The sequence below is a fragment of the Cetorhinus maximus genome, chromosome 28, assembly GCF_964194155.1.
Source record: "Cetorhinus maximus chromosome 28, sCetMax3.hap1.1, whole genome shotgun sequence".
NCBI lineage: Eukaryota > Metazoa > Chordata > Chondrichthyes > Lamniformes > Cetorhinidae > Cetorhinus > Cetorhinus maximus.
The window spans coordinates 14,690,725-14,834,903 of record NC_135906.1 but is presented as its reverse complement, the minus strand read 5'-3'; the positions used below and the strand labels follow the sequence as shown (position 1 = coordinate 14,834,903).

Sequence of the window (144,179 nt, the reverse complement as noted above, 5' to 3'; positions counted from 1 at the left end):
GCTCTGTATTGCTCTGTTTGGCTCTGTTTGTCTCTGTTTGGATCTGCTTTGCTCTGTTTGGCTCTGTTTTGCTCTGTTTTACTCTGTTTTGCTCTGTTTGGCTCTGTTTTGCTCAGTTTGGGTCTGTTTGGCTCTGTTTTGCTCTATTTGGCTTTGGTTGGCTCTGTTTTGCTCGTTTGGCTCTGTTTGGCTATGTTTGGCTCTGCTTTGCTCTGTTTTGCTCTGTTTTGCTCTGTTTGACTCTGTTTTGCTCTTTTTGGCTCTGTTTTGCTCTTTTTGGCTCTTTTTGGCTCTGTTTTGCTCTGTGTTGCTCTGATTGGCTCTGTTTGGCTCTTTTTGGCTCTGTTTGGCTTTGTTTGTCTCTGTTGGGCTCTGTTTTGCTCTGTTTGGCTCTGTTTGGCTCTGTTTTGCTCTGTTTGGGTCTGTTTGGCTCTGTTTTGCTCTGTTTGGCTCTGTTTGGCTCTGTTTTGCTCTGTTTTGTTCTGTTTTGCTCTGTTTGGCTCTCTTTTGCTCTGTTTGGCTCTGTTTTGCTCTGTTTGGCTCTGTTTTGCCCTGTTTGGCTCTGTTTGGCTCTGTTTTGCTCTCTTTGACTCTGTTTTGCTCTGTTTGGCTCTGTTTTGCTCAATTTGGCTGTGTTTGGCTCTTTTTTGCTCTGTTTGGCTTTGTTTGGCTCTGTTTTGCTCTGTTTGGCTATGTTTGGCTCTGTTACTCTGTTTGCAGCACGCAAGCTGGAGGAACAGCACCTCATCTTCCGACTAGGCACTTTACAGCCTTCCGGGCTGAATATTGAATTCAACAACTTTAGATCTTATACTCCCCCTCCCCCCATCCCCACCCCGTTTCTCCCCCCTCCCTTTTTTTTCAATAATTTATATAGATTCTTCTTTTCCCACCTATTTCCATTATTTTTAAATCTAAAACTAAAACTTTGTTAGTCTTTCCACCCCACCCCCACTAGAGCTGTACCTTGAGTATCCTGTCTTCCATTCTTAATTAGCACTTTTCTTAGACAATATCACCACCTTCAACACCTCTTTAATCCTTTTGTCTGTGACATCTTTTGATTATCTGCTCCTATCACTGCTTGCTTATCTCCACAACTTCTCTCTCCCCCCGCACCCCCCCCCACCTTAGACCAGCTTATATTTCACCTTTCTCCTAACTATACTCAGTTCTGCCGAAGGGTCGTGAAGACTTGAAACGTTAACTGATTTCTTCTCCACCGATGCTGCCAGACCTGCTGAGTTTTTCCAGGTAATTCTGTTTTTGTTTTGGATTTCCAGCATCCGCAGTAGCTTTTAGCTTTTTGTTTTTAGAGCTAAACAGAGCCTGGCAAAGCCAAACATAGTCAAGCAGAGCCAAACAGAGCCTGCCAGAGCTAAACAGAGCCAAGCAGAGCCAAACAGTGCCAAAAGCAACCTGACAGAGCCAAGCAGAGCCGGCATTTCCAAACAGGTCCAAACAGAGCCTGGTAAAGCCAAACAGTGCCAACCAGTGCCTGGCAGAGCCAAACAGAGCCACACAGAGCCAAACAGTGCCAAAACGAACCTGGCAGAGCCAAACAGAGCCTGGTCTAGGCAAAAAGAGCCCAACACAGTCCGGCAGAGCCAAAAAGAGTCAAACAGAGACAAACAGAGCCTGTCAGGGCCAAACAGAGGCAACTGGGGTCAAACAGAGCCTGGCAGGGCCAATCTGAGCCAAACAGAGCCTCCCAAAGACAAACAGAGCCAAACAGTGTCAAACTGAGCAAAGCAGTGCCAATCAAAGCCTGGCAGAGCCAAACAGTGCCTGGCAGAGCCAAAGAGAGCGAAACAGAGCCAAGCAGACCCAAGCGGCTACTGGCAGAGCCAAACAGAGCCCAATCAATCCAAACCGAGCCCAACAGCGCCAAATAAAGCCTGGCAGAACTAAAAAGAACCAAACAGAGCCAAACAGAGCCTAATGGAGCCAAAGAATGCCTGGCAGAGATAGACAGAGCCATACTGGGCCTGGCAGCGCCACACAAAGCCTGGCAGAGCTATACAGAGCCAAAGAGAGCCTGGCGGCACCAAACAGAGCCAAAGAAATCCAAACAGAGCATGGCAGAGCCAAGCAGAGCCAAACAGACACAGACAGAGCCTGGCACAGCCAGGCAGAACATCGCAGAACCAAACAGAGTGTCACAGAGCCAAACAGAGCATTGAAGAACCAAACAGAGCCTCACAGAGCCAAACAGTGCCAAACAGAGCGGAACAGTGCCAAATAGAGCCAGGCAGAGGCAAACAGAGCCTAACAGACCCCAACAGAGCCTGGCAGAGCCAAACAGAACATCACAGAGCCTGGCAGAGCCAACAGACCCAAACAGAGACTGGGAGAGCCAAAGAGATCCTGGAAGAGCCAAACAGATCCTTGCAGAGCAAAACAGAGCCAAACGGAACCAAGCAAATCAAAAGTGCGCCAAGCAGAGACAAGCAGAGCCAAACAGAGTCTGGCAGAGTCAAACAGAGCCAAACAGGGTTAAACAGAGCCACACAGAGCCTGGCAGGGCCAAACAAAGTCTGGCAGAGCCTGGCATTGCCGAACAGAGACTGGAAAAGCCATGCAGGGCCAAACAGAGCCGATGTGAGCCAGGCAGATCCAAACAGAACCAAACAGCGGCTGGCAGAGACAAACAGATACAAGCATTGCCAAACATAGATTTACGGAGCCATACAGAGCCAAACAGAACCAAACATAGTCAATCAGAGCCAAACAGAGCCTGGCAGATTCAAACAGAGCCAAACAGAGCCTGGCAAAGCCAAATATAGACAAATGGAGCCAAACAGAGCCTGGTAGCACCAAACAGAGCCTGACAGAGCCTAGCAGACACAAACAGTGCCTGGCAAAGCCTAACCAATCCAGGCAGAGCCAAACCGAGCCTTGCCGAGCCAAACAGAGCCTGGGAGAGCCAAAAAGAGCCAAACGGAGCCAAACAGAGGCAAACAGAGCCAAACAGAGCCTGGCAGAGCCTAACACAGCCTTACAGAGTTTGCTTGAACCAAACAGATCCATGTACAGCCAATCAGAGCCTGGCAGTGCCAAACAGAGCCACACAGTGCCTGGCAGAGCCAAACAGATACAAACAGAGCCAGACACAGCCAACCAGAGATGTGTAGAGCCAAACAGAGCAAAACACAGCCTGGCAGAGCTGAACAGAGCCAAACAGTGCCAAGCAGAGCCAAAAGAGCCAAACATAGCCTGACAGAGCCTGGCAGGCCCAGACAGCACCTGTCAAACCTGGCCGAGCCTAACCCATCCAGGCAGAGCCAAACCGAGCCTGGGAGAGCCGAAAAGAGCCAAACAGAGCCTAGCAGAGGCAAACAGAGTCAAACGGAGTCTGCCAGAGGCAAACAGAGCCAAACAGAGACTGGGAGAGCCAACCAGAGCCAAACAGAGCCGAACAGAGCCTGGCAGAGCCAAGCAGAGCCAAACAGAGTCTGACAGAGCCAAGAAGAGCAGATCAGAGCCAAACAGAATCTGCCAGAGCCAAAAAGAGCCTAGGAGAGCCAAAAAGAGCCAAACAGAGCCTAGCAGAGGCAAACAGAGTCAAACGGAGTCTGGCAGAGCCAAACAGAGCCTAACAGAGACTAAGAGAGCCAACCAGAGCCAAACAGAGCCGAACAGAGCCTGGCAGAGCCAAGCAGCGCCAAACAGAGTCTGTCAGAGCCAAGAAGAGCGGAACAGAGCCAAACAGAATCTGCCAGAGCCAAACAGAGCCTGACAGAGCCAGACAGGGCCTGGCAGAGCCAATAGACCCAATCAGAGACTAGCAGAGCCAAACAGAACCTGGAAGAGCCAAACAGAGCCTGGGAGAGCCAAACAGAGACTGGCAGAGCCGAACAGAGCCTGACAGAGCCTGGCAGACACAAACAGCGCCAGGCAAAGTTTGGCAGAGCCAAACAGATCCAGGCAGTACCAAACAGAGCCTTGCAGAGCAAAACAGAGCCAAACGGAGCCAAGCAGATCCAAACCGGACCAAGCAGAGACAAGAAGAGACAAATACAGTCTGGCAGAGTCAAACAGAGCCGAACAGGGTTAAACAGAGCCAAACAGAGCCACAAAGAGCTAAAGGGAGCCAAACAGTGCCAACCAGAGGCTGGCAGCTCCATAGAGAGCCAAGAAGAACCAGGCAGTGCCATACAGACCAAACAGAGCATGGCAGAGCCAAACAGGTCCAAACAGAGCAATACAGAGCCCAACAGAGCCAAACAGAGCCTGGCAAAGCCTGGCAGAGCCTAACCAATCCAGGCAGAGCCAAACCGAGCCTTGCCGAGCCAAACAGAGCCTGGGAGAGCCAAAAAGAGCCAAACGGAGCCAAACAGAGGCAAACAAAGCCAAACAGAGCCTGGCAGAGACATAGAGAGCCTGGTAGAGTCTAACACAGCCTTACAGAGACTGGTAGAGCTGAACAGATCCAGGTACAGCCAAACACAGCCTGGCAGAGCTGAACAGAGCTAAACAGCGCCAAGCAGAGCCAGAAACAGCCAAACATAGCCTGCCAGAGCCAAACAGAGCCTAGCAGAGGCCAACAGAGTCAGACGGAGTCTGGCAGAGGCAAACAGAGCCAAACAGAGACTGGGAGAGCCAACCAGAGCCAAAAAGAGCCAAACGGAGCCAAACAGAGGCAAACAGAGCCAAACAGAGCCTGGCAGAGCTTAACACAGCCTTACCGAGTCTGGTAGAGTGTCGCGGAAAAACGGAGTGAACACTCAGAACCTGGAACAAAATAAAAACAGAATTACCTGGAAAAACTCAGCAAGTCTGGCAGCATCGGCGGAGAAGAAATCAGTCAACGTTTCGAGCCTTCATGGCCCTTCGGCAGAACTGCAGCATAGTTTCAACAAGGGAGAAATATAAATTGGTTTAAGGTGGGTGGGGGGGGAGGTGGAAGAGACACATTGAGGGTGTGGTGTGAGCAGATAATAATCAAAAGATGTCACAGACAAAAGGGTCAAAGAGGTGTTGAGGTGGTGGTCTTTGTCTGAGAAAAGTGCTAATTAAGAATGGAAAACAGGATATTCAAAGTACAGCTCTAGTGGGGGTGGGGTGGAAAGACTAAAGGTTTTAGTTTTAGATTTAAAAATAATGGAAATAGGTGGGGAAAGAAGAAACTATATAAATTATTGAAAAAAAAGCGGGTGGGGGGGGAAAACGAAACGGGGTGGGGATGGGGGGAGGGGGAGTTTAAGATCTAAAGTTGTTGAATTCAATATTCAGCCCAGAGGGCTGTAAAGTGCCTAGTCGGAAGATGAGGTGCTGTTCCTCCAGTTTGCGTTGGGCTTCACTGGAACAATGCAGCAAGCCAAGGACAGACATGTTGGCAAGAGAACAGGGTGGAGTGTTAAAATGGCAAGCGACAGGGAGGTTTGGGTCTTTCTTGCGGACAGATCGCAGGTGTTCCGCAAAACGGTCGCCCAGTTTGCGTTTGGTCTCTCCAATGTAGAGGAGACCGCATTGGGAGCAACGAATGCAGTAGACTAAGTTAGGGGAAATGCAAGTGAAATGCTGCTTCACTTGAAAGGAGTGTTTGGGCCCTTGGACGGTGAGGAGAGAGGAAGTGAAGGGGCAGGTGTTGCATCTTCTGCGTGGGCATGGGGAGGTGCCATAAGTGGGGGTTGAGGAGTAGGGGGTGATGGAGGAGTCCCTGGTCCATTCCTCCATCACCCCCTACTCCTCAACCCCCACTTATGGCACCTCCCCATGCCCACGCAGAAGATGCAACACCTGCCCCTTCACTTCCTCTCTCCTCACCGTCCAAGGGCCCAAACACTCCTTTCAAGTGAAGCAGCATTTCACTTGCATTTCCCCTAACTTAGTCTACTGCATTCGTTGCTCCCAATGCGGTCTCCTCTACATTGGAGAGACCAAACGCAAACTGGGCGACCGTTTTGCGGAATACCTGCAGTCTGTCCGCAAGAAAGACCCAAACCTCCCTGTCGCTTGCCATTTTAACACTCCACCCTGTTCTCTTGCCAACATGTCTGTCCTTGGCTTGCTGCATTGTTCCAGTGAAGCCCAACGCAAACTGGAGGAACAGCACCTCATCTTCCGACTAGGCACTTTACAGCCCTCTGGGCTGAATATTGAATTCAACAACTTTAGATCTTAAACTCCCCCTCCACCCATCCCCACCCCGTTTCTTTTTCCCCCCCCACCCGCTTTTTTTTCAATAATTTATATAGATTCTTCTTTCCCCACCTATTTCCATTATTTTTAAATCTAAAACTAAAACCTTTAGTCTTTCCACCCCACCCCCACTAGAGCTGTACTTTGAATATCCTGTATTCCATTCTTAATTAGCACTTTTCTCAGACAAAGACCACCACCTTCAACACCTCTTTGACCCTTTTGTCTGTGACATCTTTTGATTATTATCTGCTCACACCACACCCTCAATGTGTCTCTTCCCCACCCCCCCCCCACCCACCTTAAACCAATTTATATTTCTCCCTTGTTGAAACTATGCTGCAGTTCTGCCGAAGGGCCATGAAGGCTCGAAACGTTGACTGATTTCTTCTCCGCCGATGCTGCCAGACTTGCTGAGTTTTTCCAGGTAATTCTGTTTTTGTTTTGTTTTGGATTTCCAGCATCCGCAGTAGCTTTTAGCTTTTTGTTTTTAACTCAGAACCTGGAGGTTTGTCTAGGAAGTCTTTATTAAAGTCATGATATCACGGAGAGCCTGGTCGCATACAACGGAGTGAACCAGTCTCTGCCTAACACCTCTTTACACACATAGATATAGCAAAAGGTTCATGACAGAAACTTGGGCAATTACAATAGTTTCAAATGGTTTCAAAAAGATAGCGATCAGTGTTAATGGTTTAACGATTAGACAGGACAATGTCAATGGTTTAGCAAATAGACAGGACAATGTCAATGGTTTAGCAAATAGGCAGGACAATGTCAATGGTTTAGCAAATAGACAGTGATAGTTGGTTACATATCCTGGGCAATGCACACACACACACAATAGTTTTTTCTCTTAGATTTTGCCACCATATCTGACATCCGGAGCCCCTTAGTCTGGGGAGGTAGCACTGGCCCTTTGATTTGCTAATTTATGTGCTGGCTGCGTGACTGTTTGGGGACAGTCTACAGTAAATTACATCATACATGTATTTTAAGTTTATTTCTCTCACAAATATAGGTGTATTTTATTTATTTCACAATTATACGTGTATTTTATTTCATTCACAATTATACACATATTTTACTCCTCCACAGTCCCTCCTTGTTAATCTTTTCTTTTAGATTAACACCAGTGAGGAATAATATCTTCATCATCATTTGGGGGTTCATAAGCATCAGGAAAAGGCCAGTCCCTGGCGGGGTAAACTTTCTCTCCCCACCAGTGGGCTTCGCTGGGGCCAGTGCGCATCATTTGGGGAATGATTGGGGCACCCCCTACTCCAGTGGAGACACTATTGATAATCTGGGAGCAGCAAATCCGTAAAGTAACACACGCACAGCACCCTATGATACATGCTATGACTATCCCAATTAAAAAGTATAGCAACCAACTTCCCCAACTGCAAAACCAACCTAATATTGTAGACCACTGAGAATCTTTTTTATAAAAATCGCTCGAACTTTCCCCAGCCTTCTTTATTTCTTGTACCTTGTCCATGACATGCTTTCCCAAGTCAGTGATATTTTCAGAGACATCGGGGACATAAGTGCAGCACTCTGAGCCTATCATAGCACAAGTGCCACCATTTTCAGCTAGAAGGAAGTCAAGGGCCATCCTATTTTGTAATACGGTTAGGCGTAATGCTATCATTTCAGTGGTGCTGGCTGAGATCTGCTTCTGTGTTTTAATCAGAGCATCAGCCGTTGAATTAGCGACTTTTTCAAGCGCAGCTGCCAGGTTGATAATTTCACGTGAATTACGAGCCAGTCCATAAGGGGGCAAAGCAATCATCGAGAATCGTTCAGATTCCAAGATGCCACGGCGATGTAGGCGCCGATGGGGGTGCATATCTGATTTACCTATATGGCGAAGATAGGGATTTAAGTATGCTAGGTAGCAACAGCCACTCCAGGTGGGAGTGGTTTTGTTCTTTTCCGAATTTCCTACAGACATGTTAGAGGAAAAGGACAGCTGAGGCATCCCAGGCAACCAGGGGTAAGCGTTATCTCCACAAACCCAATATGTACCATTAAGAGGGTCTGGTGGATGTTCAGCACTGGCGGGCTTTCGGACAGATAGGCCAAAGATGTATGATACTGCAGTATGACAGGAGCTTCGTCCCAGATCATAAGTGCTGAGTGTAAGGTTGGAACACCAACAGGTGGCGTTTACCGGCTCTAGTGGGGATCTAATTCTAATCCCATGTTCTGTATAGTTCCACCCATTGGCAGGTGGAGAGTGACGGAACCAACCCCTAAACATATTGTGCTGCGGTGTTACAATATCAAAAGTTCGAACGTCAGCATACTCAGTGTCATTTAGAGGAACAGCACGCCAATTACCCGTCTCTCCCCCATGTTGGGGAGTCTGGGCGCATATCCAACAGGCACCCTGTCCTACCTCTCTAGCATAGGTGCGGCATAGAGACAAAAAGGTGTTTGGGTGAGGGTCCCTTGGGCATACTCCGCGGAATATAACAAAGAACAATATCCTATACATAATGCAAGTTAAATCACTTAGTAACAGTTGCTATACTGTCGCCAGACAATGTTTTTTACAGCGGGTGACGTGGATCAAGTCTTCCTTCCCTTCAACCTTCAAAGCTGTCCGAGCTGTTAGCAACACGAGGTAGGGTCCTTTCCTATTTAGATTTTTTACATACACTTGATCACCTGGCTGGAAGGCGTGTATAGGAGTATCTTCTGCGGTCACCTGAGCCTGCCTTACCCTCTCATGCAATTCAGCTGCAGTTTTGCATAGTGCTTGGGCGTAAGCCAAAGTCTGTTCATCGTTCCATACTAAGGCTAATTTTTCGGCACATACAGGGGGCTGGGCTCCGGTAGTCATAGGACGTCCCATAAGAGCTTCATGGGACATTATTCCAGTGGCTCTATTTTTTTCTATTTCGCATAGCATAAAGCACTACTGGGAGTGCTTCTGGCCACGGGACAAACTTTAGACAGGGCGTTTTTTAATTCCCCATTTACCCTTTCTACCATCCCTGAGGACTGTGGCTGGCAGGGAATATGCAATCTCCACTGAAATCCCATAACCTGCACTAAGTCTTTTACTATCTTTCCGGTAAAGTGAGTCCCTCGGTCACTATTTATCCCCATAGGTGTTCCATATCTAGGTATTATTTCTTTCCACAATATTTTCACTACCGTTCGAGCATCATCTTTTCGTGTGGGGTAAGCTTCTACCCATCGGGTGAACATGTCTACTATCACTAACATATACTTATATCCCAAGGCCGGGGGCATATGTACAAAATCAATTTGTAAATTTTCGAAGGGTATCTTGGGCATCGGGAGGTGATCATACTTGGCTGCTGGCCCTTTGTTATTCTGCTGGCAAACTGAACAAGAGCGAGTGATTTTTTGTATGGTTGGGGTTATGCCCGGCGCAAACCATTGTTGGTTAATCGCATGTTGCATCCCTCCTTTGCCCATGTGTGCCTGTGCATGCACTAGGCGACACAGGGGCAAAAACAGACTTCGGGGACATACCACCCGCCCATCTGGATGAAACCAAACACCTTCCTTAGGACTGCATTGTGCCCGCTCCCATATCCGCTTTTCCTGTTGAGTAGAGTTTTGTTGTGCTGTCTGTAGTTCAGAAGACTCTAAAACAGGGATGGGAGGGTGGCTGGAGAGGTACTTGTGTGGCAGCTACTCCTTTGGCTGCCTGGTCAGCGCGGGCATTTCCTTTGGAGACATCATCAGATAAATTAGTGTGTGCTTCACATTTAATAATTGTCAGGCGCTTGGGCAACTGAATTGCTTCGAGGAGGTTTAATACAAGTTGGGAATGCTTGATGGACTTTCCCGCTGATGTAATAAAACCCCGATTTTTCCATGTCTGTCCGAAGTCATGCACAACACCAAAGGCATAGCGGGAATCGGTGTAAATATTGGCTGCCTGATCACCAGCCAGGATGCAGGCTCGGGTGAAGGCAAAAAGTTCCGCTGCCTGCGCTGAAGTGCCAGGGGGCAATGCATAGGCTTCCACAGTGCGGTGCGGGTCCACGATGGCATAACCGGCGAGGAGTAAATAGTCTCTTGGTCGATGAGAAGAGCCATCGGTGTTAAAGATAACATCCGGGTCTAGCAGGGGATCTATCCGCAGATCCTCCCTGGGGGAGGTAGTTCGTTTGACCACTGTGAGGCAGTCATGCTCCGCATCAGTTGAGGGCTCCAGCACAAAGGTGGCAGGATTAATTGCAGGTGATCGGCAGTAGGTGTAATTGGGGTGTGATAGCAAAATTACTTCGTATCCTGTACGTCGTGAGGCAGTAAAATGTTGTGTAGCAGCGGAGTTTAAAAGTAACATGACAGCATGGGGTACTCGCACCTGACAAGGGTGGTCGAGGACCAACGGTAAAGACTTTTCGACCATGGCAGCGGTGGCTGTGATGGCACGGAGGCAGGCAGTCATTCCCAGTACTACAGCAGGGAGAGCCATAGCGTAGTAAGCAACTGACCTCCTTCCTCCTCCCTGGTCCTGTGTAAGCACTCCCGTGGCGATTCCTTCCTTCTCACAGACGTGCAACTGAAAAGGGTGCGCATAGTTAGGTAGCCCCAAAGCCGGGGCTGTTGTTACAGCTGTCTTGAGGGCTCGGAATGCTGACTCCTGTTCTGGAGTCCATTGAACGAGTGCGGGTGCTTCTTTCAGAGTAGCAGCACGGAAGACAGCATCATGCAGGCAATAATCGGGTATCCATTGTCGACAATAGCCAACCATGCCTAGAAAAGAAAGGACTTCCTTTTTAGTCTTAGGAGGGGGTATTCGTAGGATAGCCTGCACTCGCTCAGGTCCTATTTGCCGAGTTCCAGCCTTCAAGGTGAATCCCAGGTACTGGACTTGTGACTGGCAGAACTGTAGTTTAGACCTCGATACCCTGTGGCCTCTTGTAGCTAAGAATTGGAGCAAAGTCACTGAGTCCTCTACACAGTCTTCCAGGGTAGGCAAGGCCACTAAAAGGTCATCAGCATACTATATCAGGGTAGAGTTTCCATTCAGACAGCGTTCTTCCAAATCATATTTCACAGCAGCTGCATACACAGTGGGGCTCTCTGTATACCCTTGGGGAAGCCGTGTCCATGTATATTGTCGTAAAAGCAAACAAATACTGGCTATCAGGGTGGAGAGGGATGGAAAAGAATGCAGAACACAAGTCAACTACAGTGTAAACCGCAGCTTCAGACGGGATAGAGGATAGAATCACATTTACATCGGGCACCACCGGGGCCATGGGAATCACAATGTTATTTACAGCTCGCAAGTCCTGCACAAAACGCCATTCATCTGGCCGTCCAACTTTAGGTATAGGCAGTATTGGTGTGTTACAGGTGCTGACAGTCGGCTTGAGAACCCCTTGCTGGAGCAGGGAGTCTATGACTGATGCGATGCCTGCCTCAGCTTCAGGGGTCAGTCGGTACTGTCGAACGCAGGGCAGCACAACATCCTTTCGTAGTATGACACGGTGGTCCGGGGCGGTGAGCACTCGGCCTACATGAGTATTGTGCAGGGCCCACAAATCACTATTGATTATGTCCAAGGCTGGAGGGCCAACGAGGCTGGGCTGCCCAGGGGGCTGCTGCCGCTGAAATTCAGCAAGAGGGTCGATTAACTGACAGGAAATGCCAGGGAGGTATATTCTACCCTCAGCAGGTCCAAACCACTCAAAAAATCCAATGCATTCAGAGGTAGAGGCCGACTGTAACCGTTTAATCATGGGACCTAGGTGCTTTGCCAGGAAGGGGGGCCGAATAGCCAGTGTCAAGTGGGGCGTTGAATCAAGGTCCATATGGAACAGGGGCTGCTGCCCTGTGGTTAGGTGCACCTGGACGCCTATGCCCGCTTCCCCGAAATAAAGGTAGGGGTCGGGGCTGACGGAGGTTAACTGTCCTGCAAGAGCATTGGCCCTTTGGCGATACTCAGGGTCATCTTTCATTGTAATCCACGCAGTACAGTGTACGCGAGAGTAATACTGCACCACCTGTAACAGGCTTTTCAGTGTCCTAACAGGAGTTAAAAACGGCAGCTTGTCAATTTCCTGCCACCAGCGGCCCATCTTTGCCGCAGAAGGGTTACCCTCAAGTTGCCAGCAGTATAAGGTCGGTTCGAGCTCAGCTTCGGGAGTAAGGAGTAGGGACGTTAACTGATGGGTCTGGGGCGAGGGTACCTCCATATACATGCCCTGAGGGGTACAGTAGATAGTGGCTCCTAACTTGCACAGGGTCTGGCGTCCTAGCAGGGGTAAGGGAGTGGTTGCTGATACTATCAGTGTCTCCTCTACACGGTTGTCTTTTAATGATAAAACAACACATTTCGATAGGGGCTCTGATAAAGGAACCGCAGACATTCCCACAGTCACTACCCTGTTCTGACTAAGGGGCAATCCCAGGGAGGGGGGTACAGAGGACAGGGTAGCGCCAGTGTCCACCAAGGCTCGTAAATGAGTATCTCCTATTCTAAGGGTTGCCATAGGTTGTGCTTCCGAGTCTTGGGAAAGTGATATAACCGCTCCCTGTACCATAACCTCCCTGGGCCCCGCTAATTTTGTGGAAAAGGGTTATTATAAGTAAAAGAGGGAACCGTGGTCATTGGTTGCCTGTGTGACATAGCAGGCTCCTTGGGGGGAGTAGACGGGCAGTCCCTGGCACAGTGCCCTTTCTTCCCGCATTTACGGCAAATGTCTTGGGATTTGTCCTGTCTCAGACCCCTAGCCTGTCCCTTACGTCTGCCCTGTTCCTGACGATAGAATTGGGTCTTTTGTTGTTTGGGGCTCTCCCGGGGGCTAGCAAACAGTCCCTCATGGTCCATATTGACCAAAGTAGTGGTAATTTCGGACCAGCGCATAGTTTGCCCATTTAGATTTCGCATCTTAAAGGCCTGGGCTTGTTGGGGCAGCATACAGTTCATCAGCGTATGAATGGCCAAGGGCCCGTTGCCCTCCAAGGGAACACCTGCATACTCTTCCCAGGTATTACGGAATCTGGCAATAAAATCAGGGGCGCCCTCATCTTTCCTCTGCAAACACCGAGTTACTTCCCCCAGGTCCCCATGTCTCTGTGCTGCCCCCATAATGGCAATTTGTCCCCTCCCTCGCAACCAATGGTCTAAACTTTCATTTCCCGTGTCAGCTTGATCATCATCGGACCGCCAATCCCCATTTTCCCCAGGTGGCACCGGAATGGTATCCCTCAGCGTGGCCCAGGAGCTGCCATAAGCAAATTTTAATAAGGCTTGTAAGTCGCCTGGAAGGAGTTGATAAATTGCACACATTTGCTCCAACCAATTGAGGAAGGCTGGGGGACGCTTAATGGGGTTGGGCGCCTCGGCTACCATGGCGTGAGCCTCAGCTGGGGTCCAAGGTTTAAGTACGGCCATGTCTCCAATCATTATTTTAGGGGCCTGAAATGTATGAGAGGCAGAGTCAGCTGCTATCTGTCTAGAGAGGTTTCGCGTGATAGCTCCATTTAGCCGAGGCGCTTTCTTACATTCACTATCAGATTCCGACCCCCTGAATCGGGAAGGGTGTTTACGCTGGTCGTTAGTTGGGACGGGATTTGATGGTCCCGGACCCGCTTCTGCCTCTGCTCCAGCTCCCGCACCCGGTCTCGCTACTCTATTACACTGTCTCCAAGCCGCTACCATCTCTATTAGCTCTTCTGTCAGGGTATCAGGGAGAGGAGGCGGACAAGGGCTGTCAGAAACGGTCGACATGAGTCTAGGGAACTGGGGATAAGGCCCCAGTAGTCCACAGTTAGTGGGATAAGGCGGAGGGGCAGAGGGGTTTTCAGGCTCTGGACCGGGAGTTTTCTCCTTTAGGATGGTATCAGGGGTACCCCCTCGGTTGGTCGGCGTCTCATTATCAGAAGCCAAACCCTCCTGATTACTCTTTTGTTTGCTACCTCCATCCATTTTTCAAAACAACCCAGCATATAATCAAAATCCCAAGTAGGATCTCTGGCCCCATTTGCAACTCCATCCCACCAGGTCTGGACGAGGGGTATTTTAAAACTGCCGCCATATGGCCATTCCCCTTGTGTCCAGCCATATAAGTCACTACTAAAAGGCACCGCATACCTGTCATCTCCCGTTTCTGTTATAACAACGTCGGCTGGGGACCCCGGGGCGGGGCCAGCGGATCTCCTACCTTCTGCCGAGCCCTGGTTACCATTTTCATACGTTTTTCCGTTCTCTTGCCCATCTTGAAAGTTCCTGATTTGGGTTCTGGCTTCGGTCTGTTTTTGAATTCCCGTGGAGCCGGGGATGCGGCAGATGCCTCTCTGCTGCCACGATTTCCCATTTTATCTGGAAAGGAAACACAATTAAACAGCGCAGCGCATTTTGCCTACCTATGCGCTCACCGGTGTTTAAGAATTCCTCAACAAGTCCTCCAACTCCTTGGGTCATTCAAGTCTTTTCGGTCGGTAGCTACACTTTTTCAAGCACTTCCCCTTTCAGCTAGGATGCTTTTCGTCCCCCTTTCACCTCTCCAACTTAAGAGGTAGCTGGGACGCTATTTAACTGCACTCCCCCTTTCAGCTAGGATGCAGTTCGTATTCTCCCCAATTTAGGAGAGTCTCTCCCTTTCTCCGCGAGGGTTCTTTTTCAGAGATCCGACAGTCCAGGTCTTCAATTACCTCTCCAACTTAAGAGGGCACTGGACTTCAGTCGGATCCCACCTTCGTCGCCATCTGTCGCGGAAAAACGGAGTGAACACTCAGACCCTGGAGGCTTGTCTAGGAAGTCTTTATTAAAGTCGTGATACCACGGAGAGCCTAGTCGCATACAACGGAGCGAACAAGTCTCTGCCTAGCACCTCTTTACACACATAGATATAGCAAAAGGTTCATGACAGAAACTTGGGCAATTACAATAGTTTCAAATGGTTTCAAAAGATAGCAATCAGTGTTAATGGTTTAACAATTAGACAGGACAATGTCAATGGTTTAACAATTAGACAGGACAATGTCAATGGTTTAGCAAATAGACAGTGCTAATTGGTTACATATCCTGGGCAATACACACACACACACAATAGTTTTTTTCTCTTAGATTTTGTCACCGTATCTGACATCCGGAGCCCCTTAGTCTGGGAATGTAGCACTGGCCCTTTGATTTGCTAATTTATGTGCTGGCTGCGTAACTGTTTGGGAACATTCTACAGTAAGTTTCATTATACATGTATTTTAAGTTTATTTCTCTCACAAGTATAGGTGTATTTTATTTCATTCACAATTGTACGTGTATTTTATTTCATTCACAATTGTACGTGTATTTTATTTCATTCACAATTATACATGTATTTTATTTCATTCACAATTATACGTCTATTTTATTCCTCCACATAGGCTCTGCCAGGCTCTATTTGGCTCTGTTTGGCTCCGTTTGGCTGTGTTTGGCTCTGGCAGGCTCTTTTTGTCTCTGACAGGCTCTGTTTGGTGCTGCCATGCTTTGCTGAGATCTGTTTCGCTCTGCCAGGCACTGTTTGGTGCTGTTTGTGTCTGCCAGTCTCTGTTTGGCTCTGCCAGGCTCAGTTTGGCTCTGTTTGGCTCTGCCAGCCTCAGTTTGTCTCTGTTTGGCTTAGTTGGGCTCTGCTTGGCTCTACCAGGGTATATTTGGGTCTTCGGTTCTCTGTGGCTCTGTTTGGCTCTCCCAGGCTCTGCTTGGCCCTGTTTGGCTCTGCCAGGCTGTTTGGCTCTGCTTGGCTCTGCTTGGCTGTGCCAGATGCTGTTTGGCTCTGTTTCGCTCTGTTTGCCTCTCCTTGACACTGTTTGGCACTGTTTTGCTCTGTTTGGCTTTGCCGGGCTCTGTTTGGTTCTGTTGTCCTCTCTTTGCTTCTGTTTGGACCTGCAAGGCTCTGTTTTTCTCTGTTTGCCTCTGTTTGTCTCTGCTATGCTCTGTACCGCTCTGCCAGGCTCTGTTTGGCTATGTTTGGCTATGTTTGTCTCCGTTTGGCTCTGTTTAGCTCTACGAGGCTCTATTTTGCTCTGATTGGCTCTGTTTGGCTCTTCTGGACTCCGTTTGGCACTTTTTGGCTCAGTTTGGGTCTGCCTGGATCTGTTTGGCTCCTTTTGGCTCGGCTTTGCCAGGCTCTGTTTGGTCCTGATTGGCTCTTTTTAGCTCTGGCTCGCTCTTCCAGACTCTGTATGACTCTGTTTGGCCATGCCACACTCTATTTCGCTCTGCTTGGCTCTGTTTGGCTTGGTTTGGTTCTCTTAAACTCAGTTTGGCTCTGCCAGGCTCTGCTTGGCTCTTTTTGGCTCTTCCAGGCTCTGTTTGGCTCTGTCTGGCTCTGCAAGGGTCTGATTGGCTCTGTTTGGCTCTGCTGGCCTCTGTTTGGCACTGTTTGGCTCTGTTTGGGTCTGCCTGGATCTGTTTGGCTCCTTTTCACTCAGCCAGGCTCTTCTTTGCGCTGTTTGGCTCTGCCAGGCTCTGTTTGGTTCTGATTGGCTCTTTATAGCTCTGGCTCGCTCTTCCAGACTCTGCTTGACTCTGTTTGGGTCTGTTTGGCCATGCCATGCTCTATTTTGCTCTGATTGGCTCTGTTTGGCTCAGTTTGGCTCTCTTAAACTCAGGTTGGCTCTGCCAGGCTCTTTTTGGCTCTGCCAGGGTCTGTTTGGCTCTGTATGGCTCTCTTAAACTCAGGTTGGCTCTGCCAGGCTCTGCTTGGGTCTGTTCAGCTCTGCCAGGCTCTTTTTGGCTCTGCCAGGCTCTGCCCGGTTATGCCAAGCTCTGTTTGGCTCTGCCAGCCTCCGTTAGGCTCTGTTTTGCTCTGCCAGCCTCTGTTCGCCTCTGTTTGGCTCTCTTCAGCTCAGTCAGGCTCTGATTGGCTCTGGTTCACTCTATTTGGCTCTTCCAGGCTCTGTTTGGCTCAGTAGGGCTGTGTTTGGTTCTGACTGGCTCTGTTTGGCTCTGCCAGGCTATATTTGGATCTGTTTGGCTCATTTGCACTCTGTTTGGCTCTGACTGGCTGTGAATGGCTCTGCCAGGGCGTATTTGGACCTGTTTGGCTCTCTGTGACTCTGTTAGGCTCTGATTGCCTCTTTTAAGTTCTGGTTTCCTCCGCCCAGATCTGTATGTCTCTGTTTGGTCTGTTTGGCCATGCCAGGCCCTGTTTTACTCTGTTTGGCTCTACCAGGGTCTGACTGGCTATGTTTGACTCTGCTGGCCTCTATTTGGCACTGTTTGGCTCTGTTTGGGTCTGCCTGGATCTGTTTGGCTCCTTTTGGATCTGCCAGGCTCTGTTTGGTTCTGATTGGCTCTTTCTAGCTCTGGTTCGCTCGTCCAGACTCTGTCTGACTCTGTTTGGCTCTGTTTGGCCATGCTATGCTTCATCTTGCTCTGATTGGCTCTGTTTGGCTCAGTTTTGCTCTCTTAAACTCAGTTTGGCTCTGCCCGGCTCTGTTTGGCTCTGTTTGGCTCTCATAAACTCTGTTTGCCTCTGCCAGGCTCTGCTTGGCTTTGTTGGGATCTGCCAGGCTCTTTTTGTCTCTGCCAGGCTCTGTTTGGCTCTGCCAGCATCTGTTAGGCACTGTGTTGCTCTGCCAGACTCTGCCTCTGTTTTGCTCTGTTTAGCTCAGCCAGGCTCTGCTTGGCTCTGGTTCACTCTATTTGGATCTGCCAGGCTCTGTTTGGCTCAGTAGGGCTGTGTCTGGTTCTGATTGGCTCTGTTTGGCTCTGCCAGGGTATATTTGGATCTGTTTGGCTCTTTGTCGCTCTGTTTGGTTCCTCCAGGCTCTGTTTGCCTCTGCTTGGCTCTGCCAAGATCTGTTTACCTCTGTTTGGCTCTGCCAGGTGCTGTATGGGTCTGTTCGGCTCTGCCAGGCTTTGTTTTGATCTGTGAGGCTCTGCTTGGCTCTGCGTTACTCTGTTTGGCTCTACTTGACTCTTCCAGGCTCAGTTTCCCTCTGTTTGGCTATGTTTGGCTCTGCCAGACTCCTTTTGTCTCTGACAGGCTCTGTTTGGTTTTGCTAGACTTTGCTTCACTCTGTCTGGCCCTGCCAGGCTGCGTTTGGTGCTGTTTGGCTCAGCCAGCCTCTGTTTGTCTATGTTTGGCTCTGCCAGGTCTTGTTTGGCTCTATTTGGCTCTGTTTGGCTCTAATTGGCTCTGTTTAGCTCAGCCAGGCTCTGCCTGGCTCTCTTTCGTTCTATTTGTCTCTGCCAGGCTCTGTTCTGATCAGTTGGGCTCTGTTTGGCTCTGATTGGCTCTGCCAGGCTATATTTGGCTCTCTGCAGCTCTGTTTGACTCTGCCAGGCTTTGCTTGGCCCTGCCAGGAGCTGTTTGGCTCTGTTTGGCTCTGCTTGATTCTGTTTGGCACTGTTTGGCTCTGTTTGGCTCTGCCAGGCTGCGTTTGGCTCTCCCAGTCTCTTTTTGGCTCTCTTTGGCTCTGCCAGGCTCTGTTTGCCTCTGTTTGGCTCTGTTTAGCTCAGCCAGGCTCTGTTTGGCTCATTTGCACTCTGTTTGCCTCTGACTGGCTCTGTTTGGCTCTGCCAGGATATATTTGGACCTGTTTGACTCTCTGTGGCTTTGTTTGGTTCCTCCAGGCTCTGTTTGGCTCTGTTTGGCTCTGTCAGGCTCTTGTTGTCTCTGACAGGCACAGTTTCATTCTGCCAGGCTTTGTTTAGCTCTGTTTGGCTCTGCCAGGCGCTGCTTGGTGCTGTTTGTCTCTACCAGGATCTGTTTGGCTCTGCCAGGCTCCGTTTGGCTCTGTCTGGCTCCTCCAGGCTCTGTTGGCTCTGTTTGGCTCTGTTTGGCTCTGGCAGTCTCTGTTTACCGCTCTTTGGCTCTGCCAGGCTCGTTTTGGCTCTGTTTGACTCTGTTTGGAACAGTCAGGCTCCATATGGCTCTGCCAAGCTCTGTTTGGCTCTGCCAGCCTCTGCATGGCTCTGTTTGGCTCTGTTTGGCCCTGTTTGGCTCTGCCAGGGCCTGAATGGTTCTGTTTGGTTCTGAAGCATGTGATTAGCACTATTTGGCTCTGCTTGGATCTGCCTGGATCCGTTTAGCTCTTTCTGGCTCTGCCAGGCTCTTTTTTGCTCTGTTTGTCTCTACCAGGCGCTGCCAGGCTCTGTTTGGCTCTGCCAGTCTCCATTTGTCTATGTTTGGCTCTGCCAGGTCTTGTTTGGCTCTATTTGGCTCTATTTGGCTCTGTTTGGCTCTAATTGGCTCTGTTTAGCTCAGCCAGGCTCTGCCTGGCTTTCTTTTGTTCTATTTGTCTCTGTCAGGCTCTGTTTTGATCAGTTAGGCTCTGTTTGGCTCTGATTGGTTCTGCCAGGCTATATTTGGCTCTCTTTGGCTCTGTTTGGCTCTGCCAGGCTTTGCTTGGCCCTGCCAGGTGCTGTTTGGCTCTGTTTGGATCTGCTTGACTCTGTTTAGCACTGTTTGGCTCTGTTTGGCTCTGCCAGGCTGCATTTGGCTCTCCCAGTCTCTTTTTGGCTCTCTTTGGCTCTGCCAGGCTCTGTTTGCCTCCGTTTGGCTCTGTTTAGTTCAGCCAGGCTCTGCTTGGCTCTTGTTCGCTCTGTTTGGCTCTGTCAAGCTCTGTTTGGCTCATTTGCACTCTGTTTGGCTCTGACTGGCTCTGTTTGGCTCTGCCAGGGTATATTTGGGCCTATTTGACTCTCTGTGGCTTTGTTTGGTTCCTCCAGGCTCTGTTTGGCTGTTTGGCTCTGTCAGGCTCTTTTTCTCTCTGACAGGCACTGTTTCATTCTGCCAGGCTTTGTTTAGCTCTGTTTGGCTCTGCCTGGCGCTGCTTGGCGCTGTTTGTCTCTACCAGGTTCTGTTTGGCTCCGCCAGGCTCAGTTTGGCTCTGTCTGGCTCCTCCAGGCTCTGTTGGCTCTGTTTGGCTCTCTGTGGCTCTGTTTGGCTCTGTTTGGCACTAATTGCATCTGTTTGGCTCTGTTTGGCACTGACTGGTTCTGGTTGGCTCTGCCAGGCTCTATTTGGTGCAGTTTGGCTTTGTTTTGCTGTCTGGCACTACCTGGCTCTGTTTGCCTCTGCATGACACTGTTTGGCTCTGCTTGCCTCTGCCAGGCTCTGTTTGCCTCTGTTTGGCTCTGTTTGGCTCTGGCAGTCTCTGTTTAGCTCTCTTTCGCTCTGCCAGGCTTGTTTTGGCTCTGTTTGGCTCTGTTACGAACAGCCAGGCTCTGTATGTCTCTGCCAAAATCTGTTTGGCTTTGCCAACATCTGCATGGCTCTGTTTGGCTCTGCCAGGGTCTGAGTGGTTCTGTTTGCTTCTGCTACCCTATGTTTAGCACTGTTTGTCTCTGTTTGGATCTGCCTGGATCCGTTTGGCTCTTTTTGGCTCTTCCAGGCTCTTTTTTGATCTGTTTGGCTCTGCCAGGCTCTGTTTGGCTCTGTATGGCTCTCTTAAACTCAGGTTGGCTCTGCCAGGCTCTGCTTGGCTCTGTTTGGCTCTGCCAGGCTCTTTTTGGCTCTGCCAGGCTCTATTTGGCTCTGTCTGGCTCTTCAAGGGTCTGCCTGGCCCTGTTTGGCTCTATAGGCCTCTGTCTGGCACTGTTTGGCTCTGTTTGGGTCTGCCTGGATCCGTTTGGCTCCTTTTCACTCTGCCAGGCTCTTCTTTGCGCTGTTTGGCTCTGCCAGGCTCTGTTTGGTTCTGATTGGCTCTTTATAGCTCTGGTTCGCTCTTCCAGACTCTGCTTGACTCTGTTTGCGTCTGTTTGGCCGTGCCATGCTCTATTTTGCTCTGATTGGCTCTGTTTGGCTCAGTTTGGCTCTCTTAAACTCAGTTTGGCTCTGCCAGGCTCTGTTTGGCTTTGCATGGCTCTCTTAAACTCAGGTTGGCTCTGCCAGGCTCTGCTTGGCTCTGTTCAGCTCTTCCAGGCTCTTTTTGGCTCTGCCAGGCTCTGGTTGGCTCTGTCTGGCTCTGCCAGGCTCTGCCCAGCTATGCCAGGCTCTGTTTGGCTCTGCCAGCCTCTGTTAGGCTCCGTTTTGCTCTGCCAGCCTCTGTTCACCTCAGTTTGGCTCTCTTTAGCTCAGCCAGGCTCTGATTGGCTCTGGTTCACTCTATTTGGCTCTTCCAGGCTCTGTTTGGCTCAATAGGGCTGTGTTTGGTTCTGATTGGCGCTGTTTGGCTCTGCCAGGCTATATTTGGATCTGTTTGGCTCATTTGCGCTCTGTTTGGCTCTGACTGGCTGTGAATGGCTCTGCCAGGGCGTATTTGGACCTGTTTGGCTCTCTGTGGCTCTGTTTGGCTCTGACTGCCTCTTTTAAGTTCTGGTTTCCTCCGCCCAGATCCGTATGTCTCTGTTTGGTCTGTTTGGCCATGCCAGGCCCTGTTTTACTCTGTTTGGCTCTGCCAGGGTCTGACTGGCTCTGTTTGACTCTGCTGGCCTCTATTTGGCACTGTTTGGCTCTGTTTGGGTCTGCCTGGATCTGTTTGGCTCCTTTTGGCTCTGCCAGGCTCTGTTTGGTTCTGATTGGCTCTTTCTAGCTCTGGTTCGCTCTTCCAGACTCTGTCTGACTCTGTTTGGCTCTGTTTGGCCATGCCATGCTCCATCTTGCTCTGATTGGCTCTGTTTGGCTCAGTTTTGCTCTCATAAACTCAGTTTGGCTCTGCCCGGCTCTGTTTGGCTCTGTGGGGATCTGCCAGGCTCTTTTTGTCTCTGCCAGGCTCTGGTTGGTTCTGTCTGGCTCTGCCAGGCTCTTTTCAGCTCTGCCAGCCTCCGTTAGGCTCCGTTTTGCTCTGCCAGGCTCTGTTCACCTCTGTTTGGCTCTCTTAAACTCAGGTTGGCTCTGCCAGGCTCTGTTTGGCTCTGTTCAGCTCTGCCAGGCTCTTTTTGGTTCTGAAGACTCTGGTTGGCTCTGTCTGGTTCTGTCAGGCTCTGCCCGGCTCTGCCAGGCTCTGCCCGGCTCTGCCAGGTTCTGTTTGGCTCTGCCAGGCTCTGTTTGCCTCTGTTTGGCTCTCTTTAGCTCAGCCAGGCTCTGATTGGCTCTGGTTCACTCTATTTGGCTCTTCCAGGCTCTGTTTGGCTCAGAAGGGCTGTGTTTGGTTCTGATTGGCTCTGTTTGGCTCTGCCAGGCTATATTTGGATCAGTTTGGCTCTTTGTGGCTCTGTTTAGTTCCTCCAGGCCTTGTTTGGCACTGCTTGGCTCCTGCTAGGCTCTGTTATCCTCTGCTTGACTATGTTTGGCTCTGCCAGGTGCTTTATGGCTTTGTTCTGCTCTGCGAGGCTCCATTTTGCTCTGTTTGTTTCTGTTTGGCTTTGTTTGGCACTGTTTGGATCTATTTGGCTTTGCCAGGCTCTATTTGGCTCTGTTTGGCTCCGTTTGGCTGCATTTGGCTCTGGCAGGCTCTTTTTGTCTCTACCAGGCTCTGTTTGGCTCTTTCAGGCTCAGTTGGCTCTGTTTGGCTCTCTGTGGCTCTGTTTGGCTCTGTTTGGCACCAATTGCATCTGTTTGGCTCTGTTTGGCACTGACTGGTTCTGGTTGACTCTGCCAGGCTCTATTTGGTGCAGTTTGGCTTTGGTTTGCTCTGTCTGGCACTACCTGGCTCTGTTTGGCTCTGCGTGACACTGTTTGGCTCTGCTTGCCTCTGCCAGGCTCTGTTTGCCTCTGTTTGGCTTTCTTTGGCTCTGCCAGGTGCTGTTTGGCTCTATTTGGCTCTGCCAGGCTCTGTCTGAATCTGTCAGCCTCTGTTTGGCTCTGTCTGGCTCTGTCAGGTTCTGCCCGGCTCTGCCAGGTTCTTCCCGGCTCTGCCAGGCTCTGTTTGGCTCTGCCAGCCTCCGTTAGGCTCAGTTCTGCTCTGCCAGGCTCTGTTCACCTCTGTTTGGCTCTCTTTAGCTCAGCCAGGCTCTGATTGGCTCTGGTTCACTCTATTTGGCTCTTCCAGGCTCTGTTTGGCTCAGAAGGGCTTAGATTGGTTCTGATTGGCTCTGTTTGACTCTGACAGGCTATATTTGGATCTGTTTAGCTCCTCCAGGCTTTGTTTGGCACTGCTTGGCTCTGCTAGGCTCTGTTTGCCTCTGCTTGGCTATGTTTGGCTCTGCCGGGCGCTGTATGGCTTTGTTTTGCTCTGCGAGGCTCTATTGTGCTCTGTTTGGCTCTGTTTGTTTCTGTTTGGCTCTGTTTGGCACTGTTTGGATCAATCTGGCTCTGCCAGGCTCTATTTGGCTATGTTTGTCTCTGTTTGGCTGCGTTTGGCTCTGGCAGGCTCTTTTTGTCTCTACCAGGCTCTGTTTGGCTCTGCCAGGCTCAGTCTGGCTCTGTCTGGCTCCTCCAGGCTCTGTTGGCTCTGTTTGGCTCTCTATGGCTCTGTTTGGCACTAATTGCATCTGTTAGGCTCTGTTTGGCCATGCCACGCTCTATTTTGCTCTGATTGACTCGGTTTGGCTCTCTTAAACTCAGTTTGGCTCAGTCAGGCTCTGTTTGGCTCTGTACAGCTCTCTTAAACTCAGGTTGGCTCTGCCAGGCTCTGCTTAGCTCTGTCTGGCTCTGCCAGGATCTTTTTGGCTCTGCCAGGCTCTGTTTGGCTCCGTCTGGCTATGCAAGTGTCTGATTGGCTCTGTTTGGCTCTGCTGGCCTCTGTTTGGCACTGTTTGGCTCTGTTTGGGTCTGCCTGGATCTGTTTGGCTCCTTTTCGCTCTGCCAGGCTCTGTTTGGCTCTGTTTGGCTCTGACAGCCCCTGTTTGGCTCTGTGTGGCTCTGTTTGGCTTTGTTTGGCACTGATTGCGGCTGTTTGGCTCTGTTTGGCGCTGATTGGTTCTGGATGGCTCTGCCAGGCTCTGTTTGGTGCAGTTTGGCTTTGTGTTGCTCTGTCTGGCACTACCTGGTTCTGTTTGGGTCTGTTTGGCTCTACCAGACTCTGTTGGGCTCTGATTGGCTCTTTTTGGCTCTGCCAGGCTCTCTTTGGCTCTGTCTGGCTCTCTTAAACTCGGTTTGGCTCTTCCAGGCTCTGCGTGGCTCTGCTTTGCTCTGCGAGGCTCTATTTTGCTCTGTTTGGCTCTGTGGGGCTCTGTTTGTTTCTGTTTGGCTCTGTTTGGCACTGTTTGGATCTATTTGGCTCTGCCAGGCTCTATTTGGCTCTGTTTGGCTCTGCCAGGCTCTTTCTGTCTCTGACAGGCTCTGTTTGGCTCTGCCAGGCACTGTTTGGTGCTGTTTGTGTCTGCCAGTTTCTGTTTGGCTCTGCCAGGCTCAGTTTGGCTCTGTTTGGTGCTGCCAGGCTCTGTTTGGCTCTGCCGGGTTCTGTTTAGTGCTGCCAGCCTCGGTTTGTCTCTATTTGGCTCTGCCAGGCTCTGTTTCGCTCAGTTGGGCTCTGTTTGGCTCTGATTGGCTCTGTTTGGTTCTCTGTGACTCTGTTTGGCTCTGCTAGGCTCTGCTTGGCCCTGTTTGTCTCTGCCAGGCTCTGTTTGGCTCTGTTTGGCTCTGCTTGACTCTGTTTGGCACTGTTTGGCTCTGTTTGGCTCTGCCAGGTTCTGTTAGGCTCTCCCAGTCTCTTTATGGCTCTGTTTGACTCTTTTTGGCTCTGCCAGACTCTGTTTGGCTCTGTTTGCCTCTCTTTGGCTCTGTTTGGACCTGCCAGGCTCTGTTTGGCTATGTTTGGCTATGTTTGCGGCTCCCTCCACTCCACAGACATGGAAAACCCTCAGCCTCAGCTGGAATGGGTGGGGGCACCTGGGTTGTTGTGGGGCGGAAGAGTTCCTCATCCAATACCTGAGCTCCATGAACCCTCTCCCCAACCCTCGGTGATACATGGTGGAGGGTCAGGGTTAGGGGCGGGGAGCGCAGTGCTTGTGGAGAGAGAGGAGGGGTGAGGCCTTGCTGGAAATGAAGTGGTGAGAGGAAAAGAAACTGTAAACAGGAAATCCAGAGGTCCATTTAGGGGCCATCAGCCCTCCAAGGCACCTGGATGTTTATTTCAGCTCTCTTTCAGTTCCCAAGTGACACTCTGTGTTCATGCTGTTCTTTCCCAGGCCCCCCTTCCCAGCTGATAAGAGCTTCTTTATGTATTCATAGTAAGTTCTTGTCGTCATCTACTGAGGTCTGAGTAAAGTCACAGTGTACATCCTGTGCCTGAACTGTACTATCCCTGAGCAGCGCAGCACTTTCCCCAAGGGGGAAAGTGTCTGACATTCCAAGAGCTATAAACTCACTTTGCTTTCCCAATGGTTCATGTGGATTCCTTCATCGTTTCTATTTATTTGTGGTTTTTTGGGACACGTTTCTGGGTGTACGCGGTTACAGAGTTACCACGCTCTTCAGGTGTCAGCATTCAGCCCTCAGGCCAACTAGCAGAGCAAAGCTCCCTTAACTCTCCCCTCTCCCGGCAGCAGGTCTCAGCTAATTTATGGGCAGAATTTTGCCTTCATTGGGCGGGCTCAGCGGTGGGAGGGGGGCCGGCCGGAGCGGTCAGGAAGCCAACCGCAGCCCACAATTGGGGCTGGGCTGCGATTTCACGCTGGGCGAGCCAATTAAGGCCCGCCCAGCATGAATGCCAGCTGGCAGGACCTCCGAGAAGGACTCCCGTGCGCACCCACCGGGCGAAATATCACCCGACGTCGGGGTGGTCACCCGCTGTCATCACGGGTCATTTTACGCTCGTTTGGGTTAGGCACGTGCCCATCCGACAAGCGGAAAATTCTGCCCTATGTGGCTGTGAGTTCCACATTCTCTCCATTCTCTGGGTAAAAAAGCCTTCATCTGAATTCCTTATTTTATTATTGGCGGCTGTTTCACATTTATAACCCCTAGTTTTGGTCTCCACTGGAAAGGTGAACATTTTCTCTCCGTCATCCCTATCAAACCCTTTCACAGTTTCCTATCAGGTCACCCCTCAACCTCTCCTTCTCTAGAGTAAAGAGCTCTGGCCTGCTTGGCCTTTCCTGATGGGTATACCCTCTCCGTCCTGATATCAATCCGGTGATCCTTCTCCAGTGCCTCTGTTTCCTTCTCCAGGGCTTGAACACAAAAAATGAAGGCTGACACTCCAGTGCAGTGCTGAGGCAGTGCTGCACTGCCAAAGGCGTCGATCATATTTCGGGTGGGATGTTAAGCTGAGATGCTGTCTGCCTGTCAGCGGGATGTAAAAGATCCCATGGCGCGATTTTGAAGAAGAGCAGAAGAGCCCCCAATCCCTTCATTTATTGGTGTTTTTTCCCAAGCCCCCAGTGTTGCGTAGGCCTGTCAAAGTGCTCCCCCTGCAATTCTCTCAGGTCTCTACAGCTCTGTTCCTTGTTTGCCAGTGAGTCTCACACACGGTTGCTTCAGGTCAGCTAATTGATCCGGATAATTGAGTTTTCAACATATCAGGTCACAGGGAAGCAGCAGATCTGGCGGGATGGAGAAATATAAAAGAATCAGGGAAAAGATTTACCTTTGAAGGTGGCAGGACAAGCTGAGAAGCCACCTTCTTTCGGGATGCTTGGTTCATTTACGGCAGCGGGATTTTACATTCCCGCCAAAGTCAATGGAATTTAGAACGGCTCGCCGCGTTTTACAGACCAGTCCCTTCGTGACAGGGCCGTAAAATTCTGGCCATAGGTCGGAATCGTCCCAGATTCGCACTAAGAGTGGTTGCGGGTGGGCCTGGTAGGTAGACACCTGCCCGTGAACCCCACCTAAAAGTGATGTGGTGCTGCCTGCGAAGCCTGGCGCTGATGGCCGTGAGTGCTGCCCGAAGCAAGATAGGCAAACAGATCTCGAAATCCCGGGCGAAGCAGAGTTCACCAGGTGCACCTCACTTATGTACAGCTGTGAAACACTCCAACGTGCTTAAATCATCCAGCATGGGGGGGGTGATTCGGGCAAGCTGGGCTTATATGCAGTATAATAATAATAATGATGATAATAATAATAAATAATAATATTATAATGATATGCAATGAGGTTCACGACATCTGATGGCGGGCAGCACAGCCCACCATTGACGGGCTGGGCGGACGATTGCAAATTGGTTTCACGACATAGTGAAACCTATTTTTGGCCTTCTCACCATATTGCCCGCTCATGCCGCCAAACATGCCCAATGCCAGCGGGCATGGAAACTTCCGCCCATAGGGTACAAAAGCAAAGGAGTTATGCTAAGCCTGTATAAGTTACTGGTTAGGCCCCAGCTGGAGTATTGTGTCCTAATTCTGAGCATCACACTTTCAGAAGGATGTCAAGGCTTTGGGGAAGGTGCTGAAGGGATTTACTAGAATTGAACCAGGGGTTTGAGCTATGTGGAAAAGCTGTTCTCCTCAGAGCAGAGAAGTTTGTGGGTCAATTCAATAGGGACATTCATAAGTATGAAGGGCTTTGATAGAGTAAATAGGGAGAAACTAGCCAGAGAGACACTAGCCAGAGGACACAAATTTCACAAAATTGGCAAAAGAACCAGGCAAGAGGTGAGGAGAAAAACATTCCTACAGTGAGTTGTTCTAGTCTAGAATGGGCTGCCTGATAGGCTGGTGGAGGCAGATTCAGTAGTGACTTCCTAAAGGGAATTAGGAAACACTTGAAAAGCAAACATTTGCAGGGCTGTGGGGAACGAGCAGGGGAGTGGGGCTAATTGGATAACTCTTTCAAAAGAACCAGCACAAGCACAATGGGCAGAGTAGCCTACCAGCTTTTAATTTCCAGATGTTTAAGAACTGCATTCATATTCTCAAACTGCCACAGTGGGATTTCAACTCATGTCTTCTGTTTGCTGGTGCAGTAACACAACCACTAAACAGCCAGACACTGGATACTATTCCATGACTTGCAAAGTTTGTTCCTGACTACATCAATGAGACGAATGCCCAGTTAATCTGTTTTTGCGATGTTCGCTGAGCGATCGGTGTTGGCCAGGACACCAGGGAGAACTCTCCTGCTTTCCTTTGAATAGCGCCATGGGATCTTCAACACTTGCCCCGAACTTGCAAAGGTAACTAAACCATCGCTGAGCAAATCCAACTTTGGTTTAAAGTTTTGTGATTTTGAATGTCTACTTAAGGAGGTGGTGTGGGACGAGAGACCCATTGCTCCTTGAGATCCACCACTCAAGGATGGGCTTGCAGGACCACTGTTGGCCAACAGAGGGACGAACCATTTGTTTCCATAGCTCCACTGGGCCCCCTATTGGCAAATCTCAGGTATTGTAGCAGTGGGAGTGAATCTGAAGGAAAGGAAGAGGATTCTTTGACTAAGGGGAGAACACTTTAATGGGGTCACCCATTTAAGACAGAGATGAGGAGGAATTTCTTCTTAGAGTAGTAAGTCTATGGAATTCTTTACCGCAGAAGGCTGTAGAGGCTGGGTCATTAAGTATATTCAAGATTGAGATCGACAGGTTTTTAATCAGTAAGGGACTCAAGGGTTATGGGGAAAAGGTAGGAAAGTGGAGTTGAGGATTGTCAGGTCAGCCATGATCTCATTGAATGGCAGAACAGACTCGATGGGCTGAATGGCCTACCTCTGCTCCTACGTCTTATGGTGTTATGTTTGACAGTTGAAGAAACTCACAGTGAAATATTAAATCCTAATCCCAGTGAGTGATGTATCAGCACTGGGAGTGCATTTATATCCATGAACCATTTGTGAAACAGCTTGCAGATTTTTGGCACCTTTCATGATCTCAGGCCGTCCCCAAAGTGCTTAACAGCCAACGAGTTACTTTGGAAGAATAGTCACTAGGCAACACAGCAGCCAATTGCAGCACAGCAGGATCCCAAAAGTGGCATCTGGGGAACAATCTGCTTTTGGAGATGTGACTAGAGGTGGGAATGTTAACCAGGACCCTGAGGAGAACTAACCTGCTTGTTGTTTAGCACCATGGGATCTTTAACAGAAAGACCAGGCCTCGGCTTAACAGCCCATCACGAGGATGGCGCATCTGGCTCTCAGTAAAGTTCACCTCAGTGCCTGTGATCTTTAACACCTGTACAGCAGACACATGGGAACACCGCCACCTGGAAGTTCCCCTCCAAGCCACACACTATCCTGACTTGGAAATATATCGCCGTTCCTTCACTGTCGCTGGATCAAAATCCTGGAACTCCCTCCCTAACAGCTCAGTGGGTGTACCTACACCACATGGACTGCAGCAATTCAAGAAGGCAACTCACCACCACCTCTTCTCAAGGGCAATTAGGGATGGGCAATAAATGCTGGCCTAGACTGTGACGCCTACATCCTACGAACGAATAAAAAAAACTTCCTGTTTATGTAAATGGGGGTAAGTGCCTCTTTATCCTACAAAGTAAATTCATTGGAAAAGAAAGTTACCACTGAATCTGCATCCAGCACCCTTTCAGACAGTGCCTTCTAGACCCTAACAACTCACTGCGTGAAAAAGCTTATCCTCATCTTCCAGCCAGTTACATCCTCCCTGAAGTATTCTACCCAGAACTGATCACAATATTCCAGGCCAGAAAATGCTTCTGTAAAATATAAAATAAATAATCATACAGAGTAACATAAAGTATATCTCCCCTTGTTTCTCAACTTTGGACTGTCTTTATTTCAACTACTGCGTCATACTTTAAAACAATGCCCTTCATTCTGGATAAAAGCAAAATACCGTGGATGCTGGAAATCGGAAACAAAAACAGAAAATGCTGGAAAAACTCAGCAGGTTTGGCAGCATCTGTGGAGAACGAAACAGAGTTATCGTTTCAAGTCCATATGACTCTCCTTCAGAGCTCCTGAAGAAAGGTCATATGGACTTGAAACGTTAACTCTGTTTCTCTCTCCACAGATGCTGCCAGACCTGCTGAGTTTTTTCCAGCATTTTCTGTTTTCTCCCCTAGTTCCGGACTCACCCACAAGAGGAAACATCCTTTCCACGTCCACCTTGTCGAGACCATTAAGGAAAGGATGTTTCCTCTTGTGGGTGAGTCCAGAACTAAGGAGCACTCTATTGAAATCAGAGGTCACCCTTTTAGGAGAGATGAGGAGAATTTTTTTCTCTCAGAGAGTTGTGCGACTTTGGAGTTCTCTGCCTCAGAAGGCGGTGGAGAGGGGTCATTGAATACTTTTAAGGCAGAAGTAGATAGATTCTTGTTAGGCAAGGGAATCAAAGGTTATCAGGGGTGGATGGGAATATGGAAATCGAAACACAAACAGACCAGCCATGATCTTATTGAATGACGGAGCAGGCTCGAGGGGCCGAATGGCCTACTCCTGCTCCTATTTCATATGTGAGGTCAGATTTAATAATACAACTTTGAAATTTTAACACGTGAGGCTTAAGTTAAAGAAATGTAAGAATTTGCAGAACTAATTTGTCTTCCCTGTTTTGTGAAACATTAAAGTTGACCATGAAGGGCCATTAATGTATTTCCTAATCCCAGGGCAGTGTTATCTTTCCTATTGTCCTCAAGCCTTGGAACGAGAACCTGTTGGTGCCAAAGGCTCTCGTCGAAGTGACCAATCTGCATAACACCAACAACAATGGGTCAAATTGCTCTAGGCTACCTCAAAACCCACAGGAAAGTGCTTCACTTCCTGTTCCTGCTAAGTGAATTGTTGCAAATGAAAGAAAATGCAGAGGGTTTATACCGTATATAACACACTGGGAGTGAACAGTCTGGAGGGTTTGGAGCATGCAAAGGAAAACAGCTTTACCATCATGAGAATCAGCGGCTACTTGTCATTTCTAGGTAAAAAGCATTTATTAGATGTCTTTCGATTACTCTCTTCCCTTCCTCAGAAGGAAAAAAATCAGTAAAAATTGGGAAATAAGAGTACTGGCTTGAACTGTATTTTCCTTCTGGATCCTCTCCCCATTCCCCATTCGCTCTCCTCCCCATCTCTCCTCTATTCCCTGCCTCTCCTCCAGGGCCCTGGACAGGAGGCTGGGGCACGTGCCTTTGGGGGGGCCCGGACTCAGGCGGCAATGCCCCCTCTCTCAAGTGGCCGCCTCACACCTCAATGTGTTTGCAGACAAGCGCACACTGAGCACTCCACTCCGGGGCAACGTTCTGTAATATAAAGGGTTACTGGAGCAAGAGCCCGAATCTGCGTGGCTACTTTTTTAGAGCCAGGGTACAGCCTGGGTGATGTAGTCTCCCCCTGATCACGGTCTCACCCTATCGCACAGGCGCCAGCCCACTAAAGCACTCCAGGAGTCAAGGTGACAGAGCAGGCCGGGGAGGCCAGGAGGGGCAGGAACTGCAAGGCCTGAGGCAGCTGGAGGGCTAGTCAGGGCCGAGGGAAAGCGTGTCTTGCCACCTTCACAGCCGCTCTTAACTCCTCCTCACTGAGAAAATTTCCAAACCTCCAGGGCCCAAGGGGTGAGTGAGTGTCCGTTGTGAAAGACCAAAGCAGGACATAAACTGTGTAGTTTCTAGCACCCTCAACTAGAAAAGGATATAAAAGTTATAGAAAAAGGCCACTGTAGGTTCACCAGGATATTATGAAGAATGAGGAGGCAAAATTAGGAAGAGAAGCTTGAAATGTTTGGGCTTTTTCATGAAAACTGCAATGAGTGAGAGAGAGTGAGTGTGTGTGTGTGTGAGAGACAGAGAGTGAGTGTATGTGTGAGAATGAGTGACTGAGCGTGAGTGAGTGAGAGTGTGTGTGTGTGAGAATGAGTCTGTCTGTGAGACAGTGAGTGTGTGAGACATGATTGAGTGTGTGTCCATGGGAGTGAGAGAGAGAATGAATGTGTGTGAGTGAGGGTGTTTGTGAGAAAGAGTGTGTGTGTGAGAGAGTGAGTGAGTGTGTGAGAATGAGTGAGTGCATGTGTCAGGATGAGTGTGTGTGCAAGAGAGAGTGAGTGAGTGTGTGTGTGAGAGAGTGTGTGTGAGACATGATTGAGTGTATGTGTGTGTGCGTGTTTGTGTGTGTGAGTGAGAGAGAGAGAGTGAATGAATGTGTCTGAGAGTGAGTGTGTATGTGAGGGAGTGTGTGTGAGAAAGGGAGAGTGGGTGTGTGAGAGAGTGAGTGGGTGTGTGAGAGAGTGAGTAGTGTGAGAGAGTGAGTAGTTGAGAGTGAGTGAGTGCATGTGTGAGAATGAGTGTGTGTGAGAGACAGAGTGAGTGTGTGTGTGAATGCGTGTGCACGTGTGGCAGGGTGTGAATATATATGTGAAAGAGTGAGTGAGTATGTGAGTGTTTGCGCGTGTGTGAGAGAGAGTGTGTGTGTGTGTATGTGTATTTGTGAGTGAAAGTGAGTGAGTCTGAGAGAGTGCATGACTGAGTGAATGAGAATGAGTGTGTGTGTGTGTTTGCGTGTGTGCGTGATAGAGAGAGAGTGAGTGAATGAGTGTGTGGAATGAGTGAGTTTGTATGTGTAAGTGTGTGTGAGTGTGTGTATGTGTGTGTTGTGTGCTTATGAACCCTGAGACTGGGAGTGAGCCAGACACACACACACACACAGACACACGCACACACAGGCTGCTTAGTGTGGGGACATGTACACACTTGATCTCCCCCTTATTCCTCCTCCCTCCCCAAAAAAACCTCTCCACACACCTCGCTGGTGAGGAGGAAAACCTGGGGGAATGCTTCTGACTCCCACTTTTGTATGAATTTCGACGAGGCCTGCTCGGAGAGTGTGCACCAGAGACGAACGTAAGGTCGGTGTCGGTTAAACCCAACTCCTTAGCTCAGCCCAGCCCCTTCCCCCTTCCCTGGTGACCAGGACTTGGGGTCTCATCTGTCTCTCTCTCTAGCTCTGTGAATAGGCAAAAGAAAGGTTTTGTTGGTTAGTCCTGCTGCTTGACACTTTTTAATGGTCATTTTTATCAATTACTCATTTATTAAATGCTCAATTTATTGCTTTGGCATTGTTGCTTAAGCTTTCTTCTCAACTTAACACCTTTTTTCACATTTAACGTTGTGCCAAACCAGATCTCAGGCAGCTGCTGATGGGTTTCTTGCTGAAGGGGAACGAGAGGCTCACAAGAGCCTGTTTGATTTTTGGAGGGCTAGCAAAAGGGGTTACTTTGTTCCAAGAGAAATGGGAAGTGTTAGAAATGCTCAGCATGTCTGGCGGCATCTGTGCAGAGAGGAACAGAGGTCAGTGACCTTTCATCAGAACTAAAGAAGATCATGGACCTGAACCGCTAACTGGGTTTCTCTCTCCATTGATGGTCCCTGGCCTGCTGAGTATTTCCAGAATTTTCTGTTTACATTTCAGATCTCCAACATCTGCAGTACTTTGGTCGCCTATTATTTGCTCCATGATGGGCATTTGTAAGTGTGATTAGTTTCAATTTAAAATGAGAACATATTTATCACTCAGTGCAATGTGTAATTTTTCTGTTAATAAAGCCCACTTGTGTGGAGAGAAATAGCACATTATTGCAGGTGAATTGGTTGGCACAAATTTATTGGAAGGGTTCTGCCATTTTTAAACTTGGAAGTGAAACCAGGTGTCATGCGCCAATAGAATATGTCACTGTTGGTTCAAGATATTCTCACTTGTACATAGGATTGTTGTTTGTGGTGCTTGTAGGGTTCAAGTCTTTTGGATGTTGCTGTCCAAACATTGCACAGGGCCAGGTTCAAAGGAGTGGAGCTGGTTGCATGATATGAATGACCAAGTCGTGTATAATTGGCTGACAAAGCCGTGGTTGTAAAGTCTATCATACGGAAACCTAAGCTCTCGATGGACTTTATAAATAGAGGCATAGAGTACAAAAGCCAAGAAGTTTTGCTAGACCTACATGAAACAGTTCAACCTGACTGTGACAATGGTTCCCAATTCTGGGCACCTGAAGGATGTGAGGGGTGGGTTAAAGGAGGGTGGGAGGAGGGGCCCGGAAACAGGAGAAGCACCAGGTTCCATGATTTCTCTCCCTGGCCATGCTCTACTCTCCATTTTGCCTTCTCTCCCCTCCTCTTGCATCCATGCCCTCATCTCCTCTCCTCCTTACCATCCTCCCTTTCTTCTCCCTTTCTCCTCTTTTCATTCTCCTCCCTTCCCCTCCCCAACTCTCCCCTTCTCTCCTCTCCTCCCTTTCCCACCTCCCATCCCTTTTTCTCTCACCTCCTGCCTCTTCACCTCTCCGCTCTTCTTCTCCTCTCCTCTCTTCCACTCCTCTCCTCTCCTCCTCTCTATAATTTCCTCCCTTCCTTCCCTCCCCTCATGACCACTTTCCTCTTCTACTCCCCACTCCCCTCCTTCTCCTGTTCCTCTCTCACATCTCACTCTCTATTCTCTGCTGAAGGCAGACTCTTAGCGAATATCTTTTCACAGATGCCAGCAGCCCTCTGGTGTCTTGATTAATTGATCTTTTATCAAGCAGGAAGCTACAGAGTGAAGATTGTTGGGTATTTAATCATGTGAGACATCACAACTCACCAAATTCTGTCCGCACCCAATGTTCATCTATATTCACTGATCTGGGACAGAAATTGTAGCTTATTTCTCTACTCCTGGGGGTTTGAAATCTAACGCTCCAATCACTACTCCAGCTATCTCATTAGAGACCAAGAATCAAATCCTATCTTTATGGGGTGGATAATACACTGTCCCCATCCAACACACCCAGGATAGGTACAGCACGGGGTTAGATAGAGAGTAAAGCTCCCACTGCACTGTCTGCATCAAACATTCCCAGGACAGGGACAGCACAGGGTTAGATATAGAGTAAAGGTCCTTCTGCACTGTCCCTATCAAACATTCCCAGGATAGGTGCAGCACGGGGTTAGATACAGAGTAAAGTTCCCACTACACTGTCCCCATCAAACACTTCCAGGACAGGTACAGAATGGGGTTAGATATAGAGAAAAGCTCCCTCTACACTGTCCCCATCAAACACTCCCAGGGCAAATACAGCACAGGGTTAGATACAGAGTAAAGCTCCCTCTGCACTGTCCCCGTCAAACACTCCCAGGGCAGATACAGCACAGGGTTGGAGACAAGAGTAAAGCTTCCTCTATACTGTCCCCATCAAACACTCCCAGGACAGATACAGCACAGGGTTAGATACAGAGTAAAGGTCCTTCTGCACTGTCCCTATCAAACACTCCCAGGATAGGCACAGCACGGGGTTAGATATAGAGTAAAACCCCCTCTACACTGTCCCCATCAAACACTCCCAGGATAGGTACAGCACGGGGTTAGATATAGAGTAAAACCCCCTCTACACTGTCCCCATCAAACACTCCCAGGACAGATACAGCACGGGGTTACATACAGAGTAAAGCTCCCTCTACACTATCCCCATCAAACACTCCCAGGGCAGGTACAGCATGGGGTTAGATACAGAGTAAAGCTCCCTCTACACTGTCCCCATCAAACACTCCCAGGGCAGGTACAGCACGGGGTTAGATACAGAGTAAAGCTCCCTCTACACTGTCTCCATCAAACACTCCTAGTTATGATGTTTCTCTGTCTCACAGCACTGCCTTAATGAACCCTCTGAGGTCCAGTGATCTCCTGCATTTCTGATGGTCTGAGTTAAAAATACAACTTCAAAACTATAACTAGTGAGGCCAGAGTTAGGGAACTGTAAGAATTCGCAGAAGCGTTTTGTCTTCCCCTTTTGTGAAATTGTGTAGATTCCACTTGGTCACTGAAAATAATTGTCGTAGACAAATGTAGCAGACAACTTATTGTGACAAGCAAAGTCACGGCTGGCTGGCGAGAATGCTAAAATTGACCTTAAAAGGGCATTATCAAATTGGCCCAGAAGTCTTAAACACTAGTAAGATCGCATCTAGAGTACTGTGTGGAGTTTTGTTCACCACATTACAGGAAGCTTGTGATTAAGTTAGAGGGTGCAGAACAGATTGACAAGGATGTTGCCAGGAATGGAAAATGTTAGCTCTAAGGCATAGTTGGATGAAACTGGGCTTGTTTACTTCAGCACAGAGGAGGCTGAGGGGAGGTTTAATTGAGGCATCATGAGGGGTCTTGATGGAATGATTAAGGAGGACCTATTTCCCTTAACAGAAAGGTCAATAACCAGGGGGTGTTGTTTTAAAATAATTAGTGGCAGGATTAGAAGGGAGTTGTCATGTAGGTTTTTCACCCAGAGGGTTGTGGGAATCTGGAATTCACAACCTGAAAAGGCGGTAGAGGCAGAAACTCTCATTGCATTTAAAAAACACTTGGACCTGTGTTTGAGGTGCCATAATCTACAGGGAAACAGGGCAAGAGCTGGAAAGTGAGAGGAGACTGGATTAGTCTTTTTTTTCAGCCAGCTCGAACACAACGGGCAGAATGGCCTGTTCCTGCACCTGCCAACTTAACAAAGCTGCATCAAAAACAGAAAATGCTGAAAAAACTCAGCAGGTCTGACAGCATCTGTGGAGGGAAACAAACAAAGTTAACGTTTCGAGTCCGTATGACCATTCTTCAGAGCTGAAGGGAAGTGGAAATGTGATGAAATTTATACTGTTTAAGGAAAGTGGGGCAGTTGGAGCTGGATAGAAGGCCATTGATAGGTGGGGGCAAAGGAGGGATTGACAAAGATGTCATGAACTAAAGGACAAAGGGAGTGTCAATGGTAGTGGTTGGTGCTACAAAAGATGCTAATAGTGGCATAAAGATAAAGCAGAGTGTGATTATAGCACGAAGGGTTTCTTTATCCCCTTTCTTCTACATTCATTTTTACTTTTTATCCACTTAGTTTATCTTTATTTTTATTCATTTATCTGAGGTTTTATCCCCTTTTTTATCCCATTTTCTATCCTTTTTTCTCCACCACCGCCCCCTCCCCCACAGGGCCATCTGTCACTTGTTCCATGTTGTCCTTTCCCACAATGCTACCCTTGTTCCACTATAATCACATTCTGCTTTCTTACCTTTATGCCACTATTAGCACCTTTTTTAGCACTAACCATTAACACCCCCTTTGTCCTTTAGTTCATGACATTTTTGTCAATCCCTCCTTTGTCCCCACCTAGCGCTGGCCTTCTATCCAGTTCCACGCACCCCACCCCCCCACCCACCCCCTTAAACAGTATAAATTTCATCACATTTCCACTTCTCTTCAGCTCTGAAAAAGTGTCATACGGACTCAAAACGTTAACTCTGTTTTTCACTCCACATACGCTGTCAGGCCTGCTGAGTTTTTCCAGCATTTTCTGTTTTTGTTTCAGATTTCCAGCATCTGCAGTATTTTGCTTTTAACTTAACAAAGCTGTTAGCCAACCTCTTTCAGTTCCCCTGGGAGTGTTTGATGGGGACAGTGTAGAATTTATATGTAAATACAGCAATGACAACTTGCATTTATGTCGCACCTATAGTGCAGAAAAACATTCCAAAAAAATGACCATCCCTGCACATATATCAGTGCTGCTCAGAACCAGATCTTTCCTTGTTTGATATTGAGAACTATAGATTAGGGGCAGCTTGAGGGTCGAGCATTGTTGGGTTGAGATTACACTGTGAGATTTCAGGATTGATCACATCCCAATGAAATTCCTCTGACCACTATTTGCAGGAACTTTTGAAAGAAGTTGGTTAACAGCTTTGTTGAGTTGGCAGGCAAAGTAATTCTATGTAGGCATATTGACATATCAGTTACTATTATCGGGAAGCATGATTTTATCCTATTTGTGTTATTTTGATTGCTTTCTCTCGGTTAAATCCTCACACCCCAATTCCCCGAAATAGTCCTTTCACTGGTTCAGATATCGGGTATAATCCTCCCAGGGATCAAAGGGGAAACATTCTTCAGTTTATTTCAGCGACTGGTTCTATCTTAACTCCAAAGCCTCACTTGAAACAAACACCCTGGACTCTTGTCCGACATCCAACCAGCTTGACTACCTCGGCAAGCAGGAGGCCCGAGGCAGGGATCGGAGAGGGGGCTGTCAGTGTGCGGGGAATTTCCAGGGAAATCGTGTTGAGCGATTGGGAAGGAAGGGGCGTGGAGGGACCAAGGCTCTAGAAGACCTGGAAACAGCTGGGAGTTCACGAGAAGTGCAAAGAGAAGGAAGCTTTTAAAAACTTATCGTAACCCTTTGGCGCCAGCCAGGCAGCAGACCAAATGGAACTCCCACACCCTTGACATGAACATTGCATCACAGCACCAGTGATGTCATCAAACTGCAACTGAGTCTTAAGTAGGCGCCACCTGCTTTTAGCAGGAACCTTGTTTATGGCCTGAATCGCAGGTGTTAATATTATTACATCTGGCAACTCAGTGGTTCGGAAGCGGATTTTGACATTCAAGATATTAACCCCTCACCTGACTCTTTCCTGCCAATTGAGGGTGGGTTAAAATCTAGGCCAATTGGGTTTAATCAGCAAAGTCATTCAGGCAGAATCAAATCTTGGAATCTGTGAAATTGAATTCAATCAGCCTGCTAATTTGACAGTTGGCAGCAGGAAGAATGACCATGAAAGTTTGTACAAAGCCAATCGGTTCCATGCTGGCCTTCAGGGAAAGGGATGGGCCATCCTTGCCCAATGTGGGCCTACACACATGTCGAGCTCATGCCATGTTCTTGACTCTCAATGGTCCCTCCAACCCAAACCAAGTCAGTTGTCAAGAGCAGCTAGGAACAGGCAATAAGCGCAGCCCAACAAAAGTGAAGAGGAAAAAAAACAGTGTTTTAACTAATGAATAAATGCATCTGTCTCCGCAAGTATGTCAGCCCCTCCTCCTGCTTGGCACCTCTCTCTAAGTGAGTCTGGTCACTAAAGGCCCTCATCAGCGAGGAGAAGGGATGGGATGCTGCAAGCTGGGAAAGTAACTGCAAAGAGTCAATAATATGGCACCATTGGGTTCAGTTGGGTTCAACATTATTTTTGGGGATCCATCTTTTGATGGTGATTTTTGGGGATAATTTTGACCTTGATAGTGTAAAACGGATAATATCAGGTCATCGAAGGGAATGAAAACCGGGTGCCTGAGTCACCTAAAGCCACAACTAGCATGGAGCTTAAGCCAGTTCACCCCTAAAGTAAGAGGCCTTAACTATGAGGGTTCCAATTTTATCCCCAAATCCCTGCTACGATGGGCTTGTACATGGAGAATGGGTGAAGTGTTGGAGCAGGACAGGGAGAGAAGCAACTAGGGAGCAAATGTCTAACTGTTTAATTGTTTCTCCTAGTGTCCTGCTGGTACTTTAGTTTGAATCCGCATTCAGCCCAAGCTGCAACTTGTAACCCAGGCTACTACTATAATCCGATTTATATTTGCATAGGTAAGTGTCAAACAAGGTCAGGAAACTGCTGCGTAATTGAAGACAATGGTCAGGATTTACTCTCTGGACTCCTGAACCCCGCTGCTAAGCTGAACTGTGCAGCCCGAAGGCTTGCCCTGCCTGCCTGGGTGCTGCAGTGCTCGCAGGCTTCCCCATGAACAAGTGCCGTGAACTCACGTCCCCCACCGCGCACCCTCCTTCACCCCCAACAATGGTGGCCTGGCTACAAAAGCCAGTTTTTAAATTCAAGTCTTAAAAAAAAATGGCCTTTATTGCAAGGGTGATGGAGTATAAACATAGGGAAGTCTCGCTACAACTGCACAGGGCCTTGATGAGACCTCCCCTGGAGTACTTTGTACAGTTTCTGTCTCCTTATTTAAGGAGGGATTTACTTGCATTGGAAGCAATTCAGAGAAGGTTCATGAGGTTGATTCTTGGGATGATGGACATTGTCTCATGAGGAAAGGTTAAGCAGGTTGGGCCTATACTCATTGAAGTTTAGAAGAATGGGAGATGATCTTATTGAAACATAAGATTTTGAGGGGGCCTGACAGGGTAGATGCTTTGAGGATGGTTCTCCTCTTGGTGGGAATCTAGATCTAAGGGGCACAGTTTCAAAAATAAGGGGTCTCCCCATTTCGACCGGAGATGAGGAGGAATTTCATCTCTCAGAGGATTGTTAACTTTTAGAATTCTCTTCCCCAGAGAGCAGTGGAAATATTGGGTCACTGAATATATTCAAGGCCGAGTTAGACAGATTTTTGATCTTCAAGGGAATTAAAGGTTACATGGGGCTGAGTGGGGGGGTGCGGGTCGGCGGGGTTGCTGTGTTGCAGGCAGGAAAGCGGCTTTAAGGCCACAATCAGCCATGATCTTATTGAATGGCAGTGGAGGCCCGATGGGCCAAAAGGGCTATTCCTGCTCCTATGTCAAGGTCTTAATAGAACAAAGCGGTGATTCCAAATGTGAAAAATTTTCCCTGTTTACACAAATATCAATGAGTGTCAATCCTTGCCGTGTGACCCACCCAAAACATGTCACAATTTAAAAGGGACCTATGAGTGTAAATGCGGAGAAGGATTTACGTCCACTTCTGGGAACATCAGCTCCACCAATATGAGAACTTGTGAAGGTAAGGAGTTAAATTGCTGAAGGAAGTTCATCATTCAAAGAGTTGTAAATCCTGGGAATTCTCCACCCAAGAGGGTTCTGCATGCTCCATTGTTAAATATATTTCAGGCTAATTTTTTTTGGGTCCTTTGAGGGAGTCCAGGTATTTGGGGAGCTGGCAGAACAGTGGAGTTGAGGCCAAAGCTCAGTCATCATTGTATTGAATGGTGGAGCAGGCTCGACTGGGCTATATGGTCTACTCGTGATCTGATTTTTTATATTCTTATGTTCTAACAAAAATCTATCAATCTCAGTTAACATTGTGCCCCCTTGTTCTGGACTTTGCCACCGGAGGAAATAGTTTCTCTCTATCTACTCTACCAATTCCTTTGATTATCTTAAATATCTTAATTAGGTCATCCCTTCATAAGCTATACACTAGGGAGTACAAGTCTAGTTCTAATAATGCCAGTACTCATTAATTAACCCTCTAATGCACGGTTATCATTCTAGTATCCTAGGCCCAGCCATCTTCAGCTGCTTCATCAATGACCTTCCTTCCATCATAAGGTCAGAAGTGGGGATGTTCGCTGGGGGTGATTGCACAATGTTCAGCACCATTCACGACTCCTCAGATTCTGAAACAGTCCTGCCCCCTCCTCTACTCCTACCCCCATCAGACATGAAAAAGAGAGGGACCAAATTGAGGCCATTTTTGTGCTATAGGCCCATTCTTACAGGGATATAATGTCAAGATCGGGAGCTTGAGGAGCCTATAGTTCTCCATTGCTTTCTCCATGTCAATGCCTCAGCCAATCAGAGCTAACTTGCCAACCAATCAACACCCTTTTCTCATAGAATATAAATTGTTGTGATTGTTTGAAATTTGGCATTCTTGCATTTGTCCTGATGAATGAAAAGACAAAATGCTTTGACAACATGTCTCTCTCTTCAGAAATATTCAAGTTCTGTACTACTAAGTGACTGAAGATCAAGATTGTTTGATATCAAACTCTTACAGTTTATGATTATCTTTGGTTGGTTGTAAAATACAATGCACTTGTAGAAGAGGGAAAAGCTTATTACCCATTGTGCGGAACTTCCACCATTTCTGTTTTACAGATATCAATGAGTGCGATTCTTCTCCCTGTGGCCCTCAGGCAGTATGTAAAAATACACCAGGATCATTCAAATGCTCCTGCCCTAGCGGATTCAAATCATCCGTTGGGAATTCTGGATTTTCTGATGGAGCAAAGTGTGAAGGTGAGGAGTTTACTCTTTCCGGAGCAGGGTCATGTCGGCTGTGGCTCTGAGTCAGAATCTGTGGGTGCGCACTCCAGAGGCTTGAGCGCATACTCTGGGCTGACTTATAAGGGAGTGCTGCACTGCCAGGTGTGCTGTCCTTTATGTGAGACATTCTGAGGTGGACAAAAAAGCTGGCATTATTCAAAGAAGAGCAGGGGAGTTCTCCTCAGTGACCTGGTCAATATTTATCCCTCAATCGGCGTTCCTAAAAAAACAGATTATCTGGTCATTAACTCATCGTTGTTTGAGGAACCTTGCTATGCACAAATTGGCTGTCATATTTCCTACATCATAACAGTGGCGCCAGTCCAAAAGTGTGTTAGTGTGTTAGGACAAAGGGACAGTTTAAGTAAGTTATTTGTATTTGTCGGTGTTAGGAATGAGCTTTAGCTTTAAAGTTTAAGTTTGATTTTGTATTTCTGCATCCGTGTGTAAAGAAAAGTCAAATGAGTTTTAGTTTCACCTTAAAAAGGGCCTGCATTTCTAATGTTGTTTTTTTATGACTTAAGCTAAGGTAAACAAACAAAGGTAGAGGAATTGGGCTGTTGCCTAGCAATAGGGGCTCAGAGTGGCAGGTTCCTTCCACAGACACACACATAGAAGAGAAGCCTCCCCAATTTATTTTGCCCTGCAATTGGTAACCATGCCTTCTCCCCTGCCCCCACTTCTCCCGTCTTGAAATTTATGCTTAAAATGCCCCTTTGAGCAACTTTTTGCTTTGTTGTCAGTTTTTGTCTGATCAAGCTTCTGTGAACGTTTTTAAAATTTTCGTGCTTGATTTCAAATCATGACCTCCCCCAGCCTTACAACGCTCTGAGATGACTGCGCTCCTCCAACTCCGGCATCTTGGGCATCCTCAGTTCTAATAGCTCCACAATTGGCTTTGCCAAAGTCCTCGGCTCTAAAATTGCCTCTCTAAGCCTCTTTGTGTATGACTCTCTCTCCTTTAAGTTGCTCCCTAAAACCTACTTTGTTGCTATGCATTCGGTCATCCGTCCTAATATCTCCTCATGTGGCTCAGTGTCAAACTTTGATGATGCCCCTGTGAAGCACCATGGGATGTTTTACCATGTTAAAGGTGCTACAGAAATGCAAGCTGTTGTTGAAATGGGATGCGAAGTCTCACATAGTTTTACACAATTGTGGTGATGCACCTGCCTCAGCAGCCGATTTCGGGCTTGTCAGGTATATCATTTTTTTGTGCTGTTAAATCGACAAGTGACTTTTTTTAATGGCTCAGCGAGGACTTGTCACCTCTCGTGGCAGGTAATTTAAATTGTTTTTTGAGGGGGTGGGTGGGAAGCACACCAGAACAAGGTTCTACATCAGACTTCCCCAGCAAATCCATCAAGTTAATCATACTGATCAAAAGGGTGTCCGATTGAGACCCCGGGGTGTGTCATTTGCTGGTCTCAATCAGGCATGTGTCAGCTGACTTCAGCTCCCTGCTCCCAGAGGATGAACATCAGCTGGAGTTTCCTACTCCTAATTGTGTGATGCTGCCTGTGGTTGAATAGCACGTGATTCTATTTTTTTAGCTGTAATGGCCCACACTGAACAAATAGTGCGGGCTGTGGGAGCAGGGTAGCAGGCAGTGTCCAAGGACTGTGAAGCCCTCCCCCGGCCAGCAACAGCGCTTTGGGTGGAGGTCAAGAAAAGGGAAAGCTTAGTGCTGATCTACAAGCATAAACCATTTGGGCCTTGCTCGGTTTTCCCTGTGTTGGTCCACCCTTTGTTATGACATTGACGAGAGAGCTATAATGCACGCATTTTATTTAGTGCTGATATTATTTCTCAAGTGGGGAATAAATCTTGCACTGAGATTTAACATGGGACACTCTCTATCAGATGAACAAGCCCTCTGATGTACAAATGTGGTGCCTGTGTTTGCTTAAGATTGGCTTTCGATGACTGTGGTGTCTGTGAAATGTAATCCATCACGAAGGGAAGAGTTCCTTGTCTTGCAGTGCGTGACAGTGAAATAACTCATCTGCAGTATTTAACTGTTAACTGTGACTTGGCATACGGACAAATAGAACCTACAAATGAGTCTGCACTACAGAAATGTTTGATGTTTCTTTTGATGTGATTTTTTTTTTAAATTGTGGTGTTATTGAAAGTAAAATTCCTGTATATTAACCGGGGGCCAGCGTGGGGGATACCCAAAAGGCTGAGGCGAACTTTGTGAAAAATTGAAGCTTTATATTTTAATCAAATATCTTTTGAAATGGGTCGAAGCTGCGATTTTAAGATCTATTCGGAATTCTTCGCACAATGGGGGCGGTGGGAAGTTTCGGTGATGTTGGGAAAGACTTGTTGTACCCTCTGATAGAATTGGGTCCCTTTTACATTCAGGAATGTTTGACTTATGCAGGATTTTCAAATGAGTCGGAACTTGCAGTAAAAATTTGAATGAATTTCAAAAGGCCTTCAGCAAGGTACCACACAATAGACGAATGAATGAGGTCAGAGAATGTGGAGTCGGAACAAGCGGCAGAATGGATTGCCGGCTGGCTTCAAGACAGAGAGCAGAGAGTGGGAGTAAAGGGTCGTTATTCAGTGTGGCAGAAGGTGGGAAGTGGTGTTCCACAGGGATCAGTGCAGGGATCACTGCTTGTTCACAATTTACGTTAATGCTTTGGACTTCAGGAGCACAAACGCAATTTCTAAATTTGCAGATGACACTAAGTTGGGAGTGGGGGTAGGGGTGGGGTGGACCCAATACTGAGGAGGACTGCATCAAATTGCGGGAGGTTACTAATAAACTTGCAGAATCGACAAATAATTGGTCAATTTTTGCTTGGAAAGTGCAAGTCTAGTTGGGGTAGGGAAATAAAGAGATTCCAGAATATAAATTCACAGGGCTATAGGCCAAATGCTGGAAAATGGGATTAGAATAGATAGATGCTTGACAGCCGGCATGACACGATGGGCCGAAGGGCCTGTTTCTGTGCTGTATGACTCTATGACAAAAACAGCAGTTTTGATTTGGAAGCTGTTTGAGTGCAGTTGGTTCTGAAAGTTACTGCCAGGGGAGACTGGAGCAAATGGGACAGATAGCCAGTCCCAAGCTAAGGAGAACCCCAAAAATCCAGGGGAGTGGAGGAGGGGAAAGTCCAAAGCAGACATCCTAGTCAAAGGAAGGACAGGAACCTGGAAAAGTTCCTGTTAAGTAAAGTTAAGAGTGAGGGACAGAGAGGAAGGCTCCAAGCTTCAGATTTAAAGAGACAAAAGCTGCAGAAAGCAGATTTAAAGTGAGAACAGCTTGCAAGAGGCAAGAAGCTTCAAAGAGACAACTAAAGGTCTATAACTCTTAGCAATGGGCATGTGAAGCAGTGGTGTCCTGTTGGCATGGCTGAGTCAGTGAGAGAGAGTGCATGGAAGAAAGCTCAAATGCATGTGGTGACCCAGGGAAGAGGAACATCAGAAGGAAAGTTCGAAACCCAGGAGGTGAACCTTTGTGGAAGGCATCTGAGAGAAAGTGTCCATTTGGGAGGATATTCCAAAGCAAATTCTTGGAGAGTGGAGATTGGAAACCCTCATGTGAAAGACAGAGTTCAGTGAGACCGGTTAGCTCACGGGGGTAACAAGCATCTGGGGGAGTGGAGAGAGATACATGGCATCAGGTTGAGGCAGCATCTGTCATTTGGTTTCAGAGTGTGGTGTGTCTGACCACTGGGTGCCATAGAATAACATGGACTGTGTACTTACTGTGAACATTAAAGTATAAGATAGTTTTTGTAACTTGTGTTATCCTTACAAATCTGTATATATCTGTAAAGGTATAGTTGTGGGTGAAAGAGTATTGTATTTTATTCATCTTCTCTTACTTAATAATTATTTTATTCTTTTGATAAAAGTACATCAACTGACTCCCATGACTCTGTTCGGTAGCTACTCTCCATGTATCTAAACAAACAAATAAAAGTTAGGATCTATCAAACTGGGTTCCACACTGGGATCAGGCTTGCCCAGGGGTAATCTCAGCTGGGATCATAAGTAGTGTTTATTAGTTTAATGCCTCATGCAAACAATGGCACCTCTGAGACTGCAGTGTGCACTCAGTATCCTGAGCCTCCCAGTCTGGCATCTCTAACACATTTGTCTCTGCTCCCAAGACTAACATATCATTCCAATCTTTGATCACCCATTTTTGCTCTCTGCACCCTCTCCGATTCATATTCCACACTAACTGGGCAGAATGCACTAGTCCATGTGAAGTACAACCCCTGCATTACTTCATTGCAGCATGAGCGGGATAGATTTTGCTATCTGCTATTCTGATTATATCTCCAATGGATAAAACCTTAAGCATTTAACTATGCACACAGTTGCTACGGTGTGTACCATCTACAAGATGCACTGCAGCAACTTGCCAGGGCTTCTTCAACAGCACCTTCCAAACCTGCAACCTCAACCACCCAGAAGGACAAGAACAGCAGGCACTTGGGAACACCATTATTACTTTCCAGAAAGCCAGGTGGTGAAGTGGAGCCAATCATTGCACGCTTTTATAAACATTTATTTACAGAGATACATATAACAAGCATCTACCTCCCAACCCAAAAACCATTGTTTCAGTCTGTTCCTTTAAGTGAATCCCAGTTAATGTCCAACACACACAAACAATTAAATACAATTAATATACAACTAAAGTTCACAGCCAAGTTCCCATCCAGGCCACTCACCATCCTGGCTTGGAAATGTATCGCCGTTCCTTCACTGTTGCTGGGTCACAATCCTGGATCTCTCTCCTTAACAGCACTGTAGGTGTACCTGCACCACGTGGACTGCAGCCGCTCAAGGGGGCAGCTCACCACCACCTTCTCAAGGACAATTGGGGATGGAGAATTGCCAGAGGCACACGCAGCCCACAAACAAATGAATAACACAAATGAATTATCAGCTCTTTTAATCAAATTGTCTGGACATAGAAAAAAATAAATGTTCTTTCTATGTCTCCTGGTAACATTGGTTACTGCATCTTTTTCCTTCATTTCCCACAACTCTGCAATAATTTATGTGTCATTATTCTAATATTTTCTTACCATTAGCCTGCCCAAAGAGGAAACCTACTTATCACTTCCCCTGGCTCTACCGCTCACCAGATCGTAATGAATATCTGACAAGTAAAGCAACAGTTTCACCATCCAAGCCACTTGTACGATCTGAACTGAAAGGTTATAATTATCAGGAAGGATTTGAGCAGGCTGGGGTTCTTTCCACGAGAGAGGAGAAGGCTGAGAGATTACCTATTACATATCTTTAAGATTCTGAAAGGGTTTTCTGTGCTAGAAGTAAAGAGGATATTTCCACTTGTGGCTGAGTCAAAATATAGTGGTCATGCAACGGTCACTAATAAATTCAATGAAGAGTTCAGGAGGAACCTCTTCACCCAGAGAGTGGTTAAAACGTGGAGCTTGCTACCGTGTGGAGTAGTTGAAGCTAGATGTACATACGAGAAGCTGGATTAATACAAGAGGGAGGAAGGAATAGAGTTGTGGCCTGAATTTTTAGCTCATCCGGCCCGGGAGCAGTTGGGAAATGGACCGCCAACCGCGATCGGCCCCCAACCACGATAAAGAATCAACCGTTTTGAACTGATATGAGGAGGAAGTTCGTCACTCAAAGAGTTATAAATCCTGGGAATTCTCTACCCAAGAGGGTTCTGCATGCTCCATTGTTAAATATATTTCAGGCTGAGATTTTTTTGGATCCTTTGAGGGACCTGGCAGGACAGTGGAGTTGAGGCCAAAGATCAGTCATCATCGTATTGAATGGTGGAGCAGGCTCGACTGGGCTATATGGTCTACTCGTGATCTGATTTTTTATATTCTTACGTTCTAACAAAAATCTATCAATCTCAGTTAACATTGTGCCTCCTTGTCCTGGACTTTGCTAACAGAGGAAATAGTTTCTCTCTATCCACCCTACCAATTCCTTTGATTATCTTAAATATCTTAATTAGGTCACCCCTTCATAAGCTATACACTAGGGAGTACAAGTCTAGTTCTAGTAATGACAGTACTAATTAATTAACCCTCTAATGCACAGTTATCATTCTAGTATCCTAGGCCCAGCCATCTTCAGCTGCTTCATCAACGACCTTCCTTCCATCATAAGGTCAGAAGTGGGGATGTTCGCTGGGGGTGATTGCACAATGCTCAGCACCATTCACGACTCCTCAGATACTGAAACAATCCTGCCCCCTCCTCTACCCCTATCCCCATCAGACATGAAGGTGACACTTGAAAAAGAGAGGGACAAAATTGAGGCCATTTTTGTGCTATAGGCCCATTCTTACAGGGATATAATGTCAAGATCGGGAGCTTGAGGAGCCTATAGTTCTCCATTGCTTTCTCCATGTCAATGCCTCAGCCAATCAGAGCTAACTTGCCAACCAATCAACACCCTTTTCTCATACAGTATAAATTGTTGTGATTGTTTGAAATTTGGCATTCTTGCATTTGTCTTGATGAATGAAAAGATGAAATGCTTTGACAACATGTCTCTCTCTTCAGAAATATTCAAGTTCTGTACTACTAAGTGACTGAAGATCAAGATTGTTTGATATCAAACTCTTACAGTTTATGATTATCTTTGGTTGGTTGTAAAATACAATGCACTTGTAGAAGAGGGAAAAGCTTATTACCCATTGTGCGGAACTTCCGCCATTTCTGTTTTACAGATATCAATGAGTGCGATTCTTCTCCCTGTGGCCCTCAGGCAGTATGTAAAAATACACCAGGATCATTCAAATGCTCCTGCCCTAGCGGATTCAAATCATCCGCTGGGAATTCTGGATTTTCTGATGGAGCAAAGTGTGAAGGTGAGGAGTTTACTCTTTCCGGAGCAGCGTTGTGTCAGCTGTGGCTCTGAGTCAGAATCTGTGGGTGCCCACTCCAGAGGCTTGAGCACATACTCCAGGCTGACTCCTAAGGGAGTGCTGCACTGCCAGGTGTGCTGTCTTTTATGTGAGACATTCTGTCTGCCCTCTGAGGTGGACAACAATGCTGGTATTATTCAAAGAAGAGCAGGGGAGTTCTCCCCAGTGACCTGGTCCGTAAGGTTGGACAGGCAGCGGAAAATCACAGTTAATTGAGCCATTAATGGGGTTAACAGCCCTCTTAATTGTCGGCGGGTGCGCTTCTGAGTTTAGCGCCCGCCCGCCGACCGAAATATCGCGTGAGTGCGCGATGACATCGGGACACTTGCCCGACGTCATCAAGCGCTATTTTATGCTTGAGCATGTAGAGCACACGCCCTCACACCAAGCGAAAAATTCAGACCTATATGTTGATAGGGTGAGACAAAGTAGGGTTGGAAAAGGCTCGTGTGAAGCATAATGACCAGCGTCAACCCATCAGACCAAATGGCCTAGTTCTGTGCTGTAAGTTCTCCGTATGTAGATTATAAACAACAAGAGATCCAAGCACCGAGCTATGTGGGAGTCCACGTAGCATCTCCCCTTCAGTCTGGCTCTGTACATATAGCGGGTGATGTGATTTCTGTTCCTCTTCGCTGCAGATGTGAATGAGTGTGAGGATGAAGGCGCGTGCGGCAGGAACGCAACCTGTTACAACTCCGTTGGGAGTTACCATTGTATCTGTCACGCAGGATTTCACCCAGAGCCAGGAAAGACACAAAACACCTGCAAAGGTAAAATTAATCATTGACACAGAAAGAGCAGCGTATAAACGGTCACCGGGGCTAGAGATGGGGTGGGCGGAGAGAGGGGAGAGTGCTGTGTACATAGGGGCTGAAATTAGTTTGAGTCCATTAATAGGCCCAGACTCCTGCTGTATGGGTAGCTCTCTGTCTAACCATAGAGGCCCGAGAGCTAGGAAATTGGGCCTAAGGCCTCATCTTCGGGGCTTGTTGCATCTCCACAGGCAGCTCTCCAATTTTGGCAAACTGGCATTGACCTTGAGGTCAGTACTGGGACGGGTGGAGGGATGCTGACGGAAACATGTTAAAATTCAGTTCACCTAGTTGACAGTTGCCAAAAATCTTGTGTTAGGCCCTTTGGTGCAAATTTTACATAGGGCTCTTCCTGCAGCCATTAGACCCCTCATTGACAGACTTACAGAGCTTAATGGATGCCTGAAGAAGGATGCCTAAAATATAGCAGTAGGACCAACCCCTAAGGTGGTTTGTTAGTGTAGTTTGTGCCAGTGTTATGCTTAAAAATCAGGCACACCGCACACCAATTACTATGCTGTGGTGTCAACTCAGACACCAGCGTACGTAAGGCTGGCTCACTTATTACCACTCGCACCTCTGGCTCAGAAGGTCGTGCTGTCAACCACCATGCTAGGACTTGAGTGGAATCTATATTGATGCCCCAGTGCTGCACTGATGGAGTGCTGCACTGTTGGAGGAGCATCCTTTTGGATAAGCTGCTAAACTGAGGTCCTCTCCGCCTGTTCAGGTGGGCATTAAAAAACTGTAGTAGGAAAATGGCAGAGTTTGCCAATGGGCATTGGCGTAGAGAAATATCTTAACTGTTTTAATTTCTACAGAGCCACCTCTTAACTGTCCTAATGCTGAAAAGCAGGAGAATTCCATTCTTGTAGGATGTGGCCTGAAGCATTCAGAAACCCTAGCACAGGTATGTGACCCATTTTGTCCTGTTTCCAGCTGCACTCTTTTGCCAGCTCCTGTAGGTGTTCTTATGTTTAATGGAGCACCCTACTTATAGTTATTTCGACCCGCGTCTTACAGGAGAATTACAAATTGACTCACTTGAGAGGGTTAATTCACAACATGAACACAGATTTGAATTGGGTTGCTGGAAAATTATAATGGTTACAGAAAGGGTTTACAGGTTTAATGGGTTGAAGAAAGGCAATGAAAGGAAAAATAGTTTTTTTTTAAATCAGCAACTGCCTCCTACTGCTTAGTCACTCCCAACAAATCAACTCTTCACTGTTGTCTAGCATCAGAAGGTTCAAATCAGTTAATTACTTCCAGCAAGTAAACACTTCACCAATATCTAGCTCAAATACGCTTTTAACTGTGGTCCTACAATCACCAGTAGTATCTGGCCCCTGTGGTTGAAGTCTTTTTCCGATAACCAGTCGGTCTTTCCCCGTCTCTCCCTCGCTCTCTCCGAAATCCCTTTCTGGCAATTAACAGGATCTTCCTTCGACTGCAGGGCAGGTCTCCGATGTGTTCAATCTTCTATGCCCTTTTTTGAGGGGATGGGATCAGTTTATTATGTTGATAGGCCATACTATCCTATGAAGCTTCTTTTAAAAGCACAATACCCAATTATAGTCTGTGGCCTTTTGTTTAAACCATGATTTGTTCCTGTCCCAGAAAGTTATCCATTTTTTTTATTGCTTTCTCCTGTAATTTTCCATTATGTGAAGCCCTTTATAGTCAATTTTTGAGGAAAAGATATTTATATTTTGCTAGAACACATATCTCGTTTCAAGGCCTGCGTCTCTGGCTGGCCTGCTATATCCACTGTTATTTTCCTCTCGCGGCTTGATGAGGCTTAGTTCAGAAAAAAAGTTGCTTTCTCGGATCGGGTCATTTCATTGCAAAGTGTAGTACTGTCAATCTCTTGCCCTGAATTCATATGACTGTTTTTTTTTCACCTACACTCCCAAACTGATATCCATTTTACGTAGAAATGCACTGGTCCAACAAGCCTATGTTGGTGCCAATGCCCCATGTGACCTTCCTTTCTACTTACTGTCACACGCCCTATCACCACATCCTTCCCCTTGAATGCTGTATATCTCCCCATATGGTAGCAAGTTCCACATTTTTACTATTCTCTGAGTTAAGAGATTTGTCCTGAAGTTCTTCACAGCTTTCTTTCTTCCTCTTCTGTAGCCACTATTAACAATTTTAACATGTTACTTAGCATTGTTTAAGGTGGAAAAACATTTGTTCCTGTAGATGAGAGAGAGAGAGAGAAAAGGAAACGCTTACATTTACAGATCACCCAAGAACCCAGAGATATGTGAAAGCGCCTTGCCACTTTTGAAGCATAGTCAGAGTAAGAAATGTGGCAGCCAATATGTGCACAGCAAGCTCCCACAAACAGCAGGATGATGATGGCCAGATAATTTGTTCTAGTAATGTTGGTTGAGGGATAAACATTGGCCAAGACACCAGGGAAAGCTCCCCTGCTCTTCCAAGGATAGCGCTGTGTTAATCTTTACCCCCGCCTGAGGTGGCAGATGGGGCCTTGGTTTAAAGTTTCATCTGAAAGGCGGTACCGCTAACACTGCAGCACTCCCTCCATACTACACTGAATGACCAACCTGCACGGAGAAGTGTCAAGCCTGGCATTAATAAGCAATAAGAGTATAGGAGATTGCCAACCTCAGACTTGAGGGAGTTGAGGCCTGGGACTCCCAAATAGGTGAGGATTTATCATCTTTAGCACCCCCCCGCCCCCCACCACCCCCAACCCACCACCGTCCCCCACAACCCACCCCCACCCCACCAACCCATTTGGTGGAAAGGGACCTGGGAAACCGAGGTTCAAATTTTCTTGGTTTAAACTAGGCTTTCAGATGAGATGTTAAACTCATACCCAGTCTTCCCTTTTGGGTGGAATAAAGGTTACCATGGCACTTCTGGAGAATAAGCAGGGACGCTCTTCCCGGTGTCCGATTCAATATTTATTCCTCAACACAACAATTAAAAAGCACATTATCTAATAATTTGTTGCTTTGTTGTTTGTGCGAACTCACTGTGTGCAAATTGGCTGCCACTTTTCCTACATTACAACTGTGACAAAATTAATTCATTGGGTGTAAAGTTTGGAATGCCCTGAGGCACTATGTAAATGCAAATCTTTCTATCGGAGTTGCTTGCCCACGATCCCATGCCAATGAGGTGCCCTCTCACTGATCATATGAACTCCAGTGGGTAGTGCCAGACGTCATCACCTGGTGCAAGCATTGGAGCTGTGACCCAAGGAATTTTGCATCCTCTGTTTCTAGACGATGTTAAGTTGATGCTCAAGGCTTTTGTTCTAGGGAACTAGGGAACACATTTGGCAGGTTTTCTAGGTTGCCTTCCCCAGTTACGGTTATCATTGAGAAAGGTTGCTGTTTACCTGTTGTCCTGTTTCCCCTGTCCAGTCAAACTCCTCGGATAATGGGTCCTGCTCCATATTGGAATCAGCTCGCCGATTCCTTGGCAAAGTCTGTCAGAATTTCAGTGTCGCAAACGACACCCAGGTAAGGAATTACAGGCCTGGTATTTTTTTATTCTGAAAAGCGTAATGGATCTGGTTTCCCACCCCTGCTTTACTGAGATCATAACCCTGTGAACTGCCTCAGGACATTTTACTACGTTAAAGGCACTACGTAAGTAAAAGTTGTTGCTGTAATTGAGAAGGCTACACCAAAGGGGATAAAATCAAATTGAAGGTACCTTCCCAACAGTATCTACAGAACACTAATGTTAGGAGGAAATGATTCAGAAGAAAGCCCACCCCTCCTGCTCATGTAGATATCAAAATCTGGGCTTTATAATTTATCATTTACAATGGGCTTCTTATGGCTACCATCCTGGAGCAGAGTCTTGGCTTAGTGGTATTGTTCCCATCTCCCGGCCAAGGGGTGTAGGCAGTCCCGGCAGTTCTCCTGAGTGGAGACTGGATCTCCAGTTCAGTATGCTGGGTCGACATCCAACAAGATGCTCATGTCCCATGAGTGCGGGTGGTCCCATCACTGTATAGGTTGCAAGAACCCATCAAACCTTCCTGCAGCATTGGACTAACCAGGGCATGAAGCTGGTCATTGATGTGGAAGGAGCATTCAAGTCACAGACTGCTAATGAGGCAGGGGCCAGGATGTCAGGCAGGCATGGGGTCATGAGAGAGAGGGACTTTAACCCCATTTTTTTGAGGCAGGTAATTGGCAGTCACAGGGGGCTGGGAGAAATGGGGGGAGGGGAGTGGGAAACAGAAGGAATGATGAAGAAAGCAAGAACAGGAGAGAAGGATTGCAAGAGAATCAGAGGAGAGGGAATGTGCGAAAAGGAGATGTGAGTGCCACATCAAAAGTTATTGTGGAAAATAAAAGCTCATGATATAGAGGGTAACATATTGGAATGGATAGAAGATTGGCAAGCTAACAGGAAACAGAGAGTAGGTATAAATAGATCATTTTCTCATTGGCAAGATGTGATGAGTGGTGTGCCACAGAGATCAATGCTGGGGCCTCAACTTTTTACAATTTATATAAATGACTTTAATGAAGGGACTGAAGGAATGGTTGCTAAATTTGCTGAAGTCACAAAGATAGGTAGGAAGTAAGTTGTAAAGAGGGCATAAGGAGACTACAAAGGGATATAAATAGGTTAAATGAGTGGGCAAAAGGATCTGGCAAATAGAGTATAATGTGGGAAAATGTGACATTGTCCATTTTGGCAGGAAGAATAAAGAAGAAGCATATTATCTAAATGTTGAGAGATTGCAGAGCTCTGAGATGCAGAGGGATCTGGGTGTCCTAGTGCATGAATCACAAAAGGTTAGTCAGTGGCTGAAGCAAGTAATTAGGAAAATTAATAGAATGTTATCCTTTATTGTAAGGGAAATTAAATACAAAAGTAGGGAGGTTGTGCTTCAGTTATACAGGGCACTAATGAGAGCACATCTGGAGTACTGTGTACAGTATTGGTCACCTTATTTAAAGAAGGATGTAAGTGTGTTGAAAACAGTCCAAACAAGGTTTACTAGACTAATACCGGGAATGGGCGGGTTGCCTTATGAGGAAAGGTTGGACAGGCTAGGCTTGTATCCACTGGAGTTTAGGAGATTAAGAGGCAACTTGATTGAAACAGATAAGATCCTGAGGGGTCTTGACAGGATGGTTGTGGAGAGGGTGTTTCCTCTTGTGGAAGAATCTAGAACTAGGGGGTCACTGTTTTAAAATAAGGGGTTGGCCACTTAAGACAGGGATGAGGAGAAATTTTTCCTCTCAGAGGCTTGAGCCTTTGGAAGGCAGTGGAAGTAGAATTTCTGAATATATTAAGGCAGTGCTAGATAGATTCTTGATAAGCAAGGGGGTAGAAGGTTATTGGGGGTAGGTGGGAATGTGGGGTTGAGGTTACAATCAGATCAGCCAAGGATCCTATTGAAGGCAAAGCAGGTTCGAGGGACCGAGTGTCCAACTCCTGCTAATTCACATGTTTGTGTGGGAGATAAATAAAGAAGGAAAGGGGAGAAGGGATAGGGAGAAAGAAAAGGAATGAGAGAACAGGGAAAATGAATAGAAGTGAGGGGAAGAAAACAGATCAATTAACTCACAGGGCAGTTTTCTTTCTATCCTTAGGCCATCACAGAATTTGTAAATGACCTTCTCAATAGGAAATCACAGTGGGCCAACATGGAGGTAACTCAACGGCTAAATGTAGCAACGGCCATCATGGACCTCATGGAGAATTTGACAATGGCTATTTCTTTGACTTTGCCCAGTGCAGGAGCAAAGACAATATCAGAAGACACTTTTGGTAAAATATTATTTGGTAAAAATGCTAACCATCTGATCGTGCTCAGTAGGTGTTGAGTTGACACAGAAAGAGTTTGTAAAATTAGCTTTTAATCAATGGAAAGGTTTATTTCATGTTTTATGGGTCGAAATTTCCCCAGAGTCATTTGGCATGTTAACTAAAGAAATGTAACAATTAAAAACAGCTGATATAGCCTTTAGAACATATTTCCTAGAATTTATTTTGAGGAACAAATACAAACGTTAAGTCTTACCAGTGGCAACGAATCATGGATCTGAAGGAAGTTCCCTCATTCACACAAGATCTGTGCTGGATTATCTCATCTCTGCAGCAACGGAAATGCTAAGGAGATTGTTATCAGCCAGGTTTCGAGCTTCTGGTGGCTGTGTGATATAAGTTGTTGCAAAGTGCGTGAATCATGTGTGAATATTGATCGAGAACAGGTTTCTCTGTACCGTAACCTCAGGCCACACTCAATGTCCTCAATTGCACCTGTATCACCTGTGGCCCGGGGATGGTATTATTGCCTCTTCTGAGGCTTGAGCACATGATCCAGGCTGACGACCCCACTGCAGTACTGAGGGATCTCTGCATTGTCGGAGCAGCCATCTTTCGGAGACAGTAAACCGAGGTTCCCCCCCGCCCACCCCATTCTGCCCTCACAGGTAGATAAAACATCCCAAGGCACTATTTTGAAGAGGAGAAGGAGAGTTCTCCCTGTCATCCTGGCCAATATTTATCCCTGAACTAACACCTAAAACAGATTAGCCATTCAGGTTATTTCATTGCTGTTCATGGGTGCTTGCTGTGCGCAAATTGACTGCCATCTTTCCTACGTTACAACAGTGGCAACACTTCAAAGTGTGCTTCATTGGCTGTAAAATGCTTTGGGCTAATCTGAGGCAGCGAAAGCTGTGAAGATCATGATGTGTCAGCATGGATTCTGTGCTCAGGTCTCTGGAATGTAGCCTGAACTCAGTATCTCCTGATTCAAAGGTAAGAGTGATTCTGTCTAGTTCGCACCCAACATCCACGTGCCTATATGCTCCTAACAAGATGGTAATGAGGAACGGGAACCCTGGTTCATTGACTCCCTCCCAATTCTGGGAACTTTGTCATCAACTATAGCCTGGCGGCTGCCCTGACGGAGGTAAGCTGGGTTAGCACAGAATGAGGTTTGAACCTCGGACCTTGAGACCCAAGTGGCAAAGTCACAAATGAATCAAGTGGAGCTCCCACAGAGCCTGAGCAAGGCATTTCAGAGGAACGATGCCCATAAAGTTATCAATGGAGGCATGAAAAACTTGTGGAAAAGAGGTGAAACTAGAGATGGCCAGAGTCATCGATAGAGAAAGGTAAACATGTGAGAGAGAGGCAGGACAATCCTCTTTGACACTGCATACTTCACAGGGTCTTATCTTTCCTCTTAGCTCTCGAGATCCAGGTGTCCGGTGGGCAAAATATGAGCATGGACGACTTGGTGAGAATGCATGTCTGGAATAACACCATGGAGATATATTGGAAAACAATCATCGGAGCAATGCACTCTGGTAAAATTTTTGGCTCTTTTTCAACTCAACTTGTATTTTGCAGTTCTTGCGTGTTTAGAAATGCTTCACATTTTTATAAAGGTGACTTATATTAATGTCTGTGGGCATGAAGACCTCCGCAAACCTCTCTGCCTCTCCACCTCTCTGTCCTCCTTTAAGACGCTCCTTAAAGCCTACCTCTTTGACCAACCTTTTAGTCACTTGCCCTAATGCATTCAGGGTGGGATTTTCCTGCCCTGCCCACTGCAAGAATCACCGCGGGCAGGACAGAAAATTTGACGGGACAGCAAAAGGTCAGTTAACTTCAGGCGGGAATTTTGACCGGAAAATTCCCCCGTCAGGAGCTAAATCAGGAAGCACATTTTCACACAAAGGCTGGTGAAAACCTGAAATTCTCTCCCCAAAAAGGCAGTGGATGCTAGGGGACAAAATGATTGATCGATTTTTTGTGAGGTAAAGATAGGCAGAAATGGTTTCAAGATCAGAAGCTGAGAGTGGGAGCAAAGAGTAGTTATTCAAAGTGGCAGAAAGTAGGAAGTGACATTCCACAAGGATCAGTGGTGGGACAACTGCTGTTCACAATTCACATGAATGATTTGGACTTTGGAATCAAAAATACAATTTCTAAATTTGCACATCACACCAAATTTGGTAGGGTGGGGAAGGCAGAATAGTCAATAGTCGGAGGACCCCGACAAATTACAGGAGGACATGAACAAATGGGCAAATAATTGGCGAATGAAGTTCAACACAAAAAAAATGTGAGGTAGTGCATTTTGATAGGGAGAATAGGAAGGTCACTTATTATTTGGAAGGTGCAGGTCTAGGTGGGGAAGAGGAACAAAGGGATCTTGGAGTACAAGTAAACTAATCACGAAAGGTTGTGCCACAGCTTAGCAAGGCTTGTCGGGTGGCCGAGTTGTGCTATTAATGATAGAGTTGATCTGAAGACACTTTTTGGGTGGAAACATTAAGTTTATTTACAATATGCTCAGCAGCAACTAGATTTATGCTTTCAACTCCAACTCTAACTCTACACTGACTGCTGAGGTAGCCCGCGCTACTCTCCTATTGGTTACTACAGATCATGTGATCTTCCTTAACAAGTATTATTCTTAAAGGTACATTACACTAAATAAAACCATAATTACTACATTCCTCCCCCTTTAACTCAGCTATACATATTGTATTTACAACTACATATTTTTCAAGACAACAAAATATTTACACTGAGTAAGGAATCTCCGTCTGGCTGAATTTGTTCTCACACTGAACAATTTCTCCTTTAACTCCTCTCACTTCCTCCAAATAAAAGGTGTGGCTATGGGTACCCGCATGGGCCCCAGTTATGCCTGTCTCTTTATGGGGTATGTGGAACATTCCTTGTTCCAGTCCTACTCCGGCCCCCTCCCACAACTCTTTCTCCGGTACATCGATGATTACTTCGGTGCTGCTTCATGCTCTCGTCGGAACCTGGAAAAATTTATTAATTTTGCTTCCAATCTCCACCCCTCCATCATTTTCACATGGTCCATCTCTGACACTTCTCTTCCCTTCCTTGACCTCTCTGTCTCAATTTCTGATGATAGACTGTCCACCAATATCCATTACAAGCCTACCGACTCCCACAGCTACCTCGACTACAGCTCCTCACACCCCGCTTCCTGTAAAGACTCCATCCCATTCTCTCAATTCCTCCGCCTCCGTCGCATCTGTTCTGATGACGCTACCTTCAAAAACAGTTCCTCTGACATGTCCTCCTTCTCCCTTAACCGAGGTTTTCCACCCACGGTCGTTGACAGGGCCCTCAACCGTGTCCGGCCCATATCCCACGCATCCTCCCTCACGCCTTCTCCTCCTTCCCAGAAACATGATAGGGTCCCCCTTGTCCTCACTTATCACCCCACCAGCCTCCGCATTCAAAGGATCATCCTCCGCCATTTCCGCCAACTCCAGCATGATGCCACCACCAAACACATCTTCCCTTCACCCCCCCTGAAGGCATTCCGTAGGGATCGTTCCCTCCGGGACACCCTGGTCCACTCCTCCATCACCCCCTACTCCTCAACCCCCACCTATGGCACCTCCCCATGCCCACGCAGAAGATGCAACACCTGCCCCTTCACTTCCTCTCTCCTCACCGTTCAAGGGCCCAAACACTCCTTTCAAGTGAAGCAGCATTTCACTTGCATTTCCCCTAACTTAGTCTACTGCATTCGTTGCTCCCAATGCGGTCTCCTCTACATTGGAGAGACCAAACACAAACTGGGCGACCGCTTTGCAGAACACCTGCGGTCTGTCCGCAAGAAAGACCGAAACCTCCCTGTCACTTGCCATTTTAACACTCCACCCTGTTCTCTTGCCCACATGTCTGTCCTTGGCTTGCTGCATTGTTCCAGTGAAGCCCAACGCAAACTGGAGGAACAGCACCTCATCTTCCGACTAGGCACTTTACAGCCTTCCGGGCTGATTATTGAATTCAACAACTTTAGATCTTAAACTCCCCCTACCCCCATCCCCACCCCGTTTCTCCCCCCTCCCTTTTTTTTTCAATAATTTATATAGATTCTTCTTTTCCCACCTATTTCCATTATTTTTAAATCTAAAACTAAAACTTTTTTAGTCTTTCCACCCCACCCCCACTAGAGCTGTACCTTGAGTGTCCTGTCTTCCATTCTTAATTAGCACTTTTCTCAGACAATATCACCACCTTCAACACCTCTTTGATCCTTTTGTCTGTGACATCTTTTGATTATCTGCTCCTATCACTGCTTGCTTATCCCCACAATCACCCCACCCTCAACTTCTCTCTCCCCCCCGCCCCCCCACCTTAGACCAGCTTATATTTCACCCCTCTCCTAACTATACTCAGTTCTGCCGAAGGGTCATGAAGACCCAAAACGTTAACTGATTTCTTCTCCACCGATGCTGCCAGACCTGCTGAGTTTTTCCAGGTAATTCTGTTTTTGTTAAGGAATTTACAAGTTCAGTCTTCCAGGTGGTTTCCTGGTACATGTGGAATGTCACAGCTCCACAACTTCAGATTTTTTTGTCAGGAACCTCTTTTTCCAGAGTTGCCTGAACATCAGGTGCTTTGGTGGGCACTTGCAGTTCTGTATCCTCAACTCTTATAGGAACATCAGATATGTCAATCCTGGGTTGAATATCCTCAACAGGAAAGGAAGACCCAGTCATGATCACTGGTGGAACCAAATCTTGGTGATTTGTCTCTCTCTTCCTTAAATGGTCCGCATGTTTACGGATAATCCGGCCTTCCACCTCCACGTGGTAAGATGGAGGCCCAGTCACCGCACTTATTTCACCCGGTAACCACTTTGGTCCGTCGCCAAAGTTCTTCATGTATACTGGCTCTCCCACAGTAAATTTCCTCTCATGACTATGCTACTCGTGTCTAGCTTTCTGACTTCCCCTGACTCCTTTCCACCTTCCCCTCTAAATTCGGCATTGTTAAGCTCAATCTCATCCTGAGACAGCGTTTCAACAATAACTCCGTAGGTATAACACGTGTTGTTGTGTGAGGGCTAGTCCTATAATGAAAAAGAAAGCGTGCTAACTTGGTTGCCAAGGAATCGCCAGTTAGCTTTTTCATGCCAGCCTTGAGCATTTGAATCACCCTTTTGGCCAGTCCATTTGAGGGAGGGTGGTACGGTGCAGTTTTTACATGAGTGACACCGTTGAGGCTGATAAACTGTTGAAACTCAGCACTTGTAAATGCTGTGCCATTATCAGAAATGACTACTTCTGGTAGTCTGTGAACGGCAAAACTCTGACATTGTTTCTCAATTGTAGCGTCCAACATTCAATTGTACGCCCAGCCATTTTCAATGGGCATCGACAATAAGCAGAAACATTGTTCCCAGGAAAGGTCCAACATAGTCAATGTGTAACCACATCCAGGGTCTACCTGGCCACTCCCATGGGTGTAATGGAGCTGTCGCTGGCAACTTTTGCAGTTGCTGACATTGCCCACAGTGCTTTACTAAACTCTCTATTTCGCCATCCATCCCTGGCCACCATAGATAGTCACTTGCTATGGTCTTCACTCGGGAAATTCCTGGATGGGCACCGTGTAGTTCAATTAAAAGTGGCTCCCTTCCCTTTGGAGGAACTATCACTCGTGCTCCCCACAATAAGATGCCATCCTGGCTGGTTATTTCATGTCTTCTGTTGGAGCATAATTTCATTTCATCAGATGCGGGCCCCTGTGACCAACGATGTAGTACTTGTTCTCGTACTTGAGATAGGACTGGGTCCCAACTTGTCCAGTCTCTGATCTATCCCGCGCACACTGGCGAGGAATCTAAGAAATTTACCAGTAAAACAAGTTCCTGTGGAACTGGGATGTGCTCATCATTTTCTTGTAAAAGCAAACGACTAAGGGCATCGGCGTTTGTGGTTTGATTGCCAGGCCTATGTATGAAAGTGTATTCGTATGCTGCCAGAATTAAAGCCCATCGTTGTATTCTTGCTGAGGCTATGGGTGGTATAGCCTTGTCCTCACTAAACAATCCTAGCAATGGTTTGTGGTCTGAAATGATTGTAAAATGGCGGCCTTGTGCGTATTTTCTGGCCAATCTTCCGATGGAGGATCCCGCAGAGCTCAGCATAGGAAACCTCGGAGACATCAGAGAAGCGAAATGGCGCAGAAGTCACGCCCCTATTTTACAGCACATGCTGCCGTATTCTGGTAATTAAATGGTCGTTTGGAAGTACAGAACTTGAGTATTGCTGAATAAAGAGACAATTCACAAGAACACCAAATGTAAAGGGAACAACAATTCATCTTCTGACATTGTATAAATTGTTGCACGCTTTACAATTTGCTATTCTTGTGTTTTGGCCTGATGAGTGCAAGACGAAAAGCTTTGACAACGCGTCTCTTTGTTCAGCAATTTTGGTAATGGTTCACTAACACAATGAAAAGCTTTGGGCCATTTAAACAGCTTTCCAGTGTGTTAGTGAATGAGTGTTGTAGGGCGGGTGACATAAGTGGGTAAGAGGGTAGGGTGGCAGCTGGGTAGGGTGGTGAGGTCAGGTCGGGTTGGGTTGGGTCGGCAGGAGTTGTGGGATCAGGGGGTTAGTTAGGGGTAGCCGGTGGGCAGGGGGGTCAGTTGTGTACTTACCGAGGAGTTAGATTAGGGTTTTTCTGCCTAACATTTCCTGGGTAACTATTCAGGTAAGTAAGCCGGAACCGTCCAAACGCACTGACTCTCGCTCAGAGTTGGAAACCTTTTTGGAGAGTCACAGGGAACGGGGAATTGCCCATCGGAAGTTCAAGCTTCCCGAGCAATTCTCACGGAGTCAGTGCATTGGGACTTCCAAGGGGTCCCATAGCACATCTAAGGGGGTATGTCCGGTCTCCGACAATGCAGAAACCGGAAGATATGGGCCAATGTGCTGTAGACTTGGATGTATAGCCATGAATGTCTTCATATTCATTAATATCCAAACCGTTATGCTCTGCCAGAGTTTGCTGCAGTTTCCTTGCTCGTATTCAACAACATGGAATCCATTTTGAACGGCAAGATATATGGAGAAGGGAATGGACAAGCCCATAAAACTGAGAGGACTGTCCAATTAAACTCCAGGGTGATAGCAGCCACAATCAGCAACAAAGCAGCCAGACATGAACTGGCGGAGAAGGTCAATTTTACACTGAAACTCAACCAGGTTTGTAAATCAAACTTTGGAGCTTTTCCAACCTTAATTGCTTTTTCATAGTTTAATTGGGAAATGGCAGTCAGAACTCGGAATAATGACTTTAATGCTGATCCGAGAACATAAAAATCCTAGCCCGGAACTAGGTCTGACGGATCTCCTACAAGTCCTGACTTGGAACTATATCGCCGTTCCTTTACTGTCACTGGATCAAAATCCTGGAACTCCCTCGCTAACAGCACTGGGGGTGTACCTACACCACATGGACTGCAGCGATTCAAGAAGGGAGCTCACCACCACCTTCTCAAGGGCAATTAGAGATGGGCAATAACCGGAGCAATTTAAATTGGGACTGCACAAGAGGCCTGAATTAGAGGGATGCAGAGATCTCGGAGGGTTGTGGGGCTGGAGGAGATTACAGAGATAGGAAGGGGTAAGGCCATGGACGGATTTGAAAACAAGAGGGAAAAGATCAGGAAGGGTTACTGCACTCAATCACTGTCCAGTAATTAATTATTGGAAAGTGTCCATGCATCAAATAGGTGCTGACGATATGATCATGTTTGACCGTGACATCTGACAAAAGCAAAGAACCTCTGACGCTCAATGTAAAGAATGGGAAAGCGCTGGAAATACTCAGCAGGTCTCAGGGCTCCTGTGGAGAGAGAAACAGAGTTAATGGCCAGAATGTTTCGGCCCCGCCGAGGCGAGGATGGGGCTGTAGAGTGCTGCGAGCCATTTTAAACTCCATTGACTTCGGCAGGACTGTAAAATCGCTCTGGAGTAAAATTCCACCCAATGTTTCGAGTCCGATATGACTTTTCATCAGAAATTCTCCAGTTCAGAACAAGGGTCAGGTTCGACTGGAAACGTTAACTCTCCACAGATGCTGCCAGACCTGCTGAGCATTTCCAGCACTTTCTGTTTTTATTTTAGATTTCCAGCATCTGCCGTATTTTTGCTTTTATTTCAGTAAAGAATGGGAGATTGGTGAGGTCTGAGCCCGATTTCAACTCGAGCCAGTTGTGACATCCCAATGTGAATTGAGTTACAAGTACCTTCAAAAACAGTTCCTCTGACATGTCCTCCTTCTTCCTTAACCGAGGTTTTCCACCCACGGTCGTTGACAGGGCCCTCAACCGTGTCCGGCCCATCTCCCGCGCATCCGCCCTCACGCCTTCTCCTCCCTCCCAGAAATATGATAGGGTCGCCCTTGTCTTCACTTATCATTCCACCAGCCTCCGCATTCAAAGGATCATCCTCCGCCATTTCCGCCAACTCCAGCATGATGCCACCACCAAACACATCTTCCCTTCACCCCCCCTGGCGGCATTCCGTAGGGATCGTTCCCTCCGGGACACCCGGGTCCACTCCTTCATCACCCCCTACTCCTCAACCCCTACTTATGGCACCTCCCCATGCCCACGCAGAAGATGCAACACCTGCCCCTTCACTTCCTCTCTCCTCACTGTCCAAGGGCCCAAACACTCCTTTCAAGTGAAGCAGCATTTCACTTGCATTTCCCCTAACTTAGTCTACTGCATTCGTTGCTCCCAATGCGGTCTCCTCTACATTGGAGAGACCAAACGCAAACTGGGCGACCGCTTTGCAGAACACCTGCGGTCTGTCTGCAAGAAAGACCCAAACCTCCCTGTCGCTTGCCATTTTAACACTCCACCCTGCTCTCTTGCCCACATGTCTGTCCTTGGCTTGCTGTATTGTTCCAGTGAAGCCCAACGCAAACTGGAGGAACAGCACCTCATCTTCCGACTAGGCACTTTACAGCCTTCCGGGCTGAATATTGAATTCAACAATTTTAGATCTTAAACTCCCACCCCACATCCCCACCCCATTTCTTCCCCCTCCCTTTTGTTTTTTTCAATAATTTATATAGATTTTTCTTTTCCCACCTATTTCTATTTCCATTATTTTAAAATCTACAACTAATACCTTGTCAGTCTTTCCACCCCACCCCCACTAGAGCTGTACCTTGAGTGTCCTGTCATCCATTCTTAATTAGCACTTTTCTTAGATAATATCACCACCTTCAACACCTCTTTGATCTTTTTGTCTGTGACATCTTTTGATTATCTGCTCCTTTCACTGCTTGCTTGCCCCTACAACCACCCCCACCCCCCCAACCCCGCCCCCCACCACCCCCCACCTCAACTTCTCTCTCCCCCCGCCCACCTTAAACCAGCTTATATTTCACCCCTCTCCTAACTATACTCAGTTCTGTTGAAGGGTCGTGAGGACTCGAAACGTCGACTCTTTTCTTCTCCACCGATGCTGCCAGACCTGCTGAGTTTTTCCAGGTAATTCTGTTTTTGTTTTTATCTCTGAGTTACAAGTTAGTTCATCCTAGACATGGGTCACAAAACTGCCTCCCAATTCACAGTCATTCAGAGAGGGAACAAGTGTGCCTGACAGGGAAAATGGAACATTCGTACACTGGGGAATTGGGATGATCACTGGACATTGGCATTCAGGCACATCAGAGGAAAACTTGCCTGGTCGCCTTTTCTAGTGAAGTTGTGCAATGCATTCTTTTAGAATCCCATCATTGTTTTACCAGAAATAGTGACCAAAGGAAACTCACATTATTGATACAGTGCAGAGGTTGCTTTACTCTATATCTAACCCCGTGCTGTACCTGTCCTGGGGATCTTTGATGGGGACAGTGTAGAGGGAACTTTGTTCTGTATCAAACTCTGTGCTTTACCTGTCCTGGGAGTGTTTGATGGGGCCAGTGTAGAGCGAGCGTTACTCTGTTTCTAGCCCCGTGCTGTAACTGCCCTGGGAGTTTTTGGTGGGGACAGTGTGGAGGGAGCTTTACTCTGTATCCAACCTTCTGCTATACCTGTCCTGGGAGTGTTTGATGGGACAGTGCAGAGGGAGCTTTACTCTGTATCTAACCGTGTGCTGTACCTGTCCTGGGAGTGTTTGATGGGACAGTGCAGAGGGAGCTTTACTCTGTATCTAACCGTGTGCTGTACCTGTCCTGGGAGCGTTTGATGGGACCATGTAGAAGGAGCTTTACTCTGTATCTAATCTCCGCTGTACCTGCCCTGGGAGTGTTTGATGGAACAGTGTGGAGGGAGCTTTACTCCATATCTAACCCATGCTGTACCTGTCCTGGAAGTGTTTGATGGGATACTGTACAGGGAGCTTTACTCTGTATCTAATCCCGTGCTGTACATGCCCTGGGAGTGTTCGATGGGACAGTGCGGAGAGAGCATTTGGTGATGGTGCTCCTACAATGGCGCTAAGTGCGTTTTTCTGTCTAATTTCTTCTCTACAGAAGGTTCCTATGCAAGGCATGGACCATAAAGAATGCACTGACTGAATATTTTCTGGACTGACACAGTTCAGAGAGTTGGGAATGTTTAAACTGGTTGTGGGAGATGGGTGTTTTTGATGCTGTTTAACAGAGTTTATTCTTGCGTGCAGGGTAAGAAAGCCAACGAGAAGGTAGAGTGCGTCTACTGGAAGACAACAGCAGTGGATAGTTTCTGGTCCTCCGAGGGCTGCATAGTGTTTGGTTCCAATCAAACCCATGTAATGTGCCAATGCAACCATCTGACGAGCTTTGCTATTTTAATGGCATCAGTTGAGATAGAGGTAAAACTTGGCTCAAACTTGTGTCAAAGAGGGAGGTAAACACACTCAGCTTCCGTAAACACAGGGGTTCTCTTGTTCATCCCAGGACTCAGTCGGCAGCACTCTCTTGCCTCTGAGTCAGAAAGTTGTGGGTTCAAATCCTGCTGCAGAGACTTGAACAGGAAATCTAGACCGATAGTGCCAGTGGGGTATTGAGGGAGTGCTGCACTGTCCGGGGTGCCGTCTTTCAGATAAGATGTTAAACCCCATCTGCCCCGTCAGGTGGAAGTAAAAGACACCATGGCACTTTTTCGAAGTAGAGCTGGGGAGTTATCCCAAACATCGATATTTATCCCAGAATGAACGACATTGGCCTTTATTAGAATCAATGAAAATATAAGCTGAACAAAGCGTGAAACAAGCTGCTGATTTCCTATCACTGTGTGATGCGATCCACCGAGATTAATGTCACAACCATAATGTCACATACCATGACTGGCTCTGGCTGCTGCTTACAGTGCCATCCAATCTGTCACCATGCCTGGTACAGGTCATGCCATCCAATGTTGGGGGGCGGGGTGGGGTGGGGTGGAATCCAAAACTAAGTCCACAAGTAGAAGGTGATATTTTATAATTAAATTCAATTCCTCCCTCCCTGCCAGTCCCCTCAAAGTGAGGAGGACACTTGCCACAGCCCATGGGTGGAGTCTGTTAACATGGGGAAGCTGTTGCACTGCAGCTACCACGCGGTTCTGGCTGGCCAGGAAACTCTCCCATTCCTACTCCCTGCCATAGGTGTGTTGGAAGGATTTTTTTTCCTCTTCCCAGGTTGACAATCAACCTGTTTGGCCAAATTGTGAATGCACCTTCCATGGCCGTCAAGTCTTGGGATGGGATTCAAACTCAGAGTTTCTGGTTCAAAGCTCAGGACAATGCACCACAAGACCGCCAGTTGATTAAATTCAACAGGGAATTCAGGAGAAGCATTTTAAAACAAAGAGTGATTAGAATGCAGAACTTGCTACCAGGGGGAGTGGTGCAGGTAAATGGCATAGACACATTTTAGGGGAGTCAAGATAAACACATTAAGAGAAAGGAATAGAAGATTATGTTGATAGAATGAGATGAAGAAAGGTGAGGGAGGCTCGTGTGGAGCATAAACATCATGAGGGGCCAGTTGGGCTGAATTGCCTGTTTCTGTACTGTACATTCAATGCACTTCTGTGATAGGCCTGCCAAACAGCGGTTGCCAAGCGTGCTTTACCTGGATGTGATTCCCTCTTTGTCCTCACTGCAGGATGACTTGTCCATGATGATAATCACCTCTGTCGGTCTCATCATATCCCTACTGTGCCTTTTGGCCTCAATTGTTGTGTTCGTCAAGTGCCGCTCAATCCAAAATTCCAACACCACCGTGCACAAGCACCTGAGTGTGAACCTCTTCCTGGCGCAGCTCCTCTTCCTGACAGGAACCCATGTAAGACACAAGGTGAGAAAACCAATCTGTAGACTGTATTCCTCAATCAGGCAGCAGAACCAGACGTGCCATGGATGTCACAGAGCCTCACGGTCAATCTCCCGCTCTGCTAGCTCCCTGAGCTGTCCACTCATCTCATTCAGACCATCATAGATATCAAGTCACTGTCTTTGATTTGACCTTCCATGAGGTCTGTTCCCTACGATCGTCAGTCTCCATTCTTCAGCTTCATGAGTTCCAAGCATTACAGATCCTCTAACACTACATGTAGGCCTATCCTTTATAATCCTCCAGTGTTACTTTGTCGGAGATTAATCACACCAAGGCATCACAGAAACCCCATTTATTACTTGTGCACAAGGGAGAACAATACAACGAGAGCTATTGTACCGTCTCAAAGCAGAATACACAGAGACTTGCTTAAAAGCATTTTACAACCAATCAGTAAATTTTGCACATCTCAATCCACTTATTTGCATACATTAACTGACCAATCCATGTTTTAGTTAATTTCTATTGCTACACAACAGGTGCGGTGCGTACACACTTGGTTATCACAACTTTGATTACATTCGGCCCGAGAGAGAGACACAAGGAATGTCTCAGGGCTCATCCTACAGTAGTCAGACAAGATGCTATTGTTCTTCAAGGTTGCAGTATTTTTCTCTTAGGCCTAAGCACTTAATTCAATTTCTCCATTAACCCTTTCAGTACTAAGTGGGTTCCCTATTTGTCTAGGCCACCACAACTTCATCTATCCACCAGTTGATGCCCAATAACACATTGAACAGGATTTTCCAAAATTAACATTTTTAATCTTCGTCTCTAATTCCTCAGATGAACCACTCCCAATCCAGCCAATCTCATTCCAGAGCCAGCTACTATAGGGCTGGTTCACTCTGGCCCTGACTCTTTTTTTTATTCATTCATGGGGTGTGAGCTTCACTGATAAGGCCAACGTTTGTGGCCCATCCCTAGTTGCCCCTGAGAAGGTGGTGGTGAGCTGCCTTCCTGAACCGCTGCAGTCCATGTGGTGTAGGTACACCCACAGTGCAGTTAGGGAGGGAGTTCCAGGATTTTGACCCAGTGACAGTGAAGGAACGGTGATATATTTCCATGCCAAGATGCTGTGTGGCTTGGAGGGGAACTTGCAGGCGATGGACTTCCCATGGATCTGTTGCTCTTGTCCTTCTAGGTGGTGGGGATCGCAGGTCTGCAAGGCGCGATTGAAGAACTGGATTAACATTCCCTGTGGCCTTGCCTCCCTTGCTGCAAGGAAGATATAGACTTGTGAGGGTTTTCCCAGAGCCCTGGCCCTGCTTATATTTTTATACATGTCAAAAACAGGTGCTGGGGGATTGGGCACTTTTTCATTTCATATCCATGGTGGACTTCAAATGGGATTCTTGTCACCAAAAGGGTACCCAGCCATTGCTCAGTCACAGATTTCCACTAGTGCTTCATTCCCACAAGAGGCTGTCAGGCATTTAAAGGGACAGAAAAACACCCTGAGGATTGGCTTATCAGCTGCCTTGTAGGCGTTTGGCAGTTTTTGCCCCAAAATGCCCCACTGTGTAGAGCCAGTGGAGCCTCCAGTGGAAGCTAATTCATGGGTCTTCACACCACCCTCCCCACAGCAGCTCAGGACTTGGTCCTAATTGAGCTTGGGTGTGGAAGCCAACCCTAATCTGTCCACAGTGCCCCACATTTCCCTCATTCTCAGCCTCAACCCTGCACAACTCCAGGCGGAATAGCCAGAAGCCTTCCAGCCCCTGGTTGAGGTGTACAGTCAGATACAGAGTAAAGCTCCCACAATACGATCCAGCCTAACCTTGGGAAGGCATCACTCACCAGTGTGACCTCCCATTTCCCCCACTGTCCTCCCGTGGCTTCTCTAAGATTAGCCATTTAATACCAGATTGAGGCCCTGCTGAAAGTGCTACGATCTTTACAGCCAACAGACAGCTATCTCATCATTATGAACAAAATTTCAGCCCAGGCCATGGAGTTGGATATTTCACAAAACCCCTCTGTTACCCCCTGTCTCTCTGTGTGTCTGTGCCTACCTTTGTGTGTCTGTCTATATGCCCCTGCCTGTGTGTGTGGCTTTAGTTGTTGTATGCCCTTGCCCATGTCTGTCTGTGTCTCTGCCTGTGTTTGTGTCTGTGCTTGTAAGTCTCTGCCCATGTCTACTAGTCTGTGTGCCTGTATGTGGGTGTTCTCTCTGTGTCTGTATGGGTGCCCCTGCCTGTGTCGCTCTATATGTCTGTGTGTCCCTGTGTGCCTGTCTGTGTGTCTGCCTGTGTGTTTATCTCTGCGTCTTTCTGTCTGTGCGTTTCTGTCTGTGTATCTTTGCCTTTATGTCTGCCTGCATGTTTATCTCTGTGTCTTTCTGTCTTTGTGCTTCTGTGTATCTCTGCCCTTATCTCTGCCTGTGTGTTTATCTCTATGGATTTCTTCCTGTGTCGCTGTGTGTTTCAGGCTATCTTTGTCACTCTGTGTCTTTATTTTGAAAACTAACCAACTGCTCTGATATTTTCTTCAGATAATTTGTGCCCTGGTTGCAGGATGTTTACATTATCTTTTTCTAACCGTCTTTGCCTGGATGCTCCTGGACGCCTTGCAGCTTTTCATTGCATGCAGACATCTTACAGTCAAAGTGTTTACTCGCACACACGTCATCAGGCAGAGATTCCTGTATCCTTCTGGCTATGCTGTTTCTGCATTGATAGTAATAATCTCGGCAGCAATACATCCCAGTGGCTATGGATCAGAAAAAGTGTGAGTAATTTTATATTTAGTTAACATCGTAGAATTGAATAGCACAGAAGGGTGGGGTCATTCAGTCCATCATGCCGCAGTGCCTGCCCTATCAAGTCCCTTCAGAATCTTGTGTGCTTCTCATTCATCTAAACTCCAGAGACTATCGGCTCAGTTCACTCAGCCTCTCATCATAGTATGCCCCTCTCATCCCAAGGACCAATCCAGTGAACCTTCGCTGTATGTCCCCCAATGCAAGTATATCCTTCTTTAAAAATGGAGTCCAAAACTGTGCGGAGAGCTGCAGGTGTGGTCTCACTGTAGCCTTGACTCCAAATCTTTTTAATGCCCTTACCTAACACAAATCTATCAATTGTCTATCGATCAACAGTTTTTTGGGGGGGCAGAGAGTTTCGGTGAGCCCAAATTCCCACTGCTGCTCATTGTCTAGTGGCCCTGCTGAAAGGCCACTGGAGCAGCCTTGACTTTGTACGATGAACATAAAACGGATGATGACAAGTCGGCAGCCCCTTCACACCTCGCCTGAGTTTTATTTCCACTGACTCCAAAGGAGAGAATGAAGCAGAGCCAGTTCTGATGACCTAGAACTGTTATCCCCTCAACCAATTTCGTTAAAGCAGGTTATCTGATCATATATCACATTGGTGTTTGTGGGAGCTTGCTGTGCGCACATTGGCCTCTGTGTTTCCTACATTACAACACTGCACTTCAAAAATGGCTGACTGACATTCAGTAATGAATTCTTTGGCTCTCGTAGCTGCTGGTTGAATCTAGAGTCGGGATTTCGATGGAGTTTCCAAGGGCCAGTTTGCATTGTGATTGTGGTAAGTTTCCAGTGTTTTCACTATATTCACTAAGGTGACTGACCTCTCCAGCGGCGAGAGATTGAATAACTAGAGCAGAGTTGAGTCCATGGGTTCAAAGCATTCCAAAAATAATTGAAGTTCAACATAACAGCGGAGAAGGTGATTGATTGTTTTGTGAGCATTTTCTCTTTTCCTCTTATCTAAAATAGGGAATTTTAATCCGGTGAGTTATAACATTAATTGAAATAGTAAGAATAAGAGTCTTCCAAAACTCAGGTAATTTATTAGTAAGATTTTATTAGTAGTAGTAAGATTTACTAGCAGTTGTAAAGCTTAATAGTAGGAGTGGGGTTTACTAATAGTAAATTAATAAGGAAAGTAAAGTAAGGCTCTACATGAGCCTTAAGCAAATTGTTGTAGGTTAAATGAGATTAGAGAGATAAATGCATGGCTCAAGGACTGGTGTGGTAGAACTGGGTTTCTCATGGGGCACTGGCACCAGTACTTAAGATAAGTAAATTTATTAATACTTGATAAAGATGACAGGGCGTGTCATGTGTTACAGCTGCAGTATGTGTGGTTACTGGTGGACAATTGTGTGGTTCAGGGCAAAGATGTTTGCAATAAGTGTCTGTGGCTTAAGGAGCTTCAGCTCAGAGTCAATGAACTGAGGGCCAAGCTATAGACACTGCAATGCATCAGGGGAAGGTCAGGGGGAATGTATCTGCAGTATGCGACTATATCTGTGGCTCGAGGAGCTTCAGCTCAGGGACAATGAGCTGGAGGCCAAGCTACAGACATTACAATGCGTCAGGGAGGGGGAAAGTTGCCTGGACACTTTGTTCCAGAAGGCAGCTACACCCCTTAGGATAGGGTCAAGTGATTTGGTTCGTGTTCAGGGACAGGAGGGTGTGACTACGAGTGAGGCAGGTAAGGGGATCAAGAAGGTAGAAGTGGAGGAGCCTCAGCTTTTGCAATTGTCCAACTGGTTCAAGGTTCTTACAGCCTGTATAGATAAGAGCAGGAGCTGCAAGATGGATGAGCAAACTGACCATGGCACCATGGTAGAGGAAGCCATGCAAGCAGGGTGCATAAATAGGAATGTAACGGTTGTATGTGATAGTATAGTCAGGGGAGTAAACACAGTTCCCAGTAGCTGAGAGCAAGAGTCCAGATGGCTGTATTACCAGTATGGTTTGGGACAGCTGCTCTGGGCTGGAGAGGAATTTGCAGTAGGAGGGGGAGGATCCATTTGTTGTGGTCTATATGGGTACCAACAACATTGATAAGGCTAGGAAAGAGGTTCTGCATAGGAAGTATGAGCAGCTAGGGTAAATTAGAAAGCAGAACCTCAAAGGTAATAATCACTGGATTTCTACCTGAGCCTTAAGCAAATTGTTGTAGGGTAAATAAGATTAGAGAGGTGAATGCGTGGCTCAAAGACTGGTATGGGAGAAATGGATTTCTCATAGGGCACTGGCACCAGTACTGAGGAAAGTGGGAGCTGTACCATTGGCATAGCCTTCACCTTGAACCATGCAGGGACCAGTGTTCTGACAAATTGTATAACTAGGGCAGTAGAGAGGACTTGAAACTAATGTAAGGGACATATCTTTTTATTTCTGTTGGACTGTTGTAAAGAGCATATCTTTTTATTTTCTGCTGGGCTATGGATTAAAATTACAATGGCTGCAGTTTGAAAGACATGTCCACTGGAACAGGATGAGAGATATATACAATGCTGAAGTCCTGGAACAGAGTTTGCCATGAAAGACAGGATGGTGCAGGAAAGGAGTCCTGGACCAGGGGAGCTGTCTGGCAACAACATTTTAATTGGCTCCTAACCAGGTGACCAGGTTTTGTGTGAGGGCAGTGCAACAGAATAGCTCCTAGCCTGAAAGGGAAAAGACGTAAAACCTCTTGCACCTGTGTGTGGAAGATTCCAGTCATTCCAAAATAATAGCAAGCTGGCTTTTTCTCCTCATATCTCGATAACCTGCTCTCTCTCTCTCTGAAAAGCCCTGACAAGAGGCAAAGGGGAAAATCACTGTTGGAGACATTGAAAGTCAAGTGCTCAACCAGTGAACTAAACACTGAAAGTGCTGGAAGACCACCTCGTGTCATCAACAAGAACTGAAAGGAATTTGGAAGATATCAATCAAAATCAACCCATCAAATTCTGTACTCCAGAATTGGTGCTATTGAACCGTTTTATCCCACCCTTAAAATCCATGTTTTGTGTGTCTCATGTGTTTTGTATGTGTGTGTATATAGGGATTTAAGAAGGGGTAGAGTTTAGGTTATAGAGTTAGAAATTAGCAGTTCATATTTCTTTCTTTTGCCACTGGTTAACAACAGTTTGTTCAATAAACAGTTATTTACTTATTAAGTTTACAAACCTGGTGCTCGTATTCTGTTAACCTAAATTAAACAGTGAGGTAGAATTAGTGGTTTTGTGGTTATCTGATGGTTTGGTTAAACTTTTCACATTTGTCATGGCTCGGGGAACAGTGGGACTTGATATTACAGCCCACTATCCCCAGTGAGTTGTGACAGAGTTTGGGGGCTCAGCTCCGGGATATTTTGGAACAAAAGACAACGACAATTTGGGTGTAGATTTAGGAAGTAATAAAAGTGAAAAAGAAAGACCAGGTTTGTGCTGTCAAAAATAAGATGGCACTGGAAACTGATAATGCTTTCCTGCAAATGGAAGAGATGTCCCTGACGATTTTACAAGGGATCCCAAAAGCCAGGTTAATCGAATTGTCAAGTAAATTAAGAGTAGGATTGCCTGCCAAAGCTAGGAAGGCAGAGACAATCGAAGGGATGGCTCAGCATTTGAAATTGGAAAGAATACCCGATAGACTGAGTTCTCCAAGGGATGGTTCATTGGAATGGGCTCAACTTCAGTTGCAAATGAAAAAAATTGGAACTAGAGGCAGCAGAAAAGGAAAGAGAAAGGACATTTCAAAGGGAGTTAGAAATGGCAAAGTTAGAAAGGAAGGAAGGAAAAAAGAGAGAGAATTCCAGCTTAAAATGCTGACAGTTAATAAAGAGACACCAATGGGTGAGACTTATTTCCAGATCAGAACCCAGTGGGGAGATGTTTAAATTTGTGCAAGCTCTTCCAAGGTTTGAAGAAAGGGATGTTGAAGCATTCTTCATTTCATTTGAGAAGATAGCTAAACAAATGAACTGGCCAAAGGAAAACTGGACACTGCCCATGCAGAGCAAAGTGACAGATAGAGCACAGGAAATTTATGCTTCACTGTCAGAGGAGATTTCTAGGGTTTATGGTGTGATGAAAAAGGCCATTTTGAGTGCATATGAGTTGGTCCCTGAAGCATTCAAACAAAAATTTTGAAATTTAAGGAAATAGCCTTGGCAAACTTACATTGAATTTGAAAGGATTAAGCAAAGTAGTTTTGACAGGTGGATGCGAGCATTAGGAGTTAAAACTACCTATGAAGTTCTCAGGGAGACCATTCTCTTGGAAGAATTTAAAAACTCTGTACGTTCTGTAATAAGAACCCATGCTGAAGATCAAAGGGTTGCAACTGCTAGACAGGCAGCAGCAATGGCTGATGATTATGAGCTGATCCATAAAACTAAACCTTTTTTCCATCACCCCCATAATTTTGAAAAGTGGGAGAGTGAAAGGAAGGCAAGTAGCCACGGTAAAGAATAGATAGCTGGGAATACCTTGAGATCTCCTCCCCAGATCAGGAAGGAAGGTACTGAGGGTGGAGGTGAGTCTCAAGGCCTAAGTGCTTCCATTGTAATAAAGTGGGACACATTCATTCAGAATACTGGAAGTTGCAAGGGAAGCCCATGGAGCTTATTGGAGTTTGTAAGAGTGAGTCCGAAAAGGGAACTCAAAAAGAAAATGCCACGGATCAAATTGTAGCTTTAACTACAAATAAGGGTCTGGAGGTAAACGCTGCTGTGAATGCAGGTGAAGTGAATAAGGTAGGTGAAAGATATGTAAGGTTTTTGTCTAAAGGAAAGATAACCCCTTTTTTAACAAATGATGCAGCTAAACCCATAACTATACTAAGGGACACAGGAGCTACTCAAACTCTTTTGCTGGAGAAGGACCTAGTTTTCCCTCCAAAGAGTTCAATGAAAGCTAAAGTTTTGGTAAACGAGATAAGTGGAGAGTATATCGCGGTTTCTTTGTACAAAGCACAATTGGAGTGGGATTTGTTGTCTGGATCAGTGGTTGTAGGAGTAGCTAAGAAATTACCCATGAATGGAGTTGATTTACTTCTGGGGAATGATTTGGCAGGAGTGACGGTTATAGCTTTGCCCGTAATTACGGAAAGTCTGAGAGGCTAAAGAGATGGAACAGTTACAAGAAAAGTTCCTGGTGTTTTTCCATCGTGTATGGCGACCAGAGCAATGGATAAAAAAGTCCATCACCAGAGGCCAAAGTAATACCACAAGCAGATGTTAGAGTAGCCAAAGTTTTCTTTAAGGATGAGGATAATTCAAAGGAAGTGTTTGGCAGGTCTTCATTAATTGAAGCTCAGAAAGCAAATCCAGAGTTAAACAAGTTAGTACAATCAGCTCACACTGAAGCTGCGGCGGAAGGAGTTCCAGAGTGCTATTACAATAAAAATGGAGTTCTGTTGAAGAAGTGGAGACACCCTCACAGACCTGCAGATGAGGAATGGACGGTTCTTCATCAGACAGTGGTACCACCCAAATATTGTAAGGAGATATTGCGAGTAGCACTTGAAATCCCTATGACAGGAATACAGAAAACCCAAGCATTGATAAACAGGCATTTTACCTGGCCAAGACTTCATAAGGACGTAGTGCAATTTTGTAAAATGTGTCATACATGTCAGGTAGTAGGTAAACCTCAACATGTAATCAAACCAGCACCTTTAATACCCATACCAGTTTTTGAAGAACCATTCAGTTGGGTGTTACTGTGTAGGACCATTTCCCAAATCGAAAGAAGGCCATCAGTATATCCTCACAATCATGGATATGACAACCCGATTTACAGATGTTATTCCTTTAAGGACAAATACAGCTAAGGTGGTAGTGGAAAAGTTAACTCAGTTTTTCACTTGTTATGTCCTACCAATTGAAATGCAATCTGACCAAGGTTCTAAATCCATGTCTTCCAGAACATAATCAGCGATTTGGGTATCAAACAACTAAAGTCTACCGCCTATCACCCACAGGCACAGGAGCTTTAAAGAGATGCCATCTGACTCTCAAATCCATGATTAAGACCTATTACCATGAATACCCAAAGGATTGAGACAAAGTATTAGATTCTTACTACTTGCTACCAGAGATTCTCCAAAAGAATCTATTGGATTTAGTCCATTTGAATTGATCTATGGTCATGAAATAAGAGGCCCATTAAAAGTGATTAAGGAAACGTTCTTGAAGCCGAAAGACGAATCCTCCATGTTGGACTACGTGTCCATGTTTCTAGAAAGACTCACAGGAGCATGTAAAATAGCACGAGAGCACTTAAATCTTTCCCAAGCCAAAATGAAAGAATGGGCAGACAAACATGCTGCAACTAGAACGTTCCAAGCAGGAGATGAAGTATTAGTATTATTACCTTTGCAGGGTGAACCCCCGAAAGTGAAATTCAGTGGCCCCTACAAGATAGTTAGGAGAGTTAGTAAATTGACTTATCTGATAGATACTCCTGAGTGTAGGAAGAAGAAATGGTTATGTCACAAAAACATGATGAAGCAATATCATCACAGAGAAGGTGATCAGACAGAGCAGGTGTGCCAGGTGGTAGGAGTAGTGGAGGGTAACAGAGAAAGTAAGGGCAAGGCAGAAGGAGAAGTAGACAGTGCCCAAAGTGAAGCTCCTACAATTTGACTAGCGAATACGACAACACTGGGACAGTCAGACATTGTGTTCTCATATCCGAGGAAGTGCTCTACAGTAGAAAAAGAAACTCTAGCATTGTTGTTGTCTCTTCAACACTTTGAAGTTTATGTCCAACATGATAACAAAGAAACACTAAACTACACTGACCGTAATCCACTGCAAAATTTAATACTCGAAATGCGAGACTGCTTAGATGGAGTCTATTATTTCAACCATTCAATGTAAAGATTGTTCACATCACCGGCAAAGGTAATGTGATCGCGGATGCATTGTTCCAGGTGTAAAATACTAAAATAAGTTAAAGGGATAAGAAACGCTGAAGATTGTACAAGGGGGAGGAAGGATTAATGAAAGTAAGTCTCGTGTTTTGTTGCCCATGTGTCATATGCCTTGTGAGGAAGCACATTTTTGAAATGGCGTTTCATCTCTTTAAAGGGTGGAGGCACATCAGAAACATACCTTTTTATTTCTGTTGGATTGTTTTAAAGAAAATATCTTTTTATTTTCCGTTGAACTGTGGTTTAAAATTACAATGGCTGCAGTTTGAAAGACATGTCAACTGGAACAGGATGAGAGGTATATACAATGTTGCAGTCCTGGATCAGAGTGTGCCATGAAAGTCAGGATGGTGCCTAAAAGGAATCCTGGACCAAGGGAGTTGTCTGGCAACAATGTTTTAATTGACTCCTAACCAGGTGACCAGGTTTTGTGTGAGGGCAGTGCAGCAGAATAGCTCCTAGCCTGAAAGGGAAAAGACCTAGGCCTGAATGTTTCCCACATGAGGCGGGCTCGGTGGGAACAGGCGGGGGCGGTCACGGTCGCGGAGCTGACTGCTGCCCACCATCAGCTCCGTGCTGCCATTTGATGCAGGCAGGCCAATTAAGGCCCGCCCAGCATAAGACGCGAGCAGTAGCACTCAGTGCTACCTGTGTAGGTGGGGGTGGGGGGGGAGGGAGAGTCGGGCCAGCACGCAAAAGAGCACTTCAATCTCCCCTGAGGCACGGAGCTGCCTCAGGGAGATTGAAGTGCCTTTAAAAACAAATAAATGTAATAAAAATTTATTGAAACATGTCCCCTCGTGTGATAGTGTCACATGAGATGGGGCATGTTTTTATTTTTCTGAAAAACTTTTGATTTCTTTCATAAAAGTTTTAGGAAACCCCATCCGGGGTGCGCCCGCCCAACGAAACATCGCGAGACAGTGCGATGACCTCGGGACGCATGCCCAATGTCATCACGTGTCATTTTATGCGCTGGTCTGTCGGGCCAGCCCACGCATGCCAACTGAAAAACCCTAGCCCTAAATCCTCTTGCTTTTGTGTGTGGAAGATTCCAGTAATTCCACAATAACAGCTAGCTGGCTTTTTCTCCTCATATCTCTATAACCTGGTCTCTCTCTGAAAACCCCTGTCAAGAGGCAAAGGGGAAAATCACTGTTAGAGACATTGAAAGGCAAGTGCTCAGCCAGTGAACTAAACACTGAAAGGGCTGGAAGACCACCTCGTGTCATCAACAAGAACTGAGAGGAATTTGAAAGATATCGCTCAAAATGAACCCATCGAATCCTGTACTCCGGAATTGGTGCTATTGAACTGTTTTATCCCACCAGTAAAATCCATGTTTTTGTCTGTCTTAAGTGTCTTGTATGTGTGTGTATATAGGGATTTAAAAAGGGGTAGAGTTTAGGTTATAGAGTTAGAAACTAGCAGTTTATATTTCTTTCTTTTGCCACTTGTTAACAACAGTTTGTTTAATAAACAGTTATTTACTTATTAAGTTGACAAACCTGGTGCTCATATTCTGTTAACTTAAATTAAACAGTAAGGTAGAATTGGGGCAATCTGGTGCTATGGTCAAACTTTTCATATTTGTCACGGCTCGGGGAACAGTGGAGCTTGATATTACAGCGCACTATCCCCAGTGAGTCGTGACACTAAATGGTGGGGAGAAAGGACCATGTGAGAGGAGATGTGGTAAATTAAAGGGAAAACAATGAGGAAATTGAGCAGGGTAGAAATTTGGATAATGATAACCAGGATGTGGCAGGAAGGGATAGAGCACACAAACTTATGAGTGCACCAGCAGAGGTGTAAGGCCAGATATTGCAAAAATGGTTAAAAAAAACAGAGTTAAAGGCTCTGTATCTGAAAGCGTGCAGCATTCAAAATAAAATGGACGAATTGTTAGCACAAATAGAAATAAATATGTGTGATCTGATAACCATTACAGAGACATGGTTGCAAACTGTCCTAGGCTGGGACCGGAATATTGATGGGTATTTGATGATTCAGAAAGACAGGAAGCTAGGAAAAGGTAGGGGGTAGCTCTGTTAATTAAAGGTGACATTAATACAGTAGTGAGAAATGACCTAAGCTCTGAAGAATCAGTTTGGGTAGAGATAAGAAATAGGAAAGGTAAGAGATCAATTGTGGGAGTAGTTTATGAGCCCCCTAACAGTAGTTACACCATAGGACAGAGTACACTGGAAGAAATAAATGTGGCATGTAAGAAAGGTACTGAAATAATTATGGGTGACTTTAATCTACATGTGGATTGCATGAATCAGATTGGCAAAGGTAACCCAGAAAATGAGTTCATAGATGGTATCCAGGATAATGTGCAATGAGACAGGATTAATTAATAACCTCATGGTAAAGGTGACAACAATCATAACATGAGAGAATTTCATGTTCAGTTTGAAGGTGAGAAGTATGGGTCGAAGACTAATGCTTTAAACCTAAATAAAGGTAATTATAAAGATATGAAGGCAGAGTTGGCTAACCTGAATTAGGAAACTAGGCAAAAGGACAGTAGAGATGCAGTGGCAGAATTTTAAGGAGATATTTAATAACTCTCAGCAAAGATATCCCAGTGAGAAAGAAAGAATCTTTGAGAAGGACAAATAAGGAAGTTAAAGACAGCACCAAATTGAAAGAAACACTGTAAAATCTGCAAAGATTAGTGGTAAATCAAAAGATTGGTCAGATTTTAAGAACCAGGAAAAATGAACTAAAAAATAATAGAGAGCTATTAGAGTATGAGAGAAAACTAGCTAATAGTATAACAGAGACAGTAAGAGTTTCTACACGTATTTAAATAGGAAAAAAGTAACTAGAGCAAGTGTTGGTCCTCTAGAAAGTGAGTCTAGGGAATTGATAATGGAAAATGAGGAAATGGCGGAGGCATTGAGCAGGTATATTGTGTCTGTTTTCACTGTAGAAGTCTTAGCAAACTTCCCAAAGATACTTGAAAATCAAGAGGTGAAAGGGACGGAGGAACTTGTAACAATCACCATCACCAGGGAAAAGGTGCTGAGAAAATATTAGATCTAAAGGCTGACAAGTCCCCAGGACCTGATGGCCAGCATCTTTGGGTCTTAACAGAATTGGCTGCAGAGATGGTAGATGCATTGGTTATAATCTTCCAAAATTCCTTAGATTTTGGAAGGATCCCAGTGGATTGGAAAATAGCAAATGCAACTCCCAGTTAGCCTAACACCTGTCATAGGGAAATTGATCGAATCTATTGTTAAGGAAGTGATAGCGCAATGCTTAAAATATCATAATAGGACCAGACAGAGTCGACATGGTTTTGGGAAAGGGAAATCGCATTCGACTAATTTATTAAAGTTCTTTAAGCAAGGTGGATAAAGGGGAACTTGCAGCTGTGGTGTAGTTTGATTTCCGAAAGGCATTTGGTTTCTTTTTATTCATTCACAGGATGTGGGCTTCGCTGGCTGGGCCAGCATTTATTTCCCATCCCTAGTTGCCCTTGAGAAGGTGGTGGTGAGCTGCCTTCTTGAGCCGCTGCAGTCCTTGCAGTGTAGGTACACCCACAGTGCTGTTGGGGAGGGAGTTTCAGGATTTTGACCCAGTGACAGTGAAGGAACGGCGATATATTTCCAAGTCAGGATGGTGAGTGGCTTGGAGGGGAACTTCTAGGTGGTGGTGTTCCCATGCATCTGCTACCCTTGTCCTTCTAGGTGGTGGTGGTCGTGGGTTTGGAAGGTGCTGTCGAAGGAGCCTTGATGAATTCCTGCTGTGCATCTTGTAGGTAGTACACACTGCTGCTACTATGCGTCAAAGGTGGAGGGAGTGAATGTTTGTGGATGTGGTGCTTTGTCCTGGATGATGTCAAGCTTCTTGAGTGTTGTTGGAGCTGCACTCATCCAGGCAAATGGGGAGCATTCCATCACATTCCTGACTTGTGCCTTGTAGATGGTGGACAGGCTTTGGAAGTCAGGAGGTGAGTTACTCATCACAGGATTCCTAGCCTCTGACCTGCTCTTGTAGCCACAAAATTTATGGCAAGTCCAGTTCAGTTCCTGGTCAATGGTAACCCCCAGGATGTTTATGGTGGTGGATTCGGTGATGGTAATGCCATTGAACATCAAGGGGCGATGGTTGGATCCTCTCTTGTTGGAGAGAATCATTGTTGTCATTGCCTGACACTTGTGTGGTGCAACAGATAAAGTGCCACAAGTGACAGATAAAGTGCCATATCAAAGGTTACTACAAAAATAAGAGCTCATGATGTAGGGGGTAACATGTTAGCATGGATAAAGGACAGGTTAGCTAACAGGAAGCACAGAGTAGGGATAAATGGTCTTTTTTGGATTGGCAAGCTGGAACTAATGGAGTGCCACAGGGATCAGTGCTGGGATCTTAACTATTTACAATCTATTTAAATGACTTTGATAAAGGGGCTGAATGCATGGTAGCTAAATTTGCTGATGACACCAAGATAGTTAGGAAAGTAGTTTGTCAAGGGGAGGTAAAGAGTTCACAAAGGGATATAGATAGATTAAGTGATTGGGCAAAAATTTGGCAGATGGAGTATAGTGTGGAAAATTGTGACCTTGTCAACTTTGGCAGGGAGAATAAAAGCAATATATTATTTAAATGGAGAGAGATTACAGAAATCTGAGGTACAGAGGGATCTGGGAGCCCTGGTACATGAACCACAAAAAGTTAGTATGCAGGTACAGCAAGTGATTAGGAAGACAGATGGAATGTTGGCATTTATTGCAATGGGAATGGAATATAAAAGTAGGGAAGTTTTACTGCAGCCGTACAGGACCTTGGTGAGACCACATCTGGATTACTGCATATAGTTTCAGTCCCCTTCTTTGAAAAAGAATATGGTTGCATTCGTAGCAGTTTAGAGAATGTTCACTCAACTCATTTCTGGGGTGAAGGACTTATCTTTTGAAGAAAGGTTGAACAGGCTGAGCTCTTACCCACTGGAGTTTAGAAGAAAGAAAGATGATCTTATTGAAACATATCAGATCCTGAGAGGACTTGGATACCTGGAAGGTGTTTCCTCTTGTAGCGGAGACTAGAATTAGGGGACACAGTATAGAAATAAGAGATCTCCCTGTTAAGATGGAGATGAGGGGATTTTTTTTCTCTCTCAGAGGTTTGTAAGTTTGTGGAATTCTCTTCCCCAGGAAGTAGTAGAGGCAGGGTCACTGAATTCATTCAATGCTGGGTTAGAGAGATTTTTGATAGACAAGGGAGTTAAGGGGCATGGAGAGCAGACAGGAAAGTGGAGTTGAGACCACAATCAGCTCAGCCACGATCTTACCAAAGAGCAGGATAGGCTCGAAGGGCCAAATGGCCTTCTTCTGCTCCTATGTTCCTATGAACAAGGCCTCATTCAACAGGAGAGATCAATCAGGCCATTAGGTGCACCTGCCTTATGGGCCCCTCCCAATGTACTGATTGATGTCCTCATCTAATTGTCCAACCTGCTCCTCACCGCTGTCCTGAAAGGGTTCATTCGTGAATTTTATCAGAAAATATTTGAGGAGGTAGAGTCTTCATGCAAAAAGTGAAAGACCAATCAGCCTTTGGGAACTCAGCCCTCAGAGAGTTTTAGACAAAAGTAGAGAGAGAAAAAGAATCATAGGTAAAGCTTCAGAGCAACAAAGAGAAAATATGAGAGAGGCATTGGGAACTTAAGTTCAAATCCCACCAAGGCAATTCACCGGGCGAATTTAAATTCAACTATTTAATAAACCTGGAATTAAATGATAGACTCATAAATAATGATCATGAAACTGTCTAGTTCACCGATGTCCTTCAGCGAGTAAATCTGCCATCTTTACCCGGTCTTGCCTACAAGTGACTCCAGATCCACAGCAATGTGGTTGTATCTTAACTGCCCTTCGAAATGGCCTAGCAAGCCACTCAGCTGTATCAAACCATTAAAAAAGAAAGCACTTACACCACACAGACTGCAGCGGTTCAAGAAGGCAGCTCACCACCACCTTCTCGAGGGCAATTAGGGATGGGCAATAACTGCTTGCCTTACCAGCGACGCCCACATCCCAACACCGATTTTAGTGGAAGTGGAAACAGGGAGAACGGAAGGCAAATAATGGGAGCGTTAGAGAGAATTCCTTGCGTTGTGTGCTGTGAATTTGGAAGATGTGAGTCCGCCTTCGCTCACCAAGCTTTGTTTCCCTTCCTCTCCAGGTGAATGTGGTGTTGTTTGTCTGGACGCTCTGCTTACTGAGACATCATTTGTCCACACGCAATGTAAATGTGTCAAAGATCAAAGACACCAGGTAAATATCTAGCACAAGATTCGCAGCCCACTGCCTTCAGATCACTGATCACCATTCCCGTCCAGAAGTGGTGGTTCCACCGACATCTCTCCATGATTTGACCTTCAAATCGAGGGCTGAATGAGGACAGCCACAGTTAGGCCCCAGTGCAGTACCAAGGGAGACATGCTGCACTGTCAGAGGTACCCACTTTCAAATGAGACATTAAGCGCTCATCTGCCCTTTCAGCTGGGCATTAAAAAAAAAATCCCACAGCACAATTTCAACCAAAATTCTCCCTGGTGTCCTGGCCTATAATTACCCCTCAACCAACATCACTAAAATCAGATTATCACATTGTTGTGTTTGGGAGCTTGCTGCACACAAATTGTCTGCCGCATTTCCTACATTACAACACTTCAATAGCATATCACTGGCTGTCACGCGTTCTGGGACACCTGAGGTTGTGAAAGGTGGCATACAAATGAATGTTTATTTTCAATTATAATGAGATATATTAAACAGAATCATTTTTTTTCCTTTCGGACAGGACCTTGACCCTTAAGGCAACTGCACGGTTATTTATCATAGGATGCACTTGGATCTTTGGGATCTTTAATGTCAATGAGATCACCAGTTTCTTCTCCTACATATTCATTGTCATCAACACTCTCCAAGGCGTCTTTATTTTCCTTATTTACTGTGTTTTCAATCGCCAGGTAAGACTGACTTCATTACAGGTATAAACTCCAGTGGAAATGGAGTGTGGGCCAGATATTGGCTGTGTGACAAAGTAACTATCTGGTACCACTCACTGCCACCAGTGTGATGAATGTGAAAAAGGGGCCAGCAACCTGTGGCTCATTGCAGACTCCTGTGTAACTCCTGACCTTGATTGTTCAAACCCATCGTGATAGCAATGGTTTATTTGTTTTTTTTTAAAACTCACATTGGCATGGCAGGCTGGACACTAGGCTTTGGCCTCTCCAGCCACAGGTAAAGTCCCAGTGGCAGTAGGAGGAGGCCCTTAAGCATCCATTAATTGGGCCATGGGCGAGCGGGTCACCTGATGCCTCCCCTGCCACTGGTAAAATCGCAGAGGGGGCGAGCGGAGGTGGGCGGATAGGCAGTGGGCATGACACCACTGCCACATGGCACCCAATTTTACATCCCCTCCCCTCCCACCTGCCATCCCACCCATGAGAGTTGAAAAATTCTGGCCTCGGACGTTATTAATACACAATGCTAATCCTCCTCTTATCTCCTCTTATTGTAGGAACATAGAGCAAGAGTAGGCTGTATAGCCCTGTAAGCCTGCTCTGCCATTGAATTAGAGTAAAAGATGCAGAGATCCATCATGTTACATAGGATTTCATACAATGTACAGCACAGGAATAATCTATTCAGCCCAATTGGTCTGTACCGGTGTTTATGTTCCCATATAAGCCTCCACCCACCCCTCATCATCATAATATCCTTCCATTCCTTTCTTCCTCAAGTGCTTATCTAGCTCCCCCTTAAATGCATCTTTTGAGTGGCCTCAACCACACTTTATGGTAGCGAGTTCCATAATCTCACCACTCCCTGTGTAAAGAAGTTCCTCCTGAACTCTCTATTGGGCTTATTAATGACGACCTATATTTCATGTTTATGGTCTGGTCTAGATCTGGTCTCACCTACAGAACGGTCATGTGAATTGACTCGGGTGTTTTTACAGCATTAAGGGTGTCTTACAAATGCAGATGGTTGGTATACAGGTAGAGGTGCCACACTCCTTCATTTTATCAGTGTTGCTGAAGCTAAGGTTTAAAATTGGGGGCCAATCAGCCCAACTGGTCTACGCTAGTGTTTAAACTCCACATCAACCACCTCCCACCCGTCTTCATTTAACCCATCAATTTATCCTTCTATTCCTTTCTCCCTCATGTGTTTATCTAGCTTCCTCTTATATGCATCTCTTCACCTCAACTATTCCCTGTGGTAGTGAGTTCCACATTCTCACCCCTCTCTGGTTAAAGAAGTTTCTCATGAATCCCCTACTGGATTTATCAGTGATTATCTAAAATGTATGGCCCTTAGTTCACCTGGAAGGGGAAACATCTTCTCTACGTCTAACTGTCAAACCCTTTCATAATCTTGATCTCTATCAGGTCATCTTTCAGTCTTCCCTATTCTAGGGAAAAGGTCCCCAGCCTGATCTATCGTTCTTGCTAGGTATAACCTCTTAGTTCTGATATAATTCTAATAAATCTTTTCTTGCCCCTTTACCAGTTGCTATGCCCTGTTTGTAATATGGAGACCAGAGATGTTCACAGCTGTATTCCAACCAGGGCTCTATACAAGCTTAACACAACATCTTCTGAATGCAATGATTGACCAAATTGTCCTCCTGTTATTAAAGGTGAGGGATGAGTTTCAGAAATGGTTCACCGACGCAAAGGCAGTTTCACTCACTGACTTCTCAAATGTTCCGATGAGTTCTCATGAGGTAAGAAAATGGTGCACAAAGAGACAATTGATGTGCAATGATGTTGGGTCTATAAGAGGTTAAACAATTTGTCCACAGGCCACTTATGCGGGGCAATGGATCCCCAAGGACCATCTACCAATCCTATCTCACCCGCTTTCACTTGTCCTTGCAAATAAAACACATCAGAATTAATAAGAACTTATGGAAGCTTAAAATATTTTGCTGATTTTTCACCACTGAATCTAATAAATTTGTTTTTTTAAATCAAAAGCAAATTAACACTTTGTGCCAGAAACAAAAGTACAGGCATTTTTCATATTATAAACATTAATACTACAAGGGCAGTCAAGAGTCAATCACGTTGCTGTGGTTCTGGAGCCAAATGTAGGCCAGACTAGGTAAGGACATCAGTGAATGAGATGGGTTTTGGCAGCAACCAACAGCAATTTCATGGTCACTATGACTAAGACAAGCTTTTAATGCCAGAATTTTCTTGTAACTTATTGAATTTAAATTCCACCAGGTGCTGTGGTGGGTTTTGAAATGATGACAGTAGAGCATTAATCTAGGTTATTAGTCCAATGACTGTAGAGGTCACTGGTTTAGAAGGTGCTGTCGAAGGAGCTTTGGTGAGTTGACTAACTCCCTCCCCTTCTCAATTCTCCCCTTGTTTTCTTTGGCATGGCTCCTCTCCAGAGCTGCAGCCCAGAGGCTACACTCTCCTATTCTCCCTGTTCCTTTACCTGCTTGGAGTTAACTGCTTAGCAGTGGCAGCTGGTAGACCCAGTGAGTGGGAGTGTTAGCTTCCCCCTCAAGGATATTTGCGGCCCTCCCCACCCCTCCCTCTCACCGGTGACTGGGGCCCCTGAAGATTTAATTGTCAACGCAAGCTGGTCACTTGCGCTGGGGGTAAAGCGGACCATTGGCAGATCGGTACAGGGGGCTTGGACACTCCAACCACCCAGCCGTACCCCCTGCCACCACCTCACCCCAACTCCACAGTCAAGTGGGCATCAGAGTTTCCAACAGGCTTGGGCAGATGGGTATTGGTGCAGCACCAAAAAAGCTTTTGTTCCCACCCAACCCATGCAGCTAAGATGCCCTCCTGCTGACCATACGAACAACAACAAGTGCCAATGGGCACCATCCGTCAGGGCATCACTATCGGCATCACCACCCAAGGGTTTTCAGGCCAATAATGTTCCTCTTAACTACCTGCCAAATGGAAAGGCACAAATATTAAACAATCCTCCATCGTTTTTCAATTTTTCCATCTAGGCTAATGAAGCATAACAATTCTGAGGACTCGAGGCGACGGCAACATGTGTCTCGGACTGGATTTTGTTTGCTCATTTTTCAGGTTTTGCTTGGCTATCTTCCATTACTTTGCTCAATTTGTTGCTTGTGGAAGTGTCACATTGAGGTCCCATCTGAGATCAGTGGAGGGCATCAGAGTTGAACATGACCCTGTCTAACACACCAACATGAAACACGTGCACGTACACACATACACACATATACACACACACACACATACACGCGCATACAGTCATACACACGTATATACATACACCAGGCCCACACACACACATACATACACACACATAAACACACACACACACACGCATACAGTCATACACACGTATATACATAGACCAGGCCCACGCGCACACAGGCACATGTTACAACGAACTAGGCACATACACAACCGCCATACACATATGTATATACAACAGATACATTCACCCACTCATACACAGAGAACGCCACTGAGGCTACTAAGGATAATGTTAACATTCCTACTGCCACCCTGGCTACGATTGGTTAACTCAGCGCTAATGGCAACCAAAATTTCAGGCCTTCTAGCTTGTTTGTTTTAGCTACAACGTCCCTTTACAAGCTGAACGATTTTGAGGTGCACTGTAGATTTTGATCACAGGCTTTGCCTTACTGGATTTATGTAACACAACGAATGTAAAATAGTATATCATTTCATTATTGAAGTGTAAGCATTTATTAATAAGATTTAATATCACAACAAAGACTATGTTTGCAAAGGAAAGTATTCTTGAAGTTTTCTGGACTGTTTAAAAGTTAATTAAAATCTATAACAAATTGTATCTTAATAGAATAAAGCTTTTTTTGCACTGACCCTCTTATTATTCTGATAGGTTAATGAGTAATATTTAAGAGTAAATGAGGTTTTAGTTTATGCTGTACACAGAAACACTGGGCCAGGGTTTTACATTTGGTGTGTGAGGACAGGCCCGACACACTGGCAATCGGCACATAAAATGATGCGCGATGACGTCGGGCATGCATCCCGATGTCACCGCGCTGTATCGCGATGTTTCGTTCGGCAGGCGCGCGCTGGGGTCGGCTGTGCGCCTGCCAATACTTAAAAGGCCTATTAAGGCCTAACGGTTGGCGGGCAGGCGAAAAGGCCCAGCACAAGCGGGATGAGGTTTCCTAAAGCTTTTACAAATTGAATGAAAAGTTTTTTGGAAAGATAAAAACATGCCCCATCTCATGTGGCACAGTCACATGAGGGGACACGTTTCATTAAATTCTTATTGCATTTATTTCTTTTTTTCAAAAGTGCTTCAATCTCCCTGAGGCAGCTCCGTGCCTCAGGGAGACTGAAGCGCTCTTTCGCGCGCATGCACTAAAGAGCACTGGACCCGACTCTCCCTCCTCCCGCCCACCCGCACAGGTAGCTTTCAGTGCTACCGCTCGCATATTACACTGGGTGGGCCTTAATAGGCCCACCCTAATAAAATGGTGGCGCAGAGCCGATCGTGGGCGGCGGTCAGCTCTGCAGCTGCCCCCGCCCGCTCCCGCCAAGCCCACCTGACCCAGGGGAAATCCAGGCCCTGGCTACAATGGAGATGATGGACTCTGTTTGATGTAAAATTGATTTTGTTTGCTGTTGTATATAGTGGCATGTTTAAATAGGCTCTGTTTTCTGTTTGACCGTCCCAATTCACTGCCTTACTCAGCGGTGTCAATTCTCACTCCGTTCATTTTATGAGACTTTGAAAAGTGAGCTGGGAAGGATGACTATTGGTTAAAGGAAACCCCTCCTCTATCTCCCACCCACTTCCAAGCCACTCTGCTAATCGAGCTCCCTTGGCAGTGCTCCTGGTGGAACCAGTTCCTCACAAACATTTTGATACAGTCAAATACTGTGATGGGAAAATCTCTAAATTACACACTCAAAACATGAAACATTGACATTTACTGAAGCGATGGAACATCTAGAAATGTTCACTCCATATCGATACAATTAACTATTTAATCACAGGCCAGGGATTGTTATGACCAGGTGAGAAGGGGGTGAACTGGCTCCCCTCTGTTCAACCTCCTCAGATAGTCACAACAAAGGCTTAAGTTTATTTTTCATGAGGATTTGCCTTTGTCAAATCAGAATGTATTTAACTATTTAAGCAGCGAGCAATAAGGAGCCAATCAAACAAGGTTTACTTGAGTCAAAAAAAAGAGTAAATTCATTAACCACTAAACCCGAGAGAAAGTCACAAAGTGACGTCAAGCATTCATCCCTCATGCAGTCAATTGGGCCCACAAACATGTATCAGAAATAAGGGAAATTAGAGTCCAATAAAAAAAAGGCAAAGGCGTATAGGGCTAAATATCCTTTGACTGTCCTTGAGGTGTAGATTTTAAACGCTGCAGTCGATTTGGGTTTCTTGGGTGCGGTCAGATGTAGAAGATGTTGCATTACTACAAGATCTCAGTTCTCTGGTAGGTTTCTGATAGAGTTAGCTTCTCAAACCACAGGCGACATGTTTATTCCAAAAGAGAGAGAGGGAGAGACAGAGCAGCCTTCAGCCTGCTTTCCTCTGCTGAGAAGTTCCTTGACACCACCCGTGTCAATTACAACCTCTCTCTAGTGGCTGGGCAGCCTTGCCTTGAAATACTTTACCCATTGTGTAATTCCAAGAGGTTTTGAGTCTGACTGCCTGTGGCAGCCATTGTTTCAATGTTTAGCACTTTGCATTTTCAATGTCTCTTCTTTAGACAGTTTCAGTGGGTGTCTGGCTTATGGGAAATGTCTCTCTCTTCACACTCACCTGAAGGTGATTCATTTCTCACCTTCACCTTGGAACGTGGCCTTACATTTTTAATCAATTTCCCCTGGCTCAGTTCAACTTGCAAAATTTCCTACCATTTGAAAGTTGAAAAATAATATTTTCAAAAATAAAGGGGCCTAGACTCATGACAGGATACAATCCAATATCTTGCTGCTCTCCATCGTTCAGTTGACCGTAAAGGATCATAACTGAACCACACATTAGCCGAGATATTTGTTGTGCTGGTGTCTCATGTGACTGGATTCTGTTTCAGTCAAGAACCTGTAACTAAACTGCATTCATTTTCCTGAAATTCAGAATAACCTATTGGTGAAGCCTTCCCTTTGCATAGAGCTCCAACAACAACAATTTATATTAACATAGGTAAAAGCAAGAGACTGCGGATGCTGGAAATCTGAAATACAACCAGAAAGTGCTGGAAAAACTCAGTAGATGTGGCAGCATCTGTGGAGCGAGAAACAGAGTTAATGTTTCGAGCCCAATATGACTCTTGTTTGGAACTGAAGAAGTTTTGAAGAAGAGTCATATTGGACTCGAAACATTAACTCTGTTTCTCTCTTCACAGATGCTGCCAGATCTGCTGAGTTTTTCCACCACTTTCTGGTTTGATTGCTATATTTATATAGCACCTTTAACATAAAACATCTCAAGGCACTTTCACACGGCTGTTATTAAACAAAATTTGACACTGAGTCACATATGGAGATATTCGGTCAGATGATGAAAAGCTTGGTCAAAGAGGTAGGTTTTAAGCTCTTACAGAGGGAAAGAGTGGTAGAGAGGTTTAGGTCTGGAATTCCAGAGCTGAAGGTCTAGGCAGCTGAAGGCAAGGCCGCTAATGGTGGGGCGATTAAAATCAGAGATGCTCAAGAGGTCGGAATTAGAGGAGCACAGGTATCTCAGAGGGGTTTGGGACTGGAGTGGATTACAGAGATAGGAGTGAGACCCTGAAGGGATTTAAGAGATTACCTCTCCATCTGCCCTGAAGGCTGTGACTGTTGCTGGTCTATACCTGCAGGGCCATTGTCGCAGCTGGAATCTTCACTGCTCACTGAAATCGGATAAAATTGTGTTCAAACAAAATGACTCATCAACCCATTGACTCTTCTTAGACAGTTGACCAGCTGAAGCCCTGAGCCTAAGGAATAAAAGATCCAGGTACCCAGAGGTGGTGCCGATAATTCACTAAGTGACGGTCTGCAGAGCTCTCTGTGATTCCTCTCCCTTTCTCGGATGTGGATCTTCCTCCAGCTCTAAGCCTGCTTGAACAAGCCGAGGTATAACCGGGAGCTCAGGAAACAAGGAGTCTTTCTCCACAAGACTCTTAGATCCTTTTCTGGGCCGGGTCGAAGCAGGAGAGGCTCAGGTTGGTCAAGTTCTTGTGGACACTCTCTCTGCTGTGCGAGTCGAGATTCACCTGAAAAGAACCAACAAGGAGACAATCAGTGTTCTGCTCACCAGCTCCTCCTCTGCACGGCCCTCCCATGGAGACTGTGGACTCCTTTCTGAGGTACAGCCCTTCTCCATCTTCTCCGCCGCAGCCTCCAACTCCCTCTGCTCCCTTCTAGAAGACTGTAAGATAACCACTAATAAATGCGACAGGAAATTCAGGAGAAATTTCTTTACCAGCTAAGAGCGTGGTTAAAATGCAGATCTCGCTACCACAGGGAGTAATTGAGGCAACTAATATAGATGTATTGAAGGGGCAACCTAAGTAACACGAGGGTGGGGGGGGCAGTGGGTGGTGGGGGTAAGGAATGGAAGGATATGCTAATACACGGAGATGAACAGTATGGGAGGAGGCACAATGGAGCACAAACAATGGCATGGGCCGGTCAGACCAAGTTAAATATTACCTTAGCAAAGCAAGTCGGAGGTGATTCCATTTATTTTTGCGGCTCGCTTAGGTCCTCTGGTGGCAAATCTCAGCTGCTGCTGCAGAAGGAGAGCACCTTACTGCACTGAAGAGGAGGAGAGGGAGGGTCAGGAGAAGGAGCAACTTGGGAGGGAGGATCCTGGGGAGAAGGGTCAAAGGCCGGGTAAGATGGAGTCGGTGTTGTCCAGCTGTAGTTAGGGCGATTGGTATTTTTGGCACATTTCATTGAGCATTTTTGCTTATTGGAGACATGGCTCGCACACACACACACACACACACAAGGCACACACACGTACAGGCACACACACACACGCACATGCACACACACACACACACAGGCACACACACACACAGGCACACACACGCACATGCACACACACACAGGCACATGCACACACACACACACACATGCACACATACACAGGCACATGCACACACACACGCACACACACAGGCACACACACGCACAGGCACACACACGCACATGCACACACACACACACACAGGCACACACACGCACAGGCACACACACGCACATGCACATACACACAGGCACATGCACACACACACATGCACACACACACAGGCACATGCACACACACACACACACAGGCACACACATGCACGCGCACACACACACACACAGGCACACACACACACACACACACAGGTACACACACGCACATGCACACACACACACAGGCACACACACACACATGCACACACACACACACACACACACACAGGCACACACACGCACATGCACACACACACACGCACACACACACACACACAGGCACACACACGCACACACACACGCACGCACACACACGCGCGCACACACACGCACACAGGCACACAGACGCACACACACACACACACACATGCACACGCATGCACACAAACACACTGAGGTCTGAATTTAATCTGAGGGGGTTTGGGTTTTTTTTCAAGGGTGTTTTAGGTTTGGACGATAGAAGAAGAAACGACTCCATCTATGTCTTTGCCAGTGAGGGATTTTGTGAGGGAAACTGACAGTTTTATAAGTGCGTCAATCATTATGGATTGAAAGCCTTTGGGCCTGCGTCGCTCATCCCTTTCTCTAACAGCCGGCGATCCTGTCACGCACAATCTCACGTTGGGGGAGAGGGTCATCTCTTCATCATCGCTGCCTTCAGCTTCCAGAACCAGCAAGGCTTTATCAACTGTTGCTGAGAGAGACATGTTGCATCTTGCTCTCATCAGGACAAATGCCAGGATGCCAAATTTCAAACAATCATGATGATTTACAGCACAGGAGAAAAGGCCAACATACTTCCTTTCAGCACTATTCAACTCCTGCGCTGCCAAGCAGCTTTATCGATTGTGATGTTGTGTAGCAGTTTAGGTGCCTGTGGTTCTGTGGAGGTTGGGGGTGAAAGTCACTGAAAGCACATCTGGAAGCCAGCCCCAACGCACAAACTTCCAGATTTAACCCAGGCATGTTTGTCCCCAGGTATGTAACTCCTGCACTGCCACTCACCCACCCGCCACCCCACCAAGAGAGTCAAGTTAGCAGTTTGAATGTTTAATTCACGGAATTCCTTTGATATTTTAACTGGCATTTAAACTTACCAAGTCCAAGCATCTGGAAATTTGCCACTGTGACCAGCCTTGGCGTCACATTGCATCCCCGGGATGAGCTTCCTGACCTCGTATTCCTGCCATCACTGAGAACGCCTACTTCCGCCACCATAATATTGCCCAACTTCGCCCCGCCTCAGCTCATCTTCTGCTGAAGCCCTCATCTGTTACCTCCAGACTTAACTATTCCAACGCATTCCTGACCGCTCTCCCGCATTCTACCCTTTGTAAACCTGAGGTCATCCAAAACTCCGCTGCCTGTGTCTTAACCTACAGACCACCCCACCCACCCACCAGCCCTACACACCCTGACCTGCATTGGCTGCCATCTTGATTTTAAAGTTCTCATCCCTATTTTCAAATACCTCCCTATCTCTGTAACCCCCTCCAGCCCCACAACCCTCCGACATCTCTGCATTCCTCTAATTCTGACTGCTCGTGCACTTCTGATTTTAATTGCTCCACCATCAGTGGTTGTGCCTTCAGTTAGCTGGACCCTGAGCCCTAGAATACGATCCATATACCTCTCCGCCTCGATACCTTGCTTTCCTCCATCATCCTTATCCTAGTCCTTAAAACCTACCTCTTTGGCCAAGCTTCAATTCATCTGTCCTAACATCTCCTCATGGGCCTTGGTGTCATATTTTGTTTGATAATGCTCCTGTGTAGAGCCTTAGGGAAGCTTATTACCTTAAAGGTGCTGTATAAATACAAGTTGCAGGGGGTTGACCAAGACGGGAACGGAACAGCAATTCATGGGGCTCATTCAAAAGGAGGGAAGATCCAAGGGCTGTATTTGGAGGCACTGGTCGGGCTGAGGCTACACAGATGTGTGAAAGGAATGAGGTCAGTGGGAAGCAATCAGGAATTGGCCACTTGCACTGCAGAACACAGCTCAGACAATCATTGTGCAATGGTCAAATATTACATGCTGTGAGAAATCGCAGGCCTTAGCATCACTAAATACTGCTTATCCGGCATTGACTTTGTTACGTTTCAGCTTCTCAACTAGGGGAGGCTCACACCTGAGCCTTGCCCTACAGGGTCACTGGGTAGAAATCAGGACATTTTGACAAGGCTTTTCATCTTTGCACTCATCAAGACAAATGCAAGAATGCCAAATTTCAAACAATCACAACAATTTATACTTTTTAAATTTATTCTTTCATGGGGATGCGGGCGACACTGGCAAGGCCAGGACTTGTTGCATTGCCCATCCCTAATTGCCCTTGAACTGAGTGGCTTGACACACTTTTTCAGAGGGCAGCTAAGAGTGAACCACATCGCTGTGGTTCTGTAGACACAGGCAGACCAGACTGGGTAAGGACAGCAGATTTCCTTCCCTAAAGGGCATTGGTGAACCAGATGGGTTTTTACAACAATTGATGATGGTTTCGTGGTCACCAGTGCTGAGGCTGGCTTTCAATTCCAGATTTTTAATCAATTGAGTTTAAACACCACCAACTGCCATGGTGGGATTTGAACCCGTCTCCCCAGAGCACTAAGATAAAAGCGAAATACTGCGGATGCTGGAAATCTGAAACCAAAACAAAAATAGCTGGAAAAACTCAATGGGTCTGATGAAGAGTCATACGGACTCGAAACGTTAACTGTGTTCCTCTCAGCAGATGCTGTCAGACCTGCTGAGTTTTTCCCAGCTATTTTTGTTTTTGTCCCCAGATCATTAGCCTGGTCCTTTGGATTACTCATCCTGTGACATTACCACAACGCCACCATCTCCCCTCTACAGGTGAATAGGGAGTGGATTTTCTCCTGTGGTCTAAATCGTTGTGATCCTTTGAAATTTGGCATTCTTCTATTTGCCCTGATGAATGCAAGTTGAAAAGCTTCAGTAACATGTCCCTCTTTGCAGCAAGGTTCAAGTTCAGGGCTACCCAGCGACTGAATTAATTTATTCTCCTTCTCCTCAGTTCAAGCCGATCCCCAGTCATGGCCCGGGTGCTTTCAGCTTAAGTCACTGGAACACTGTGTTCGCGCCCGAGGTGTTTAAGTGATGTTGGCGTGTAAGGCCCTGCACCACACCACACAGTGCATTCTGCCCCATCGACTACGAAGCAGTTAAACAATGGGGAAGCCAACAAGAAATTTGGGTCAGAACCTTGGCATCCAGGCTTCATTCTGTAAAATCCATTGCTCTGAAATAATCCTAGCTGATGGCTCCAGCTCTCCCCAGCGCATCATCATGACAACACTGATTGCTTGGCAACCAAACAGACACCATTTGCGTAGGATAAGAACAACTGAAAGGTCTCTAAACTCCGGGGAGGGATAATTAGTACTCGGGAATATACACATCTGCAAATATCTTACTTTGCATGCCATAAGCTATGGATTCCAGCTCCTGATTCCCCTATCCCAATAGGTGTACATGGGAACAAATGCAGGCCATTCAGCCCCTCCAGTCTAGTCCACCATTCGATTAGGCCATGGTTGATCTCTATCTTAACTCCATTTACCCGCCTTCCTGTAACCTTTAATCCGCTTACCTCACCAAATTCTATCGATCTCAGTTTTGACTTTGTCAGTTGAGCCCCATGCTGCAGCAGCTTTATTAGAGAGAGAGTTCCAAATCTCCTGTTTGTGAAGAAACGTTTCTTACCATCAGCCCTGAATGACCTGGCTCTAGTTTTATGGTTCTGCCCACTTCTCCTGGACCAGAGGAATCAATGGGAGGGATTGTATGACCCAGTCGCAGTGGGGCAGTGTCGAAAAATGCGGTGAGCCGTGAAATTCCGCCCATTGTCTCTCTTGCTCAATCGTTCTTTTAATCGCCTTCTGGTTGTTCCATTCAGGTTGTCCCTGTTGTTATACTCAGGCTCTGAAACTCAGCTCACCTTGAATGGGCAAAACACCAGGAATTACCCATGATCCAACTGTTTTTCTGCCCTGTTCAAACTCAGGCCCTCAGGTAGTTCCTGAAGGCAGAATTAAACTCGGCTGTTGTGCGTTCTCCATATTTGACAAGCCTACCACTATTTGTGGCCCAGGAGTTAGTGAGTGAGCCGGGTTTAATATGTTGTTCACATTTAAGTTATGCTGGGCAGTGCTGGAGTAGCCGGCAGGGTGAAAGGTGAAAAGTTATGACTGGAGTTTGGGAAGGGGAATTTTGGGATCTCCTCTGGAACCTGGATTCAACCTCCTGATGGGATTAGACCATCGTGACGGGGTTGTTTGCTGGGGATTCCCTCACTCATCGGCACTCAGTCCCTGGTCGAAGGACCCAGCATCAGGAAGGTGGAGGCCTGGTGAGAGCCAGCCGCTGCCCTTGCTGCCACTCCCCTACCCTGCCGCACCCCCCGCCCCCTCCCAACGACACCCACCCTGTGACCCCCTGATTGGCACATGTCAATGGCCTCCCGAAAGTTGGCGACATGGGGCTCTCACCGGCTCTCCAGCCGTCACCTCCATTAAATACCACCCTTGTGTGTGAGTGTGTATGTGAATGAGTGATTGTGTGTGTGTGTGTGTATGTGTGTGTGTCTGAATGTGTGTGTGAGTGTCTGAGAGTATGTGTGTGTGTGTATGAGTGAGCGTTTGTGTGTATGCGTGAATGCGTATGAGTGAGCGTTTGTGTGTGTATATGTGTGCGCATGTGTGAGTCAGTGAGCGTGTGTGTGTGTTTCTGAGTGCGTATGTCTGAGTGTGAATTTGTGTATGTGAGTATCTGAGTGTGCATGTGAGTGTGTCTGAGTGTGTATGTGTGAGTATATGTGTGCAAGTATGTGTTTGAGTGTCTAAGTGCACTGTGAGTGAGTTTGCAAATGTCTGAGTGTGTGTGTGTGTGAGTGTGAGTGTGTGCGAGTGTCTGATTGTGCATGTGAGTGTTTGTGTGAGGGTGTGTGTCTGACTGTGCGAGTGTGTAAATATGCGAGTGTGTGTCTGCATGTGCGTGTGTGTAAGTGTCTGAGTGTGTGTGTGAGTGTATGTGTGTGTGTTCTGAGTGTGTGTATGTGTGTGTCTGTGAGTGAATGATTGTGTGAGTGTATGTGAGTCAGTGAGCGTCTGTGAGTGAGTGTGTATGTTTGTGTGAAGGAGTGAGTGTATGTGTGTATGAGTGAGTGTGTGTGAGTATGTGTGTGTGTCAGTGAGTGTGCGTGTGTGTGAATGAGTGAGTGTACATGAGTGTGTGAGTGTGTATGAGTGTGTGTGTGTGTGTGTGAGTGTGTGTGAGTGCCTGAGTGTATGAGTGTCTATATGCGAGTTTGTGAGTGAGTGTGAGTGTGTGTGTTATTGAATGTGTGAGTGAATGCGTGTGAGTGGGTGAGTGAGTGTGTGAGTGAATGCGTGAGTGAGTGGGTGAGTGAGTGTGTGAGTGAGTGTGTGAGTGAGTGTGTGAGTGAGTGTGTGAGTGAGTGGGTGAGTGAGTGGGTGAGTGAGTGGGTGAGTGTGTGAGTGAGTGGGTGAGTGAGTGTGTGTGAGTGAGTGTGTGAGTGAGTGGGTAAGTGAGTGTGTGAGTGAGTGTGTGAGTGAGTGTGTGAGTGATTGGGGGAGGGCAGGGGCAGGCACTGCTGTAATGCAGCTTCTGGGTTAGTAGTTGGAAGGATGGCCGCTGATTGGGGAGGTGAGAGGGTCGGCCGGGGGTGGAAAGGGCACTAAGTTCAGACACAGAACTATTGAAAAGAACAACCTCATTCTGTAGCGAAGCAGTCACTCCTAACACCGCCTCACAGATCAGACAGCAAACGCCATGCTCCTGCAATGACCCACCTACCCCGCCTCACAGAGCAGACAGCAAACACCATGCTCCTGCAATGTGCCACCTACACTGCCTCACAGATCAGACAGCAAACGCCATGCTCCTGCAATGTGCCACCTACACTGCCTCACAGATCAGACAGCAAACGCCATGCTCCTGCAATGTCCCAAATACACCCCCTCACAGATCAGACAGCAAACGCCAAGCTCCTGCAATGTCCCAAATACACCCCCTCACAGATCAGGGAGCAAACGCCATGCTCCTGCAATGTCCACCTACACACCCTCACAAATCAGGGAGCAAACGCCATGCTCCTGCAATGACCCACCTACACTGCCTCACAGATCAGACAGCAAACGCCATGTTCCTGCAATGACCCACCTACACTGCCTCACAGATCAGACAGCAAACGCCATGCTCCTGCAATGTCCCAAATACACCCCCTCACAGATCAGACAGCAAACGCCATGTTCCTGCAATGTCACACCTACACCACCTCACAGAGCAGACAGCAAACGCCATGCTCCTGCAATTCCTGCCATCACCACCTGGGAGGTTACAGGATGCAGTGTGGTTCTAATTTAAAATGGCTGGATAGAAACCCTTTAAGACAGACTACACTCCACATCTGAAGTAGCGATATACACAGGGGGTCGCAGGGGATCTGTCTCCCTCACAGGCTCTCTGTCTCTGCATCAACTCCTTCGGTCATCTTAAACACCTTAATTAGATCACCTTTTAATCTCCTATGGGAAAAAGGCAGCAAAGTGGAGTTGAGGATTATCGGATCAGCCATGATCTCGTTGAGTGGCGGAGCAGACTCGATGGGCCAAATGGCCTACTTCTGCTCCACACCTTATGGTCTTATGGTCTTACACAACACACGAGACCAGGAGCGCAACTTAGTGACATCTATCGTTATATATCTACATTCCATAGAATTACATAGAATTGAAAGCACAGAATATAGACCATTCAGCCTAACTGGTCTATGTTGGTGTTTATGCTTCACACAAGCCACCTCCCACCTCTCTTCATCTAACCTCATCAAGTTATCTATCTACTCCCTTCTCCCTCAAGTATTTAACCAGCTTCCCCTTAAAAGCACCTATACAATACTATTCTCCTCACTACTCCCTGAGTTTTACCTTTTCCCCACTCTCTGGGTAAAGAAGTTGCTCCTGAACTCCCTATTAGATTTATTAGGAACTTATATTTATGACCCTTGTTTTAGTCTTGCCCGCATTGGAAACATCTTCTCCATGTCTACCCAATCAAACGCCTTCGTAATTTTAAAAAACACTGTTGGGTCACCCCCTAGGGTTGCCAAATGTGCTTAAGTGTATTCCTGGAGGTTTTATCACATGACCTGCCCCCACGCTCCAGCCATTAATCGGCCAAACACATCCATCCTTGTGACGCACTGCCCTCCTGCGCCATTTGGAAAGCAAAAAGACTCATTACCCAGCAGGATGATACTTGACTATCAGCCAAACAGCCATTTTTTTCTCCATTTTCTACATTTTTATACCTGGCAAAGGGAAATGTTCAAAGAAAATGTACAAAAAGAAAACAATTTTTTTTCTCCAGCAGTGGGGAGATTGATCTTCAATTCCTGGGGGCTCCAGGCCAATCCTGGAGGGTTGGCAACCCTTGTCACCCTCCAGCCTTCTCTACTCTGGCGAAAACAATCCCAGCCTGCTCAGTCTTTCAGTCCGGCTGGTCTAATAATACAGAGATCGCGAGTTTGAACCCAAATGAATATAAGAGATGGGGGGGGGAGTAGACCACGTGGCCAGTCGAGCCTACTCCACCATTCAATACGATCATGGCTGATCTTCTGCCTCAACTCCATTATAAACCCCACTCCCCGTATCCCTTGATTCTCTGAGAGACCAAAAATCCGTCCATCTCACCCTTTATTATTTTCGGCAATGGAGCATCTATTGGGGTAGAGAATTCCAACCCTTTGGATGAAGAAATTCCTCCTCATCTCGTCTCCGTCCTAAATGATTGGCCCCTTAACCCGAGACTGTTCTACCTCCCCCCACCACCCCCCCATCCTAGAGTCCGCAGCCTGGGGAAACAATCAACTCAGGGTCTCCCCTGTCGAGCTCCTTCAGAATCTTGAATGTTTCAGTGAGGTCATTCTAAGGATCCCAATATGACAGTCTGAGAATTGGAATTCAGTTTTGAGAATCTGGCATTGAACAAGCTGCTATGGGAAAAAGTGACCACAAAGCTGTTGGATTGCTATTAAAACCTCCCAGCTTCTTACACAAAAGGAAAACTGCCATCCTCAACCACTCTGAGCCGAATGGACAATAAATGTCCCTTTAACCGGCATCGTTCACATCGTAAGGAAGGTTTAAAAACAAAACAGGCCATTAAACAGCAAGAAGTAAAGTTGAGAGCAATACATGCAGGATTCTACGATTCAGCCCTGGGCACCGAGAGTATAGGTACAGTGTGTTCTTTGTTAATGAGGGAGTGAGTGCCATTGACACTCACTCCCACTCACCTTCACGCAGTAAGCAATCTTCCAGCCTCCTGATCAAAACTTCAAGCAGCCTTCCAAATCTTGCTCCTGCTCTGCCTAGGCAGTAACTGGTCTGATGAGCTGAAGGTGGAGGGGGAATTATTTGCCACAGGCAGGGCAGGGAAGACCCACGTCCATCTCTGTGAGCTTACCTCAGCCTGGGTGATCGGACAGGGTGCTACAATTTACATCGGCACGTTCGGTTTAGCGAGAAGGCAAATTCCCATCCTACGCCGGATGTAGGGCAGAGGAACAGGCCATTTGGCCCAACCAGTCCATGCTGGTGTTCATGCTCCACTTGAGCCTTCTCCCGTCTTTTCTCACCTCTATTCCCTTCTCCCTCGTATACTTGTCAGCTTCCCCTTAAATCTATCAATAACATGGTTGACTCTTATATGCCCTCTGAACAAGGGCTGTTAGGGGTGGGCAATAAATGCTGGCCTAGCCAACGACACCCACAGCCCATGAACAAATGAAAATAAATTTGCTTCAACCACTCCCTGTGAAAGCGAGTTCCACATTCTCAGCATTCTCTGGGTGAAGAACTTCGTCATATTGCATTTCTTGGCAACTACCACATGTTAATGGCCTCTAATTAGGTTCTTTCCCACAAGAGGAAAGATTCTGTATCCACTGGATCGAAACCTTTCAGGTCACCCCTCAGCCTTCTTTTCTCAAGAGGGAAGAGACCTTGCCTGTCAATCCTTTCCAGACAATACTCCTGGTGTTGTCCTTGAAAATCTTCTCTGTACCCTCTCCAGTGCCTCTATATCCTTCCGGTAATATGGCAGCAAGAACCGCGTGCAGCACTCTAAATGTGGCCTAGCCACGGTACAATAAGGATTTAGCATAACTTCCTGGCTGTTATATCCCCCTAGATATGACCTTTGCTTCTTTATGACCTAACCTATGGCACAACTTTGAGTGATTGATGTATTTGTACTCCGAAATGCTTTTGTTCCTCTACCCCATCTAGACTTACAACTTCCAAGTTTTTTCTTATTTATTCTTTCATGGGATGTGTGCGTCGCTGGCAAGGCCAGCATTTGTTTCCCATTCCTAATTGCTCTTGAATTGAGAGGCTAGCTGGGCCATTTCAGAGGGCAATTAAGAGTCAACCACGTTGCTGTGGGTCTGGAGTCACATGTAGGCCAGACCAGGTAAGGACGGCAGATTTCCTCGATGACCTTGGCGGTCGTCCTCTGGCCAGTGGAGCCTGTGCTGGCCCCAACTGGGAGGGAGCGGCCAGTGCCACGGCTGGCATCTCCCCAGTCACCGCAATCTCATTAGATGCGACAATCACTGGTGGAGGGGCGGAGGAGCTGCTGCCATCATCCAGAGCGCCCTGAGAGGAGCCTGCAGAGATGACAGGCAGCTTGTGCGCCAACATGAGGTTGCTGTAGACCTCCTTGCTCACCATTGGTGGACGGGCACCTAGCTGGGATACTGGGTGCCTCATCCATCTCCCACACTGGTACTGACCACCTGAGGCCATTGCCTGTGTGAGGGCTTACAGGTCCAAGCGCAACCCCAGGAACCCCTGATTCTGTTCTTGGAGCTGCCGCTCCATGTGAGTCACCACTCTCTCAATGGAGGAGGCAGTGCGCTCGGCCATGAGGGTCAACACAGTGCTCACGCTCCACGTGGACTCCTCAATGGAGATCCTGGCACGCATACCCTCATGGACCTCCGCCAGATCCTCCCACACGTCCAGCATCTGCCACCTAATGAACGACTCCAGAGGCTTATCACCTGCCTTCGACTGAACATCATCCTCCGACTGATGGCACCCTGGGCACACTCTGCCTCCGCCTGCATCTCAAATGAGTGTGAAGTGCCCTCACCAATGTGCACTGAGATACTAGCTGCCGTTCTAATAAGACCATAAGACCATAAGACAGAGGAGCAGAAATTAGGCCATTTGGCCCATCGAGTCTGCTCTGCCATTCAATCATGGCTGATAAGTTTCTCAACCCCATTGTCCCGCCTTCTCCCTGTAACCTTTGATTCCCATACCAATCAAGAACCTATCTATCTCGGTTTTAAATACATTCAATGACCTGGCCTCCACAGCCTTCTGTGGCAATTCCATAGATTCACCACTCTGGCTAAAGAAGTTTCTCCTCATCTCTGTTCTAAAAGGTCTTCCCTTTACTCTGAGGCTGTGCCCTCGGGTCCTAGTCTCTCCTAATAATGGAAACATCTTCCCCACGTCCACTCTATCCAGGCCTTTCAGTATTCTGTAAGTTTCAATCAGATCCCCCCTCATCCTTCTAAACTCCATCAAGTATAGACCCAGAGTCCTCAAACCTTCCTCATATGTTAAGCCTTTCATTCCTGGGATCGTTCTCGTGAACGTCCTCTGGACCCTCTCCAGGGCCAGAACATCCTTCCTGAGATAATGCCCACCGAAGCACTGGTATCTGCGCTGGTGCCTGGTTCAGAGAGTGGGTGTAACGCAGGTGCAAATGAAGCCCGGTGGTCCTCCGGCATCAGGGGTGGCTCTTCGGGGTCCACAGAGCGAACGCCTGCTGGTGAATCTGAGGGAGAACAAGAACATGTCATTAGTTAAAGTCATCACACTGTCACTGTGCATGCCAGGCACCCTGGTGAGACAATGGAGATCTGCACCATGGTGCCATCGTCTTTCAATGATCAATGGGGACTCCAGGTTCGAGGCTCCCATCAATGGTGCACAAGAATGGTTGCACAATCCGAAAGTCTCACCTCTGTGCACTGCGCTCTTACCTTCATCTGGCACCCCTGCCTCTCCATGCCTGGTTACACATGGAGCGTGCCAGCTCTCCAGCTCCAGGGCATCTTGCTCGAAGCTGCTGAGCAACAGGAGGTTGGGCTGCCCTCCAGCTGTATGTGCCCTCTCTACTTGGTTATGGCTTGCCTTCTCCTGAAAGAACAGAGGAGCATTGATTAGTCCACTCTCTACCTGCAGTACCATTGTAGCCTGGCCAACCCCAGCTGAGGAACACCTTGCAGGGCACAACCGAGTCGTGGCCCTCGAGCCGCAAGGCACTCAGTCCAAGCTGCCAGGGCTCACCCCCTTGGCCAGCTCCAGTGTCACTGACAATTGGCACCCAGACTCTAGCACCCCTGAGGTCCACAACGGAACAGCCCACACCTTAACACTTCTGCACACTGACCCATGCCAACATGGTACTTACCCTTCTTGAGCGCAGCAGATCATTGAACCACTTCCGGCACTACCCCCACATGCGCCGCACCACGTCACGGCTGCTCACCAATGCTGCCACCTCCTCCCATGCCCTTTTTGTGAGGTGCAGTTGCCTCCTCCTCCCATTTCTGGGAACAAGGGTGTCCCTCCTGGCAGCCACCTCTCCAGGAGGGCAGCGAGGCACTTGTCGGAAAAGCAGGGGAGCCGAGTGCCCACCCCACTGCCGTGTTCAGCTGTACTGGACTCCATTACTTTGGTTTGGGAATGCAGAGGACAGGTCCTTCCATGGCAGCCGTCCAGGGGCTGCCTGGGCCATTTTTAAACAGGCCGCCAGGTCGCCATTAGACCTTCCCGACCAGTGCGGAGCTGCGTTTCACGCTAGGCAGGCCTTAATTGGCTCACAAGCATGAAATTGCGGTTGGGGGGGGCCAATCGCTGGCAGCGGACTATGACCCAGCCCCTCACAGGCCCACCCATCACACCCACCCAATGACCTCAAAAGTCCTGACCTAGCTTTCAATTCCAGACTTTATTTAATTGAATTGAAATTCCACTAGACACCGTGGTGGGATTTGAACCCATGTCCCCAGAGCGTTAGCCTGGGCCTTTGGATTACTAGCCCAGTGACATTACCAATATGCCACATGCTCCCCTTGATGTGATTATGCAAACTCATTATCCTTCGGCTCTATTAATGGTGCAACCAACACCAGGCAAACATCTCACCATTCCTTTCGGGATCTTGCTTTGTGCACACGGGATGCCAGTTTTCTCCGTCCTAGAACTACGACTACACTTTAAAAGCACTGAAACGCCATCTGAGCCATCCTGAGGTGTGAAAGGTGCTGAGAAATGTTTGAGGCAAATAGCATAGACACATTTCGCAAGAATTTAGGCAAGTACGTGAGAGAGAAAGGAAGAGAAGGTTGTGCTGATAGGGTGAGATTAAGTAAATAGAGGGTGCTGGGTGGGGGGAAGGGGGCGGGTGTTGCTGGTGGGGGCCTCACGTGTTTCAGACACTCCAGCATGGACCAGCTGGGCCCAATGGCCTGTCTCCGTACTGTCAACTCAATGTAATTCATCGCGGTCAATGCAAGCTCTTGCTGTTTTTGATGCTATTCGGAGTGTCCCTGAGGCTGAGATGTGGCAGCTTGTTAATCAAATTCCCGCTCCCGTTCCAGCTCGGAGCTCATTCCAGCTTCGAGCGGGGCTGAAACAGTTAAATGTGCTTCAGGCACGAAGCCTATCTGTAGCTGTAAATAATTAGTAACGTTAAGGCAAAAACCAGAACAGGGAAGTGACGACACAAGTACGCATGAGATTGGAATTGACTGAAAGGCGATGTAGATCCCAGGCAGAGTCCTGAGAATGTCAAGAACAGAGCAAGCTACAATATCTGGGAGCTGCTGATTGGACTGTGCTAGCTCAGTTCCCCCACGACTTTGAGGACGTTTATTTAAACTGTGCAGGAAGTTGCTGAGAGGAGAATAAGAGGGGGCCAGCCAAAGGGAGAGGGATTGAGAGGGAGCAGCAGCAACAAGAACAAGAACCTAACGCAAGGCTTTGGGATTTGATCGAGTAACAGATTGGAGATGTGCAAAGGGTTTGCTACACTGCCAGCTTCATGTTTGGAAAGGTATCTTTTCACTTCTGCACCTTAGTCCGGTGCCTCTATATCCTTTCTGTAATATTGAGCCTGAACTGTGCGCAGTTGACTGTTCTTGAAAAATATGTCAGCCCAACACACCTTGTCTCAGTAGCAGAGTTACATGTTACCATGGGTCCTTGTGCAGGGTTAATGGGCTCACTGGTTGTGCCCTGCGGCCGGAACAGGTGAAAAGTGGGCGTGATGACAAGATAGGCTGAATGGTCTCTTTTTGTTGTGTAAATGTTTCTACGGAAATGCCAGATAAATACTTACTGTTAGTACTGGAATATTGCTGGAACGAGAGACATGTTGCCGAAGCTTTTCATCTTGCACTCATCAGGACAAACGCAAGAATGCCAAATTTCAAAATGACCACAACAATTTATACTACAGGAGAAAAAGGGCGCTGGTTGGTTTGCAGGTCAACTCTAAATGGCCGAGGTATTGCCTTGGAGAAAGCAACGAACAACTATAGACTCCTCAGGCTCCTGGGTAATTCAAAAAAGGTACAAGGTTTGAACTACCCCATTGGAGTATAAATTGTTGTGATTGTTTGAAATTTGGTATTCTTGTGTTTGTCCTGATGAGTGCAAGATGAAAAGCCTTGACAACATGTCTTTATTTTCAGCAAGATTCAAGTTCTGTACTACCAAGCGACTTGCTCTGAGTACTTAAAATACTTATTATAAACTCTTAAATTCCAATCTTTTACCCTCCTCCTTCCAATACCACCGCTCCTCACCTAATACCACCCTAGCTGAGATCAGCTAATCAGCCCTAAAACTAGATTGAGCCAGGATTGATCTTAGTGCCTTTCTAAGTAAAGTGTCTTCTGTGATTGTAATGGTAAAATGAGATCTGCTGGTAAAATAAGTTCTGCTGAAGGGTCATGAGGACTTGAAACGTCAACTCTTTTCTTCTCCGCCGATGCTGCCAGACCCGCTGAGTTTTTCCAGGTATTTCTGTTTTTGTTTTGAGATCTCCATGATGTGTAGATGGGACAAAGGGAGCTGAACTGGCCGCTGGCTTAGACTAACATTCATTCTTTTAATTTTCCAGAGCAAAAGAGGTTGGCACTCGACTGAGCATCCTGCTGCTGAAATCAGAGTCCAGTGTATCCAGGAGCGAGAGGAAAACCAGGATCCCAGGGTAAGTCCAGTAACGGGAGGACGCCAAGTGGGAATGTGTGACTAGAACACGGTGTGAGTAATGTGCGAGGTGGTGTGTAGCTGGAGTCACGATGTATAGTTGGTTTACTAAGTCTCCTCTTAAACCCCAACAGACCCTAATTCACTGAGGCAACAACAATTCAACCAATTCCCAGTCAACTTCAACCATGCCCCTTCATTAATCACACTCTAAACTGTGGTCACACCCCCCAAATTACTAACCATACCTGCAAATAACTAGTCACACCCTCGAATAATGAGTCACACCCTCAAATAACTAGTCACACCCCCAAATAACTAGTCACACCCTCAAATAATGAGTCACATCCTCAAATAACTAACCGCATCCTCAAATAACTAGTCACACCCGCAAATAACAGCCACATCCTCAAATAATGAGTCACACTCCCAAATAACTAGCCACACCCTCAAATAACGAGTCACACACTCTATAACTAGCCGCATCCTAAAATAACTAGCCACACCCCCAAATAACTGTAACCACACCTTCCAAACAGCTGTAACCACACCCCTAAACATTTTTACCACACACCCAAACATCAGTAAACACTCTTAAATATCTGTAACCACACCCCCCAATACAACAGATAACCCCACCCTCTAATATGTACAGCATCTATCAGCTTTTGGCCACCTGTTCGTTTGCCTCGGTGTCTATTATTGTCTGAATCTGCCTCTGTGCAGGTCTCGTCCTCATTAGAGGCGCGATATTGTTGTTTCGATTGTCGATAATTTGGATAAAACAATCCCGTTTGATTTTTGCAGGAAAAGCCACGCAGACGAAGTTCGTAAATGGGGAGAATCGCTGGACACCCTGCTGGAACACAAACGTAAGTGTGAAAGGAAGAAAGGTTTGTTTATGTATAGCGGCTGGTAACATCTCTGAGAAACATCCTACCACACGGTGAACTGCACTGCAGGGCGGGCACAAGCAGCCATTCCGCGCACAGGGGGATCCAAAAAATGGTAGTGAGATGAATAACCAGTCAGTCCACCTTTTGGTAACATTGGTTAAGGGTTTGTCATTGGCCGTAGGGTCCTTAACATACCCAAGCATAATATTTTCATAACCGGTAAACAACTGTATACAAATACATTTATATTGAAACACAATTTTTAAGGACCCTATGATATTTCTGTTGGGTTAATATCAACAGTGTCCTGAAGATTAATCTTTTAAATTCATGCAAATTCCTGAAGCATTGTTGAACTATAATGGATAATGGGAGATTGTAGAGGGACCAAAATTAAATGCACAGACAGCATGTGCAATGTCTGGGGTTGTATAGGTTGCAATGAGGGACTGTATGTGTGCATACAGTGGTAACATTGCAGCTCTGGCATGTGCTCTGTGATTTTTTTTTAATTCATTCATGGGATGTGGGTGTCACTGGCTGGGCCAGCAATTTATTGCCCTTGAGAACTGAGAGGCTTGCTAGGCCATTTCAGAGTCAACCACATTGCTGTGAATCTGAAGTCACATGTAGGCCAGACCAGGTAAGGACAGCAGATTTCCCCCCCTAAAGGGGACTAGTGAACCAGATGAGTTTTTGTAACAATTGATTTTAATTCCAGATGTTTTAATTGGATTCAAATTTCACCATTTGCTGTGGTGGGATTTGAACCCAGGCCCCCCAGAGAGTTACCCAGGGTCTCTGGCATACTGACCAACTGATAATACCACTGTACCACCACCTCCCCAATGGTCATGAGACTGGGAATGGAAGAGTCATTCACATTGGCGCAAAGGCCAATTCTCTCTGAAGAAGAGCCATACGGGCGCGAAACGTTAACTCTGTTTCTCTCTCCACAGAGGCTGCCCAGAACTGCTGAGCTTTCCCAGCACTTCCTGTTTTTATGTCAGATTTCCAGCGTCTGCAGTATTTTGTTTTTAGCTGTGACCAGTTCTCTCCGTCTGCTTCCAGGCGGTGTGGCTGCATTCTGTGCCTTCCTCCGCTCCGAGTTCAGCGAGGAGAACATCGACTTCTGGCTCGCCTGTGAGGAATACAAGAACACAAAGACCGGCTCCAAGCTCACACTCAAGGCCCAGAAGATTTACGATGAGTTCATCAAGGTCCAGGCCCCAAAAGAGGTAGGTCTTCCTCTCTCATTACCGTGCGTTCTCCAGGCTTCAGTTTTTTTTTGTCGCTCTGCCATTGGCTGAAAGTGAGTCGGGGGTCAAGGGGGATGGGCTGGGGGGTAAGTCTGGAGGGTTGGGGGGGGTATTGGGGGTGGTGAGAAGCTGAGGGAGAGTCAGGTGGTGACTGAGGATTCGGAGGGGGCTGAAAGGTGGGGGTGGGGTCAGAGGAGAATGGGAGGACGGGAAGGTCTGTACCTCACTGGGGTGGGGGGAGTCTCATCCTCACGTTGAAATCCTTCCATGGCTTTTCCGTTCCCGATGTCTGTTCCTGCACTGTTGGGAACGCCATTTATCGGATGAAACGTTACACTGAGGCTCGTCTCAGGATAGACAAGAACAGGGGAGTTCTCCTTTGTGTCTTGGCCAATATTTACCCCTCAGCCAACACTGTTGAAACAGCTTATCTGGTCATTTATCCGCCGTATTTGTGGGAGCTTGCTGTGTGCAAATTTCCCACATTACAACAGCAAGTACCGTTAATTATGTTAATTATATTGTTAGGGTTGAATTTTCGTTTTGGGGATGGGGAACAGGAACTGGAACAGTTTCCGGGTCCTGAACACACCTCTGAGGGGAAACAGTCATTTGTCGAAATTTTGACTGGGTTGTCCCCTTAATTGACATGGAGACAGGTTCCCTGTCCAATTAAAGGATGACTCAAATATGGAGGGCCAATCAGAGGCCTGCCAGCTGGACAGGAGCAGGGGAGGAGGGGGTGAGCCCACTATAGGGCGGCCTTTGCCTGCAACCCTACCCAGGCAGGCAGGGAGGGCCTCTGGGCCTACCTGCAGGGCTGGCGCCCCTGGCCTGCCACTAGATGTCTGCCTCTAAGCAGTTGCACTGCAACCCGTCGCATAGAGAAACTGGAAACCAGCTGGAAAATGCCTACCTTCACAAGGCTCTTCATGAGCCTAACTCCCTGCCTCCCTGGGGGCAGGCAGCCTTCCCAGACCCTGAACCCGCTCTGGCCAAAATGGCCACTGCCCGGAGCAGGGCTGCGGAACAGGCCAGCGTCATAATTTTTAGGCCCCATCCACCTCCGTTCCCAACTCAGTGGGGCCTGCAAATTCTGGCCTCAGGCCCTGAAAACACATGGAGTCGACTGTCTCCATGGGAGGGCCGTGAAGGGAGGAGCTGGTGAGCAGAACACTGATTGTCTCCTTGTTGGTTCTTTTCAGGTGAATCTCGACTCGCACAGCAGAGAGAGTGTCCACAAGAACATGACGAACCTGAGCCTCTCCTGCTTCGACCCGGCCCAGAAGAGGATCTATGGCATCATGGAGAAAGACTCCTTCCCTCGCTTCCTGAAGTCTCAGTTCTATCTCGGCTTGTTCAAGCAGGCTTAGAGGGAGAAAGACGTATGCCTGAGAAAGGAAGAGGAATCACAGAGAGGTCTGGAGAACGTTGCTTAGTAAATCATCAAGCCAACCTCTGGAAACCTAGGGTCCGGAACTTTTATTCCTCAGGCTTTTGCCTTCAGCTGGTCAACTGACTGAGAAAGCCATCTTGTTCAAACTCATTTTTATCGAATTTTAGTGAGCAGTGAAGATTCCAACTGTGATAATGAGACATGTCCTGCAGATATAGCCCAGCAACAGTCACAGCCTTCAGGGCAGATAGGGTAATAATCTGGTGGCGGGGTGGGGGTGGTGGGGGTTAATAGCTATCAAACACCCATGGGCCTTGGGTGGGGAGCATCTTATATTTGCTGCCATCCAGCCTGTTCCTTGGGCTGGAGACAGTTACGTTTCTCTAAACAACATAAAGGTCAGATCCATGGCAGAGGTACTTCCATTGTCCAGACTCACAGGAAGAGGAGTTGGCCATTCAGCTCCTCAAGGTTGTTTCATAGTCAACGTTGAGAGGTTAAACCAATCCTTCCCAAATTTTACTCTGGTGTGACCACATTTTAATGCTTAAGACTTCGTGTTAAGGTGTGGGCTGTTCCCTTGTGGACCCCAGGGGTGCTAGAGTCTGGGTGCCAACTGTCAGTGACACTGGAGCTGGCCAAGGGGGTGAGCCCTGGCAGCTTGGACTGAGTGCCTTGCAGCTCAAAGGCCACGGCTTGGATGTGCCCTGCGAGGTGTTCCCCAGAGTGAACATTGAGGTCGGGCTGGTGGGGGGGAGAATCAGAGAGCTCTTGAGAGCTGTTGATTGTGGGGAGGTTAGCTGTTGAGCGGGGTGAGGGCGGAGAGTAAGTTGTTGAGCGGGGAGTGGGTTAAAACTGCTGGGTTTGCCCTGAAAAAAGCAGAGTCCCACCTTTTTACAGGCTGTGATTGTGCAATCGGGCCTCAGAGAACAGGCAATTAACAAATCCCACCAACACAAAAATAAACAAACATTTAAAATCTCAGTTCAAGCTCCACAGTTGCCATTGTTGGCTCAGAGCTCGTGACCTCAAACTCTCATCCCGTGACCCCACCAGGGGTCGTGGCCCACAGTTTGGGGTCCCCTGGATTAGCCTTCTCACTCTAAAGGTGCCAATCAGGTCATTGTCTCTCTTTCTCTCTCTCTCTCTCTCTCTCGACCTCAAGTTTTGTTCAGCCCTTATAACAATATGTGATATTGGGACTACAGTCCCACTATTTTAAATGTAACATAGACAATAGAATCTTCTGTTAAAGCATCAAAGTGCATCCTGTTAGCTTCCCCCATCATTCTATCCATTAGGTTGTGTTTATAGTGTCAGTTTTGGCTCAGTAATAGGTTATGATCTCAATCCCCACTCCAGAATCTTAAGCATATGATGGGTTGACAGTCTAGTGCAGTGCTAAGGTGGTCGGGGTGGGGGTTGTTGGGGCACTGTTGGAGGTGCCATCTTTCAGGTGAGATGTTAAACCCTCTTGGTTGTATGTAAAAGATCTGAGTGCACTATTTTGAAGAGCAGGGGAGTTCTCCCTGGAGTCCTGGGTCAACATTTATCCCTCAACCAACATCACAAAAACTGACTCTGCTGTTTGTGGGAGCTTGCTGTGCGCAGATTGACTGCTCTCATTTCCTACATTAACAATGACCACAGTTCAAAAGCTGTGTAGGGCTTAGTGGCATCCTAAGAATGTGAATGGTTCTCTATCAATGCAGCTTCCTTTCATGTCTCTTCCTTCAGGCACCATGCCCTCAGAGTGTTCAACCATGGACATTCATTGGATTGGTCCACAATTACACTTAGCAAAGTACCTTGCCTTCTGCAGGTTCTGGCTGACTAGGACACTCTTACTGCCTGCCATCAGGCATATTGGAAGACTTATAAGATGATAGTCAGCCAGCTTTTGCCACATTATGAACGCACCTTCCATGGCCATCAAACGGGACTTGAACCTCGAGTACCTGGCCCAGAGATGAGGATGCTACCACTGTGTCACCTGTCTTGTCTGTACATCTGAATTGTTGCAAAGGAGTTATCTGTAAAGGTATTGGTGACTCACTAATACCTTATTACCTTTAAATTGCTGCTCAGAATCAGTCTGAGAACAGATACTTGTGCAGAAGTTTTCTGTAATTCTCTTTCCCACTGATCTTGGTTTTTTTTTTAATTCTTTCGTGAGAAGATGTGGGGGTCACTGGCAAGGCCAGCATTTGTTGCCCATCCCCACTTGCCCTTGAGCTGAGCCATTCAGAGGGCAGTTAAGAATCCAGTCCAGAGTCACATGTAGGCCAGTCCAGGTAAGGATAACAGATTCCCTTCCTCAAACAGTAATGAGGGGAGATGGTGATGCAGTGGTAACATTACTGGCCTAGTAATCCAGAGGCCCTGGCTAATGTTATGGGGAATAGGGGTTCAAATCCCACTGTGAAGCTATCATTGATTGTTGTAAAAACCCATTTTGTTCACTAATGTCCCTTTAGGGAAGGAAATCTGCCGTCCTTACCCGGTCTGGCCTACATGTGACTCCAGACCCACAGCAATGTGGTTGACTCTTAACTGCCCTCTGAAATGGCCTAGCAAGGCTTCTCAGCTCAAGGGCAATTAGGGATAGGCAACAAATGCTGGACTTGCCATATCCCATGAAAGAATATTAAAAATGTGACTAAATAATATACTTATTTTGTGATGTTGATTGATGGCGAGGGATAATTCCCCTGCTCTTCTTTGAAATAGTGCCATGAGATCTTTTACACGCACCTGAGCAGGCAGAACGTCCCATTGGAAAAACAGCACCTCTGACAGTGCAGCACTCCTTCAGTCCTGCACTGAAGTGTCAGCCTTGACTTTTATTCTCAAGCCATCAAGTGAGACTTGAACTGAGAATCTTGTAACTCAGAGGCAAGAGGGTGACCAACTGAGCCACAGCCATCATTGTGTGAGCTACTCTCAAAAGTCCTTGATGTCACAATTGCATCTCACCAGCACCTTATCATGAATGGTCAGTGATAAGATGTGGGTGAGGTTCCCTATTCTCGAGCAGGCAGTTGGTTCTATTTTAACCTGCCTTCGGTGTGGGGAAACATCAGGAATATCTGATCTTTGTTAGAGGATATGCCCTCACACTGCTAACCAGTCAACCAGAACATCTGTCAGCTCCTTAAACCAAATCACTTCCATCTTGTATAAGAAATCGTACATTGCGTTAACATGTTAAAGATTAAAATGTATTTTTCTGTATTTCCTGTGCTGCTTAGATAGGTGGTTGGTGACGATTAAAGGTGCACGTTTAAGTTTTAATATTTGAACCCCCCGCCCACCACCCTGAAAGATGTTGCCCCCACGTTGAGGGACACTCTTCCCCCACCCTGCCCTGTTCCTCACCTGTGAGTGGCAGTGCCCATCCCGCCAGGAATTCTGATCTGATTCCCACCCAACACCCAGGCATAAGCTCTTTGTTCCTGTGCCCCACTGTACTGGCTGATTGATGCATGGTGCATCAGGATAAGTAGCTAACCAGCAACGCCAGTGAGCCATTAGCAGTACTGCAGCTTTTTGTGCTTTAAGTGCCAGTTCAGCCTTACAAAGTTATGATCAGCAATATAAGCTAGCCCACAGTTAATGGATTGGTGGGACATTTTTTTGCCTACTATTTAAAAGAGCTATTGACTAGGTTTTGTTCTGACTTATTCCTGGAGATTTGATCATATGTTATATGAGCACAAGACATTTACGCATTGCTTGTAAGGGTTACTGCATTTACTTTAAATTAGCATCTCTTACCCTGAATAAAATATTTGACTTTCTCTTTGATAATGAGATGATCAACGTAATTTGCAAATCAAATAACGATTTATGGATAGGTAATTTTCAAATGAAACCTACTCCTGTGATGTTTCAAAGAAAGGAAGACTTGCATTTATATAGAACTTTTCACAACCGCTGCACAACTTTACAGCCAATCACTTTTTGAAGTGTAGTCACTGTTGTATTGTGAGAAATGTAGCAGCCGACTGGCACACAACCAGATCTCACAAACACCAATAATGACCAGATAATCTGTTTTTATGATGTTGGTCAAGGGAGGGATCAATATTGGCCAGGACACCAGGGAGTACCCCCCCTGCTCTTCTTCGAAACAGTGCCCTGGGATCTTTTATATCCACGTGAGACAGCAGACAAGGCCTCAGTTTAATGTCTCATCTGAAAGGCTGCACCTCCAACACTGCAGCACTCCTGCACTGTGGCATGTCAGCCTTGATGTTTAAGTACAGGTTCTGGAGTTGGACACGTACCCAGAACCTTGTGGCTCAGGTGCGGATGTGTTATCCACGGAACCACAACTGACACGCGACAGCATCTTTCAGATGTTATCTGCCCACCCAGGCAGACGTATAAGGTCCCACGGTCACTAATTCGAAAGGGAGCAGGGGAGTTCTTCCTAGTGTCCTAGCCAACAATTTCCCCATAACCAACAAGTCATATGGGCCTCACTGTTGTTTCTGAGATCGTGCTGTGTTAAAATATCCCTTTTGTGTTTCTGTACAAGAGTATTCCATTGTCTGTGTAGCAATTTGAGAACTCGCGGTTTTTTTTAAAACTAACAGCAAGTTCATTCCATCTTTCCCGAGTCGGAACCAGAGTAGTCACTTTCTTTCACAGGATTCAGGAGAATGGCTTGGATAAGTTACGGCCTTCTCCCACCATGTCCATTTCCACTGGGAAAGACCAGCAGTATGTTTATAAAACCACAATCGGGTCCTACAGCCAATGACAAAGACAAAAATACCTGGAAAAACTCAGCAGGTCTGGCAGCATCTGCGGAGAGGAACACAGTTAACGTTTCAAGTCCATATGACTCTTCATCAGAACTAAGGAAAAATAGAAAAGAGGTGAAATATAAGCTGGTTTAAGGTGGGGTGGGACAGGTAGAGCTGGATAGAGGGCCAGTGATAGGTGGAGATAGCCAAAAGATGTCATAGACAAAGGGACAAAGAGGTGTTGAAGGTGGTGATATTATCTAAGGAATGTGCTAATAGGTGACATTAAGGGTAGAAAGCAGGACGAGCAAGGTACAGATAGTCCTAGTGGGGGTGGGGTGGGGGGAAGGGATCGAAATAGGCTAAAAGGTAGAGATAAAACAATGGTTGGGAATACATTTAAAAATAATGGAAATAGGTGGGAAAAGAAGAATCTATATAAATTATTGGAAAAAAGGGGAATCGGAAAGGGGGTGGGGATGGAGGAGAGAGTTCATGATCTAAAATTGTTGAACTCAATATTCAGTCCGGAAGGCTGTAAAGTGCCTAGTCGGAAGATGAGGTGCTGTTCCTCCAGTTTGCGTTGAGCTTCACTGGAACATTGCAGCAGGCCAAGGACGGACATGTGGGCATGAGAGCAGGGTGGTGTGTTGAAATGGCAAGCGACAGGGAGGTTTTGGGTCATGCTTGTAGGCAGACCGAAGGTGTTCCGCAAAGCGGTCACCCAGTCTGCGTTTGGTCTCTCCAATGTAGAGGAAACCGCATTGGGAGCAGCAAATGCAGTAGACTAAATTGAGGGAAGTGCAAGTGAAATACTGCTTCACTTGAAAGGAGTGTTTGGGCCCTTGGACGGTGAGGAGGGGGGAAGTAAAGGGGCAGGTGTTGCACCTTCTGCGGTTGCATGGGAAGGTGTCGTGGGAGGGGATAGAGGTGTAGGGGGTGATGAAGGAGTGGACCAGGGTGTCCCAGAGGTTCATGCTCTCGTCTGGACCTGGACAAATTTATTAATTTTGCTTCCAATTTCTACCCCTCCATCATTTTCACATGGTCCATCTCTGACACTTCCCTTCCCTTCCTTGACCTCTCTGTCTCAATTTCTGGTGATAGACTGTACACCAATATTCATTACAAGTCTACCGACTTCCACTAGCTACCTCGACTACAGCTCCTCACACCCCGCTTCCTGTAATGACTCCATCCCATTCTCTCAGTTCCTTCACCTCTGTTGCATCTGTTCTGATGATGCTACTTTCAAAAACAGTTCCTCTGACATGTCTTCCTTCTTCCTTAACCGAGGTTTTCCACCCACGGTGGTTGACAGGGCTCTCAACCGTGTCCAGCCCATCTCCCGCGCGTCCGCCCTCACACCTTCCTCTCCCTGCCAGAAACATGATAGGGTCCCCCTTGTCCTCACTTATCACCCCACCAGCCTCCGCATTCAAATGATCATCCTCCGCCATTTCCGCCAACTCCAGTATGATGCCACCACCAAACACATCTTTCCTTCACCCCGCCTGGCGGCATTCCGCAGGGATCGTTCCCTCCGTGACACCCTGGTCCACTCCTCCATCACCCACTTCGGCCTGTCCTCATGCCCAGATCTCCCTGTCGCTTGCCATTTCAACACCCCACCCTGCTCTCATGCCCACATGTCCGTCCTTGGCCTGCTGCAATGTTCTGTGGTGGCCTAAAGACAACTATAGGGGGAGTCCACTCAGTATTCAAAGGGTTAATGGAGCAATTGAATTAAATGCTTGAGCCTAAGAGAAAAACACTGCAACCTTGAAGAACAATAGCATCTTGTCTGACCACGATAGCAGGACGGGCTTTGAGACATTCCATGTGTCTCTCTCTTGGGCCGAATGTAATCAAAGTTGTGATAGTCAAATTATAAACAACTGCACCCGTGGTGTAGGAATGGAAATTCACTGGAACATGGATTGGTCAGTAAACTTATGCAAATAAGCAGATTGAGATGTACAAAATTTACTGTTTGGTTGTAAAATGCTTTTAAGCTTTGTGCATTCTGCTTGGAGACGGTACAATAGTTCTTGTTGTATTGTTCTCCCTTGTGCACAAGTAATAAATGGGATTTCTACGACGAAATGATGCCTCAGTGTGATTAATCTCCAACAGTTTCTGGAGGTTCCACCGAGATGACTAACCCCTGGTGTTGAGTCACGGAGCACCAGCGTTAGGACCTCGCAGTTCAAGGACTCCTCAGTCCACGGCAGCCCCACTTGGGCTTCTGGGGTTCGTTGACCTGCGATCTGCCTTCGCCTGCCTGTGGCTGACCCTCAGGGTAAGTCATCTATTTAAATATTTGGGAGATTAATTTGGCTAGTAATATGATGTAAGTAGTAGTAGCATTCCCAGGGGTTTGAGTCCCCTGGAGGTGAAAAGTAAGTAATTTTTTGTGGTTTTTTTTTAGCGTCTGTGTATTAGTAAGTAAGAAAAAAGGGAAATATGGCATCAAAGAAACCCTAGGTTCCCCCTTTGAAGGGAACCCCAAATGCTTACATGTATGTCCATTGTGGGTCTGAAAGTGTCCAATATGTTTCTGATTGGGTAAAATGGACCCAAGGTAAGAGAGAGAGTTTCCTGCCAGACGGAACATTTAATCGGAATAGGATTGAGCGCTTGGCATTGGTATTAAAGGAAACAGAGAAGTCAGGTAAGAAGAATGTGGGTTGACCTGCGTATGTCCAGTGGAAGGACGAAACGCAGAAACGGGCTGATGAGTTGAGGAAAAGAAGTCAGGAAAGCGAGAAAAAGCACAAGCAAGTTAATTATAAAGAGAAATCCAGGATCCTGGTCGCGCAGCAAACCGCGCAGACCCCAGTACCCCTGCCATCCGATGATGAGCACAGTGAAGAGGACTGGCCTGTGTACCAGTCACCTCCTCCTTATCATAATCCTGAGCAGCTTCCACTCCCAGTGGCTACTGCTCCACCAGCCCCGCCACCCACTGTGGACACGCCAGGACCTGATAGTACTACCGGTGTACAAACCCAATCCCACTCCCGACGGAGACGGAATTCAGACCCTTCACCCTCCGGCGCCACGACACAAATGCCAATGAGAGCATTACCTAATGCCGCGGGAGGTCAAATGCAAGTTTATCGTCCATGGACACCCTCCAGGTTACGAGCAATTGTTGAATCCACCCCAGGCCCTAGAGAGGGGGTTGAGAAGTTTGTACAGAAACTCGAGATTCTCCGTAAATGCCCTATAACCCTACTTGTGATGATATGGATATGGTTCTTGATACTTGTTTGGATGCTCAGAGCTGGCGACCAATTCAGGACACTTGTGAGTGGCCACTGCCTGGCCCTGACCCTCTTACTGTGGATCAGGAGACACAACTTTGGACATTTGTACAGCCGTGCGAAAGGCTTTTCCTGATGTAATTGATTGGCGTAAAATCCATAATACAGTGTGAAAACCCGACGAGGATGTTTGTGATTGTGTTGAACGATTCCGCAAAGTGTTTTTAAAATGTTCTGGTGTTAATCCTCAGGATTCTATTCCGGCTCTTATAAAATGCTCTTGTACAGGGACTGCAGCCTGACCTTAAGAAAGCCTTTACCCTTACTTGCATTGGGTGGGAAGGTAAGGACAATCTTCAAGGAATTATTAGTTCCCTCCAGCATTGCGAGCGCCAATTGAACCGATGCCAGAAACCCCCTAAGAAGGGCATAATGGCACCGGTGGCATGATAGGGTCTCCACGCCCCTTTCACCTCTCATTCCCATTGAGGAACCCACCGTCCCTTTGACTGTTAATAGCTGCCTTTTGCATTTCCCTTATCGATACCGGGGCGACTTATTCAACCCTTCGCCCCGTCCAAGTTCCTGATGCTGTTCCCTGGAGGGATTGCATTTCCGTTGTCGGAGTCTCGGGACAGCCGCTTCCACTGCCAATTTCTGAAGAAGTGCCCCTTTGACCTGAACGGGCGGAAAGGGTCCCATCGATTTCTCCTCGGAGCCGACGTTCCGGTTAATATTCTGGGTCGTGATCTCCTCTGCGAACTTGGATGTACTTTGGTCTGTTCTAATAATTCTATTGCTCTTCAACTTCCCGACCATCCACTTACTCCACAGTCATTGGCCTTCTACAGGGAGATGTTTCTCCTCATTCTCACATATGGTGGTGGAATTTCGGACATTGTGATTTATCTGATAAACTTAAGACTTTGCTGCTCCGATTCCTTGCTGACCACCGTGTTTCCACTGTAATGGCTGTCCACCCACCCCTGCAGCACTGGCTTTGGGATCCTCACTGTACAGCGCACTAGTCTGCCTGCCCGGATCACCAGTATGCTCGAGAGGTAACAGGCCATCTGGGTCAGGGTTATGTTCTCTCTATATCCTCCCTTTGCGTTCGACCTGAAGGCGTTGCAGCTTTTGTATCCCCTCCTCTAGCTGCCCAAACATTATTTCGACTCAGGGAGAACGTTGAGCCTCATGTCACCCTTTGCATTTCCATTGGGTATCAGGCCAGGGACCTTGGTCCTATGGTGTATCACCTTCAGTGCGCAGATTCCCAGTCATCTGTGCCATTGATGGATGGCTGCCTGAATGTCTATGATCAGGCCATTCAATTTGTTCTCTCCCTGCCCCTTGAATACCCCTCCTATTTTCAGCACCGCGCTTTAGACAGTGTGACCACTGATTTCCCGAGGGCCCTGCTGACTATCCCCGATACTTTATGGGCTGAGGGTCCTAATGATGTTGGTCGGGTGTTGTCAGCAGAGCCTTTTCGGGTGTGTTTGGATCCCTCTAAACCTCTCCCTCGGAAAGCTCAATACCCCCTTAACCCTGAGGCAATGGAAGGCATAAAACCCGTCCTTCGAGACCTTCTAAGCTCCAGTGTCATTGTTCCTACTGTTAGCCCCTGTAACACTCCTATACTCCCTGTACAGAAGCCAGGCAAGAATACCGGGCGGTTTGTCCAGGACTTGCCTGTGTAATTCCGACCTATCCAGTAGTAGCCAACCCAGCTACCATACTCACCTGTGTTCCCCCTAACTCTACTTATTATACGGTTGTTGACCTCTGTAGAGCCTTTTTCTCCATACCCATACACCCCGACTCTCAATTCCTTATGGTGCTCAGTATACGTGGACCCGATTACCCCAGGGGTATACCGAAAGTCTGACTACTTTCTCCCGCGCCCTCCAGGCAGACCTCGCCGATGTCTCCTGTCCGGGAGGTTCAACCCTCCTTCAGTATGTCGATGACTTGCTTCTCCGCTCTCCATCCGAACAGACTTGTCTCGGTGACTCCCTCATCCTCCTGAAAGCCTTAGCCCGTAAAGGCCATAAGGCCTCTCGTGAACAGTTACAATTTTGCCAATCCCATGTTGAATATTTGGGTCATGTTCCTGATGGCCCTGCTCGGCTCCTGTCTAAGCGCTGTGTTGAGAGCTATAATCTCCCTTCCCCTTCCCTGAGCTAAAAAGGACCTCATTCATTGTCTCGGCATGTCGGGGTATTGTAGGCAGTGGATTATGCGGAACTCACTAAGCCCCTACAGGATCTTGCCCTCCCTTCAGCCCCTGAGGACCTCACTTGGGACTCGGATGCCCAAGCCACTTTTACGGCCCTCAGGACAGCCCTTATTTCTGCTCCCACCCTGGGTCTTCCACATTACACTAAACCTTTTCACCTTTATGTTCATGAACATTGCGGTTTTTCACAGGGGGTGCTTACCCAGTCCCATGGGGATGCCCAGTGACCGGTTGCTTATTACAGTATTCGCTTAGATCCTGTTGCCCGCGGTTATCCCTCCTGTATTCGATCCATTGCGGCAGCCTAACTCACTATCGTCACCGCCCAGTCCCTTACCCTCGGGTACCCTGTTGTTTTGCATGTCCCCCATGCAGTCGCGGCTCTCCTTCATCATTCGGCCACCCAACACCTCACCACCGCCCGCGTCACCCGCTATGAAACGGCCCTTTTAGGGGGATCCCTCGTTAACTATTGTCAGATGCGCCACCCTCAACCCCACTACCCTGTTACCCACGGAGAAAGACAGTGAGCCTCATGATTGTGTCACCATTGTCCAGCACTCCACCCTACCACGTCCAAATCTACAGGATCATCCTTTGTTAAACCCCGACCTCATTATTTTTGTTGACGGTTCCTCTACTCGATCACCAAACGGCAACTTATTTACCGGCTATGCTATTTGTGATTCCTATTCTGTTATTGAAGCAGCGCGTCTACCATCCTCCTGCTCTGCCCAGGCTGCCGAAATATTTGCCCTTATACGAGCTTGTATATATGCAGCCAAGCAATCGGCCAATATCTATACTGACTCTCGATATGCCTTCAGTGTGACACATGACTTTGGACAGCTTTGGAAACTCCGGGGATTCCTCATGTCAGAGGGAACCCCCGTCTGCCATGGGCAGCTCATCGCTAATCTTTTAACGGCTGTCCAGCTCCCTCCTCCCTTGCTGTTATTAAATGCTCTGCCCATACACAAGGCAATTATTTCGTTTCTCAAGGTAATGATAGGGCTGACCGTGCCGCCCGTGCGGTCTCACTGGGTCTGTGGTTCCCCTTTGGTATCAGGCTGCAACCCCTTCTCCTGTAGCTAGTCTAACTGATCTTGTTCACTTGCAGTCACAGGCATCTGCCCATGAACGGGACAGTTGGACTCAAGCGTCATTTTCACAACGCTCTGACGGCCTCTGGATTTCTTCTGATGGCCATGCTGTTGCCCCTGCTTCACTCCTGCCCTGGATTGCCCGCATGTTACATTCATTTACCCATGCGGGCAAAGGGGGGATGAACAGAATGGCACAGCAGATGTGGTTTGCGCCTGGGTTTTTCACCTTGGCAGCTAAAATAGCTTCACAATGTCTGCTTTGTCAACGACATAATCCAGGCAAGATGCCCACAGTGACTGCTGGTACGGGACCCCAGCCATGGGGCCCGTTTGTACACCTACAAATGGACTTTATACAAATGCCTAAATGTATGGGATATAATTATGTTTTAGTTCTAGTATGTTTGTTCTCGCGATGGGTGGAGGCGTATCCCACCCAACGAAATGATGCTGTTGTTGGTGTAAAATTGCTGTTACGTGAATACATACCCAGGTTTGGGATACCAGCGATTTTATCGAGTGATAATGGACCTCATTTTATCGCTAAATTGATGAAGGAACTGCTGAAGACCTTACGATGCAACCGTCATCTTTCCTGCCCATACCACCCCCAGTCTACTGGGGCGGTGGAAAGACAAAACGGTATTCTGAAAAACAAACTAGCTAAATTATGTGAGGAAACCGGTTTGAAATGGCCTGAAGCTGTACCCCTGGTGCTCATGACTATGCGCTCTCACCCTAACTGTACCACCTCCCTCTCTCCTTATGAAGTTATAATGGGACGTCCTGTGCTCCTCCCAGTGGCCCCACCTTTGTCTGCTAGGAAAATGGACATCCACACTATGGATGAGGGGATGATTACCTACTGTATAGCTCTTACTAATTCTCTCAAAAGCTTGCATTTACAGGTGGTAGAAGCACAGAAAAAGCCCACCATTGAAGACTGCCACCAGCCCAGGGACCTAGTCCTGGTAAAGACCTTCAGGAGAAAGAACTGTTTGGAACCTCGATGGGAGGGGCCTTTCCAAGTCCTGCTCACCACCCATACAGCCGTGAAGGTTGAAGGACGATCCTTGTGGATCCACACATCGCACGTCAAGCGGACGCTGACCTCGGACAGAAGTGTTTGTGCAAGAACTTTAACTGAGCCATCAGAATGCTGACTCTGATTTGGATCCTGCCCTGCGTGGTCCTTGCAGGGGTATGGTCTACTAATTCTGCGGTTCAACGCATGCAGGCCGAAGCCTCGCAAACTAATCAGACTGATTGTTGGATTTGTACTCATTTTCCTGTTGACCCCTCCTCTGCAGAGATGCATTTTCTGGCTTTCCCCGCAGCATGGCCCCGAGGCAATACAGGGGCCATCATCCATCAGGCGCCCATTTTGAGGCAGGAACCTACTTTTGTGGTTGTCAAGGGAAAGGCCTGGCTATGTGTCAGAAGAAATTATACCTGGGGTAGTGTTCGGGTGGGCGAGCTGTCACAGGATACCTGTGCCTACCTTGCTGATTATAACTATCAGGAGGCTCGATTCTGATTCTACAACCAGTCGGGTCCTATGACCACCTTTTGGGAATGTAAGGCTAATGAGGTGAAGTGTCTTTCGCAGGTCCCAAAATCTGAAGACATACTCTCATATTTTAATAGGAATGGGTGTGATTGTCAACGGTCATACCATCTCACCCTAAACAATTCCACCTCCACTTGGTCCTCTGATGGCTACTATACTGAAGAGTCCAAGTCTTGCAATTACAAAAGTCAGTCCGGATGCCCCGACTTGTTGGCTCTGAGGGCGTTACGACTTAGTCGGACCTGCCGTGTTCGCTGGTATGCCCAGGAGAAAACTCTTGTCGTAGAGAGGTGGCTTAACTTTTGTCAAAATTCCACCTATTGGTATCCTACTCTTGTCCGCAATGGCTCATTTTGGCTCTGCGGGAACAGGGCATACAAAACCCTCCCTGTCGATTGGGCAGGCACCTGCACCATTGGCTATATTGTCCCTGAGGCCTTTGGGGTCAAGAACCTTACTATTCATTCTCTCCACAACCATCTAGGACCTGTGAAGCGTCATAAACAATCAACCTGGAACACCGGATTTCACCAATTTGTCCGGGCCCTCATCCCAGGTCTAGGGGTCTCAGAACTGGAAAAGGCCATTATCAATATTTCCGCCACCATGGAACTTATTGAGAATAAGACCGTTGACGCCATCCAGAATCTGCAGTTGGAAACTAAGTCCCTTTCCAAGGTTGTCCTCCAGAACCATATGGCCCTGGATTTCCTGCTAGCAGCGCAAGGGGGAGTCTGTGCAGCTATTAATGAAACATGTTGTTTTTACATTAACAAGGACCAGAGGATTGAGACTGATGTGCATTTCATTCAGGACCAAGTGCGCCTCCTCCATGCAGTTGCCCAGGAGGAACCGATTGACTGATGGGGGTGGCTCCCTAATATCGGGGGATGGTTTGGAGGCCCTTTTAAAATCATGCTCAAATGCCTTGTTATAGGTCTTGCTTTACTTATTGTTTTGTATGTTATTATTCAGCTTATCCTCTGTTGCATCCGCTGTATCTGCCGACCGCAGATCTCCCAGAGCCCTAGTGATAAGCAAGTTGCCGATTCTCTCCCCATCCTCCGGAATCAGGATTCCATTGAGGAAGAGGCTTGGAGATTAGGTTATATCGAATTTGGCTAAGAGTGGAGGATTGTCCTTTCAGGACAAAAGGGGGGAGTGTGGTGGCCTAAAGACAACTATAGGGGGAGCCCACTCAGTATTGAAAGGGTTAATAGAGCAATTCAATTAAATGCTTGAGCCTAAGAGAAAAACACTGCAACCTTGAAGAACAATAGCATCTTGTCTGACCATGATAGCAGGACGGGCTTTGAGACAATGTGTCTCTCTCTTGGGCCGAATGTAATCAAAGTTGTGATAGTCAAATTATAAACAACTGCACCTGTGGTGTAGGAATGGAAATTCACTGGAACATGGATTGGTCAGTAAACTTATGCAATTAAGTGGATTGAGATGTACAAAATTTACTGCTTGGTTGTAAAATGCTTTTAAGTAAGTCTCTGTGTATTCTGCTTTGAGACGGTACAATAGCTCTCGCTGTATTGTTCTCCCTTGTGCACAAGTAATAAATGGGGTTTCTACGACGAAATGATGCCTCAGTGTGATTAATCTCCGACAGTTCCAGTGAAGCTCAACGCAAACTGGAGGAACAGAACCTCATCTTCCAACTAGGCACTTTGATTGTATTGATGCACCTTGTGATACATGTGTAAAAGTTGAATCTGATTGTACTTATGTGATGGTGATTTTGAAATGGTTTGGAATGTTCTGCCAGATATTTTATGAATAAAGTATATTTTTCAAAAAAAAACTTTACAGCCTTCCGGACTGAATATTGAGTTCAACAACTTTAGATCATGAACTCTCTCCTCCATCCCCACCCCCTTTCCGATCCCCATTTTTCCAATAATTTATATATGTTTTTCTTTTCCCACCTATTCCTGTTATTTTTAAATGTATTTCCATCCATTGTTTTATCTCTACCTTTTAGCCTATTTCGACCCCTTCCTCCCACCCCACCCCCACTAGGGCTATCTGTACCTTGCTCGTCCTGCTTTCTACCCTTAATGTCACCATTAGCACATTCCTTAGATAATATCACCACCGTCAACACCTCTTTGACCTTTTGTCTGTGACATCTTTTGGTATTCTCCACCTATCACTGGCCCTCTATCCAGCTCTACCTGTCCCACCCACCCCTTAAACCAGCTTATATTTCACCTCTCTTCTATTTTCCTTAGTTCTGTTGAAGAGTCATACGGACTCGAAACGTTAACTATGTTCCTCTCCGCAGATGCTGCCAGACCTGCTGAGTATTTCCAGGTATTTTTGTTTTTGTTTTGGATTTCCAGCATCCGCAGTTTTTTGCTTTTATCCTACAGCCAGTGATATGAGTACGGTTTTCCAGTTACAAAGCATTCACAGCACAGAAACAGGCCATTCAACCCAACTGGTCTATGCCGATGTTTATGTTCCACATGAGCCTCCTCCCACCCACCTTAATCTCATCCTATCAGCATATCCTTTTATTCCTTGTTTCCTCATGAACCTATCTAGCTTCCCCTTGAATACATCCATGCTATTCACCTCAACCACTCCATCTAGCAGCAAGCTCCACATTCCAACCACTCTCTGGGTAGAGTTTTCTCCTGAATTCCTTATTGGATTTATTTGGGACTATCTTGAATTTATAGCCTCTCATGTTGGTCTACCCCAGAAGTGGAGGTGAGAGTTGGATTCTGAAGAAGGAGGATAACAGATTTTGAAATGCTGGTACAGGGTGCTGAGAGACAGCTGAAAGGACAGAAAGACCAATGAATGGGTTAGATCAAGAGGAGGAGTACAGGAAATTCACAGAATTGATACGGTGCAGAAGGAGGCCATTCAGCCCATCGTGTCTGTACCGGCTCTCCGAATGGGCAATTCCCTTATTGCCATTCTGGTGCCTACTCCCCCTAACCCTGCACATTCAGATTAATGGTCTAATTCCCTTTGAATGCTCCAATTGAACCTGCCTCCACCATAGTCTCAGGCAATGCATTCCAAGACCTTAACCACCCGCTGCGTGAAAGAGATTTTTCCTCATATCGCTTTTGCTTCTTTTGCCAATGACTTTAAAGATGTGTGTTCCTCGTTCTCGATCCTTTCACGAGAGGGGACGGTTTCTCGTTGCTAAGTACAGTTAGAGAGAGAAAGATCGCCAAGTACAGGCATTGGAATTGAAGAACCAACAGCCTTATCCTGGCAACAAATGAAGGAGAAATTGAGGGTAAAAGCTGAAGAGGTAAAAGAAAAACCCGATGGGTGGAAAACATATTCGTATTGAGGGAGACGGTTGCTTAGTGGTAATGTCATTGGCCTTATAATCCAGAAACTCAGGCTAATGCTCTGGGGACATGGGTTCAAATCCCACCACAGCAACAAACCCCCCAACCTTCCTTCCTGAAAGATGTTGCCCCATGTCGGGGGACACTCTTCCCCCATCCTGCCCTGTTCCTCATGTGGGAGTAGCAGTGCCCATTCCAATTCCAATCCAGCATCCGGGCACATCCCTTTAATTTTAATTCAAGTAATAAAATCTGTAGTTGAAGCTAGTCTCAGTAATGGTGACCATGAAACTATCATGACTGGTTCACTAAGGGAGGAAATCTGCTGCCTTCACCCGGTCTGGCCTACATGTGACTCCAGACCCACGGCAATGTGGTTGACTCTTGTTCACAAGTTCAAGGGCAATTAGGGATGGGCAACAAATACTGGCCTTGCCCACGACAAATAAAAACAAACATTGAAATGTGGACTGAGAGAGGATTGAAGAAAACCAAAGAAACAGAACAATGCAACAGCCCCACTGAGACTATGGCAACAATGAATGATTAACAAGTGGAAACATTTTCTCTATATCTACCCTATCAAACCTCCTCATATTTTTAGAGACCTCTATCAGGTTACCCCTTGGCCTTCTCTTTTCTAGAAAAAAGAGCCCCAACCTATTTGGTCTTTCCTGATAGTCCAAGCTCTTAAGTTCTGGTATTATCTTTGTAAACCTTTTTTGCACCTTCCCCAGTGCCTCTATATCCTTTCCGCAATATGGAGGGCAGACATGTTCCTGAGAAAGATAGCAACCCTCACTCACCTTGTACCCAGCAGCAGAGTTGCATGTTGCCATGGATCTTTGTAAAGTACTCTTGGGTTTGTGGATGTGTTCTGGGGCTGCTACAATGTGGATTTAGCTCAGGAATGCAAAAGTACCTCTGGATTCTGTCCTTCTCTTGGCGTGTCTACAACAACAACTCTGACTTATATTTATGTAGTGCCTTTAACATAATAAAACAGCCCAAGGAACTTTACAGGAGCATTAGAAAGCAAAATGCGATGGAATACTCCTCACTTGCCTGACTGAGAGCAGTTCTTACAACACTCAAGAAACTCGACACTGTCCAGGACAAATCAGTCTGCTTAATCATTGCCATATCCGGCACTTTAAACATTCTCTCCCTCCACCACTAACCACTGGCGTACTATATACAAGATGCACTGCAGGAACTCATCAAGGTTCCTTTGAAAACATCTAGCAAACCCATGACCTCTACCACCTAGAAAGGGCAGAGGTATGGGGACACCACCAATTGCATATTTGCCCCCAAGTCACTCACCAGACTGACTTGGAACTATATTGCTGTTCCTTCCCTGGATCAAAAGCCTGGAACTCCCTCCCTAACAGCACTGTGGGTGTACTGACTGCAACAGTTCAAGAAGATGGCTCACCACCACCTTCTCAAGGGCAATTAAGGACGGGCAATGAATGTTAACCTTGCCAGTGACACCCACATCCCGGGAATGAATAATAAAAGTGACATCAATACACAGGAGATAAAAGCAAAATACTACGGATGCAAGAAATCTGAAACAAAAACAGAAAATGCTGGAAAAACTCAGCAGGTCTGGCAGCATCTGTGGAGAGAGAAACAGAGTTAATGTTTCAAGTCCGTATGACCCTTCTAATGGGAGTTATGTACAGGCCTCCGAACAGTAGTCAGGATGTGGGGCACAAGATACACCAGGAGATAGAATAGATGTGTAAGAAAGGCAAGGTTACAATGATCATGGGGGATTTCAATATGCAGGTAGACTGGGAAAATCAGGTTGGTAGTGGATCCCAAGAAAAGGAATTTGTGGAATGCCTACGAGATGGCTTTTTGGAGCAGCTTGTGGTGGAGCCCACTAGGGAACAGGCAATTCTAGATTTAGTGATGTGTAATTAGGCAGATTTGATAAGGGAGCTTAAGGTGAAGGAACCCTTAGGAGGAAGTGACCATAACATGATAGAATTTACCCTGCAATTTGAGAGGAAAAAGCTGGAATCAGATGTAACAGTATTACAGTTGAATAAAGGCAACTACAGAGGCATGAGGGAGGAGCTGGCCAGAATTGACTGGGAGATGAGCCTAGCAGGAAAGACAGTGGAACAGCAATGGCAGGAGTTTCTGGGAGTAATTTGGGAGACACAGCAAAATTTCATCCCTAGGAAGAAGAAGCATATTAAAGGGAGGACGAGGCAACCATGGCTGACAAGGGAAGTCAGGGACAGCATAAAAGCTAAAGAGAAAACATACAATGTGGCGAAGAGCAGTGGGAAACCAGGGGATTGGCAAGCCTACAAAGACCAACAGAGGACAACTAAAAAAGAAATAAGGTGGGAGAAGATTAAATATAAAGGTAAACTAGCCAGTAACATAAAAGAAGATTGCAAGAGTATTTTTAGATATATAAAGGGTAAGAGAGAGGCAAAAGTGGACATTGGGCCGCTGGAAAATGATGCTGGAGAAGTAGTAGTGGGGAACAAAGAAATGGCGGAGGAACTGAATAGGTACTTTGCGTCAGTCTTCACAGTGGAAGACACGAGTGACATCCCCAAAGTTCAAGAGAGTCGGGGGGCAGAGGTGAGTATGGTGCCCATTACAAAGGAGAAGGTGCTAGGAAAACTGAAAGGTCTGAAGGTGGACAAATCACCTGGACCAGATGGATTACACCCCAGAGTTCTGAAGGAGAGAGCTGAAGAGATAGTAGAGGCATTAATGGTGATCTTTCAGGAATCACTGGAGTCAGGGAGGGTCCCAGAGGACTGGAAAATTGCTAATGTAACCCCCCTGTTTAAGAAGGGAGTGAGGCAAAAGACGGGAAATTACAGGCCAATTAGTATGACCTCGGTCGTTGGTAAGATTTTAGAGTTCATTATTAAGGATGAGATTTCAGAATACTTGGAAGTGCATGGTAAAATCGGGCAAAGTCAGCATGGTTTCATCAAGGGGAGGTCACGCCTGACAAATCTGTTAGAATTCTTTGAGGAGGTAACGAGTAGGTTAGACAAAGGAGAGCCAATGGATGTTACTTACTTGGATTTCCAGAAGGCCTTTCACAAGGTGCCGCACAGGAGGCTGCTCAGTAAGATAAGAGCCCATGGTGTTAGAGGCAAGGTACTAGCATGGATAGAAGATTGTCTGTCTGGCAGGAGGCAGAGAGTGGGGATAAGGGGGTCCTTCTCAGGATGGCGGCCGGTGACTAGTGGAGTTCCGCAGGGGTCAGTGTTGGGACCACAACTTTTCACTTTATACATTAATGATCTAGATGAAGGAACTGAGGGCATCCTGGCTAAGTTTGCAGATGAGACAAAGATAGGCGGAGGGACAGGTAGTATTGAGGAGGCGGGGAGGCTGCAGAAGGATTTGGACAGGTTAGGAGAATGGGCAAAGAAGTGGCAGATGGATTACAACATGGGGAAGTGCGAGGTCATGCACTTTGGTAGAAAGAATAGAGGCATAGACTATTTTCTAAATGGGGAGAGAATTCAGAAATCTGGAGTGCAAAGGGACTTGGGAGTCCTAGTCCAGGATTCTCTTAAGGTTAACTTGCAGTTTGACGCGGTAGTTAGGAAGGCAAATGCAATGTTGGCATTTATTTCGAGAGGACTAGATTATAAAAGCAGGGATGTGCTGCTGAGGCTTTATAAGGCTCTGGTCAGATCACATTTAGAATATTGTGAGCAATTTTGGGCCCCATATCTCAGGAAGAATGTGTTGGCCCTGGAGAGGGTCCAGAGGAGGTTCACGAGAATGATCCCAGGAATGAAAGGCTTAACATATGAGGAACGTTTGAGGATTCTGGGTTTATACTCGATGGAGTTTAGAAGGATGAGGGGGGATCTGATTGAAACTTACAGAATACTAAAAAGGCCTGGATAGGGTGGACGTGGGGAAGATGTTTCCATTAGTAGGAGAGACTAGGACCCGAGGGCACAGCCTCAGAGTAAAGGGAAGACCTTTTAGAGGTGAGGACAAACTTCTTTAGCCAGAGTGGTGCATCTATGGAATTCATTGCCACAGAAGGCTGTGGAGGCCAGGTCATTGAGTGTATTTAAGACCGAGATAGATAGGTTCTTGATTGGTAAGGGGATCAAAGGTTACGGGGAGAAGGCGGGAGAATGGGTTTGAGAAACTTATCAGCCATGATTGAATGGCGGAGCAGACTCGATAGGCCGATTGGCCTAATTTCTGCTCCTATGTCTTATGGTCTTATGGTCTTCTTCAGAGCTGAAGAGAAGTGGAAATGTGATGAAGTCTATACTGTTTAAGGGGGGTGGGGCAGGGGCAGCTAGATAGAAGGCCAGCGATAGGTGGGGACAAAGGAGGGATTGACAAAGATGTCATGAACTAAAGGACAAAGGGAGTGTTAATGGTAGTGGTTAGTGATAAAAGAGTTGCTGATATTGGCATAAAGGTAAGAAAGCAGAATGTGATAATAGCAGAACAAGGGTAGCATTGTGTGAAAGAACAACATGGAACAAGTGACAGGTGGCCCTGTAAGGGATGGGGTGGGGAGAGGGGGTGGTGGTTGGGAAAGAAAGAATGATAGAAAATGGGATAGAAAATGGGATAGAAAGGGGGATAAAACCATGGATAAATGAATAAAAATAAGTGGATAAAAAATAAAAATGAATGTAGAAAAAAGGCGATTAGAAAAAGGGGGTGAGGATAGAGGAGAGAGTTCATGGTCTGAAGTTGTTGAACTCAATATTCAGTCCGGAAGGCTGTAAAGTGCCTAGTCGGAAGATGAGGTGCTGCTCCTCCAGTTTGCGTTGGGCTTCACTGGAACATTGCAGCAGGCCAAGGACAGACATGTGGGCATGAGAGCAGGGTGGTGTGTTGAAATGGCAAGCGACAGGGAGGTCTGGGTCATGCTTGCGGACAGACCAGAGGTGTTCCACAAATCGGTCACCTAGTCTGCGTTTGGTCTCCCCAATGTAGAGGAGACCACATTGGGAGCAGCTAATGCAGTAGACAAAATTGAGGGAAGTGCAAGTGAAGCTCTGCTTCACCTGAAAGGAGTGTTTGGGCCCTTGGACGGTGAGGAGGGAGGAGGTAAAGGGGCAGGAGGTTGCACCTTCTGCGATTGCATGGGAAGGTGCCGTAGGAAGGGGATGAGGTGTTGGGAGTGGTGGAGGAGTGGACCAGGGTGTCCTGGAGGGAATGGTCCCTATGGAATGCTGATGGGGGTGGGGGGGCGGTGAGGGGAAGATGTGTTTGGTGGTGGCATCATGCTGGAGTTGGCGGAAATGGCGGAGGATGATCCTTTGAATGCGGAGGCTGGTGGGGTGAAAAGTGAGGACAAGGGGGACCCTATCATGGTTCTGGCGGGGAGGGGAAGGTGTGGGGGCAGAGGCATGGGAGATAGGTCAGACACGACTGAGGGCTCTGTCAACCACAGTGGAGGGGAAACCTCAGTTAGCGACAAAGGAGGACATGCCAGAAGCACCGTTTTTGAAAGTGGCATCATCAGAACAGATGTGACGGAGGCGAAGGAACTGAGAGAATGGGATGGAGTCCTTACAGGAAGCGGGGTGTGAGGAGCTGTAGTCAAGGTAGCAGTGGGAGTCGGTAGGCTTGTAATGGATATTGGTGGACAGTCTATCACCAGAAATTGAGACAGAGAGGTCAAGGAAGGGAAGGGAAGTGTTGGAGATGGACCATGTGAAGGCGATAGAGGGGTGCAAATTGGAAGCAAAATTAATAAATTTTTCCAGGTCCAAACAAGAGCATGAAGCAGCACCGAAACAGTCATCAATGTACTGAGAAAAGAGTTGTGGGAGGGGGCCTGAGTAGGACTGGAACAAGGAATGTTCCACATACCCCATAAAGAGACAGGCATAACTGGGACCCATGCAGGTACCCATAACCACAAGGAGATATTAGGTCAGATGACCAAAGGCTTGGTCAAAGAGGTAGATTTTATGGAGCCCCTAAAGGGAGGAAAGAAAGAGAGGCGGAGAGATTTCGGGGGGGAATTCCAGAGCTTGGTGCCCAGGCAGCTGAAGGCACGGCCTCCAGTACTGGAGAAGTTAAAATTGGGGATGCTGAAGAGGCCAGGGTTAGAGCAGCACAGGTGTCTCAGAGGGTTGGTAAGGCTGGAGGATAACTCAGAGATAGGAAAAGATGAGGCCAGGGAGAAATTTACAGTAAAGTACCAGGGGTTACAGATCCAGCATTGGTGGTGGCAACAGCTTGAGATTGTGGCACCTATGAAAGCGTGTTGCAATCATTAAATTTATCGCAGTTTATAAAATGGCTAGTGTAGCAGCACAACCAAAACGCTGACTATGCAAAGAAGGGGCCTCACAAAATGCTATTCTGAGTTTCAGCAAAATGAACACTGTTTAGTTAGATGTTCCTTGACTGAAACAGAATCAGGCAACATGAACCACCAGCACAACAAATATTTTGGCTAATGTGTGGCTCAGCTATTGACCTGTATGGTCACTGAGTGATGGGGAATAGCAAGGTGCCGGATTGAATCCCTGGTCTGTGATGAATTGGTTCATTGTACCGATATAGTGTGAGCATTTCTAGATGTTCCCTTACTTCAGTAAGTGGCGATGTTTCATGTTTGAGTGTGTAATTTAGAGATGTTCCCAAAACAGTACCTAACTGTATCAAAAGGTTTGAGAGGAACTAGTCCCACCAGGAGAACTGCATGTGTTTTCTGCATGTGTGACAGGCGTGCCTGTTGATACACCAGCCATGGTGTCTGTACACCATCTAGTGTGTGCATGTGTGTGTGCATGCATGCATGTGTGTGTGTTGTAGTATAAGAACATAAGGAGAGGAGCAGGAGTAAGCCAAACATCCCCTCGAGTCTGCCCCACCATTGTTGAACTTATATATTAACTCCAATTCCATGTCCTATTCCCACGTGTGTATGTTTTTGTGTGCATGTTTGTCTGGTAACAAACACACAAGCCATGGAGACACATCTTGTCAGTGCCTTTGCAGTCCTCAGTCTGAGAAGGAATTGTTACCCTGCTTTAGACTAGACAGAAAAGAGGGATTGTTTATTTCCATCCCCTTTGGGGGGAGGGTCAAGACACCGATTTAAAATGATTGGCAAAAGAACCAGAGGCGACATGAGGCAAAGCTTTTTCACGCAGCGGGTGGTTGGGATCTGGAACGCGCCCGCCTGAAAGCGTGATGGAGGCAAATTCAATTGTGGCTTTCAAAAGGGGATTGGATAATTATCTGAAGAGAAAGGATTTGAGGGGTTACAGGGGAATGGCGCGGGAGCGGGAGCAGCTGAATTGCATTCACAGAGAGTTGGCACGGATACGACTTGTCAAATAGCCTCCTCTGTGCTGTACCCATTTGATGATTCCATGATGTGCCCCTTTCCGATCGGCAGACGGTTAAGAGACGTTCCGGGCCTGAACTGCTCGGATCTCAGTGCTGGCACTGTGTATATGGACAGGAATTGACACAGTTGTGAAGGCCTTCACAGTCGGTTGATATTCCCTTTTCTAGGCTGTCCCATGAAGTACTAGCAGCCCACCTGGAAATGTGGGGGTAATTTTACATCTGCCTTCCACCCCACCTCATCTACAGAAAGTCAAATTGTTTTCTAAAGTCGGGGTGGGGGGTGGTATTAATAAAAATTTAGCCCCCCTTGTACCTCAGGACTACCCAAAAGTCAGCACTTTCAGAAGAAGGGAAGGAGAAAATTAAAAAACACACAAATAAAAAAGTGAAATCTCAAACTGTTTTTGCAAAACTTTTGATTTTTACAGTCAAAATTCAGCTGCTGTTTAAACATGGTTTGAAATCTTATAACTGTGACTGGAAACAGTTGCAGTACTGTTATATGCTTGCAGGTGGCGCAACTGAGCTCATTGGGGGGGGTTCCATCAGTATTGAGCTCCCTGAGCATCTGGTTCCACATCTGGCACTGGGCTTCTTGCAGATTCCCACAACTATTTTGATCGCGTTTTATCCTGCTCTTTCTTTGCGCAAAGGCTTCATCCTTTTCTCTTAGCTTCCGTAGGTCAGCTGGTAGCCCATTCGGCCCCTGAGGCAGAAGGTTGTGGGTTCTAGTCCCACTCCAGAATCTTGAGCACAAAAAAAAATCAAGGCCGCCACTGCAGTGCAGCGTTGAGGGAGTGCTGCACAGTTGGAGGAGCAGCCTCTCGGATGAGACATTAAACCAAATCCGCACTTGCCTTCTCAGGATCCCATGGCACTATTTCAAAGAATGGCAGAGGAATTCTCTAAGTCCCTCTGGGACATTATTTATCCCTCAAACAGCATCAAAAAACAGATTTCCTGATGCTGTTTGTGGGAGCTTGCTGTGCAGAACTCAGTTGCCGTGTTTGCTACATTATAACAGTGACGACACACCAAAAGTACCTCACTGGCTGCATAGTGTTTTGGGACATTCTGAGGTCAGGAGCAGTGCTATAGAAATGCAGGTCTTTATTTTTTTGCATTAGTCACAATATGTTGAGGGAAATGGGAGCATAATGGTAATGTTACTGGACTAATAATCTAGCAGCCTGTGGAATAATGCTCCGGGGACATGAATTCAACCTTGGCAGTTGGGGGAATTTAAATTCAAATAATAAATAAATTTGGAATTAAGCGCAGGTCTCATTAATAATGAGCACAAAACTACTGGATTCTTGTGAAACCCCATCATGTTCATTCATGCAAGGGAGGGAAACCTGCCATCCTTACCCGGTCTGGCCTACATGTGACTCCAGGCCCACAACAACAGGATCTTAGCTGCCCTCTGAAACAGCAGAATATCAAACCCTAAAGGGGAGAAAACACTATGGGTACACCTGGATTGAAATGGTTTAAGAAGACTGCTCACCACCACCTTCTCAAAGGCAATGAGCGTTGGGCAATAAATGCTGGCCTTGCCAGTGGCACTCACATCCCCAAGAATTAATTTTAAAAAGCCATTCACTGTACGTAAAAAGACCTGAGAGATGTCGTATAGAGTTTTTAAAAATGTGGTCTTTCATGGGACGTGGGCAATGTCAGCATTTGTTGCCCATCCCTAATTGCCCTTGAACTGATTGGCCTGCTGGGCCATTTAGGAGTCAGCCACATCGCTGTGGGTCTGGAGTCACATGTAGGCCCAGACCGGGTAAGGACGGCAAATCTCCTTCCCTAAAGGACATTAGTGAACCAGATGGGGTTTTATTTAAATGATAATTGATGATAGTTACATTGCTGAGACCAGCTTTAAACTCCAGGTTTTATTAATTGAATTTAAATTCCACGCACCAGCTGCCATGGTGGGATTTGAACTCATGTCCCCAGGGCATTAGCCTGGACCGCTGGGTTACTAGGCCAGTGATATTACCACTTGGTAACTTCTGTTTTTTTGATGACTTTGAAGGTTTCTGTACCAGAGCTTCTGAAACCTGCTTTGCTTCTCTCCTGCCAAATTTTTCTTTTAATTGTGGTGAAACAGACTTTTCACTGTGGTCGCTCCATTCCCTATGACTCCATTCTAATGCTTTTCTACATCTTCGCACATTAACAAGCTCCCTCTGATCCTCACTTTCCATTCATGGGATTTGGCAAAGCCACTCCCATTATTTGTTTCGCCTTCAATATGGCCCCATCCTCCATTCACGCCTCTCCTTCCCTTCTCTTGCCTCGCTCACCCCCCATCGTCTCCTCAGTCTCGGGGCAGTTTCGCCACACACCTGAAGCCAATGCCGCCATTCAATCGAATTCTCACATTGGCATCGCAGGACTGGAAGGGAGGCAGGGCAGGGAACCGACCTGGGTGTGAAGAGCGAAGGCACAGGTGAAGAGGTAATCTCAGTTGGGACAACATTTGGGATGCTCCCTGGAGAACATTGAAAGCGAGTGGGAGGGAGTTGGTCCATTGGAATCGATGTTGGTATCAGAATGCTTCTTCAGGCGGAAAAAAAGAGAAAGGTTCGCATTTATATAATGCCTTCCATGACCACCAGACATCGCAAAGTCCTTTACAGCCAATGACGTCCTTTCGAAGCGTAGTCACTTTTCTAATCTAGGGAAAGCAGGAGTCAATTTGCGCACAGCATACTCCCACAAATAACAACGTGACAAACGACCAGATAACCTGTTTTTGTGATGTTGATTGAGGGATTAAAATCGCCCAGGGCACCGAGTCAAACTCCCCTGCTCCTCTTTGAAATAGTGCCGATCCCTAATTGCCTTTGAGCTGAGTGGCTACGAGGCCATTGCAGGAGGCAGCTAAGAGTCTTTTACTGCCGCCCAAAAGGGCAGAGGGGATTTCAGTTTAACATCTCATCTGAAAAACGGCACCTCTGACAATGCAGCACTCCCCCCCCCCCCCGCCCCCCCCACCCGCAACCGGCACCGCACTGGGGCGACAGCCTTGATTTTTGTGCTCAAGTCCTGGAGTAGAGCTTGAACCGGGAGTCAGATATGCTAATAGAATTCAAGAAAACTCAGATGTCTGTCTGTGTGGACTTTTCACGTTCTCCCCATGCCTGCGTGGGAGCTTCCTTCCCACTGTCCAAAGACGTGCTGGTTAGGTAGATTGGCAATGGTAAATTGTCCCCCAGCATGTGTGTGTCTGTGTGAGTGTGTGTGAGTGTGAGCCCTGCGATGGATGGCATCCCATCCTTGGTGCACCCCGCCTCGCGCCCATTGCCTACCAGGATAGGCCCCGACGCCCCTGCGACCCTGAATTGGATGAAGCGATTCTGGAAAAGTGAGTGAGTTAACCTTTCCCTTTATTACCTGCATTTGTTATAATCTCTAGGAACAATGGTTAGATTTGTATCAAGCTCCGCTTGTCCTCTTTATTTTACGTGAGTCACAACGCCATCAGAAAGAAAGAAACTCGATCTAATTTTAAATGCAACGTCGCTGGGTCAGAATGCTGAAATTCCTACCGCGGGAGCACCATCGAACACAAAGAATTCAGCTGTTCAAGGAGGAGACCACCACCTCTTCCTCAGGGTAAACAGGGATGGGCAACAAATGCAGCATTTGCAGCAATGCCCATATTAGAAATAAAAACCAGTCTAGTGTTTGTATAATAATATTGCAATAATATATGATAATAATATACAAGATATGACAGGGGAGATGGTGCCGTAGATGTAATGTCACTGAACTAGTATTCCAGAGACCCAGACTAATGCTTTATTGATACAGGTTCAAATCCCACCACAGCATCTGGTGGAATTTAAATTCAATTAATAAAAATCCTGAATATAAAGCTCGTCTCAGTAATTGTGGCCACACTGATTGTCATAAAAACCCGTCTGGTTCACTAATGTCCTTTAGGGAAGGAAATCTGCCGTCCTTACCTGGTCTGGCCTACATGTGACTCCAGACCCACAGAAATGTGGTGGACTCTTAGCTGCCCTCTGAAATGGCCCAGCGAGCCACTCAGTTCAAGGGCAATTAGGGATGGGCAACAAATGCTGGCCTTGCCAGTGATGCCCACATTGCATGAAAGAATACATTTTTTTTAAATGACTAATAAGTCCATGGCACTTGAGGCTAAATGAGAGGAGCAATTCTCTTTTTTTAAATGTTTGAGTGTTTAAGACTATTGCCTCACAAGATTCGGGACGAGGCAGATTTTTAAAAAAGCTTACGGTCTGCTAAAAATGTGTGCCTTGATTTTGCTCTTACCCAATTCCTCTACACACACACACACACACACACACGCACTTATGCACGTACACTTATGCACGCATGCACACACTCACAAGTTACAGGAGAAGATGTTGAGTATCTACAATGGGGACCATGGACTAACTTCCCATTTGCTGCCAATGTACAGAATTCCATTGGATCAACTCTTTCCCATTCACTCCCAGTATATAGAATTCCAATGAATGAACTCCTTCCCATTCGCCGTCAGCACAAAATTCCAATGGACAAATCCCTTTCCTATTCATTCCAATATTAAAGGGTTCAATGGACCAAAACCCTTCCCAATCAGCCTCATTGTCTATGATTCCTAATCTTGGTATAATAGTGCTGTTAGTGCTGAGCATATTAGGTGCAGTCACTCAGTGTTAAATTTGATCCCAAATAACTCGCATATTTTAGAAAGCTAATCCTATTTTGTTCTAAATATATTTCTGTCTTGATTGCTGTGAAAAATGAATCAATGTGATAAACAGATGGGTTGATATTTCAGTGGGACCAGGGTGTCAGTTTACATGTAGGTACAGCAAGCAATTCAGGAAGCAAATGGTATGTTAGTCTTTATTACAAAGGGATTGGTGTACAAGGGTGGGGAAGTCTTACTGCAATTGCTTGGAGCATAACTAGAGTCCAGAAACACAACAGGACCTGCCATATAAATACCATGGCTACAAAAGCATGTCGGAGGCTGGGAATTCTGCGGAGAGTAACTCACCTATTTACTCCCCAAAGCCTGTCCACCACCTACAAGACACAAGTCAGGAGTGTGATGGAATACTCTCCACTTGTGTGTGTGAGTGCAGCTCCAACAAACACTCAAGAAGCTCGACACCATCCAGCCTGCTTGATTGGCACCCCATCCACCACCAAAAACACTCACTCCCTCCAGCACCGATGCACAGTGTGTACCATTTACAAGGCGCACTGCAGCAACTCACCAAGGCTTCTTTGACAGCACCTTCCAAACCCGCAACTGCTACCAACTAGAAGGACAAGGGCAGTAGATGCATGGGAACCACCACCTTCAATTTCCCCTCCAAGCTACACACAATCCTGACGTGGAAATATATCACCACTCCTTCAATGTCGCTGGGTCAAAATCCTGGAACTCCCTTCCTAACAGCACTGCAGTGCTCCTACAGCACATGGACTGCAGCGGTTCAAGAAGGCAGCTCATCAGCCCCTTCTCAAGGGCAACTAGGAATGGGCAATAAATGCTGGCCTAGCCAGCGATGCCGGAATCCAATGATGAATAATGTTTTAAAAATGTAATGTTTTGGTCTCCCGACCTAGGAACAGATATATTTGCATTGGAGAACTTTCAATAAAGGTTCACTAGGCTGATGCCTAGGTTGAGGGGTTAGTCCTATGAGGAGAGATTGAGTAGTGATGGTGGTGCGTTACAGATCACTCAGGGAGTCCGAGTTGCTGTGGCAACATGCACTTTTAACGTGCATGTTATAGTCTAGTTATATGAATAGTGATGGTAGGGGCACCAACATTCTTTCCATCACACGGCTGACCAGGAATCTCTCCCACTCTTACCGGCTGCCATTGGTGTGTGTTGGAAGGGTTTGCAGGTTGGATACTCCACCTGTTTGGCCGCACCTTCCTTGGCCATCAAGTCCTGGGGTGGGACTAAAACCCGGAGCTTCTGGCTCAGAGGCAGGGACACTACCCGCTGCATCACAAGAGCTTAGAGATTGAGTAGACTAGGCCGTTATTCCTAGAATTTAGAAGAATGAGGGGTGGTCTCATTGAAATGTATAAAATTCTTAAGAGGCTCGATAGGGTAGATGCTGAGAGGATGTTTCCTCTGGCTACGAAGTCTAGATCCAGCGGACACAGTCTCAGAATAAGGGGGTGGCCCTTTTGAACTTAGATGAGGAAAATTTCTTCACTCAAGCGGTTATGAATCTATGGAATTCTCTACCCCAGAGGGCTGTGGATGTTCAGTCATTGAGTATTTTTAAGACAGAGACCAGGAGACTTTTAGATACTAAGGGAATTAAGGGATCGAGGAATAATGTGGGACATACGAACTAGGAGCAGGAGTAGGCCACTCAGCTCTTCAAGCCTGCTCCGTCATTCAATAAAATCATGGCTGATCTGATTGTAACCTCCCACCTACCCTGATAACCTTTCACCCCCTTGTTAATCAAGAATCTATCTAGCTTTGCCTTAAAAATATTCAAAGACTCTGCTTCCACCGCCTTTTGAGGAAGAGAGTTCCAAAGACTCACGACCCTCTGAGAGAAAGATTTCTCCTCATCTCTGTCTTAAATGAGCGACCCCTTATTTTTAAACAGTGACCCCTAGTTCTCGATTCTCCCACAAGAGGAAACATCCTCTCCACATCCACCCTGTCAAGACCCCTCAGGATCTTAAAGGTTTCGATCAAGTCACCTCTTACTCTTCAAAACACTAGCGGATACAAGCCTAACCTATCCAACCTTTCCTCCTAAGACAACCTGCCTATTCCTGGTATTAGTCTAGTAAACCTTCTCTGAACTGCTTCTAACACATTTACATCTTTCCTTAAATAAGGAGACCAATCTGTACACCTTGAAATGTTCTACATTAAAGGAACTATATAAATGCGAGTTGTTTCTGTTGTCTTAACCGCTATGCCCCTGAGCTGTGTTACTGCAGAACGGTGCCAATGAAGGTCAGGTGTCTCCAAGATGGTGCTGGATGAGGCAGAAATTGAAGACAGAGTCAGCAATGGGTCATTAACATGTCAGCTCAGAGTAGTAATGCTGGACGGTCCTGAAGTTAAATTGCAGAGATGAAGAGGGCATGAGATGGGATCCCCATGGGAGGGTTGCTTGATGACCAACATTGGCTCCATTTTTAAATTCTCATCCTCATGTTCTAATTTCTCCTTGTTCATAACGCCTCCCCCTCCCTCAAACCGCTTCCAGCCGGACAGCCACCTTCCAACTTTGCGCTCTTCCAACTCTTGCCCATTCCCTATTTCCTTCACTGACCATTGACATCCTTGCATTCTGTTGGGAGAGTGTTAGTTACAGGTCAGTATGTCTTAAAGAAGTCTCTGGAGTACTCTGTAGGTTAAGTGTAAGTCTTTCTTAACTAGTAGAACACTGTTTACATCTAGAACCATAGAACCATAGAAAAGTTACAGCACAGAAGGAGGCCATTTGGCCCATCTTGTCCATGCCAGCCCAAGGACACCCAAATGCCCTTTCTAATCCCACCTTCCTGCACCCGGCCAATAGCCCTGCAGCTTACAGCACTTAAGGTGCAGATGCAGGTACTTTTTAAAAGAGTTTGGAGTCTCTGCCTCTACCACCAACTTGGGCAGCGAATTCCAGACACTCACTACCCTCTGCGTAAAAAAGTTCTTCCTCATGTCCCCCCTACACCTTCTGCCACTTATCTTGAATCTATGTCCCCTGGTTCTAGAATTCTCCACCAAGGGAAACAATTTTATCCTGTCCACTCTGTCTATTCCCCTCATAATTTTGTACACCTCAATCAAGTCACCTCTCAGCCTTCTTTGTTCTAAGGAAAATAACCCCAACCTATCCAATCTCTCCTCGTAGCTACACCTGTCTAACCCTGGCAACATTCTTGTAAACCTCCTCTGCACTCTCTCCAGAGCTATTACATCCTTCCTGTAATGTGGTGACCAGAACTGCACACAATACTCCAGTTGTAGCCTCACCAGTGTTTTAGACAATTCCAACATTATATCCTCACTTTTATATTCTATACCTCTGCCAGTGAAGGAGAGCATTCCATATGCCTTCTTTACAACCTTGTCTACTTGAACTGCTGCCTTCAGGGACCTGTGTACTTGTACGCCAAGATCTCTCACTTCATCTACCCCTCTTAGTATATTCCCATTTATTGTGTAATCCCTGTAACTGTCTGACCTCCCTAAATGTATGACCTCACACTTCTCTATGTTAAAATCCATCTGCCACTTTACTGCCCACTCCACCAGCCCATCTATATCGTTTTGGAGATTATGGCTATCCTCTACACTATCCAATACTCGGCCAATCTTTGTGTCATCTGCAAATTTCCCAATTGTGCCCCCCACGTTCACGTCCAAATCGTTAATATATAACACAAACAACAAGGGTCCCAACACCGAGCCCTGTGGAACACCACTTGAGACAACTTTCCATTCGCAAGGGCATCCATCGACCATTACCCTTTGTTTCCTGTTATAAAGCCAACCTTTTATCCAGTTTGCCGCATTACCCTGAATCCCATGGGCTTTTACTTTCCTGACCAATCTGCCATGTGGGACCTTGTCAAATGCCTTGCTAAAATCCATGTACACAACATCCACTGCACAACCTTCATCAACCCTTCTTGTCACTTCCTCAAAGAATTCAATCAAATTTGTGAGGCAAGACCTTCCTTTAATAAATTCATGCTGACCATCCCTGACTAGTCCATGCCTTTCCACATAACAGTTAATCCTATCTCTCAGGATTGATTCTACTAATTTGCTCACCTCCGATGTAAGACTAACTGGACTATAATTGTTTGGCATTTCCTTTGATCCCTTTTTAAACAATAGAACTATGTTTGCATTTCTCCAGTCCTCCGGTACCTCCCCTGTATCTAGTGAAGATTGGAAAATCATCCTCAGAGCATCTGCTATCTCCTCCCTGACTTCCTTCAGCAGCCTCAGAAACAATCCATCTGGCCCTTGTGACTTATCCACTTTCAAGGATTTCAGCCCTTCGAGTACTTCCTCTCTCTTTATGACTATCCCGTCCAATATCTCGCAGTGTTCCTCCTGGACTACTATATCTACATCCTCCCTTTCCTTTGTAAACATGGAGACAAAATATTCATTCAAAACCCTTCCCACAGCCTCTGCATCTACACACAAGTTTCCATCTTCATCTCTGATAGGTCCCACTATTTCCTTAACTAACCTTTTAGCATTAATGTATTGGTAAAACATCTTTGGATTATCTTTAACTTTACTTGCTAATCTTTTTTCATGCCCTCTCTTTGATTTCCTTATTTCCTTTTTTACTTCGTCCCTGCACTTCTTATATTCGTCTAGGCTATCTGCAGTGCTTAGTTCTTTGTGCCTATCGTACGCTTTCTTTTTCTGTTTAATCTTCCTCTGTATTCCTCTAGACAACCAGAAGGGTCTAGATTTGGCAGTACCACTCTTATTTTCGTAGGGGACATGTCTACTTTGTACAATTAGGATCTCGCTTTTTAGTGCTTCCCACTGGTTTTCCACTGTTTTATCCTCCAGCAGTGCTGTCCAGTCCACCTCAGTCACGTCCCTTCTCATTTCTGCAAAATTTGCCTTCCCCCAGTTCAAGACTTTTACTCCTGCCTTATCTCTGTCCTTTTCCATGGTAATGCTAAATCTAACTGAATTGTGATCACTGTCCCCAATATGGTCGCCAATTGTCACTGCAGCCACTTGCCCTTCTTTGTTCCCCAAGACTAGGTCTAGAATTGCATCTCCTCTCGTTGGGTTTGTCACTAATTGGTTGAAAAAATTTTCCTGGACACACTGCATGAATTTTTCTCCCTCTGTGCCCCTTATATTGTTTGAATCCCAGTTGATATTAGGATAGTTGAAGTCTTCTACTATTATTGCCCTCTTGTTCTTACAAGCAGAAATTTGCCTACATATTTGTTCTTCTATCCCCCTTTCACTATTTGGGGGTCTGTAGTATACTCCCAGTAGTGTGACTGCCCCTTTTTTATTTCTAAGCTCAATCCATAAAGCCTCGTTTGTTGACCCATTTAGTGTATCATCCCTTCTCACAACTGGAATCGATTCTTTAACCATTAGTGCTACCCCCCTCCTTTTTTATCTCCTACTCTATCGTGTCTGAAGACTCTGTAATCAGGAATATTAAGCTGCCAGTTTTGTCCCTCCTTTAGCCAGGTCTCCGTTATAGCAATAACATCCTGCTGCCATGT

General features: G+C 46.6%; 2 protein-coding genes across 5 annotated transcripts; both read left to right on the top strand.

The window, feature by feature from the left end:
- Positions 1-30,604: 30,604 nt before the first annotated feature.
- LOC144668820 (adhesion G protein-coupled receptor E3-like) lies at positions 30,605-88,029 on the top strand. Of its 4 annotated transcripts, XM_078531195.1 has the most exons (18): positions 30,605-30,739; positions 39,098-39,190; positions 41,423-41,563; positions 48,294-48,434; positions 49,133-49,264; positions 50,128-50,216; positions 52,714-52,812; positions 54,913-55,090; positions 56,521-56,640; positions 62,129-62,331; positions 65,770-65,940; positions 67,217-67,408; positions 69,942-70,177; positions 70,935-71,001; positions 83,337-83,428; positions 83,958-84,126; positions 85,809-85,895; positions 87,156-88,029. In XM_078531195.1, exons 1-18 carry the CDS (start codon positions 30,622-30,624, stop codon positions 87,168-87,170), a joined length of 2,343 nt encoding a protein of 780 aa, XP_078387321.1. In that variant the 5' UTR covers positions 30,605-30,621; the 3' UTR covers positions 87,171-88,029. The 4 variants fall into 4 exon arrangements, with proteins under 4 accessions (XP_078387321.1, XP_078387322.1, XP_078387323.1 ...); XM_078531196.1 differs by lacking the exon at positions 39,098-39,190; XM_078531197.1 differs by lacking the exon at positions 48,294-48,434.
- A 17,362-nt stretch (positions 88,030-105,391) lies between these two features.
- LOC144668819 (regulator of G-protein signaling 4-like) lies at positions 105,392-111,271 on the top strand. The gene is made up of 5 exons (XM_078531194.1): positions 105,392-105,570; positions 106,642-106,731; positions 107,538-107,602; positions 108,698-108,864; positions 110,091-111,271. Exons 1-5 carry the CDS (start codon positions 105,527-105,529, stop codon positions 110,256-110,258), a joined length of 534 nt encoding a protein of 177 aa, XP_078387320.1. The 5' UTR covers positions 105,392-105,526; the 3' UTR covers positions 110,259-111,271.
- Positions 111,272-144,179: the final 32,908 nt, after the last annotated feature.

Excerpts from the sequence above, each read along its gene's own strand:
- LOC144668820 (XM_078531195.1), top strand. The coding sequence starts at position 30,622 with ATGCAGAGGGTTTATACCGTATATAACACACTGGGAGTGAACAGTCTG. Across the intron at positions 41,564-48,293 it reads TGATGGAGCAAAGTGTGAAG|ATATCAATGAGTGCGATTCT; the intron begins GTGAGGAGTTTA and ends TCTGTTTTACAG. Across the intron at positions 49,265-50,127 it reads GACACAAAACACCTGCAAAG|AGCCACCTCTTAACTGTCCT; the intron begins GTAAAATTAATC and ends TAATTTCTACAG.
- LOC144668819 (XM_078531194.1), top strand. The coding sequence starts at position 105,527 with ATGTGCAAAGGGTTTGCTACACTGCCAGCTTCATGTTTGGAAAG. Across the intron at positions 106,732-107,537 it reads AGGAAAACCAGGATCCCAGG|GAAAAGCCACGCAGACGAAG; the intron begins GTAAGTCCAGTA and ends TGATTTTTGCAG. Across the intron at positions 108,865-110,090 it reads AGGTCCAGGCCCCAAAAGAG|GTGAATCTCGACTCGCACAG; the intron begins GTAGGTCTTCCT and ends GGTTCTTTTCAG.